General features: G+C 42.2%; 1 protein-coding gene across 1 annotated transcript; it reads right to left on the bottom strand.

Annotated features, from left to right (window-relative positions):
• Positions 1-45,377: 45,377 nt before the first annotated feature.
• Positions 45,378-110,533, bottom strand: FER1L6 (fer-1 like family member 6). Its single transcript, XM_032181162.1, is given in 41 exon segments — positions 45,378-45,867; positions 49,830-49,930; positions 51,082-51,245; positions 51,589-51,830; positions 53,555-53,653; positions 55,654-55,742; positions 56,311-56,453; positions 59,247-59,407; positions 60,399-60,569; positions 62,408-62,535; positions 63,968-64,093; positions 65,252-65,383; positions 66,759-66,874; positions 68,695-68,734; positions 68,880-69,002; positions 70,513-70,697; positions 70,917-71,100; positions 72,263-72,424; positions 72,939-73,049; positions 77,048-77,197; positions 77,666-77,800; positions 79,193-79,317; positions 79,826-80,012; positions 81,364-81,516; positions 82,620-82,736; positions 84,023-84,113; positions 84,790-84,890; positions 85,469-85,589; positions 89,071-89,251; positions 91,026-91,134; positions 94,233-94,582; positions 95,685-95,877; positions 97,465-97,651; positions 98,599-98,755; positions 99,882-99,960; positions 103,497-103,559; positions 104,228-104,359; positions 104,455-104,509; positions 105,226-105,352; positions 109,101-109,243; positions 110,475-110,533. Coding segments are annotated over 41 exon segments (5,673 nt in total). The 3' UTR covers positions 45,378-45,686.
• Between the last annotated feature and the right edge of the window lie 33,646 nt (positions 110,534-144,179).

Here is a 144,179-nt window from a genome sequence, read left to right as displayed (position 1 = left end):
AGGCAGCATGCTGCTGTAAATCATGTCAGTTTACTTCTTCTTTCCTTCTCCAACAGAGAATCGAGCATTTCAGAACAGAGACTTGCCCTACATGTTATTTTATGTGAATTGAAAGCTTGTTCTCCCCCCCCTTTTTTTTTTCTAATCAATAAACAAATTTGGTTGCTTGCAACTTTGGCCTTCAGTTGTCACTCAAATTGGGATGATTCCTCAAAGACTGCAAATTCAACACTTTGCCTTCCAATCCTTTTGTGGCTTTCAGCCTAACTCATTTAATCTATCATCAGATGATATAGACGGTCCTTTTCTGCCTCTACCTCTTTCCCACTTCAAATTTTGAGTCCTTTTCCCCTAGAATTATCTTGAAATCCAACTTCAAAGTGTCCAGGTGCTGCCAGAGTTATCAGGGCAGCGAATAAACACTGAGTGAGGTGTTCTCCAAAAGGACTGATGGGTTAAATATACTCACCTGCAATACACCAATATGTGGGATAGTGTATGCAGGTCAGGTCACCCAGTCTCCAAAAGGATACAGTACAACTTGAAACAGAACTGAGAAAGGCAACAAGCATGATTTCACAGCTCTGGTATGAGGAAAGGCTTTAATAGGGACCTCGGTCTGGAATTAAAACAACAGAGAGGGGATGTGACAGAGGTCTGTAAAAACATAGGAGAAGGTGGAAAGGAAAGAGCATTCGTTATTTCTCATAGTATAAGCAATTCATTATTTTTCATTATACATAGGGAGAATCCAGATAATTTAGTAGGTAATGTGTTTAAAACAAAGGAAGGGATATACTGGTCAACAGCAAGTACAACTTCACAGTTGGGCTTCTTAGAGGAGGTCAAATGTTAAAAACAGGCTCTGAAAGGGAACAGATAAATTCAGGTAGTAGTGGGCTATCCGTAGCCATTAATCACTGTTATCTGGATGAAGTTTTTGTCAAAGAGATGATGAAAATACTAATTAAAACAGATTACAATTATTTCAGGGGGTTACTATGGACTGGCCAGTCTGGCTCTGAGGACTGAACACCCATCAGCACCAGGAGATGCTCCTGGAGCACAACTCGCATTTTGTTTCAGCTGAAGGAAGCCCAGGTCCTGTCCAGCAATGCTCTGAGACACAGACTGAAGCACAGAAAGCCAAGAGGATTGAGGGATTTGTTTCTAAAGTGCACTCCTGATCTGAGCTGCAACGCACGTGAAGAGTTCCTTGACTTCAGTGGATTAATTTTCTTTCGAGGGGGAAGGTGGGAGCTAGATTATCCTGTTCTTATTACTATGCAGATGGGATAGAGGCACGAAATCCATTTGGTGATATAAATATAGGAAACGGCCAAAAAATACAGTGACACCATGAAGCATCCGTAGAGGTGAGCTAAAGGTGACCATGTAGGAAATAAGTTTGGGGTGGAAAGTAAGTTTGGCTCTCAAGGGTAGAAAATGGATTTTCTTCTCATGGCTAACACAATGGTTTGAAATTTTGTTGCTGCAGGGACCTGTTTTCACATTATATGCTCTTTCCTCCTGATCAAACAGCAGAAATCCTAAGGGTTGTATATGAGTGTTCACCAGTTCACAGTGACTGAGGATTAGACTCGAGGTCTGCATTTCCTTGCTTTCAAGCAATGCAGCGCATGAAAGCTGCCTTGCTTTGATATACCAGAAAAAGGGAAATAAAACAGAGGAATGTGGAAATTATGAGGTTTGATCCTTTTTGATGCAAAAGTATACCGCTGTTTTCACAACTGTCCTACCCTTCATGTCCTAGGAGCATAAAAAAAAAAAAATGATGATGATGAACTTTTATTTCTCTTCAGCTTCTCTTTTTTTTTTCTGGAAAAGGTAAAGCTCATGGTTTAAGATGCAGAGAATTTGCTGATTCTTATGGTGGTCATCCTGGTTCCCAGGTGGTGTTGTTTAGGGAATTTTATTTCCAGACGATATTTATAATAATTTCATCCTTTCTGTTTTTAGAAGTCTCTCTCTTCCCTTATTGCATGACAAATTGAAAACACATCAGAACAAGCTGTACAGGCTCAAGCAGCAGAAAGCTGAAAGAAAAATATGTTAAAATATTTATTAAAGCCTTAACAGGATTACATCAGTGACTGAATTTTTTGGCATGAGCAAGGATTTTAACTGCAGTTGCTCATTTCCACCTCACCTGGGAATGTTTTGTGGCATCATGCATTTGTACAAAACACGAATTCTCATTGGCATCTTATTGAATTAGCTGTTAATTAACTGATCACTTAACATGGAAATCATATACTAAAAGCATGATAGTATTATTCAGTTGAGTACTACACATAATTTTGTGTTACGCTGATGATTTTCCTAGAGAAATATTAGGACACAGGTACAATGTACGAGCAACATATTAGAAAGCAACAACAACAAAGCAATCAGAATTATAACTTAAGAAGCTACTTTGGAGTAATAGAAAGGTAAAGAAAAGCAAAGGAAAAACAGACCACAAGGCAGACCTGTTAGACTCATAGCTGCTTCTCAGCAGGCAATCAGTCGGCACTGGGTTTATGTGGGAAGGGTTTGGTAGCAGGGAGCTCAAGGGGTGGCTCGAGCAGAGCCCAGCAGCTGCCCCATGTCAGATCAGAGCCAGCTCCAGCTGCTCCAAAAGGGACCTGCTGCTGGCCAAAGTGTTTTTAGTTTGCTTTTAGTTTCTCACTGTTCTAGTCCACTAGTGATAGGCAATAAATTATATTAATCTCCCTATGATGAGTCTGTTTTGCCTATGATGATAATAGTTGAGCGATATCTCTGCCCTTATCTCAACAAGTGAGCCTGTTTTTTTCCTTTCCAGCATACTTTCTTCACTCCCCTATCCCCTCTTTTTTTGAGAAAGGGGAGAACAGAGCAGTTGTGGTGGTGTTTAGCCACCCAGCAGGGTAAAACCACCACACAGTCAAAAAAGAAAATGTGAGATTGTTTATGAGATACAGTATTCAGGAAAAAAATAAAATAAATAAAATCTCTGTTCCAAAACCAGATTTCAGTCTTATGTCAAAACTAGCCACAAATCTTATTGTGGTATGCAAGGAAGGAAAGCATCAGCATTAATTTCACTGGGGTAGAGATGTTCAGATCCACGGGTCATTCCAAGTTCATGTTAACCTCTAGAAGTCAGCAATGTCAGAATTTTACAGCTCTTTACCAGAGGGAGACTGATACCAAGCTCAGCACACATCCTGACTGAATTCTGTAATAACTCCTTCAAAGCATCACGTATGTTTTGAGGTTCTTATGAACTTGTTTTTACAAGCCCCTACCAGGGAAAAAACTATTATCATTGCCATTTTGCAGGGGGGTGTCTGTGACATAGGCAGATGAAGGACTTAACCACACAAGTGGCTACTGTTTTAGCAGAGCCATGCTCCTTTTTCATACTTGGCACCTGTAGTAAACACGATGCAGTTTTTCCTTTGATCCTGAGATGCTTCACTGGAATAAGTATCGTGCAAAGTTACATTATTACACATAAAGAAACAAAGACAAAATAGTTCAGCAAATAATGCTATTTTTTTCCCGTTAAATTCAGAATTGCCTTAGCCAAAACAACTGGAAAGTATCTGAAGGGGGAACTGTTACTTCCAGTGCACTGAGTTACTGGTGGCTGAGGACCACTCCCAGTATGACAGGCCAGGGGTGACAGCTCAGCCTTACAAGAGTTTCTCTGCAAACTGAATTGGTCCTGGGGGCCTTCTAGACATCAGTGAGAGTTACATGCCTCAGACCCTTGAAAATAGGGGTCCTGACTTTTTCCAGCAGTGAGAGTTAAATAAAAAAAAAAGTACATCTAATTGAATTCTGCCTTTTCTCTGTCTTTTCTTCCATTTGCCTTACACGTATTGTCATGCCTTGTTGGGTTGTGAACCAGAGTTCATGTGATGCACAGGGCAAAACTGAATATAAAAGAATCCTTCGCTGCTTTCTGTAAGTTCATTTATGCATTATTTTCAAAAGTTAAGGGAGGGATTCATCTAGCTTCAGTCTCCATAACTTCAGTTGCTTCTCTAAGGCAATCATATAGCTCCTTCTATGCCCAAAGGAGAGAGAAAGGAGATCCAGAGGCTGAGACTTGTCATACCAAGCCTTCTGTCTGAGCCACGTAGAGTGACTTCACCTTTGAAGAGGTGGATGGATGGATCTCAGCTGCCCCTTCTGGCCTCTGTTCTGCCCCTCAGCTGCTCATCCATCCTCCCTTCTCATCATGCAATCACGCCCTGAAGTTCAAATGAGAAAAATGGTTATGAAAAGCAGGAAATATTTCAAAGGCTCATTGAATGTTTGATGGAACTGCTTTGTCTCAACAGTCTATTCAAAGTGGGTTGTTTTCTGAGTCACGATGTCTGCTGAGACATATCAAGAACTTCAAACTATTAATTTCTAAAGAATCAACCAAGTTGATAACTGAAGCCTTTACAAGACAGACAGCTAAAAGAAAATAGTAAGAGGAGCAGTACATCCTCAGATGGCAGATGTGTTTGAAAGAAAGATGTGAATGGCTTTTATTTTAAGACTAGTCAGAAATTTCAGTCACTTGATTTCATGTCAGATCAGTGAAATCTCTCTGGCTTTGACAATATTGCTTTTTTTTTTTTTTTTTTTTTTTTTTTTTTTCAATTGTGTGAGTACGTGATGCCCTACAAATACGCAAAGCTCATCCATATAGGAGGAAGCAGGAGGAAGATCCTGTCTTTCTACCATTTTGACTTCATGTAAAAGAAAAGGCCCTTTTCCAGCCTATTGGCATGCTGTTGTAATTCATTGTCTGCATAAATACAGCCTCTGCTGGATGTTCAGTGTTTCTAAGAAAGAACCAAGGAAAATCATTTTTACCAAGGTCAAAGGATTCTGAAATGTTATCTAGCATCCATTCCCATGGTTACTGAAAAAGTGTTTCAGCTTGCTAGGCAGATTGTAAAGCCTTATTAGCTGAGCAGCTCAAGCAAAGGGGTTTGAAGATCCATAGTAAAATTACATGAGAAGGAATTACATTTTTAATGCAAAAAAAGTGACTGTAAAAACCAGCAAAAATTATAAAAAACACCAATCTTCAAAATCTGGACTGAGTGCAATGTAAAAACTTGCTAAGTGTCAGAGATCAATAAAACCTTCCTCTCCCGCCCTGCACCTCTGATCTGAAGCACAGACATATTTTTGGGTTCTCATAAAATTTTTTATGAATCTGATTCTGAAATGTAGTTTCTAGAAACACTCCAGGGACTGACTTTGGAGGTTCCTGGGACAGTTTAGTCTCTCTCAGCAAAGATTCCTGCACACCTTAATGCCTACAAGTCTCTCACTCTTACTAGCACAGGACAGCTTGAAACTCAGCATGCCTACAAGAGGACATTAATTTTCATAAGTTACTCCTGAACTGAACCCAATAAATTGTGTTTGAATGAAGTGGTAACATCACTAAAACCACCACTCCATATGCCATTTCATAGCAGTTATAAAACACGGAGCTAAAGTTTACAGATCTGATAATTTAGGACTTGTTAGACTTTCACATTTCTTGGGAAATGCAAATCATCACTTCCCAGTATGATAAAATTCAAATTCTTGCCCTTTTTAGGTTGTGTGCTATTAAACTTTTCATTTTCTGGCAGTCTACCATTGGTTGTTAACAAGATTTAGGCAATATGGTTAAAATGCAGGAATAAGGTAACCTAATATTAACTTATTTTAATTCACCCACTATCTGTTTTCAATCATTTTTATCTATAACAAATGGTGTCTAGAAGCCCAAAGCAATGTTCTCACCCTGTTGTGCTGAGTCCTGAACAGATATTTAGCAAATCTCTGCAGAAACTTAAGACCTAACAAAAAAAACAGATAAAAGGAATATTGTTGCCCCATTTACAGATGCACAATGAATGTATCGTAGTAGATTGTTAAAGATATTGGAGTTATCTTTACATGACTGCAAGTGGTTGTGTTAACAAGTACTTTAGACCATAGTGATACTCACCCAGAACCTCCTTGCAATGAGGTCTAACTAATCCCACCTGGTTTAAGGTAACACCAGGAGAAGAGTGCGAGGTGCTGGTTGTTGGGCTGGCCACAACTGCAAAACAGCAATATCCATATCACTCACAGAATATGTTCCCAAAGGAATCTCCAGCTCTACCCAGAAAGCCTGTAGGCAGAGTACCTACTCCAGTGCTTTAACTTCAGAAAGGGTTGTTTTTTTTTCCTTCAGCTCATTCTACAAAGAGGTTGAAGACAATGAAGTCAAAGGAGGAGTGTATCTACTGCACTGCAGAATAGTCCATTTAGTTTCTGTTCTTATTTGGAAAGAAGTCTGAAAAAAAAAAAAAAAAAAAAAAAAGACTATTTATTTCTAACTCATCTTCTGCTGGCTATTTTCACATACTTCTACTATCTGACTTGGATGCTCTTATTTGACACAGTCAGAGCTCATAGCTCCTAGTCCTTGCAGAAAAACTGAAAAATAAATGGACTCAAAAAGCAAACAGAAGGCAAATTAAAAGTTTTTTATTATTATTTTTAGATAGATAGATTGATCAATTGATCAATCAATTGATCTAGTAGCTTTAAAGACGCTGAAATTGAAAAATCACTGATTTTTGTTTTTTGAACTTCTAGGTTTAGCAGTTCAGAAAGATGCTTCAGAAGAGTTAATATGGAAACAGTTCAGCTGGCAACCCTTCACCCAGAGACTGGCATATCTTGTACTTATCAATTCCAAGAAAATTTCATTCCATGGAGAATTCCTCATACTGCCTAGAAAATCGCAGAACTGCAGAGCACAGCTGCACAGCTCTAATGGTAAGGCCTGATCCTGTCCATGCAGGATTGGTTTCATGCTTTCATTTCCAGTCTTCTGGCAGCTCTGGGGTGTTCCTGCAGGCAGCCCCAAGGATAGGACTGAGTTATCAGTGCTGTGATGCACTGCGCAGTCCTATCTGTGATCTTGTGTTCTGCTGCATCCTGCTGGAGGAGGACGCGTAAACGGGAAGATGACAGCAAGGCATCAGGGCCTGGGAAGACACTTGTGCTACTTTTGTAATCAGCTTCTGGCAAAGGAAAAGCTTTGTCTCGGTTTACAGCCTGGCTTCTTTCCACAGTGAAACCGAACCCCCTCCAAAGCAAAGACACAAGCTGTTTATGCAAAGGCCGTATGGGATATTTTTGTGTAAAGGGTAACGTCTTAATGAAGCAAGGCAGGAGCACTGGCAATAACAGTTTGTTTCCACATGCAAAGCCCTACACGGGTGGAGGTAGCAAGGAAGTGACTTGCTCCCAACATTGGCACAACACACGCTCACAGCAGGGCAAAAGTTTCTAGGATTGCTCTCCTTTGGCAGCTTGGAGAAATACAGGCAATGGAGTCATGAGGTCCAGGGGACCATAGAGTCATGGAATGGTTTGGGTTGGATGGGGACTCTAAGGATCATCTAGCCCCAACCCTCCTGCCACGTGCAGGGACACTTTCCGATAGATCAGGTTACTCAAGGCCCCATCCAATAGGACTTTGGACCAGATGGAAACTCATAAATTTGCCCCCCTGCCAGACACATACAATGCAGAGGAAAAGGCCTCAGCACCAAATGCTATGATGTACCAAATTGCTTGCTAGCACAGACATTGCCAACATGGGCTGCAATGACTGCAAAGGCCTTTATTTTTAAAACAACATCAAATTCCAACTCTAGAAAAGACAGAATGACCATAGTGATGATGTGTAACCTGATAGTATCTTTTTTTTTTTTTCTTATCTGTAAACCCAAAATAGTAACACCGAGCCTAACTTCAGATCATGTGAGGATAAGTGAGTTTCTAAGGCTTGCCTCTCAGCAAAGATATGGCTTCGAGCTGTGGTCTTTGAGGATGCTACTCTTATCCTCATCACTGGATCTTATTCCAGTTACTGCTTTATCTGATCTCTTTCCACTGTAGTAGTTCTAGGGTTTAGATATAAAAGAAATGAAAAAACATTTCAGGTTGAGGAGTGAAGTCAGCTTAATGTTGCCAAGCATTCCATAACCAGGGAAGTGATAAAAATCCCCAAGACGATAAAATAAGCAACAAAAGCCAGTGGAATTATTTTCATTTGCCATCTGTTTTTTGTAATTTAATAGCATAAATATTAAAGCCAGCAAAGCTGGTGGTTAAAGGCTGTTAAATAATTTGTTGTGACATTCTGAGTGGTGGAAGCTTAGACTTTCACCTTGGGGTACTTGGACTAAGACTAACAGAGTGTTTTTGAGTAAAACAAGGCTTCCAGAAGTGCATCTGGTTATGTTAAGATTTCAAGAGAGACAGAAGAGTCTCAGCTCCACACTAAGTGTTAGAATAGAAACACTTTGGAGAAAAAAATTGAGATGCCTTCATTGCCAAATATGACCTACCTCAGGGGCTTTCAAAAATACATTATAAAGCCATGAGAGCTGGCGGCTACATGAATTTTAAATGACTGCTAGTCACTTCTAGGTTGCTTGTGACTTGCTAAGCGGATGTCTGCGTCTCTAGTTTTATTCAAGCTCTTCAGTTTTGCTCCTTAACTTTTCACACGTGTGCTCTCGCTAACTGGGAGTGCTCAACCCAGAGACAGACCTCTGAGACAGCACGCTTGGAGCAACACCACGAACTCAACCCTCAGTACTCTCTAGTTCTGTTTACAAACATTGTTTATATCTTTTCCCTCCTTTAATGCAAAAACTTCTATCCTCAACGTGTGGTGTGGATAAAAGTGGGGTGTGGATAAAAGAAGTTTAGGTTGGATATTAGGAAAAACTTCTTTACTGAAAGAGTTGTTAGGCATTGGAATAGGCTGCCTGGGGAAATGATTGAGTCACCATCCCTAGAGGCCTTTAAAAGATGTTTAGATGTAGAACTTAGTGATATGGTTTAGTGGAGGACTTGCTAGTGTTAGGTCAGAGGTTGGTCTAGGTGATCTTGGAGGTTTCTTCCAACCCAGATGATTCTGTGATTCTGTGAAGAGGTGATTAAAATAGGCCTTGGGAACAAAAATTACTGCTATATCCTAACAGACATTAGTGTTCTGTACTAACAGATCAGTGTAGCTGTATATTTTTTGATTTACCAACTTCACTGTTTAATCCAGCTGGCTGAACTTGGCTTTGTGAACAGGACACCTCGAGCTACTGCATGGTTGGCTCTCCCCTAGCACTTGAGAGTGGAGAATGAGATGTATCTACACACTTTTCCCCTCCAGACTGGCATGACTGCAGTGTTCAGTCTTGGCCATGGACCGATATGCTGTGTGACAGACAGGTTCCATGCAAAGAGACTGAAAAGACGGCAGTGTGCATCTAATGCATTGTAAATACTGTCAGTGGTGCAGAGTGCAATCAGGTCCGTGTGAGGAACTCACTTCAGCCAGTACTGAAACCACATTTAGTTGTTACCTTGGTATTTAGTGGCCTGGCTTGGACCACACACACATTACAAAGTGCAGTGTGTCACGTGGCTGCTGCTGCTGATTGATCTTTGGTTTACCAATCCCACAGACTCTCTCCCTAACCACCTTCTGCTGATCTATGGCATGGAGGAACAGGCTGAAGGCATGTTCTCATTGGGAAATAAATTCTCTTGTTATTCAAGTAGATTTTCAATCAGTCTTCCACATCTTGCAAGGTCAGGAATGGCATGTTTTTTTAAATATGCATATTTGTCTCTGGCCAAGCCACCCCTTAGGGCTCCACGTAGTAGTGCAATCAATCAAAACCCATGCTAGAAGCAGAATTTTAAATGGGTCTTTTATGTAAAGTTGCATAATTAATAACAGGTTTGCAATGCTGAGGGGGGGGGGGAAGGAAAAATGAATGTAAGCCTGTTTAGAAATCTATCTTCATTACAGACTGCCACATTTTCTGAATGTGGAGTAAATCATTCCCGTCCATAGATACAGAAAAAAATGACCTTATGATCAAATGGCTGTTGCAGAAAAAGGCTGGAGTTGTCAGAAGCACCTTCAGCTCCAACAATAACCAAACAGCTGAGACATAACAAGGCACCTCTGTTCAGCTGAGCTCTGTTCACTATCTGCCTGAGTCAGTACAGTAAGAGGCAATGCCCCAGAGAGGTGGTAGGAGGTCAAAATTCAGTGAAAAGCTGTACAGACCAACTTTAATCATGAGATGTAACAGCTTAAGTCACATAACCTTCCAACAGGGAAGAGCTAATAGCTTGCCCATAGTCGGTTATTAATAGCCAAGTATTATGCATGGTTGTTAAAATCGTTTAACTTTGTGTGCCCACAGAGCATCCTCACATCTCAGTCTCTCTTGGTAGTCAGTGAAGACAGGGGCTTGTAGGGAGTGATTTATCCTGCCTATTTTAAACACCATTGTAAAATGATTTTCCAATGCCACAAAATTTCTCCCTAACCACCTTCTGCTGATCTATAGCATGGAAGAACAGGCTGAAGGCATATTCTCACTGGGAAATGAATTCTCATTTTGTCATCATATGACACAAAAGTCAGGCATATTAAACCTGCCCAGTCCTTTCTGCTGACTCCAAGGGGTCAGTGCTCTAGATGAGCAGTTCAAGTGAAGACATGGATAATGCAGGTGCCTCTATTTACTCAGATGAATTCTGGCCAGGCTACCTTGTTAAAGCTCCTTAACTCCATAAATACCTGAATCCTCAGTTGCTTTGGAGTATCTGCTTCATTTCAGATCAACTCATTTGCAAAACAAAACAAACAAACAAAACAAAACAAAAAAGGGTATTTTTCCAAGACCTGTGCACAGACTGGAGAGCTGAATGCAGATACACACTATAACTCACACACACTCCAAATGCTAGAGTTAAAACCTATAAAACTATTCACACAAATTCATGCTGATTTTCAGCAGTACTCTTTATACTCTTTATTAGGTTGAAAGGTACCTAGAGGATAGAAGTCATTTAGTAGTAATCATGCTCTGAAACAGAATTCAATTACTCAAGGACTTTATGAGCTTTCCTTTAAGCTGGATTCTTCTTCCAGATTATGCACTTTACTTTTATTTTCAGAAATTCACAAACACTGCACGCACAAAACATGTTCTACTTAGCCCTGATTCAACTGCACAGCCAATGCACACATGCAGGACATGTTTTTTGTGCTCCTGATGCCTGATCTTGCAACCACTGAATGTGAATAAAAGGAGCTATTACCTCCGGGGGTTCAAGATCACATTCAAAGGTGTTTAAGAATGTGGGTTGTGTCATTTCTGATTTTCCCCCTGTCACTGTCACCTTGCAGAATATGGCTACACCATTTTTTCCCATACTAGGAGCTTAAATGAATCAGTCAAGTCTCACCTTATGGTCGATATGTCCTTAGGGTCTGTCCCCTTGCACATTGCTGACCCCAAGGTGTTTGATATCACCCACCACAAAACATGATCAATATTGAGCTGCGCCACCCTTCCAGCTCCTGAATTAACAACTACTCCCTAATTCAGCCCAAGACTGTCATCTTCCCTTCAGTTTGTATTTGAAACTCCAGAGCTTTCTGAAGCATGAAAGTTACAATGTTAAAAAAAAAAAAAAAAAAAAAAGCTTTTTTCAACAAATAGATCAAATACCATTGTTGCCCTCTCTCTTGCTGCAGCTCATTATGTCCTCTGCTTACTCTAAGAGTTAGAGATGTTTCTATTGTGTTATTTTAAATGGCTGCTCCACATGACCTCACCATTCATTAAAGAAAGTAAAGCAGCAAGCAAACAGACTACAAGTTGGGTTTCAGGTTTTGAAGATACGTCAGGAGAATTCAAGCAGGCGGAAAAAAAACTTTGTAAAAAATCGTTACCTTCCACTTACAATCTCTGTACAGAATAGCTAACCATTTAGAGATGTGCGGAAACTATTATAATCAAATAATTCAGTAGGGAGGATTGCCCCATCCTCATTTTCCTCATTTCAGAAGGGCTCCTGGTGTTGGTAGACTTAAGAAGGTTGCACCTGCCATGGGAGGAAAGGACCTGAGCACCCCACGTCGATGCAGGATGAAGTGCCATGGATCCTGACCAACTAATTGGATGTGTGCCCCTCCTGTCACTGCCACAGGATCTGCCATTTCTCCCCGTGCTGTGTTAGCAGAAAGCATTATATGTCTGGTTGTCCTTGAACTGTCTCCCAACACATTGCACAGCCATCACGTTGCTGCAAGCCAGGAGGTACGTGACCTCTGCACGTCTTGGGGAAACATTTGATACTGCCCGCACACCCTCACTGGCACGGGTAGCGCTGCCGATGCGCAGTCCAAGAGCACTTCCAGCCTTCACAAGGGAGCAGTGCAGTGACGTGGAGTGCCAAGGAGGGGACTGTGCTGCTTTTCAAGCCTTCTGCACCCCACTGGGTTCAGTCTTGAGGGAATTAGCTGGCATGTGGCAGCCTCCAGGGAAGCCCCTGAAGAGGAGCCAGTTCAGTTGCAGAGGCTGGGCAATCCCCCTTGTAGCCCATGGACTTCTCTCAAGCCAAGTAAGACCACGCTGGGCTATGAAAGTCTAAATCAAAGGATTATACAGTAAATGCATGTTTTCTGCTCTGGACTGCCCCAGTTGGAATGGGTCTGATAGAGTCTCTGTGGCTGGGCTTGGCCTGCCATGGGGACAAAGATGCCCAATGCCTTTGTGAAACCAAGACCTCTGTATGCAAATTGATAGCATTATATCTTTTTTTTTTTCAAGATGTAGTAAGTCTTTGTTTTCTAATATGCAAAACGTATGCCACGTCACAAATGATATGATGGGTTAAACAGCCTGTAAGGAAGCTCATTCTCAAGGACTATTTAAGGAATAGCATTTAAATGGCATAAATGCCTTTGAGTAAAGGCCAACAAAAGCTCATGGCTGGAGCCATAAAAGCTGTTATGAGATTAAAAAGCTTTTTATGAGCCCCTGTTCATCTACTACCTGATTTTGCTACATTTGCTGGCTTTCTGGACCATGCTTCAGGACACCAGCACTGCCCACCTGCTGTACAAAGGGGACTTGGGGCCTCATTTTACTGTTGCAAATTCTGGGTGGTTTGGTGCCGAAACTGCTGGTGCCATGGAGTGGCTGTGGGCCTAACCCAGCATTCAAACGCTGCAGAACCAGTCCTTGAGGATGTCAGTGTTGGATTATGACAGCAAGTACCACTACCAATTAATTTCCTATCTGTAGGCATATATATTCCTTTTAATGGCTTGCAGGGCTTCTGTATCTAAAATATGGAATTGTGCTGGACAGGTTTTATAATAAGGGATTCTTTATTTCCCAATTAATGCCTGCTTAAAAGACTATTCATATGGTGGGAGACATTTTGCTTTTAACAGGGACTGAGCAGTAATGAGGGACTTAAAAAGACTTGAATACTGAGCATTAATTTCTTTCTTCTATTCTTTATTACAGACTATAGGTATGCATGTAATCAGGCATAAGGATAAAGAAACCTCAGAGTTTGGGGGAATGAATGATTAGGGCTTGGTTTGACCTGAACCCACCTGAAAAACTCATTTTCAACATTTATTGCTTGTCTTGGAACACCAAGATTAGACTGTGTGAAGCACTGGGAGAAGGAAATAAACAAAATCACTCCCTGTATGAGTTTACCATCTGGAGATAAGTAAGACAGAGCGCAGGTCACAAGCAGGCACCCTCATGTCTGTGTTCAGAACTGAGATTTTGTTCCTGACCTATCTACATTCAGGTTTTGGTTTGGATTTCAAAAAGGATTTTCTCTCACCCCATTTTGTGGCTTGATTCTGTAAACTGGGTCACAAATGTTCAGCTGTGGAGGATGCATTAGAAAACGTAGAAGTACTACAAAGCCAGGTTTTAAATGCCTCAGAAAAACAAAGGAAGTAGTTTTTCTTGGGAGATATATACACTCGTAACAGGACACTGTACACAATGCGTCCAAAGCTCACGAAGCTCCTTGAGCTGGTTTGAGTGCTGTGTGATGGAGAACATGACACAGGAGATCCACAGCAGAGCATGGTCCTGTGTCCTGGGGCCAGTCCTGGCTGCTTGTTCCCTCAGGCATTGAGAGGAAAACTGTATGCTCACGGAGAGCAATTAGAGGAAAATAAAATGACTAAAAATGTTCTGAGAAGTAAATCAGCTGTTGACATGTGCTAGAAACATTTGTGTGCTTTCATGATTAACATGCAGCACCATGAGACGCTGGGTCACATCTAGTGTCCTGTAAGTGGATGAGTGATAACACTCATGTAACCTTTTCCCAGTGTGTTAGGGAAGCATTGCTAAAGGTATAAATCACTTCAAAAGCTACCAGAATTTGCAAGCTACACACCAAACAGCTGTGCTTTTTCCCCTGTTAAGTTGGGAGCAATTACAAATGCTTTGGATTGTACTTTCCATGATGATCAAATATGAAGATAATATTTAAAATAAGAACAGAGATAAGAAGTGAGGGGGAAAAAAAAATAGCAAGCAGCAAAATACAGTGTGCTCTATAGCCTAGAGACACAAAGGAAGATGAGGACACGTTTCTCCTTTCACTTCCTCATGCCAGTCACTTCCACACAGCCAAGGAACTGGAGGAACACCCCACCAAAAGTCATAAAATAGCACCAAGAGCACAGCATAGGAGGAAACGTAACCCAGAGCAGGGTGGGACCGGAGGGGTGATGGTAGCTGTGGTAGTTCCTGACAGAGCAACTCAGCCAGTTTAAAAATAGAAGTTGTCAGGAAAACAGAAAATCCTGGAGACAAGCAGGTGGCTGCAGCAGATTTTTGTTTGAAATGCTAAGGTGGAGGGGAATTACCATCTCCTTCCAGCCTTTCTGTTTCTCAAGACTCAGAAGAAGCCAGGAAAGCATATAGAAACCTCATCTTCCCACAGAGCATCCCCTTCCATGGGAAACTAGCTGATGTGCAATATGAGCTACTGCCTCTTCTCTGAGTAGTGCATTGATGCTCTCCTTGATCCCACAGTTCAAGAGGTTACTTAGAGGACAGATACATATATAAATACCATATGCTGTCTATGTCAAAGCAAACCTTTTCTCTTTAGTTTCTCCAGAGTTATGAAATACTCCACCTGCATCCCTAGTATTGCTTGCAGCCAGATGCCCCTGGCAGGGAAGAAAGGGATATATTCCTAAAGTAACCGGGTTATGTCGGAGATGGGAAGAGGCAGAAGCAGACAAACCACAGCCAGAAAGATCAGTCATTCTCAAGAGGTCCTTAGCAAACAGCCTTGATGCACTCTCATTGCTGAGATTTACTGTCAGTGTTACCAAATAAAGCTCAGGGCATTGCAAGAGGAACAAAACATCTTCATTGATTATATGCTACGTGCAAACCAATAAGCAAGTCATCACAGTACATGCTTTTGCAGATAATTAATTTTAAACAAAGTGGGCATAGACTTTTGTGCCAAAAGTACCTCTGCTGTGGTTTGATAGGGAAAGACAGGAAAAGATTTAGCAAAAGGAGGCTGTAGTGCACGTATCTCCACCCCATCTTCTCATCCTAAGCTCCTCTCTCTGACAATGGGAACAAAAAATAAACAATTTAAAATGTGATTTATGTAGTGTATTTTAGATACAGCCCTTAGAGTGAGATATGGACACCCTGATATGCCTCGTTCTCACCACTATTAAGCTCAGCCAGCTGAATGTCTCTGATGTACTCTTTTCTACCTTTGACCACATGAATCCCACCAAAGGAGTCATTCATCCTAAGAGAGCTTGGTCTGTGGAGACTCCTAGTATGCAAAAAAAAAAAAAGAAAAAAAAAAAAAGAAATTGCATTAAAAAGTAATAATAATAATTCCCTAAACCAAAATCAGCATAACATCATCACTACACCAACAAAGTGGCCAATTTACACACAATCCACCCTTTGTCCCTTTACCACATTAAGACAACACATATTTTTCTCAATTATATAGTAAATTCTTCACAACTGTTACATTGTTAAGCAATGTCCAGTCCATGTTTTTTTCCAGTTACTTCTCTCTCTTATCATTTTTATCTCAAATTCCTTGAGCCCCATGTTGGGCACCAGAAGGGACTGTGGTAGTTTTACCCAGCTGGCCAGCTGAGCTCCACCACAATCCCTCTCTCACTTCCGCTCCTCAAAGGAAGAAGGGGAGAAAATAAGAGGGAAAGGGCTCAAGAGGTGAGATAAAGACAGGGAGATTGCTCACCAGTTATTGTCATGGGCAAAATAGAGACAACGTAGGGAGTTTCATATAATTTATTGCCTGTTAGTAACAGACTAGAGCACTGAGAACTAAAAGCAGACTAAAAACACCTAAACTCTGGCCAGCAGTGGGTCCTTTTTGGAGCTGGCTCTGATCGGACAGGGTGCAGCTGCTGGGCTCTGCTCACAGAGGCCACCTCTGCAGCCCCCCACTACCAAACCCTTGCCACATAAACCCAATAAGATGTTCCCATTCATTTCTGTCCATTGAGCTCCTCATGCAGTTTCCGTTGCTGGGAAAATCTAGCATTTTTGACTTTTTATTCCGAACTGGAAAGAAAAATTGTAAATCTGAAATTTTCTGCCAGTACAGGTGTTTTGATTTGTAGCTGTATGTCAACAAATTAGGAGGGAGCATCTGAATTCTGAAAAACAAATATTTTTCAAAGGAATGCTCCTAGTCTGGATATTTTTAGCCAAAACTTAATTAAAATTGTCTATCTCGTTCAGTTCTGACTTTCTTCACTGAACTTACTTGAGGGGATACTGGGTTAAGAAATATTGTTTTGACAGCAACCTGTTCTGTACCATTTGCTAATTTTACCCAAATAGCTCTCCCCCAGATTGCCCATGGGTAGCTGGTATAAACAGTAGCATATACACTGTGACTATCCTTTCAATTTCAAAGCAAGTTCAAGTTTATTTTCTGTTATGATGTCTGTTTGGCAAATGGTTCCTGGTCATAAGCTATGCAGTAAAAGATGGAATTGCCTTCTGTTTTTGTGCAATTAAAAAGTAATTGTAAGTCTTAAAAAGTCATGTTGTAATGCCAGTAATGACCTTATGTGCATATTCAGGTGATGAGTATTTTCCCCGTGTTTCTTCTTATTCTAATTAAGTGTTTTTGTTCTTGTTACTGCCCTTTCTGTGGCAAACGTAAGGAATGCAAGATGCATCTCTGGTGTAAACAAATTTATGTAAATAAGGGATAAAGTTGAAGAGCTTTTCAACAGCTAATAGAAAATATGGAGATGAAGCAGCAAAATGGAGCAGAAAGGGATTTAGTTCTGTGCATACGCTAAGTAATATGAGTGCACATTTCTGTATGCTCGGGAAATGAGAGGAAGGGGATTTTGTATTGTGGGCAATTGAGCATGAACTTCAGTATTTTCTGACTCCTAGCTACCATGAGCTGAGTGCTGCTTGGGGCTCTGAGTGAGCCAGCCCCATGGGGACGGTACAACCATCACCTCGCTTCACCTCTGTCCTGGCCTTCTAATGTTTCCTGAGTGAGCAACAGCTGCATGTCAGAGCAAACTCTGCCCATGCCAAGGCTCGACTGGCATCCTCTTCCCACAGCACCCTATTGAGGGACCTCACTGACAAAACACCTCCAACCTCTCCTTCTCCTCCCTTCCTTTCTTTCCTAGTCTGCTCTCTGTACCTTCAGTCCTCAGGGGAGAAAGTCGTTATGATGTCCATAAGTGAAATGAATTATAAAACCTTATAGCTCATGTCTTTCAAGTTCCTCAAAACACTTCAAGAATGTTTATAAGTAGGCATCTCATTTATCTGAAGCAGAGGTCTTTGTGGAAGAAGGGGAAAATAAGGACTGTAGGGCAGTATCTGTTCCAGGCTTTCGACACCTAGAAGTTTACATTTAGCCTTAACTGGTTGCATGTTCCTCCTCTGTAGCCAGAGAAAGCAATTCTTATCAAAGACTGGGATAGGAATCATTTCAGCCAAATTCACACATTTCCATTTGAACTAATAACCCTGTGTTTCTATTGAGTCAGCAGAGAGATGTAGGACACAATTCATCATGGCTACTGTAGGATGTGATAAACTGCACCTACTCTTCTCCTGAGATCGTAAAGATAATTTAGTGACAACTGGCTTGGCAATTGATGTCTATATTTTAGAAGCTGATGTTCATTGAGTTGAATTTCATCCATTGTGATGAATGTCACTGTTCCCTGAGATTGGTTTTGGTATACCACCGAGTCTGCTTGCTGCCCTGTGATGTACATCATGTTCTGACTTAGCTCCAAGGTACAAATGAGACTGTCTGATATTGCTTGGTCTTGGGTGTAACTTATAGTTCTTATCTCATGTGTTCAGCTAACTTCGTAACTAAAAAGTTCCACAAAGATGTTGACTACACAGTCCATTTGTCAGCCAGAACTTGTGTAAGAGGATGAGAAAGCAAGATGAAAGGACCATTTTTGTGGTCCTGACATCCTTCACCTTTATTGTATTAGAACCTATTAGCCTTGGCTAAGAAGGAAAAATAATAGGAAAAATGAACAACTGGACAATAAATTGCCTTGTAGACTGCTGTGACTACTGAAAGCCACATCTTCCCACCCACCACATTATGGTGTGCATCTCTGAAGAGACACAGGCTTTTCCAAACTTGGGCCATCACCAATCTCAAATAAGAAATGTCCTGTTCTGCACTGATACAGACTATGACATTTATTCAGTGTTACCTGCATCACCAGAACCTGCCTTCAGTCCTGCTGCCTGTTTTGGAAAATGGCATTTGTAGGAATAGCACTGTGCAGAGCCAAGTTCTCTCATAGTATGACCTTGATGTATTCTTTCTCTATGTATTTTATATTTTAGTGTGATAAAATTGAGTACTTTTTGCTTATTATATTTTTCAGCAAATAAGACCCAAGCTATGTCTCCTGAGTAAGCAGTGCAGAAAGTGGCTTGTGACTCCATGAGACACCTCATTTCAGCAGAGCCAGCTGTCTTGGGCTAGGATGAATTACAGCGATTCCATCCTTGTCCATGCTGACACTGGGATACACATCTTCTTATGGCAGTTAACCTCAAATCCCATTTGAGCCCTTCCTGATAGCCCTAGTGCCACTGAAAACGTCATTTAGTCCTGCCTCAAAGGGCCATTTTGATTTAACTAGAGGGAACAGGGAGATAAAATATTATGATTTCTTCCTGATTAAAGGGGGAAAAAAAGACCCCTCAGACATAATTTTTAATGGAGTGGGTATTTAATGGAGAACGAGTATTATTGAAGAAAATATCCATTTGTCTGAATTAATTATTGAGATAAAAAGACCTTATATAATCAGCCAGGAAAGATGAAATCATATCAAAGGGCAAATACTGTATTCAGAAACCAAGACATTAAATTGTGTACAAGCCATGACAGAAAGACACAGGGCAGACAGCTTTTTGATCATTGTTTCAGTTTTCATCTACATCTTTCAAATTATAAGGACTCAATTTCTTCTGGGTTGTCTTTACATAAATGTCAGCTTTAAAGGCCAGCACAGCAAAACTAAAGCAGCAAACTGAAATGTAAAGTAGGAATATATTTGCTGTTTACAGCATTCTTACGACTGTCATATAATTCTTTTTAAAATCATTGCCTTTTGTCTATCATTTAGGAAGTATTCTTTCCTTACTGGCTTCTCCTTATGGAAAAGTAGGTGAGTTATTGGCTCCAATGAGATCTGTGGGGGTTTACCAGTGATTTCATTAGATTTTCATCCTTTGGTGCCTTTTACACAAGGGCAATATATGTTTCTTATATTTTTTCAATAAGCCAAAATCCAAAACCTCTTCAATCTGTGACAAGACACTCACTGGATTTGATTAACTTGGATGAGGCCTTAGTCTTTTGGTCTTGCAGTGGGAAAACAGTACGGAAAGCTACTGTGCTGCTTCTCCAAAGTTAGAAAACTGCCTCAGGGCTGTTCTCCATCATGTGGCTGTTTCCTGCCGTGAATCTCATACAACACTACAGCCAGGCCTCTAACACGGTATCACTTTAGAGGGTCTCAAAGATCCCTGTGCTTCCTGCTAGCAAAAGAAACATCCCACATTTCAAACATATCGCCCTCTTCTACAACATGAGCACACTACAGGGATCAGAACAAATGTGGTTGTTTTATTGTCTACAAAATGAGAAAAACATCCACTGAAGAGTATCCAATACAGAACCAATTCATGTAGGCTTAGAGCAGAGCTCAAGAGGTTGTGTGCTCCATCCCCTCTCCTCTTGTGCAGGGCAGAATCAGCTCTACCTGAGCCATGATGGGCATGAAATCATATCCATTTCCAAGGGACTTTTTATATGAGCATATTTTCTTGTTATTCAATCTCTTATTCTTCTCTTAAGTTAAGCTGATTGAATTCATATTTGAACATATTTGAACTTAAAAACCCTATTTTCTGGACAAACCCTATTTCCTCACAAAAGTGAAAGTAAGAAGCCCTGAAAAAAATCTTAAGTTTTCTGTGCCACCGAGTCTGAAAGTCCTTGTTGAAATCTTTCTGTCAAGTGTCGCAGTGGACTGACATATCCCAACAAGTCACGTAGACCTTGTTTAGTAGGAGTAGCTCAAAACTGACACACTACTAGCTCTCTCATCTCACAGAGCTCATTAACTGACATAGCTGTCTTAGTACTGAATCATGCTCGCTCTACCTACAGGCATGAACAGAACAAGAAATTTCAGATTTCAAACTATACTTGTCCAAATGTCATCTAGCTTGTTGATTTAATTGATTCCTTTGTTATCCAGAAGAAGAGAACTTCTCTAGATCTTGACTGCTGACCACAACTGGAAGGAAAGATGGGCCACGTTGTGTCTGGAAGCAGCTAAAATATCTGTATTGGCTATTTTCAGAAACAGGTTCCTGAAAAGATGGACTTAGAGTCTCTCCAATCCCACTGAGAAGTCCTTGTGGAGACATGTCATCTTCAGTAGTAGCTGGATTGTGCCTCATTTCCCCACAGAATTCTGATGGAGGATTCAAACTGTAATGTAAAATATACTTAGGTATAGTCCTCCAGTGCACTAAACAATTTACTAGTGTAATTTTTGAGGGGAAGTTGTGTTTTCCTCAAGCAGTGTTTGACAGTGCCTTTGAAATATTCTTTGAACTGCATTAGATATGAGGCATTAAGCCATATCTGCTTCCAAAACACCTAGAAACAGCCAGTGCTGAGAGCAAAAGAAAGACAAGACAAGATTTCTTTATGATGCTTGTTTACTTACATATGTGACTTCTTCATTCAGGTCTGTTATCATTCAAAAATTGAGAATATTAAAAAAGACAGGGCTGGTCTGTGCTAGTACACCCAGTCGCTGTGCCTCCGTGGAGAGGGGAGAGCACTGAAACAAAGCAGTGTGTGGGAGCATGTTGGTTGATTCAATGTTGGAGCAAGAGCCTGCAGAGATAGAAGAATCTCCATTCTTGGAGATTTCCAAAATTCAGCTGCACAGTGCCTTGAGCCTCCCAATCTAATTCTGAAGCTAATCATTCTCTGAGTAGGAGACTGGCCTGAATGATCTCCAGAGGTCCCTTCCAACCTAAAAGTAGCCAGAGCAGAAGACTAGGTGAAGCTGCTGAGATTTTGGAGATTCCAGGAAGAACAGAAGAAACCTACTTGGTGGTCTGAGAAGAAACAGAGAGAAGAAAGGAAAAACCAAAACCAAAACCAAACAACCACCACCAACAACAAAACAACCCTACAGCTACAAACCTACAGTCTTCTTGCAAACTATTTAATTGCTATGGTATCTAAGTCCATAATACTAACCGAAAAAAAAATCAGTCATCTTTTCTTCTCATATGTTGTCCTACTACTATGATAGAGAAAAAGGTTTTGTTTTGTTTTGTTTTGTTTTGTTTTCATTTTACAGCTTCCTTTTCTTCTCCTGATTTTTGTCCCAACATTGTACATTAGATGTTTTAATTGAACTTCATACATTAATTAAGTACTTCAAGCTAATAAAAAAGATAAAAAGATTTTAAAGTGAAGTGAAAGGTTTGCTGGTGACAAGTCCCCAGGGAAACACAAGTGGTGTCAGGCTTGTCAGACTGCGACCCCCCAATGTGCCAGAAGCATTTGCAAGTCAGTGAGGAAGATTTATACTGGGGACTCTCTTCTTTTCTTGTACTGATGTGAACGTAACTCAATGTGAATCATGATGTGCTTGATAGCCTATGATTTAGAGGAAGCGTGCATTGGGCACTGGGCTTGTTACAACGAGGCACTGCAATCAGGGACGAAAACCAGGTATGAGCAGTTGCTGGTATTCAGCAAGGTGCTGCTGAGAGAGAAATCATCTTTATATGCTCAGAATTGGAATCTAAGTAAGGCCTGAAAAAGTTCTGTGCTGGGATGATTTGGGAAGGTCGCAGAGATTTTGTGGCTTTCCTTGACATGTGTCAGTGCTGTTGAAACTATTTTCTCAGGCTGCCTCCGCAACTTTGCAGGACATTCACAAAGGCTGAAGTCACGTGTGAGAAAATGATGGTGTCTGAGAGACCCTTGGCTACTGTTTCTTTGCATACAATCTCTGTTTCATACATAAAAACAGGGAAGTCCTTTACATCTATTAATATTTCCCATGCAGTGTTCCCTGAGCACATGAGACAACTCCAACAGAGGGATCTGATCCTTCTCCAGCAGTGAACACCAAATAGCAGCTCTAGTCCTTGTGCTAATTGCCAAGGGTTTGCAACACTGATTAGTGAAGCCAACAGCCCACTCTGAGCGAAGTGATGGTCTCTTCACCCTAGGAATGAGCCTTCAAAGTCAGGTGCAGTTGCAGTCAGGTGATGCTGCATCATTAGCTATGTAACGACCTGTGATTGATTAGTGAAGGAGAGCAACTTCCAAGGCTGGCAGGCTGCTCCCTTTCCTGGACACCACGTTTTCATGCTGTTCTGAATGAAGGACCTGGAAAAAGCCACAGTTGCATCTCCTTACCTCACCTTTTGGAGTAAGTGCGCAAGTGCAAACCTACCCAGCCTTCAGGACCATCTGGCTTGTCTGGTTATTAAAATTGTTCTCAACACTGAAGCTATAGTAATTACATTCAAGTCCACACTGCAATTTTGAGCCATCCTCCGACTGATATAATGCCCTAAATCCAATTAATTATCATTCCTCTCCTAGAGACAGCATTAGCCTATTCTTGGCCAGTTTGACAAAAGCAGCTTAAAGAGATTGACACCACCACAGTCCCTGGCAGACAGACCCAGAGGCAATGGTCTTGGAAGCTGATTTATGGCAGCTAATGATAGCTGAGGTCTGGTACCCAGTACCTGAAATACAAATGTATGGAGATGCACTTCTCTGCTGTCTAAAGAAAATTTCATGGAAATGCTGTAACATAGCCGACAGTCCTTCAGTCTTTAGATCCCAAATTTTACATCTGTGATGCATTGTCTCTTGTTAGTTGCAGTAACACATCTTTTATTTTGCCTTACCTCACACATATTTGCTTACAATGTTCCAGAAACAGCAATCAGGGGCTGACTGAATTTCCATCAATTTCTATTGTCATGGGGAGGGCTAGAAAAAGAGTGAGACAACATAATACATTGCCTGCTCATTTAAACATAATGGAGTCTGCATATGCAAAATGGCATTTTAAAGCTGCACTCAAGCCTACAGAAGCAGCTTATTCTTATGAGCCAAATGAGAGATTGCTTTATAATTGAGAAGTTGAGCAAAAGCAAAAACTCAGATTTGACGTCTGGCTGCAGAAAGGAAAGAAACAGGATTTATACCTCAGCTTTCCCCAGCTGAAGTGGTGCCATAGCAGGATTATTGCTCCATTTAGTGAGTAATGGGACACCAGAGAAGACAACGAGAAATGACAGTCCAGAATGAAGCATTAATTCCAGGAAAGAATAAGGTGCCTTTAACTTGTCTTCTCCTCCCTGTCCCATGCCCTGCAGTGGGTTAAGGGACTGCACCACTCTAATTTACCACTGTGGCATTTCTGTAATATGATTCATGCATCGCACTAAGAATTGGGGTGTTGAGCTCAGGACTAGGGATTTGGTGATGGGGTAGGCATCTTGATGCATGGTGCTGGGATGCTGCATGCTGCTTGTCCTCTTCATGGACCTCACTCACTCATCTTCAAGACACTTCTATGCTGGGTCACTTTGAAGATCTGCTTGATGCAATATCCCATGGTTTCCTTAAAAATCCTGTTTCTAATCATTTGCTATGCAGCTATATCCTTTTAATATCCACTTTAAATTTCCTTCTAGAATACATTCTATCCATTTTACATGCAGAAAGTTCCTGTCTTCCAGCTAGCAGAAAACAGCTCCTGTTGCACATTTCCTCTCTTCTAGCCCCTGGAATGTTTTGTGCTGCATTGACACAAACAAAGAAACTGCAGTACTCTGTAGAAAACATGGCAAAGGACTAATCTTATTAAACAAAAGAATACATTAAAATGAAAGTTCAAAAAGCTTCATTACGTCAAGGTACAACCCCACAGTGGAATACCAGTATGGTTCTCCTGTCTCTATAGCTGATTTACCTTGGATTGTTGTATTACAAAAATAAAAATAACTGAGTGGAATTTTAAATGTATTCAGCAATCTTCTATCCAGCAATTTTTGAGCTAGAACTGCTCTTAACTAAGTCCTTCATTTCTTCTCATTCGCTGCTCTTTGGATAGCTGAATCACCGCCTTTCATTGCACCAGAAGAGGGATCATAAAATAGTGGATAGGAATAATCAGTCTGCTGCCTATTCTGTGGCAGCTAATCCTCTATTGACAGAAGTGGGAGGCTGAGTTTGCTTCGGGAACTTTGGGGCATACTGTTACATGGGACATTTTGTGTCTTATCTACAATCTTATTTACTTGATTATTGCAGTCTGATCTGAGGTCAGTATACGACACAGAATTTAGATGACATGCAGATAAGTCACACGTCTGCCCTTCACTTAGTTTTTGAAGTGTTCATGTCTCTGAATCCTTGCAGGAGCTTTTCTCTTGCCACCTCTTCTGCTTGGATTCAGCATGTAGTAGTCCCTAAGTCTACTCTGGGTATAATGTAGTGTTGTGTTCAGCTCTGGGGCCACCAGCACAAGGACATTCACCTGTTGGAGCTGGTCCAGAGGAGAGCCATGAAGATGATCAGATGGCTGGACCCCACTTTGAAGACAGGCTGAGGGAGTTGGGGTTGTTCAGCCTGGAGAAGAGAAGGCTCTGGGGAGACCTTACAGAGGCCTTCCAGTACCTAAAAGGTCCTACAGAAAAGCTCTCTGTCAGCGTGTGTAGCAATAGGACAAGGAATAAAGGCTTTAAAGCAAAAAAAAAAAAAAAAAAAAAAAAGGTAGATTTTGATTAGATATAAGAAAAAAAGTACTGAGTATTAGGGTGGTGGGGCACTGGCACAGGCTGCCCAGAGAAGCTGTGGGTGCCCCATCCCTGGAGGTGTTCAAGGCCAGGCTGGATGGGGCTTTGGGCAACCTGGACTTGTGGGAGGTGTCCCTGCCCATGGCAGGGGGTTGGAACTGGGTGGACTTTAAGGTTCCTTCCAACCCAAACCTTTTTATATATTATTCTATATAATGGTGTAGTGGAGTTAAAATATTTAGAAGTGCCCTGATTCTATGTGTTATGCACATCTGTTTTATGCTTTTATACTCCCAAGCACCTTTCAGTGGACAGGTTTTAAAAAGAGCTTTATAAATCCACTGAGATTAATGACAGGGAATGTTTTCTTTGACCATTTACTTCTTTCTCCAAGGCTGGCTGCAGAATATGCCTCAGAAACATAGAAAACAGAAGTGGCTGGATCTGCCTGACTCCCCCACCCTTACCAAAACAGTACAGCTTGGCTGATCACACCAGGCTAATTACTAAGGTGACTTTTGTTATTAGTCTGCAAAATCCTTGATGTTTCCCTGCTGCTGTGTTCAGTATGGATGAGGTCTTGGCTGGAGCACTTGAGTCTGTTCAGAGGCAGTAAATGAGAAGCATGAAAAAGGTCTTCAAATAAGTGGCAGGTTCTTGTGAGAGAGAAGGGAATAGTCCTCATTTCCATACCATGATGAACAAGATAAGAAGCAGTCAAGGAAATTTTGAAGAAGGTACAAACTGAAGAGCTGGAAAGACTTTGAACAGTTAAACACATGAGGAATGACCCACCTGCCTGCTCTGAAGGCAAGAGCCCTTCCATCCCTTAAAAGCATGGCTCCTCTCACTTGTAATTTTGCTCAGCTGTAACTGTTTGAGCTGAAATTTCCCAGCCTGGAGAATCTCCCTGGACCTGAGGTACAGCAAAACTTCCAGCCCAAACAGTGACGAAGTTTAATTCTCTACCACTTCTCTTTGCTCCATTGCTGACTTGGACTGGAAGGATTGAGTTTGGGAAAACTTTGCTGCTCTTGATCCTCTGACCCAAACTGCAGAAGCTACTTAAATTAAAAACAAAAACAAATAATAATAATAATAATAATAAAAAAAAAAAAAAAAAAAAAAAAAAAACAGCTCTGTACAAACCCAGTGGAGACAGTTGCATTTTGTGTGTGTCAAACTCTGCATTCAGGGAATGGACCTTAGTCCCTAATGGCTCTTGAAAAAAAAAAAAAAAAAGTGATGATTGATCAACCACTGAAAATGTTCCTTTTTTTGCTACTGTTTGGCGGATGTGAAAGTCTCACAAGATGCTACTAAGGGTTTGCATGCGGCTCACCATCACCACCACCCTCCACCCCTTCCCCCAAATAAGCGAAAAAGTGATGAAAGTGTTATTCCCTCTCCAAGAACTGGTATGGTATCTATCTCAGCCCCTTATCTCTGCTAACTTTAAAAACTCTCCTTGAATTTGGAGACCAAGATGAAGCACAAGCCTTTGGCAGTGTCACTAGATCAGCTGTTTCTGTTGCCATAGTGCAATACAAAGCTCCTGCACCTCCTTCTGTACCTTGATGATACTACCAGGGCATAGGGCCATTCGGACACTATTAGGATTTCTGAACAGGATCTGCTCCCTGCTGCTGTTCCTGGGACCAGCATCCAGTTTCTGGGCTGGTTTCATGATGAAATGGGCTTCATTTCAGTCAGAAACCTATTTGCAGCACAATTTAATTCCTCAGCTAGTTAGCTTTAATAATAGTAATTAGCAGATTGGAAGAGCATACTTGATTTCTGAAGTCTCTGCTGTGATTTTCCTGCTGATTACTTGAAGAACAGCAATGCCCTGAACTCCAGGCAGGAGTTTTGGGGTAGCAATGATGTCATCATTTGAAGAACAATGAACAGATATCTTACATTTAACAAAAAAATATTGATGAATAGATGTTGTGATGATAGAAAGCAGTATTTTCACTTGGTCAGTTGTGGAGGTGAGCTAATTCCCTCTTTCTTCATGGTTATCTCAGACAACATCACGCCTCTGCTGCTGGAGAGGCACTTCTGTTGGCACCAGGGGAAGCCACCTCACGAACCACCTCTGAAGCTCTGCAGGAGGCCTGCCAACACTTCAGTCTCCAAGCTCATGCTGGGTGACAGGTCCCAGCAGTGCTGCCTATGCACATCACTAATTCGCTTTGTTGCTGTTGAAGAGGCTTCTCAGCTTCCCTGAGGTTTTAACAGTAGGGATGGCAATGGGACAGGTTTATTTAAACCAAGCCAAGGGGCAGGTTGCTGTACCTCAAGTAGGGGAAATGATTGCAGAAGAGAAAGGCAGAATAAAAGAACCCAACCTCAGACCCTACGTGCTCAGAAATGTTCCTCCCTGGTGGTTTCTCCAGCGCCTTGGCCAGCCTTGTTCCCACGTCTCCCAAGGCAGCTGGGCCTAAACTCTTTTTTTATCAGGATGGACCTTCTTTCCCAGCTGTATTTGAATTCCACTTGCTGGTCCTTCCCTGTGAATAAGAAGGGAACTTCAGTGACTCAGACTGTTATTATACAGGGCCATCTGCTCTAACATCTTCCACTGTGTGTCTTTTGGAGGTAGGCTTGGAAGTAAAATATACAAATCTAACAGGAGCTCCCTGGTCCTCCCATGTTTTGTCTGGGCCAAAAAATTCCTTCAGCTTTACTAAATCACGCCTAGTAAGGTTCATTTATTGCACATAGGCTGCATTACCCACAGTCCTACAAGCTTTATCCCTCCGCAGAGACAAAGAGCTACATGACTAACGCAGAAGATGGAGCTGTCCACGCTGTGCACTCCCACACCTGCCCACACTCGTCTCACAGGGGGCTTGCTGGTGGGTTATTTATTGTCCAGTGGGGAAGCAGCCGAATGGGTTTTCACTGCTTTGGTCACTACCTGGGAACAGAACTTTTTCCTTGATGTAAATACTAATGAATGACTTTATTGTTGCACTTTCTGAGTGCTTCAAACTTTTTAAAGTTTCTTTACCTCCCTGATGCGCCAACAGATTTTACAGGATGGCAACAGAAGTACTCAGCACAAGGGTTAGGAAGGCCAACAGCATCCTGAGCTCTGCTGGAAGAAGCTTTGCCAGATGTTGGAGGGAGCTGGTCCTTCCCCTCTGCTGTCAGCCCCACCTGAGTGCTATATCCAGTGCCAGGTCCCAGTGCAAGAAAGATATGGGCAGACTGGAGTGAGTCCAGCAAAGGGCCACAAAGACAATTATGGGACTGGAGCAACTCTCTGGAGCTGGGAGGGTTCAGCCTGGAGAAGACAAGGTCTGAGGGGATCTTATCCAAGTGTATAAACACCTGGTGGGGAGGGAATAATTAAATGGAGCCAGGCTGTTCTCAATTGGCACTCAGTAACAGGAAAAGAGGCAAAGGGCACAATTCAAAATACAGGAACAGTTTCTTCATTTTATAAGATTTCTCATTTTATAAGACCTTTTGCCATTGCAAAAGGGAACATCTGCATTATTTTGTCTTAATAGAGCACGTCAGTCAGGTCTCCTGCACTAATTACCTGACATCTGTGTGAAGGGGGGTGCCGTGGGAGTTTGGAAAAGCCCATGGGGGTCAAGGCCAAAGAACAACCCTCAGATAGTGCTGTGGATCCAGCCATGCTGAGCATCTGTTCAGGAGAGGAACATACTGAAAACACTGTATTTTTTTTCCACAATACAAAAGAAATCTTTACATTTTTCAGAAATACTGTATTTTTTTGGAGAGATTCGCAGCTGCAGTGCTTTGGCTGTGAAGATTTTTTATTTAAAAGTGCTCATTTGCAGACACATCAGGGGGAAGTACAAGGAAATTTTAGCTCTAATTATATATTTTGAAAATAGCAAAGTGATTCCCAAGACCAGCACAATATAGTGGGCTGCTTCAGACCTCCTATTGCTTCACTGGGCTTTGAGTAGACCAGACGCCTTATTATTGCTGCTGATGGATCAGATGTGGGGTTTCTGAGCTGGGAAAGACTATGGGGCTTGGTGGCCCTGCAGAAATCTCTGACACAAATGAGGGAGGAAAATCAAGCTGCATCACTTTGCAGGGTGATCAGTGCAGGGAAAAAGAGCTTGAGGGGTCCTGAGGATGATATTCAGAGCATATCAAGAGCATTTAAGCAGCAGGGTAGTGTCAAAGCCACAGAACTCACTTGTCTTTAATGGGGACAACCCAGTACATGCCCATTTTCAGGCACACCACCCAGGGATGGCCAGACACACACTGACTTTTGGTTGATTGCCACATTTGCACTAAAAATAAGGATGCTCAGTCTGCAGCCCCACTGCTCTGCACTGCCACGTCCCAGCCCCTGCAAAAAGGAGAGGGCTGGCTTTTACACAGCCCCTGCTCCTCTCCTTACTGAGTGAGGTCTGGCAGCTCCTCTGTAGCAGGGACCTGAGAAACAAACTTGCAGCTTGGAAGGGTCAGAAGAGTTATCAGAAAACCTTCAGAAAAAAAAAAAAAAAAATCAGCTTTTACAAACCATTTAAAAGTGCGTCAGATTTCGCAACTCATTTTCCTTCTGACAGCCCGTTTGCTGAGCTTCCACCTCCAGCACATTTCCCTGGAACAGATAAAAATGGATGCAAATCAAACCAAAGGATCAGGGCTGCTAAAGACGGTAAATTTGTTTATGCAGGTTGCGATTTACTCTTTCTCAAGAGGCAACCTTCTGCCAGCCAGCGACAGAAGGGACTGGATACCCCCTACCACAGCTACTACAGCTCTCTCAGAGCTGCCTTTGTGCTCGGCTACGAGTCCTATCTGAGTGCCCAATTTCACAGCACTCAGCCTCTCCTCAGGATGCTGCAAGGCTACACAAATGTTTTTCTGTAAGAAAGAGGCTGTGAAGAGGAAGTTAAACCCTATTTAGCAGCATGGTTCTGGAAAGGAAAGGAAAGGAAAGGAAAGGAAAGGAAAGGAAAGGAAAGGAAAGGAAAGGAAAGGAAAGGAAAGGAAAGGAAAGGAAAGGAAAGGAAAGGAAAGGAAAGGAAAGGAAAGGAAAGGAAAGGAAAGGAAAGGAAAGGAAAGGAAAGGAAAGGAAAGGAAAGGAAAGGAAAGGAAAGGAAAGGAAAGGAAAGGAAAGATAAACATTTGTGGGCTATCAGAGGATTTGTCCTTGCTGGTCTTTAGGAGACAAGCTTGCTCTGGATGGGACTCAGCACACCTTCACTGCCCCGAGGGGTCAGATGTGTCTGTCTGTGCCTCCCCTCTCCTCCTGCTGTCAGGAGTGGGGCTCAGTGTCTCTCACACCTCCCCTTAGTCCTCTTTGCCATCTCAGGCTCCTTTAAATACTGTAAAAGTAGATTTATCTCAAGCTTACTTTCATTAGAAACCTAGATGGGAGGCAGCATGCCCCCGAATGAGCCCATTGCCATGCAAGCAGTCAGGAGAGGCCTTCACTGATGGGAGGCAGCACGCCGTGATGGCAGTCTGCAAGAGTTCAGATTAATTCTCCCAGAAAGCTTCCAACCTGTCTGTGTTTAATAGAGAAGGCAGCAGCAGAGATGCCATATTGAATGAAGACCTGTTCTAAAGCCTGATTTCCACCCCGTCTAACACTGATTACTGCGAGTATGCAGAATAAATGGGGAAGCTGAGAGGAGAGGTGAAGAGAGCAGCTTCTGAGCCGTTGGAAAGCTCAGGTGGAGGTTTCAGATGCTGAACTCTGCTCACACCAGTGTCCATGAGGCTCCCTGACAGCCACCATTCAATTTTATTTTGTACTCTATAAGAAAAGAAAGTGTCAGCATTAGCATAAGGGCGAGCTACAGCCCTTCAGCTGTGCTAGGGGTGGCTGAGTGTCCTCCAGGCTTCCCGAGTCTCCCTCAACTAGTAAATGCTTTATTTCCCCCCCACCCCCCCACCCCCCCCACCCCCGTGGGCTCTAAGAGTAAGTTGCACTGACTTTTCCCAGCTTTTTCTTGTTCTCAGTGCAACTTGCTGCTGAACTGCAGTCGTGGTTGTCTTCGTGTAAGTGCTCACAAAACACAGGACATCGAACTCCTTCTGCATGCAGCCTTTCCTCCTGTGCTCAGGAGCAACCCAGCAGTTAGAGAACATTCATCCTTGGAAAACCTCTGTCCCACCATTAATTTTTTTCCTTTTCCTGAAAAATTAGTTAGAGCATGGGAAATAAACTTCATGAAGTTATTGCATACCAAAGTACAGTGGCTCTGTAGTACTGCTTTTATGGCATATCATTTCCCTTCTCCCTGATAAACTCTCCGTGTCCCCCTTTTTCTACGCTATATTGCCTTCTCTCTCCTCAGGAGATAACCTCTGCACCTTTCTCTCCATCCTATTAACATCTTTCCACTTGATAGGTACCAGCCTCCCTTCATTCAGAGATGGTCTGATGCACAGACATCAAACCGGCAGCTTTTCTCTCCCGTTATCTGCCTTTGAAGATTCCTGCTTCTATCGCAGAGCTGAAGAAGCTCTATGTCCATAAACTTGCTTCATTCCACCTTTTTGTGATGACTGTCCTAAGAAAAAAAGAAGATGCCTTTACTTATATACCTTGTCTTGAATTAGTAATTTTAATAGTATTTATTTTTGAAAGAAATGTTTGCATAGGCATTTTAGGATGCCGGAACGACTGAGCTCACTGCAGCAGTTTGTCTACAGCGTATGGAGTGATGCATTTGCATTACCAACACCCTCATTAGGCTGGGTGGATTTAGAGGCCCCTGCAGCCTGGTAAGTACGCTGGCATAACAGCTCTGATTCTAAAGGACTTACCCAAAAAATATAACTGCAGATAACTACGAATTACTTGTTTTACAAACAGGAAATGAAGAAAAAGGAACAGATGGTAATAGTATGGGTAGATGAGTCAAACTTTGCTATTTAATGAAGCAGTCTCTTCGTGTTTTCCCCTTTGGGTCATGGCAAGCCATATATAAACTTTCAGAGTGGTGATGAGATAAGAGACTTCTGGCATTGCTGCTCCATTGCAGTCAACAACAGGAGGTGAAAGCAGAGCATACATTATGGTTAAAATTCATCGTTCCCATAAAAATATAATGAAAAAAGGTAAATGTGTTGGAAAGCATCAAATGGTGTGCTAGAATCTTCACCACATTATTCATTTGGTCGTATTTTCCATTATTGCTCTTTTTCATACTGAAATGTTACTCATTCTTTGGCCATTGCTGAGATACGATTTAATTAGAACTTCCATGGGCTCCTTTCAAGCTTTTGCAATAAAAAGATTGAAATCAGCAAAGTAGGAAGCCGGGAGATCTCCCTATCAGCCCAGCCTTACTCCGCTGAACACTCCAATTGTTAACCCACCACTGTCTCATAACCATGAGGGGTTGATGGCTGGGTTTGGTTAAACAACTTTTTTCTGGGTCCCTGCTGCAAAGCAATCTGAATGCAGGAAACCCCTTTATTTTATTTTATTATTTTATTTTATTTTCCACTGTTGAGTTGTTCTTTGCTAGGAGGGGCCAATTCTGCATCCAATGATCCTGGGTGAGGGGAATCAGTCTCTGGGGCTGCAGTCTAGCAGTTCAGAGTCGAGAGAGGCTAATATTTTTGGAAAGTGTTGTGTTTTTTTATTTTATTTTATTTTATTTTATTTTATTTTATTTTATCTTATTTATTTTTTTCCCAGCCCTCATCTTGAGCCCTAAGTAACAAAATTGAAACCCTGGAGCTCCTAGCAGCTTTCTTATAATGGAACATTCGATCACAGTGGCTCCTTTTCACAGTGTGTTAAGCGTCCTTCAACACACACAACTATCAGAAGCCCATATTTTTCTACGAGAGGCAACAGGGGGATTTTTCCAAAGCCTCCAGCAGCAAAGTTACTTACTCTCAACCTGCAGTTTGAAGTCAATCAATCTCAGGCCTGGCACACAGGAGAAACAAACCTCCCAGCGCATTGAGTGAGAGCAGAATTGCTTCCCCATGTAGTGCTCTGCTACACCAGGGGCTGAGCACGGGCAGAGGGTTTGCATTTCCAATTAATATTTAAGCTGTGCCAGGGATGACGACCACGCAAACTGGATCACCTGATCGGTAATTAGTGCAGCGTGGATGCTCTGGCATACCAATGCTTCAAGAGCTCTGCTCCGATGGCAGGTCTCACTGGGAGAGCACTGCAAGGTGTGAGCAGGATGTGTGCTGGCTGCTGGCAGCCCAGCAGGTGCCCAGCAGCTATGCACAGGGTACTGGGACAAGCTCAGTATGCCTTCATCCAGAAGGTATGGGTGGGGCAGCAAGGAAAACCACCCCGCGAGGGCTCCTAAGACCCTGCAATGAAAGGCGTGTTGGTGGAGTAAGAAAGAGATCACAGGCGTGCATACTGATAAGTCAAGAGCCTGGTTAAGGCTCCAAGTTAATGTAATTATGAGCAATGCAATCAAAGAGCTCTCATGTATAAAGCACTCACAGACTGCCCCAGGTTAAAATAGCATTTTTAACTGACAAATTTGCCTCGCCTCCTCAAAAGCGCTGACAAAACGATACTGCCTGTTTTTATGATTTATTTAACTCAGCTCCAAGGGAAACGTGGCTTCCCTTGGATTTGACTCAACCATCACCTGTGAGAAACTTGTACAAAAGAGCTGCAAACAGTGCTGAAATGTCATTGCACCCACAGAGCTCAGATGAGACCAGAGCGCATGGGGGTGGGCTTGTGCTGTCAAATGCTGATGTTGATCAGTGCTGAGGGGTCTCAGCAGCATTGGGTCCCATCCTCCACCACACATCCCACAGGGCACCTCGGTCCAGCTGCTACATCCACCCCTGTCTTGCCCAGGCCACTCTGAAGCCCAGAGGCAGCAGGATCCTGCTGCAAGCTCCTGCTGTGGGTTGGGATGTGCAGGAACTGGATTCACATCCTGGTTCCCATCTGTGCTTCCAAACCGTCTCATAAAAAGCACTGTTATGTAGCTCGTTGTCATTTATTTCCGAGCAGGCTGCACGTTTCCCAGTCCCAATGACTGCAAAGATGTGATCCACCTGCTTTTATTCTCTAATTTATAGCCAATAATTGAGCCAAAGCCAGTAATACAGGCTCAATAAGGTGTGCTGCTGGCTCTTTACACCACACAAAGCAATGATGAGCCAAGTTACACCAGGTGTGCTTCTGCTTTTTGTTGCTGGTGTTCGATGAGCTTGCTGCATCGGTATTTAAAATGAAGTAACATGCAAGGCTGCTCTCTTCCAAAGGGGAGGAAATTCTCTGTCTATTTTTGCAGCATAGGGAAAGGGTTGCACAGGGGAAAGGAGACGGGGTTTTTAATAGATCGCTTGGCAGCAGTGAATGTTTAATTTTAGCAGCGAGTGGAAGCTGATTTAGAAACCTTGTTGTCTGGTGGCAAGGGACTCACAGGAAGCCCTTGTGCCATCTCAGAGGGGAGGGCAGAGAGCAGGGAGTGACCCAAAAGCAATCAGTGGGTGAGATTCATATTGCACGATCCATTCATCCTTCAGCTTTGCTGTTAGGGGTCAATTCACAAAACCAGAAATAATCATCCTGGCTTGTTAAATACTAAGGCTTTTCCAAGACCAGACTCAATCAGCACACCAGTATTTCTCTACCCACATATTGGTCCCCCAGTATGAACAGGAATAAATTCAGAATCAAAACTCTCTCTCTGCGCAAAGCTGCTGCAATGCAAGAGAGGGCAGCATCAGGGCTTTTTGTGCAGCAAGATCACTTTCCTGCACTGAATAAATTAGCATAGTTGAATGCTAACCAAGTGAAACAACCTTTTCTATTCTCCATAACCCAAAAAAAGGTTTTGTCCCTGGCAGAAGCGATTGAGTGTCTGGGGTCTGGCATATGCCCAGAAGTCCCAGCAAATTCAGTCTGCACCCAGTGATTAGAGGTGCAGGTGGTTTATAAGTGCCACCCACCCCTTTGGCTCAATAGAAAGAGACCCTTGGATAACCAAACACTTGCTGGGAAATTATTTGCCTTGTGTGGTAAAATTTCAGCCCCCAAATCAGAGGTAATTCTGGGGAAAGTGATGTACTTGGAAATAAAGAAGTTTTGGGATATGCCTGAGGACCTGGGCTCTGCAGTCACTGGAAATTTAGGGGCTGCAATGGGATTTGGACCAAAAACAGAGTTATTCCCAAACTTCATAGGACATATCCCTTTTTAGTTATCTGCACAATCTTTGTTCTTACAAATCCCAAGGGCCATGATCAAAACCTGTGGAGTAGGGTTTCAGTCTTTCCACCTTTTCTCTCTCCATCGCAGACATTGCAGAAATGAAAATACAGTGCTGACAAAGCATCCCACTTTTCAGGGTGGAAACTTTACAGGCATGTCCAAAGCTCAAGCAAGAGGAGGGACAAACAAATTCCTATATCTTGAGTTGGCCTCACCCTGCAAAGGTCGCTCCAGGTGGGCAGTGAGCACCACCTGTGAGAGGTGCTGCAGCTCTGCTCCACAGCTCCACAACAACCTCCGAGGCTCCAAAACAGCCTCCGAGGCTGCTGTGGCACAGATCTTGTGCAGGAGCTGTGTGTATCTGGCTGCAGTGAGGGGGTCAGCTCTGGGGAGCCATCAGATAAAGATCAGATAACCTGATGGAGAGCCATCAGGTGCTGCTCTCCTGGGGGGACCTATGGACACACCACGAGCCAGGAGCATAGTGATGGTGTCAACAAGTTTCAAGATTTTGAAAAAGTGTTTTGGGAGGTTTTTATTGCAATGGCTAATTAAAAGTTTATCATGTGCACCAAACACAGCCAGCATTTCTTTGTTGTACAGTAATATTGACAGGCAAATGCTTTGTCAGTGTATTAGAGCTGCGTGCTTGCTTCTGGAGTACATTAACTATTGCTTATCTGTCAGGAAAAAGAAACATCACTAACAAATAGGTAAACAGCCAAACAAAATCCCTGTCTCTCACAATGTGCCAACAGTCTTTAGAGTTCCACTTACATCTGGCACTTCAGCTGAAATCTGAAATTACTTTTTCCTGAAATCTGGCACGTAAGTGCAGAGCTGCAGCACCTTCAACCAGCGTGCTGTGGGCACAGCAAACATCCCTGGGCTTCCTTAGGACAGAGAGCACATCTGTCCCCTATCCAGCAGGGAACAGCAGCTGGAACTGCTGCTGTGTGGGTGCTTTGGCCAGGGAGGAAGGTTGGAGAGGCAGGGCCTCCCGTGGAGGCAGCTGGACCAGCCAAAGACATTTCAGCTGTGGGTAGTGAAAGTGGGTGAAGAAATCCTGCCTGTGATACCCAACAGGGGTGAGTGCCCAGGTTCAGGGAGCGAGGGCACACAGAGAGCCTGCAGGATGAGGACTTAATGCAAATGGAAGCAAGTGGTGAGGCCGTGCCTCAAGTGCTGTGATCAGCTCTGGGCCCCTCAGTGCCAGAAGGACATCGAGGCCCTGGAGTGTGCCCAGAGCAGGGCTACGAGGCTGGGGAAGGGCCTGGGGCACAAGTCCTGTGAGGAGCGGCTGAGGGAGCTGGGGGTGGTTGGTGTGGGGAAGAGGAGGCTCAGGGGAGGCCTCATTGCTCTCTGCAACTGCCTGAAAGGAAGGGGTGGGGAGCTGGGGGTCGGCCTCTGCTCACAGGTAACCAGTGATAGGACCAGAGGGAATGGCCTCAAGTTGCCCCAGGGGAGGTTCAGGGTAGAAATGAGGAGACATTTCTGCTCAGCAAGAGCAGTCAGGCACTGGGACGGGTTGCCCAGGGAGGTGATGGAGTCCCTGTCCCTGGGGTGTTCAAGGAGAGGTTGGACGTGGTGCTTGGGGACATGGTTTAGTGGTGACATTGGTGGTAGGGGGTGGTTGGACCAGGTGATCTTGGAGGGCTTTTCCAACCTTAATGATTCTGTGACTCTAAATGGCAAAGAACTGGGGCAAAAAGGAAAGCACTGGTGAAGGTGGCAGCAGTTTAACAGTTCTGTTCAACCATCCCACACAGTAATGTGGATATCTGAAGTGTTCTTGGTCTTTATTCTTAATATTTTCTTTATTGCAGTGGCTCCCAATGCCCAGTGACTCTCAGTTTTGCCTATACATGGATGTGAAATTTTTGTACGTGCCTTTCTCAAAAGCCTTTTGGGGAAGGTGTCCTAACACTGCGGATAGCCCTGCAAACCTGCCATGCTTGCAGTGCCCAGTAGTCAAGAGAAAATGCAGGCTGGGGGCAAACATGGAAACAGGTGGTAGCAGCATTATCCTGCACCAACAGGCCAAGCACAGCCCTGTCAAGGAGCTGCAATATGGAAAAGGTCTGTGCTGCGGTGAGCAGGTGACTCCAAAGGAGCAGGTGCTGGAATTAGCTGGTTAATTGGCTGTCAGGGCCGTCACAGAGAGCTCAGCCAGGGCTAGCTGAACAGCGGGAGGAAGGGGAATAGCCTGAGACCTTTCCACGTTGCTCTTAATGAAGGTGGCCGCTGTTGCAGCTGCAGAGTCTCAGGGCCACAGCAGAGAGGCACGCGGGAAGCACATGCACAGTCCCACTAATTACTGTAGCTCCGACAGGCCTCCATACCTGCTTGCCCAAGTCCTTGAAAAAGACACAGCCTGGAAGACTATTATAGACCGTGTTTTCTCCAGCAGAAAGATGTGAAAAGTTGCTGTTTGCTTGCTTTTGAGGTGGGTACTTAATTATAAAGTGGGAGGGAGAGGTGGTTGTCGTACACCAAATGTCTGGGAGTCTGGAACCAGATCTTGGGTTGAGCTTTTCCCCAGTCAAAAATAACTGATAGAAAATGTATAAATTTGTCTGGAAGGAGACAGCACCCCGCTCTTTGGAGCTGAAGGCAAAATAGGCTGCTCAGCCAAAGTCATAAATATCCCTTTTGGAGCTCGGAGCTAGCACACGGCACAATGAGCAGCTTCTCCTGCCAATTGAGAGTTGCTTCTGTGACTAACGTGTGGATGAAACAATTTTTTATGCCATCTCATCAAGGGATTTGTTTCTTCCAAATGTAAAAGTCGTTTTAATGTAGTCATTACTCACTACAGAGACTAATGTGCCTGGTGCGGTGCACTGGTGGAAACACTCAGAGTATTCTGCAGAATGCAGAGCAGGACAAACCCTCTGCAAGCTCCCTCTGATCCCATTGGCTTCATGACCCCAGATGTACCACCCTTCCAACAGCCTCTCGCTGGCACTCCACAGAAACAGCAGCAACTGCAATATGGCAAAGATATCTCTGGGCTTTATGGAAAAAATTGTGGCTACAAACCATGGGATTGAGATTGGATTTAAAATATTCCTTGCAGGAGGGATCCAGCTGTCTCTTATCTATAGGGAAGGAAGAGTGGTGATAGTTAGACATTAAAGGCCTGTAGGGTACCTTTTGGTGTGGAATGAGATTTGAAGGTCTGGGTAACATTGTCCCATTTTCCATATGTCCTTAACATCCTGGGAGGTGGCGACCATCTTTAGTGAAAGATGAGTGGAAGTGGAAGATGTTTTGAACATGCTGCAAGGTGCCAGGGCTGGCCTGAGCCAATGTAATACAGGGAGTGTAAAATGGTGTGAGACCTCCAGGGAGCTGGTGTAATACTAGGGCAATACCCACGTGTTGAGCCTGCAGATAAACTGGCCTCTGGAGCTACGGCCACATGAGCACCAAGCATAGTGCCTTTAAACCTCTTCTGAGTAGGAAAGAAATTCCCTTACCAGAGACAATTCTTTCCAATTTGTTCAGAATGTCAGCTTTCAGGGCAGTTCAGGCAAGAAAAAATAAATCCAAAAAGTAAAGAAAAAACACCTGCCCCCAAATTCAGGAGGTCTTGAGTTCTCAGGCTATTTCATGTTGGACTTAAAAACCGTGAAACATCAGCCCTGCCAAGAGGAACGAGAGCTTTTGAATTTGTCTCAGAAGAATGACAACTGTGGGATAAAGATGTATACGGTCTGTTTGGGAGCTTAGTTTTTACCCTCTGCATTACTTTGTAGGATAAATTGTTCTGCCAAACCACGAATTCAATATTCATTACATTAATGAAGCCTAGCTATGAATGGCCACTCTCAGAATGGTAATCCTACCAAAGTTAATCAAGTAAGCTATTCATATTTTTGCCAGTTGCACTGTGATCTGGTTTTTCTAAAATGATTGCAAGAAGAAAATAAAAAGACCAGGCTTTCAGAAAAGACTCTGCCTTACAGACTGAAATATGTAGGAAAATTGGAGGAGGCATTTTCAGAAGTTCTCTTTTTACCTTTCTCATAATTTCATCGATAGTTAGGTGTCTCTAACATGGGGATTTTGCAGATTTAATCAGTTCTTGATGCTTTTCATGGCTGGCATAAAAACCTGACTCTGCCCTCTCAAAAGGCAGAGAGGGAGGCAGGAACTGGTGGCAGATCCATTTGTGCTGCTTTTATGCACAGAGAATTCAAACTCCAGTGACTGGCCTGAGACATGGCTATATCATGTCCTGCCGAACTGTCTGCTTTGCCACATTTCTGGCATTTTGGAGGTGCTACTCTCAGCCACGGCTGTGCAACCACAGCTGCTGAGAGGTGCACTGGAGAGAGCTGTGGTTCGACACGAGCAACTGCAGCACCAGCAGCAAATTAGATGCTAGGTGCTAATAGGATGGGGCAGCCAGCAAACGCATGCATTTCTGTAGCTGCAGATACTCTTTTGAGATGCCTGGTGTTGGTGTGGGGGAAGAGATGAGCACACACCTTGCTCAGGACCTGGAGATGCCTGTCCAGCAGCTGGGTTGTCAGAAGAGTCCCCCCACACTCCATTTATTTGGGAACGGAGGTAGATGGGCTGCCCTATTCACAAACAGAAGCAAATCAGCCCTTGGCCAAGGTCACACAGAGATGGTACAGGGACATACGTGCTGCCAAGGGGCCAGCAGGACAAAGAAAGGAAAAAAGATCTCCAGAGCACTTGAGAGAGCGCTAAGCTGCAGGGGTGAGTTTAGCCCGTGTGGACAACACGTGTCCCAGCCTGCACATCCTTGCTAGCTGCTTTTCTTTGCTCTTACAGTTAAAAATCAGGCAAGATTGTGGCACGCCATGCAGTACTGCTGGTAACTCCATGCTTTTAGTGGCCAAGCTCAAAACTTCCGCTTCTTATGTGCTTCAGGCGCTTGCTTACCTGTAGCATCACCATGCCACCGTCTGTTCCCAAACTGAGGCAACAGGAGTGACAGAGGTGTAAAGGAATTAATATTTCCCTTGAGGCCTCACAGTTCAGCAGGCAGTTGAGGTTTCTTCTTCAGTATTGCTCCCTCTTATGCGAGGCCCTGATGGCAAAGATCTGATAGCGATTTTCTATCACTTTCCTCCTGCTCTGCTAAAGTGAGTGGTTCCACGTCTCTGCTCTGCGATGGCAGCAATGCGTCTTCCTTCTGCCTCAGGTAATAATGATGTTTCATAAAGATTTCATTTTAGTGTATGCCTGTGATGAATACACCTCAAGCTGAGCTGCTTTTTTACTTATTTTTTTTTTTCCCCCACAGAGAACCATTCATCTTTTAGTGCTTTGCATTATATCCTGATTAGGTTCCGCTTTGTTTTTCCCTCTTAAAATTAGACTTTCTATTTCCTTTCCTTGGATGCTTCCAGCTGTATTGCCAGCACAAATGATCCATCCAGAGGTCTGTCTTCCCCTCTTGTTCTGTTTCTGTCGCTGTGCTGTTGGACACCCGATGGTACCGTTTATAAACCTGTACGGTTTCTTTTGATGTAAAGATTTGATTGCTTTTAGACTGGAGCCTAGAGCCAAAAGACTTGAACCAGTAGCCAGCTTGCTCCCCAAATACTTAATCGTGGGACTCTGCTCCTACTCTGCTTCTCAAATGCCAGCAGGAAGTGAGCTTGTGTCTAAAAATCAGACTCAAGTACCTGAAATTGGGCACTCAAAAATGATTACACCCAAACTCGAACCTGTCTTCAGCAGTACAGGCACAGCTCTCTCCATCTTTCAGGTTTGCCTGCCAGAAAGGCAACATCTGCTCCTACCTGAGAAAATGTCTGGAGGCAAAAAGCAGGGTTTATTGCTGCAAGCCAGATGTCTCCAAGCAAGATGTGCATGTTTAGACCATCAGCATGAGGCTATTATTTCCAAATAATTTTAGGATTCAATCTAGGAGCACGATCTTGTATTTGCCAACGGTAGCACTCAGCTATTTAATGAGCTATTTCTGGTCAGAAACCAGTTGATAAAGCTCCAAGCTGTACCAGTTGGCCTCAAAATTAAGCCAGCATAACTGCACACCAGTGTTGAAGTAACTGCTTGGGACAAGGATCTCTTCTTTCCAGGAGGATAGGAGCCCTTGACAATAACAGCATCCTCGGTACAAACCTCACTGCCTGTTAACCACAAAGCCATGTCACCATAAAGTCATTTAAGATGCAAAACTGCTAACATCTGGCTTCTGTATGAGCAGTCTAGCGTTGAGCACTGCTGGATTTTGTTTCTTTAATACTTACTGACAGCCCTGCTTCTGCAGCTTCTTCGCAGCCATCTGGAAGATCATGAAAAGGTAGTTGATTTTGCTTTGTCCCCTGGGACAGCATTTTCTGGCTCAGCCTACATGCGTTGAGTGTAATGATAGGCCTGAGCAGTTTAAGAGTTGTGGAGGAGTCAGCTTGCTTGCATTTTGGGTGAGTGATGCTGCTTTTAGCCCAGACTGCAGGGCACTGCAGGGGTAGGGGGATGTTAATGTTCAGCAGTACAAGGGGTCAGGAATGGCCACGCTGCAGGGAGAGGAAGACCCAAGGGGCAGAAGGGGTGAAGCAGCTGGCTTTTAGGCACGGGATGTGAGGGAAGAGGGGCAGAGGGTACGTGCACAGTCACTGCTCGTCCAGAATCACACCAGGACTTGGAGGGAGATGCCTGACGAACCTGATCTCCTTCTATGACAGAGTGACGCGCTGGGTGGATGAGGGAAAGGCTGTGGATGTGGTCTACCTTGACTTCAGCAAGGCTTTTGACACCGTCTCCCACAGCATTCTCCTCAAGAAACTGGCTGCTCTTGGCTTGGACTGGCGCACGCTTCGTTGGGTTAGAAACTGGCTGGATAGCCGGGCCCAAAGAGTCGTGGTGAATGGAGTCAAGTCCAGTTGGAGGCCAGTCACTAGTGGCGTCCCCCAGGGCTCGGTGCTGGGGCCGGTCCTCTTTAATATCTTCATCGATGATCTGGACGAGGGCATCGAGTGCACCCTCAGTAAGTTCGCAGAAGACACCAAGTTAGGTGCGTGTGTCGATCTGCTTGAGGGTAGGAAAGCTCTGCAGGAGGATCTGGATAGGCTGCACCGATGGGCTGAGGTCAACTGCATGAAGTTCAACAAGGCCAAGTGCCGGGTCCTGCACCTGGGGCGCAATAACCCCAAGCAGAGCTACAGGCTGGGAGAGGAATGGTTGGAAAGCTGCCAGGCAGAGAAGGACCTGGGAGTGATGGTGGATAGTCGGCTGAATATGAGCCAGCAGTGTGCTCAGGTGGCCAAGAAGGCCAACGGCATCCTGGCTTGTATCAGGAACAGCGTGACCAGCAGGGCTAGGGAGGTGATCGTCCCCCTGTACTCAGCTCTGGTGAGGCCGCACCTCGAGTACTGTGTTCAGTTTTGGGCCCCTCGCTACAAGAAGGACATCGAGGTGCTTGAGCGGGTGCAGAGAAGGGCGACAAAGCTGGTGAGGGGCCTGGAGAACAAGTCCTACGAGGAGCGGCTGAGGGAGCTGGGCTTGTTCAGCCTGGAGAAGAGGAGGCTCAGGGGCGACCTTATCGCTCTCTATATGTACCTCAAGGGAGGCTGTAGCGAGGTGGGGGTTGGCCTGTTCTCCCACGTGCCTGGTGACAGGACGAGGGGGAATGGGCTTAAGTTGAGCCAGGGGAGTTTTAGGTTAGATGTTAGGAAGAACTTCTTCACTGAAAGGGTTGTGAGGCATTGGAACAGGCTGCCCAGGGAAGTGGTGGAGTCACCATCCCTGGAAGTCTTCAAAAGACGCTTAGATGTAGAGCTTAGGGATATGGTTTAGTGGAGGGCTGTTAGCGTTAGGTTGGAGGTTGGACTCGATGACCTTGAGGTCTCTTCCAACCTAGAAAATTCTGTGATTCTGTCACTTCAGCGATCTTATAACAGCACTGCCAGTGTGCTCGCTGCTGGGGTCCAGAGCTGAGGCTTGGTCCTGGAGCCACGCAGCAGGACCCTCTGCCAAGGACAGGGCATTCCAGCCACAGCCCAGAGCTTTGCCCAGTCCACGGCAGTGAGGGCAAACAAGCAGAGTAAGGAGAGAGGGACCCAGCAGCTGCCATGCAGGATCAGGCCTGCTTTTACACGGGAAAAAGATGAGCAGCACTGCCTGCATGGCTGTCACGATATATTCCGGTTGCTGTGATTCATCTTCCGCATTTTGCATCAAAGTAATTTTATTTGCTCTTATTGGAGCTTTCAAATTGCAATTGCAAAATTCATAGCATGATGAGACGCACTGGGAGAAATAAGATTTCCCTTTCTGATTCGTACACAGTCAAGTGCAAAATAGCACAAAAGGGAAAAACGAGTGGTTTCAGAGGAATGTGCCACATACGCAGGGGAACTGGAGGCTGTACCAGACAAGGGTCCTGTGCGGAGGGATATGAGGTGAAGAGAGACTCAAGGGTGCCCAGCACATCTCACCATCACCATCTTGAATCGTTACGTTTAGCTAGTGCAGCCTCAACTAACTGCATTTTAATTTGTTGGTCACATTAAATACACACCTAAAGCAAAATAGCCCAATGGTAAAACCCATCCAGTGTCCTTACACTGCAATTAGACATGTGTCCTTTCCCACATGTCTAATTGCAGTGTAATTGCTCACCTAAATAATTCAGTTATATTTACTGTATACATAAGCATGAGATTTAGAAGGAACACTGAGGGCCACAATCTGCTGGATGGAGTGGGGTGGGATGCTTTCAGCCTGCACTGAGCCATCTGCCTCTGTCATCACTGGAAAGAGGAAGAGGCACTTTTAGAGCAATTCAATCCATCCAAAATAAGCCACTAAACTGCACTTTGTAAAATATTTTCTCTGTGGAAGTTTCTTAGGCATTTGTTTCTCTGAATAATGCAGTTACCTGTTGTTGGCCAGGGAACACAGAGGCTCTTTGCACAGCCTTAATCCAGCCTCGGTGCAAACAGTGCCACACAAACTTCCCACAGAAGTGGCTTTTGAGAACGATGCTGAACGTCTCATTTTCATTTCTACACCCTCAGTTTGGTAGAATGATCAGCATTTCTGGGATTTCTTTCTCTTCTCTTTTGATGCTTTAAAATTTGCTAACGGTGAAGTCCTTCCAAAGAGCTCACGCTTTGTATGAGTGCAGCATGATGGAAGGCATTTCTCAAAGGCCATCTGTACAAGGTCTGACCATGGATGGGACAGGAGATTTTTGCACCTACTTCAAAATCATATTTGCTTATTTAAGGCCACGCAGACCTCAAGTTTTCAGGCCTTTCCTTGTGCATGACAGGCTGCAGCATTTTCTGTATTTCTAAGTAGGATGAGGATCTTCATAATGACTGTTGTGTAAGGTTTTATCCCTTGTTTTCTTTAATCCCTCACAACATGTTCCACTCTGCACTGTTTGTCTTTTCCATTCCTTGTTCCCTCTGTTCAGGCAGCAGGATCCTCCCTGTTCCCTCTCCTTTACAAGGATCATTTGCTACCACAGTACCTGCAGCTGAGTCTTCATCTTCCTGATCCCTCCCCTCCAGCAACCTCCAGCACTTTCAAACTGCAGCTGAAAAAAGTTCTTTCTGTCTGTGCTTCTACCTCCCCCCGTCACCACCCCTTACCTCACAAGTGTTTACAGAGCACCTACTGGGAGGCGCAGGATGAATTCTGCTTACAGCATCAAACAAGGCAATTGAACTTCTGATTTTTTTAATAAACCTTTTATCTCAAAATAATAATACCATTGTAAAATCATTGAAAACAAATCAAATAATTAATTGCAAAACTATGCAACAGCTGAACTGTACATTTGATTGTGTATAGATTTTGCTCTCAACATTTAATTACTTGTTTATAATAATAAATACTTGATTGGAAAATCACTTTCTGCACAGCATTAAGGAATTTACTTTTACATGCAGTTTTAGGTGTAGAATCAAGCTGTCATTGCCACTAAAGCAACATCAGGATGGTGCTGAGAATACGCAGTAAGGCAGGGTCTGAATGAACAGCCAAAGAAGTAAGACATTAAAATATTCTAAGACAGCTCCTATTTCTCATAGGAATAGTAATGCTTTTTATTTACAACAAATGAGATGTGTTTCAGGTTCATTAATTCTGTGTGCCTGACTTTTATTTTTAACTGAAGTGTTTGTGTATGATTGGTTACAATGAGAGCCATGATCTTATGCTCATCCTACAATTATCTTATTACTGATTGCACCTGGCATTGTGTAGATGAAGAGCACCAAGAAGACAACAAGAATAAGCAGAATTATGCCAATGATGATGTACTTCTTGTAATTTCTCCAGATCAGATGATACAAACACTTGAAAGGATTTACAAACCAGGAGAAGGATGTGTCTGGTCGGCTAAGGAGGAAGAAAGAAGAAAAGAAATAAAAACTTTTGTAAAGGCAGATCCATCTATTTCCAAAGCTACCCCACTGCAAAATATATATTTGAGTCTAAAAATGACCTTTAACTCGTGGGAGCCCACTAAAAGATTTGGAGAGAACTTCTGTGAGTTTTACCTACTCTCGGGTCATCCATCTTGTCTCCAGGCCCTAGCTCCACACACAGCTAAGAATGAAATTCCAGTTCATATTTCATAATTACTCCAATTTAGGGCAAGATGAGGGGTTCAAAAATATAGAAAAGATGGTGAAAAATCCTAAAGAAGAAATGCAAGCATCTTAAATTTGAGTACAAAAGCTTTCTATTCATTGCAAAGAATTTAGCATTGCAAAAGGAGTAATTGAGTCACTACCAAATGTGATTGCTTGGTGATAGTCACTGTGCCATAACAGGCAGTCAGCTCAGGCCCAGCATACAGCCCAAAATGAGATATTGTCAGAAGGGGTTTTAAAACAGGCCTGCTGAAAACTGGAGATGAGAGGAACCTCAAAATCTAGGTAGATTGCCTGGGTACATGAAAGGAAGAAGGGCCACCTTCTGGTGGGGCATATCTGCACTCCACAACCCTGTATTTCTTCCAAATATTGTCCCATGTCATAATCTTTTCCGTAATCAGTTTCTTCACACTGTACAGCAAAGCTGCACATGGAGAGGAAAGCAACATTCCCCTTAGGAAAAATGTTGTGGTAATCTCTCCTCCGGCATTGTGCCTCTGACTTCAACAGCCCTACCTCTGCGATGAGCTGAGCCAACAGCTGTCAGCAGTGTGTGAAGGGATGACCTGCAGAGTGCAGTGATGTCAAGCAACAATATCAGCAAAATTGGGTACAGGCTTTCTTTGTTATCAAATATCACTGTAATTGTGCAGATGGTACAGTGGTAAGGAGAATTAAGACTGAGGGTCACAAAAAGTAATGTTTTACTCCAGCAAGCTGTTTAAGTAATTTAAATGATGTCTTAGTTATCTGGAGAATTCAGTATTCAGCACATGATGGGGAATGCCAATCTGACAGACACGGGAAATCTAAAGGTCAAACGAATATTTTTTTTAATTAAAGACCATATTATAGTAAGGATAGAAATGGCTTGGAAATAAATAAAAGAAAATAAGCCCTCCAGGTTAAAAGGAATTGTAAAAAAGTGGATGTGATAAAGAGCAAAGCTGACTGAATCACAGACTTGAGTAACAAAAACATCATTCCATGTGTTCCACCTAAAGGGCTTTTCATAACTTTAAGGACAGGGGGGAAAAAAAGCCAGACTCCGGCTCATTTAATTTGTTTTCTGTGCAATATAGGCAACAGAATTCAGTACCAGCTATAACAGTGTATTTGTTACAACAGAGAGCATCTACCAGAAAAGCATCCTGTCTTGACTGGCTGAGATGAAGAGATGGATAACCTCACGGTGGCTTTACCAGTATGAAATTACACTCACTGCTAACAACCATGCACCTTATTTCTCATTTGTTTTAGTCCTCAGACATTTAATCTTTGTCAACCTTTTCTTTGGTACATTAAAGAGTGCCATTTCCTAGTAGCTCCTGGAATATAATTTAGTTTTTCAAAATATTTTGTTTTGCATGATTCAGTTTTAAAATGAACAATCTGGAAATGTATTGTCAACAAATGTGCAAACCTAGAGTACTGGCACAGAGATATAGAGACTCTCTTCTTCCTCAAGAGAGCTTATTTGAAGTGCAGAAACAGTTGTCTGCCATCTCTCAATTGATTTTGACTGTTGTGTATGTGTGAACCACTTAGTCCATACTACACATGGTGGCACTGAGTTGGTAAACTTTAATGCCAGCTTTATGGAACCGAGGCATACAATGTCTTCAGCTATTATTTTATTTTCTTTCCAGTATTTGGTCTTGATGTACTTACTATCTGCATGCTGATAGCACCTTTTTAACCTTAGGATTTGTTCTGCCTAACATTCAAAGTCAGGTGTCCAGTCTGGTGCAGTCAGCGTGGAGAGGAAGGACCTTGCAGAAGACCTCTCTCCCCAGTTTCCTGATGGTCACTGCTCCCATCCTAAGATATGTGCTGAGTAAATAGGATGACTCCTCCATCTGTATGTGGGTAACTACAACAGGAGCCCAAATTACTTGCTTCTGAGATGGATAATGTCAGGTAGGACTAGTCCCACCCTGAATTTAATTGAAGCTTACATCCCAATTAAGCACAGATCTGGGTCAAGCCATGTGTTTCCTGTGTACTTCAACATAAAAATCTGGATGTGAAGCCCCCCTGGTTATTCAGCATAAGATCTGAAGACCCTGGTTTTGCTGCATCTGGGTTGAAACACCTCCAGGCTGGTTGTGCACCAGTGAAGGGGCCACCAGGCTAGTGACCACATTCTGGCACCACAGCACATTACCCACAAAAATGTCCTTGAGGTGAAAATTCAAGGTGCCCTGGAGCCCCAGGCTGCCTGGCTGCGTGGGCTGGGCTTGATGACTTGAGCTTGAAAATGAGCGTGGCTTTGTGCATCCTTTTGACATCCTTGGGGCAAGTAATCGTTCTGTTATTACACCCTATGATCCCTCTTAAAACTGCCTAGGTTGGTTGCTTCTCACACGTACATGTATTTCAGATCTGTCTCAGTCATCCCTCCTATGTAATAAAAATGCTGCAGTTCCCATTACTGGGCATTTTTTAGACATCTGTCACGTATAGTTCATCCTGCCCTTGGGTAAAGAAAGATGTTCAATGATACAATTGATTAAAGTTTTTCTAAGGCTAATTCTCAATAAGTCTCTGTTAACTCTAATTTTCAGACAAAATTCATATCCTTTATATGGCTATTGGCAATTCTACCTTCATGCTGTTTTCTCTTCTTTCATATTTATTCTGCAACATTTGTTTGTATATGAAACAAATGAAGAATAAACAATGTGCAATGATTACCTTTAGGATTTGCGATTTATTTTTAGAAGCTTTGGTAGCAGGAAATATAATACCAATTTCTTTTTTTTTTTTTTTTTTTTCAGTCTAACTCCTTACTTTAGTAGAACAAATTACTTGAACCAAAATAGATTAGAAGTACATTTTTTTCTGAATGCAAAAGTCTCAATTGATAATATATTTTTTTAATGTGGTAAATACTGAAAGATAAAATGCTCCTTTTAGATCGTCTGCCTTTGTTAAACCACTTAAAATGTCCTATTTAAAGGGCATTATGATGAAAAACAAGCATCTTCATTCTTTGATCATGAAATACAAAGAAATTAGAGACATATGTTAAAGTCATATGGTTCCTGTATGGCATGATTTTCATGTTTTATGTGCCTTTATCCGCATGTGATTAATTTATCCAAGAAGAACCAGATGCATGCAGAGGTCAGCTTTTCAGTGATAAGTAGCAATTAAAATACCTCCAAATTTCTGTGGATAATCCTTATTTCCTATAACTAAGACTCTGCCTCCTAACGGTCAGATTAATAACAACCCAATTAAAAAAAATAAAAGACACAAACATGGCATACAATAATTTTAAAGCACTTAAATGTTAATGGCTTACGTATATCCTCCTAATATAGTAAATATAATCTCTCTGATATTTACTTGTGGCCAAAATAAAGTGTCAGGTATGTGCATAAATCACGGTGGTTAAAGAGGTTATCATGGACCAGGTCAGCTATGGAATGAGTCTGTGTGTGAAACCTTACTGAGGACAAATGGGCAGCAAAGTGCTTTGTTTTGCCTTCCACTGGAAGATGTTTCAGCTCACCTGCAAGGTGCTGCCAGCTGAGTGCCATCAACCAGCTCTGTCACAAGGAGGCCTGGCATTGCCAAAATGGCCAAACAGCTCGCTCAAGCTTATAGCAGGAATGAGAAGAGCAAGGAGAGCTCTTCCCTGACTGCTGCTGAACACCCCTGCCCCAGCTTTTTAATGAATATGCTCCTACTCACTTGGGTTTTTCCAAGGGCTCTGGCTCCTTTCGAGCTTTGCCTACTGGATTCTTCTCAGCTTCTTCTGCTGTGACTAAGTGAAATTCAGCTTCCACTTTGCCCTGGATCAGAGAGATCATACGTAAGCATCCATTACTTGGTTATTATAATTAAATCACAGCAGGAATTGGCTTGTGGAGAAATTATGGAACCAGCTGAGGGCAAATGAAATTGATTAGAGAAAATAAGAGAAAGTATTTGCAGTTACAGAAAAAGCACAAAAGAAAACCTAGGCACCAAATCCCTGACTTACACCCAGAGACCAAAAAGAAAGAGAGGTTTTCCTCCAGAAATATATTTTCTGCTTCCTAAATCATAGTGTAATTCATCTGATAAGGCCTTTTGCAATTTTTTTTTTCCTGTTCACTCCAATTATCACGTGTCCCTGCAGAGCTGAATGGCTGAGCTGGGAGATGGGTGCCTGGGCTGGACAAAGTGCAGTCCAGCAACAGGGGGAACTTCAGCCCATCACAAGTGATTGTGCACTGGGTTCATACCTCACAAAAGCAGATGACTAGAAATGAGATCTGTGTGCAGAAAGTGTCATGAAGTCCTAGAGCTCTTTTTTTTTTTTACTAATAATTTTTTGTAATAATTTATTACCAATTATTTACCAATAATTTCCAGAATTCTTCTGTTCTAGTGCTTGTTTCCATTGAAATAAGCCATTAAGATTTTTTTAGTAATCCACAAAACATTATCACCAGTAAAAGATCATGTTTGCTACACCATGCAGAAGAAATACATAAGTTGAGTTAACTTGTATCCTTAGTATCAGCCATAACTTCAGCTACAGAAGTTAGAGCTTCCTAAATATGAGTTAAATCTATTCCCCTTGCACTCATGGAAGCACTTGATTTTCCATTCTGCCCATCCAGTGTAATGGAAGATGAGCAGTAGAAGAAAGAAAAGAAAAAATACAAAGTTGTAGTGATTTAATCCAGCATGCAGCTAAGTCCCACACAGCCCTTTGCTCACGGCCTGCCTCTGGGGGTGGGGCAGAGAACTGGAAAAAAAGGTAAAACTGTCTGTCTGGGATTATCTGAATGAAATTTATGGGAGTACCACTGAAGCACATGCAGAAGTCATGTGGATTGCCAGTGGTGGCCCATCTTCAGGTAACATATTCAAAATTAGCATTTGTCTCTGTCAGGATCATAGCAGAGCGTATTAGCCCCTGCAAAAATCTGTTCATCTCTAGTAAGCCGCCTACCGTGAGCTCCCCAGCCTTGATGAAAGGCCACCAGCCTCTGACACGCTTCTGCTGAAATATGGAGATCTTGTTTTCTTCACTCATCGCCACAGCCATGCCTAGGTCACAGCTCTTGGCTGTCTTTGCTGCTCGATGGAAGCCGTTCAGGTTCAGTTCGAGAGTGCCTGGAGAGAGAAGTGATGTGACAGCACTCAGAGACCAGAAAGACACAAAGGCATTCAAACAGCAGTTTCTAGGTAAGACACATGGAGCAATGCAGCATTTTGGCCCAAGCTTCATAGCTAAGCATCTTTCTGTACCCTCAGCAATTCATTTATATTGCCTTGGCATTGCTGCATTCAAGTCCTTAATTATTCACTCTGCAAGAAATGGATAAGGTGGCAATCTGGTGCCTCAGAGAAAGACATGAAAGACTATGGTCTCAGGCTCTTCCATGTACACCCCTTGATAAAATACAGGTATAGAGAGACCTCACATGAAGCTCAGACAGTTTCACTGCATACTTACCCAAGAAATCATCTGAAGAGAGTCTTTCAAAGTCCCACACCTGAAGCACCAGCTCAGCAGGTATTTTGCGCTCTGTCTTTTCCAAGGAAAATATGTTTTCTCTTTTACTAACCACCATTTGTTTCTCTGCTGGGAGGTAGTGGAATGGGAACACAAAGCGCCAGTTGAAGTTGCCCTCTCCTGTCAAGGAGTTGTAATGTACGTCTGTCTCCTGTTTGTCCTCTTCCAGGCCCTTTATCCACCTATGGCAAGCACATAGTGGGACACACTGCCATCACCAGGGCAGTTTGAACTGAAGGTGTTGTCATTCAGTAACGATAAGATAAGCAAACAGAGCATCATTCCTTTAACATTTACTAATCACCCTGTAGTCATGTTGTGCCATGCTAACAGATTCCACATCAATGTCCCAAAACTGGCTTAAGTGGTTAGTCCTAGAGTCTGTAGTGTTTGCAGTTGCAGTCTGTGGGTACAAACATGGCATAAATATGGCTGGAGAAGTCTCCCCAGCTTTTCTTGTCTTTTTCTCTTGGTTTCTGCTATAGTGTGCATATCATCTGAAGTGCAATGCTATGTTACAGTAGGACTATGCTTTCCTAAACAAAATTTTCTCCTCTGAAGAGCTCCACCAAGGTAATGATCCAGCATTATGCATTTTAGTTCTGAAGATCATCTCAGGTTGAGTAAAGGTTACCATTTTTGCATTGCACCCAAAGAGTGGTGTTTTTCCTGCTACCCCATTAATTCAACAAGAAATGGGGAAAAGTAGCAACAATTCCAGTGCAAATCCTGGTGACACATTCAGTGCTGAGTGCACTATCTGAACATAACAAGATATGTGCCTTTGTCATTAAAGCACAGAAACAAACAGATATCCACTCCGGCCTTCCTCTGTCAGGCAGTTCTGGCAGTGATAGCGATGTCCTCACATTATCACACAGCTCAGCACAGAGGCTGGCTCCCTACTTACTTCCTTGGTTTCTAGCTTGTACTGAATCTTATGTTCTCAGAGTTACTCTGCTACTCCTCTGAACACATTAAGTTTGTTGCTAAGGTGCTATGTGTGAACACCAGGGATTTCAGAGTAGCACCTCTCAGGGAACCGCAAGGGAAGGTTTATTCAGCCAGCGTGTGCAATAACTGCTACTGCTCACTGGGGACCATTTGGCTGTGTTGGTGTACAATTATCTAGGCTAATGTCACATTCTCCAAGGGACTGATACCACACAATAGTCAGAACTAACTCAAGTTTCTCTGGTAAAATCAGAGAATCACAGAATGGTTTGGGTTGGAAGGGACCTTAAGGATCATCTAGTTCCACCTCCTCCTTCTCCACTATGGGCAGGGACACCTTCCAACAGACCAGGTTGCTCAAAGCTGCATCCAACCTGGCCTTGAACACTTCCAGGGATGGGGCATCCACATTTTCTCAGGGCAACCTGTTCCAGTGCCTCACCACCCTCATAGTCAAGAATTTCTTCCTTATATCTAATCTAAACCTAAATTAATTTTTCTATATCCTTAGTGCCCTAGATTCTCAGATTTTTCCAGGACTTCATTCACACATGCGTACTCCCACATGAGGTTAGAAAATATTTCCCATTGAAATAGTCTGGCATACGCCAGCTTTTTGTCTATGTTGTGCTCATAATTCCTTTTTCTGTAGTTATTTCATAGCTCTCTACTTCCATGTGAGCCCTTACAGTTCAAATTTTGTGTTTTGTCTCTGTTTGCTGAATTGTGAGTTTGGTTCTCTTCTTATGCCATCTCTGCCTCAGCCATTTTTTAGTTACTTGATTTTAAGTGAGAAAAATGGTGAAGCAGTATTCAATACACATGACTAACTAGGACAGGCATTTACAGTCAAGTACCAAGGTCACAGAAATACCTCCTCAGATATTCCCACAAAATCATTTTTATGACTGAATATAATTTTCCTTTTGAAGACAAGTACTGAAGAACTTACCCTTTGACATAGATATCACTTGATTTTTGCCCTGTAAAGATATTTTCATCTTCTAGAATTACATCCTCTGTATTCCAGATAATTACCCTCAGTTCATAGCTGAAAAAGAAAAGAAACATTTTGTGTAGTTAAGATCATGCTAACAAATGGTCTTTTTTTTAGTAGGTGTGTGTATACTCAGGCTCAGGTCAGACGCTAATGTAAACCTCTTCCAAATCATGCTTTTATAAAGTAAGAAATGTTGTATTTGTGCAAAACTCTTAAAATAGCACCAGCCTCAGGCCCCTTCTGTTTACAAGAGGATGTAGCAATGGAACGGGGATGGTGGTTCCTCTGCGCTCTTGGAGCATGCCGAATGACAGCAGGGTCATGGCCAGCTTCAGAGAGATGGAAAATTCCTTGCTTTTTATGTGCTTGTTCCTTTTCAGTTCACTTCACAAAAATGCTGCAGTGTAACAAGGCGACGTCGATATAAGCAGCATCATCAGAGCAGCCTCCAAAACTGAAAGAAAGCAGCTTGCTAATAAAAATCAGAGCTCCCTGGGAGGCGCTTTTCTGAAGAAATGCCTAAAACCATTTTCTTTGGTGCAATCCAATGGTTTAAAAGGAAAAAAAAAAAACTGTTTAGAGATATTTTCATTGAAGCAAGTACAATCACCATCTTCAGAAACAACAATAAAGAGAAATAAATCTTTTCCATCCTTTCCACTATCTATATACAAATATTTACTAGAAGTTTGAACTGAAATACAGATATTGTAGGTGACATAAATACTTGGTATTAAAAAAATTGAGTCATTGTATTAACTGCAAAAATTTTTTAAAAGTATATTTGGGAAATCCAACAAATGATTTTTCTATCATGACATGCTGTCTTGGAAATAATATCAATCTCGGGTGTGAAATCCTTTGACCCTGAAGTTACCAGGTACCCTAGGTCATGGAGCTCTTCAGGACATGTGGACCCTGAAAACCACACCTCTGCACTAGACAAAGAAATTTTCCTCTACAAATCTCCATCAAACCCTGGTTCACTCAAAGATCACCAAAAATAAAAGTTTTCACAACGCGCTTGTGGTTTTATGGAGCCTGGAGTCTCTTTTGCTGCATTAAATAGGCGTTTCCAGGCAAAATGTTTGACTCCATTTGTATGTTGACTTTCTTTCTCATAATTAATGATTTGTAAATATTTTTCCCTGGTTTTGTAGACTACAAAATGGCATCTACATTTTGCTTTTGTGTATATTATTAGTTTTAAATATTTTTGCTGGGGAAATACTTGTCATTAAGGAAAATTACAGAAATTCATGGTCTGAGAAAAGTATTAGTTACATGGACTCTTGTTTTTGTCAAATCTTGGCTTTTATAAAAAGAAGTGAAAATAAACAAGTCTGCATTACATCGCTCCTTGTTCAAACGTAAATAAAGCAGGAATGGTATCTAATGCTGCTTCAGATGTAAAATTCCAAAGAAGGGTCTTGCTAAAATATTGGAATAAAGCTGATTAAGGATGACCTGAGAACTCTGTTTGTCTCGTTTGACTTTTTTATTAACAAACATTACATAAACTTGAATAGCTATGTCTAGCATTGCATAGAAAGCAGAAGGATCCATCTGAAATTTGAGAGACTGCTATTCCAAACATATCTCTTTGTGCTGCTACTTCATGTGTTTCTGATCTTGTCTTTGAGCCAAGTATGGGAAATCCATAGGTACACCATTGCATCCGATTAAAGATCTCACCCAGTGATTAAGCGCATTATGTAGCTGAAGAAGGGTTTGAAAACAGAATTATTTCTTTCAGCTCAACAAATGGATGATAATATCAGAACTGTTATGGGACTCTTACATCTAGCCAACTGCAATCTCTTTCTGAAAAAGCAGTATCTTTCTAGAAGACGTGGAAGCTCTTGATGCAAAAATCACTAACGGTTCTTGTACTTTTTTTAATGAAAGAAACTAGATGCTTTGCTTTGACTTAGATTTATGTGTATCAGAAAAACAGAAGTTTGCTATGTTACTTGTTTTAATAGTTCTTTCCAGACTCAGTCTGGAAGATTTACACCACTGTACTGGGAGGAAGCACACAGTATTATTACCCTTTGGGTTTTCTTGGTGAAATGTCCACCGGGGGTCCTGGTAGAGGCATATCTTTAGGAAATATGTCAACCCACATCTGTACACGACCCTTGAAAAAAAGAAATAAACATCACTGTAACCCTAATTTAGACTTAAAAAGGTTTTAAATGTAGTTCTGTCTTCCAAAAACACAGCTTCCCCTCTGAGCACCAAGCAGTTCATTAGTCTGTAACAAATGAATCTATAAGCAAACTACACAATATATTTTTTTCTTACATATATTCTATCAATCTCTCAGTAGTTTGGTGAAGTTGGAATTGAGCTCAAACACTGGAAACTTCCAAGTGAAAATCCATATAAAAATAGTACATGATGAAAACTGAAAAGAGCCAAAGTCCACATGCAAATAAGGTTTGTTTTAGCTTAATAAATGAGAGCATTTAATAGAATGAAAATATGCACTTATAGCTTATAGTGGCTACTGTGTGTTTAGGTAACTCACTGTATACACACGTGTGACAATTTGCAGGTTGATACTGTACAAAGTCTTGTGTATGGTACACCACCTGGGCACTGTCTCTGTAAGTTTGCAGATACAATTAGAAAGCACTGCAACTGGAGGAAAGGAAAACTTCTCTTGGGTCTACCATCACTACACCATCACTGAGCTGCCTTACCTGTTCCATGCCTGGCTTATCCTTGTGGTAGAGAGGCCGAGTCTCAATGTGCTCTGGGACCAGCTTGAATCCAACCCCAGGGATTTCTTCCCAAGCACGTAAAACCTTTAAGGAGAGATGTTCGTATGACTCAACTGGCTCCTCTATAGGAAAGAGTAAAACAAAAGAACAAACAGAGCAAAATTAGAATGCTAACCCCCTTGGTAACATGCTCCATAAAATATATAAGATGGTCATTAAAAACCTGCTTGAGTTAAAAGGAATGATTTTATGTACCCCAGCTAAGAAGAGAAGGGTCTTAAAGTGCGTTGCAAATAAGGGTACCCACAGGGATAAATAGAAAAGTAGAACTCACACAGCAGTTCATCTATATTTACAGTGAATCATTTTATTATTAGAGTAGCTGTTTCTAACAGGAAGATGGAAGCAATGTGCGAACTACGCTTGTTACAGAAAATTGCAAATGTAAGGTTTTTGTGGCCAATGAAACACAAGGAGACAAGATTTTGATGGTGCTAACAGCAAATAGGCACTAGAAATTACATCTACAGCCTTGTTTTGCCTTGTGATGGCAACAGCAAAAATTGCCCTGGAGAAGAAAATCACACCTCAGGGGAAGAACAGTAATGTGAGGGCTGAAGTCTATGGGCAAGAACATGTCTTCTGAGCAGCCCAGTTTGCCAATAGAGGAAAAAGTAAGGGAGACCCTGGAGGAGGGAGGAATATTTTAAGGAAGGAACAGTGCTAATAGTGCAGGTGATGTGGATACTGAAAAGCAGAGGAAGCCTTTTGAGCACTTGAGTTTCTCTTTCTTCCCTTTTTGTGTCAGTTCACACAAAAGGAACACAGAGATTTGAAGAGGGTTATCTCCTAGATTAGGAGAGAAGTATCCAAGTGAAAAGAAAGGTAAAACTTTTTTTGTCAGCAGTTATAACTTTTCCTAGAGTGCTGCTATCTCAGAGTTGCTGGTAAATTATAAAAGGTTTCATTTGGGTTTAATCAGTAGGTGTTGAACACTTCTTAATGGCACAGATAGGAAGGAAGAATGACGCTGTGGTCCCGAGTCCTGGCTCTCTTTTGTGTGCTGCCATGTTTTTAAGATGCAATACATTTCATCTAATTTTATCCAGCTAAAGGCAAGGTTTTTAGTCTGACCTACTCAGTCAAGTAGCCTCAATGGTAAGCAGGACAGATTGTCCCTTGATAACCCATCCCCTCTGTCTCAGGCACCTTTCTAAAGACAAGTTGCACACCTTCTGAAGATGCCTGTTTGTTCCTACTGGCTGCAAATAGTCTTACAGTACCTTGGAGTAGATATATAACTTCTATACTCTTGGAGCAAAGTTAAACTATTCTTTCCCTTGTTATTTAAAGCTGTATGTATGGCCTTCAAGTACAAGTTTCACCACCTGTAAAGTAGAAATATTACTGTTGCCCATTTTCAGTACTCCTCTAGAACTCAAATCTGTGGCCTTTGTTAGTTTTACAGACTCAAACGATGAACAGCACAGGAACTCACCAGGAAATAAGGACCAGATTGCCTTGTCAGAACAGCAGTCTGGAAAAGGAGCATGCAAAAGACTGCATGCTGTAAACTTTTTCTACAACGTGCCAAAAAAAGTTGTGTGAGTAAGCTTTTCAGGAGATGGACTTTGCCATCTGGTTCTGTATTTCCTTCCTTTTAGTTTTCATCATCTTGTCTGACATTGGTTGTCTGAAGCTCATTTTACTGGACCAGAATTTTGATCTACATCTGTCAGCCACATTTGCTTGTGTGCTGGTGAAGAAAACAAGCAGCAACACTGAAAACATAAATCTCTCTCAGGCCAACAAGCCAAAATGGATCAATTCTTCTCCCTCCAACAATGCTATCTCAGTAGCCTTCCAGTGGAGGGGAGACCTATATTTTGTAACTGCCAAAGGGAATTTGCTCAAAGATGAACGTTCTGAAATACAAAGAGGTGGATAGAGGTTTCCCTACTCCACAGTGTCCATTGTCTCCAAAACCAACTCCTTTTATTCCTCCTTGTCTCCATCCTCACTTCTCTCTTCCTTACTCAAATGGTAGTAGTGAATCACTGATAGCTCTGTCCCACTCCCCCACTCCACCCTTATACGATATGGACACAACTTCCTGGTAGTTTTGCCCTCTTTTAATTTGGGACCCCTGAAAACAAGTTCTGTCCTGCCCTCTGGATTCATGAACTTCCCAGATACCTGGATTTACACAGCATTGTGTTAGTGCTTCAGAAGAGCAGTCAAAGTAGTAATAATCAAGAGGTGGCGAGAAAAAAAACAATGGAGAGGAGGAAAGCCAAGCAGGTCAGGTAGGACTGGCAGGTAAGTGGCCTGGAACCTAACTGGGATTGAACAAGGACTTGCCTGACCTTGAATAACTCACTTCACATATGTACATATGTACTTCTTTTTCGTTTTCTCCCTGCTTGGTTCTGTGTACACTATGTGTCTTCCTTTAGGTGGGGAATACATTTTTTTAAGACTGATGGTTATTCTGACTTTCTCATGTCTTGGTTTGCTGTGTGGACGGGCCTCAGATCATGCACGCTGCTCTAATTTCAGATGAAACTAAGCCAGAAGACATGTTCAAAAAGCATCACCTGCACTCTAACTGCTCCTGCGCACCCCATCCTTGGAATAAGGAAGGGGCTAGCCCGAAGTACACCTTAACACCTACCATGGGGATGTTAGGTTCTCATCAACGGCTGTTTTGCCCTACAGATTCTCTCCAATTAAGATACAGTACTAGGTAATAGAGACACAGCCCTCATCACCACAGTTACATGAATATTTCATAGCAGAGACAGGTTCCATAATCTGATCCTAGAGAACACTGCACAACAGGACCCCAGCTGCAGGTGGGGCAGCCTCTTGGTATTGCTATAACACAGTCAAAGAATGATGAACTGCTGCATTACCATTCTCATCTTCAGTGAAGACCGTCTGTCCCTTAAAGACTTTTGTTCCTACTTGTATCTCCCCTGGCCGCATGAAGGGCCCATTTATCCTGTAGTCCTTACACAGCTTAGTGAGGATCTCACTTGGCTTCATTGCATCTCGCCATGCGTTGTACCCTTCTCTGCAAGGAGGGAAGAGAGTGGAGAGAAATGGATGAAGTTTTCCTCCAGCAAAGTGTGCTGTCAAACAGGATTTCCCACACAGAGATTCACTTCATGGCCAGTGGCCACAGTGTCTGCTAAGCCCAATTGTTCCTTTGAACTTTCCAGCACTGAGGAGACACCTCCTCTCAGGTGCTCAGACCCTGGGGCCAATCACTCTTTTCTCTTAAAACACAAGAGAAGCTGATGCAGCCTAACCCACAGCTTAGATAAAGTGGCCCAGGCATCGACATACTTCCCAAGAGGAGAAGGACCACAGCTCATTCCCTGTTCTAACTTAAGGATTCAAGTCTACACATTCTGCCTCCAGAAGGATGTTTAAGGAAGAAGTACTCTGCTGCTCCCACATGCAGAGGAGAAGCTGAGATTGTCCAGGACCTGGAACAAGGGCATAAAGAAATACTTCATACTGGAGCTGGTGAGGGAAGAGTCTTGGGTCTTGGTCCACGCTACTGGATCACTTTTTTACTTTATCCATCCTTTGTTTGTAGATAAAATATCAAAACAATTGTAGGACAAGAATCCCAAATCCTCACCTCCCAGGAAAATTCTCCACCCCAGGGCAAAGAGTTATTTTTGTTTGGCTTTCTCCATACTTTCTCCAGTTCAATAATGGGGAGCAGGGCTAAGCCCTATTGTAAGTGGCCTAACAGACCATTTTCCATTTGCCCTTTATGTCTGTCCAAAGACAGTTTATCAAGCAGATATGCTATACATATAAGCTGTTTACTATTTAGAACAATTGGTGAACAAACAATGTTGTTAATTTTAAAATATCCACTTCCTATTTGGCAGCTACCCAAAGCTACTGCTAAGCTCTATGGTAAATTTAATTAAAATACCTCCTGTGACTTCTGTGCTGGCTTAATATTTGGCCACATCTGGAATTTCTCCTTCAAAACCTTCATTCACAGTGTGCTGCTCTCTGTGGCTGTCTGAAGAGGTACTTACATTTCGTATTGACTTTGTAACCCACAGGTAGCTCGATGCCTGCTGTAGAAACGGTTTTCCAAATCAATTTTAGTTTCCCCGATCAGATCATCGGTTCCCACGAAGTCATGGTCATAGATCAGGACCGTGAGCAAGGAATCCTTGGGAAATGTAGCCTGGATTTCAAATGACCTACAGCAAAAATTGGGAAGTATGTGCAGTCAAATCAGTTTTGAAGCCTAAAAGATTAAGTTAATGAATACCATGCAGACAATGTGTGGAACTTTTTTTGCTTGTGTTTTTTATTTAAATAAAATGAACATATTAGAAGCACATCGTGCAAAAATAATTTCTTCCTCCTGCTTCTGTATCACCTCCCCTACAGTTCTAAAGCTATTCCAACCTATAGCAGACAAAGCAATGGGAAGGAGTGGATCAGCTGCAATGATTTATCCTGAACCCAACAGAGGTGAACATATGGAAATTATGAAGCTAAGGAAACTGTATGTATGAGAGTTTTTGTGCACTTTTCAGAACCTCCAAAACAGACTTTTCTGTTTTCTTCTAAAGGCTCCAGATTAAATATTGAATATAGGAATTTGGAGGCACCCAGTAAAATCATCAGGTAAAAGCTTTAAAAAATGTTAAAAAAAAAAAAAAAAAAAAAAAAAAAAAAAAAAAAAACACCACACACACACACAGAGTAGAACTACTTTTTCACTCGGTACATATTTTCAGGGATAAAAATCATTGTCATGAGATGTTTAGGGAAGCTGAAAATCTGAGAGTGACCTTAAAAGAGCTTTGATAAATTGATGAAAGAGAGAACATCCTCATCAGCACATAACTGGCTCCAGATTTTTCCAAAGCACAGGCAAAACTGATCTTCATCTTCTGAAGGATGAGTTTTGTCCTTCTTCTCAAAATGGCCAAAGTCTAATTTTGTAGCAAGAGCAAAGCAGGTTTCAGACAAGAGAGCAATTTGGGAAAGCTGGGACTGCTGTGGTGTTGGTGGTACTGTGCTGACCAGGGCTGCAAGGATGGGGAAAGGTGGTTGCCATGACTGATGCTAAACTGGAAAAGAGTTGCTGGGTCAGTCACCCCACTGTTGCCATTGGCAGCAACTGCAAGGACTATCCAAATGAACAGCCAGTTCCTACCTTATCTAAATCAAATATAGTACCAATTTCCCATTCTATCTGTATGCATCTGTAATCTTCAGGGTTTATCACAATGATAGCTCAGTTGCAACCTCTACTAAAGAGCTTCAATCACACTGAGATGGTGTGCTATGGAGGGACCACTCTACTCTTGTCTTTTCTCCCCACACTGTTTTAAGTCTCTGCTGTTGCAGACAGGATTCTTGCCTAACGGGTTTTCAGTCCAATATAGTATACTTTCTCTGTCTTTCTGTTCTGCTAGATCTACTCCATCCCAATTCAAAACACTTTCATATGTCTTAAAACAGAGGAAAATACTGTAAGAAAATCATAGTTATTAGAATTAACAACATTAAACAAGTTTAACACCTTAATAACACAAATGTGATGTTTTCTGAGAGCTTGCATCTGTCTCCCACATTCAAAAGACTGGGGGGGGCATTAAATTTTTTTTGGCTTAATCCTATAACCATGAGATTTATTTGGCATTCTGTTCAACCTGAAATGGAAACAGATTTTGAAATAACACTTTACTGTGCTAATGTTTATTTCACTTTAAACTTGACAGTTGTACTAATTTGCACAGACAAGATCATTTATTGCTTCATTTCCTCTCATGCATCATTCCATAAAGCCTCTCACAGATTGCATTTCAGGATGTGTTTTGACTGGTATGAAAATTAAATAATTTGTAGTCATACAGGGTGATAACAATTTTTAACATTTTAATCAACAGAATCATACAACATCCGGGCAGGCAGACATCAGCCTGTATAACAAACACTTTGCAATAGTAACAGCAAAAGTGGTGGCAAGGGACAAAGCAGGAAAAAAAAACAACACTGAAAACAAAAAGAAGACATTACTGACCTTCCAAATACTGGGTTTAGCTGCTTGGGGATGTAGTTTTCCCTGTCTTTAATTTCTGTGTTGCCCAGTCTCAGTACAATGTAGGGATCTGACTTGCCATCTGGATCAGCTGGGCTGAGGTTAAATGCCTGTTAGGAAGAAAGATTTCTGTGTCCTCAGGAAGCCTGCTTAAATGTAGTATGGTCACAGCACAGGTCTGTGGGTTCCCTGCCTGGTCCTGGGTGTTCTGGAAGTGAGGGGCTTTGTTTGCCTTAAGTAATACAAAATGTGACATTTGGCTTCACAGGCTGTTGGGAAAAGACTGTCTGGAGGAGAGAAGGATTTCCAAAGGTGAAGCAGATGGAAGCACCATCCCACCACTGCTAAGATGGGAAAAGAGATAAGCAGAAGAGTGATAAACATCACGGAATCATACTGGTTTGGGTTGGAAGGGACCTTAAAGATCACCCAGTTCCAACCCTCATGCCATGGGCAGGGACGCCTCCCACCAGACCAAGCTGCCCAAAGCCCCATCTCACCCGGCCTTAAATACCTCCAGGGATGGGGCACCCACAGCTTCTCTGGGCAACATGTGCTAATGCCTCACCACCCTCAAAGTCAAGAATTTCTTCCTTATATCTAATCTAAATCTACCGTATTTTAGCTTAAAGCCATTACCCCTTGCCCTGTCACTTCACTCCATGACAAAGAGTCCCTCCCCAGCTTTCCTGTTGGCCCTTTTAAGTAATGGAAGGCTGCCATAAGGTTTCTCCAGATCCTTCTCTTCTCCAGGCTGAACAACCTCAACGCTCTCAGCCTGTTCAATGCAGAGGAAGAAGCTATCTGCACTAGTACATGCTGGATTCAGGAAACGTTTCCATAAAAAAAAGTGGACCAGGTCCTTGGACAACGCAAACCAGATCCTCAGATTACATTTAGAAGAAATGGAAGCTTTTATAGTCAGGAAATAAAGTAACCTCCTCCTACTCTTGTCTTCAGTTTTGTTTGTCATTATCTCTTTGTATGACATTCTTTCCTTCTTAGATCTCCTGCAACTCTGAAATACCTGCTTCACGTATCTCTTTCACTTCTCACATTGCATTCCCTCATTATCTTGTCCTCTGTATTTCTATCTCTTTTTCAACCCCATTCCTTATCCACAACATCTACGGCTTTGATCACATCCAATTCACAGCCCTCACAAAATATTCTCCCAGTTCTCCCTCAGTGTGAAGTCTGTGTTGGTGTGTAATTTTGAAAGAACTCTACTGATTAAAACTTACTGCATTTACATATGACTGGAAGAGGTTGTCTGTGGTGTATTAGTTATATTTCTAGCCCCTTCCGTCCTAAGAAGTAAAGCGATTATCCTGTCTTGTGGCTTATCATGAGGAATGTGTAATGTTTTCTATTCAGAGCACACTTTTCTACAACATGAAATGCTAACCGAAATACAAAAAAAAAAATTTACTATGTGGATGAGGATTTCCAGAAGCTTCGCTGAAAAGATACTGGAAGTAAACCAAGTTGAAAAGCAGTGTCTCACTTATTTCAAGGTTAAAAAGTCAGCTTTCTACTTACTGCCACAATATAAACCCTGATGAGGACATTGACGGAGTGGTTCGGTGGTATCCCTTGCAGGATGCGGGGCTGCCCTCCATCCAGCAAGCCGCCACCCTCAGGACATGGGTATATGCAGAAGGACCCCTGGTAAAATACTGTCTTTTATTTCCCTCAAAAATAGATCAAGTACAGTATAGAAACAAACCTCTGAATGCAAGCAAAACATCACTCATACAGCCTGCACTGCAGCACATACATATATACAACACATTTTGTGGTACCACTCAAAGGAAACACAGGAGTCAGCATGTTAAACATCACCTGTTAAAACGGTTTTGGTCTGTAACATGGTACCATAGAACCACAGAATCACAGAACCTTCTAGGTTGGAAAGACCTTGAAGATCATCACGTCCAACCATCAACCTGACCTACTGAGTCCCATGAGTAGGCCATGTCCCTTAGTGCCACATCCACGTGTCTCTTAAATACCTCCAGGGACAGCATCTAGATGGTTGCAAGAAATATTCACATGCTGTTGGCTATCCATTTTATTATTTAAAGACAAAGACTTGCAGGTACTCTAATTCTAGTTTTATTGGTATTAATATTCTAAAAACAGTATTTTGCTCTTAACTACATATTTGTAAAATGATAATTTCAGGGAGCTAGTTTCACAGCAGTGTGGCTGGAACCCATCTTGCTGTATGTTTTTGAAGCCACTGCACTACTCATATAAACCAATATTGATTCATGCTGCTGAGTAGCTCATGCTGCCTGAAAGCAATCGGCAAGTCATTTGAACAGAAATTTGCATTGCAAACTAACAGAAGTATCAATGAGTTTAATCAGTTTTTCTGAAGTACAAAGTGCTTGAAATCCTACTAATATTATTCAGGCTTTGAACTTCATTTTCAGATTGCCTAACGGTACATTTTTTTCCAAAAGGAAAGGCCTCCAGTTAAACTACTCAGAATTACATATAAGTTGGTGTAACTGATAGTGTAGCAATAGAAGTTGCATTAGTGGAATCTGACCAACATAATATAGCTCTTATTCCCCTTCTGTGATTTAATTTTTTTTTTTTGAAATTCCTTGTTTCAAATCAACAGTGAACAGCTGGTGCTGGATGCTGCTTTCATCTATTGGGTAAGGGGAAAAGAAAAATATGACTGGATCCGATAAGAGATAATTCTATTTACAACAAACTGTTAGTGTCTTTTTCTTTCATCTTTAGTATACCTGAAATATGCATGAAAAGTGGGTAATAATTTAGAGACTGTATGTTAATATTAGAGCTCACCTTAAATTTTCCTATTATTCTGTCTTCAGAGTCACCATGAACTTCGTCATTAGATTTTCCTCTTAAGAGATGGAAAGTTTTCACCCAGTCCTCAAAGTTATTAAATTCACTCTCCAAGTCTCCTTCATAAATCTTTGAAAATAGGAGAATGCTTATTTTTTTGTAGTGCAGTGAATATATTTATAGCAACTTTTTTATTACAGGATGACTTGAAATCCACTGACTCAAAATACAGATTTTAATAAAACTAAGGTTTTGCAAAACTCCTTGAGGGGGAAAAAAGTTAATTCCCAACTCAAAACAGGAACAGCTTTGTTCTTAACAAAAGTCCTTCCCAAGGACTGGAACAGTTCGTTAATGCAATGGGTAAAAGAGGCTCTTGAAGATCCAGAATGAACATTTATAAGCACTAGTGTGGGAGAAAAACTGTGGATGTGCTGTTCTTTACAACTGCTTCCTCTCTGCAACATGCCTTTGATGTATTGATGCATTTTAACAGCTATGTTAATGTATCAAAGCATGACAGCAAAGCAGACAACAGTGAACTGCTTTGGGGACAGAGCTTTAGGATAGGTAAAAAGACCAAAGCATTTTTAAAAGGACATTTTTTCCCCATGAACTCTTCACCTGTAATTTATGAAGTGCTATTCAGCGTGAAAGAAAAGGGTCTAGTTTAATGCCATCTCTTAAAAATTGGAAATAGCAGTTTCAAATTCCCCTTTATCCAGCTACAACCTTATCCAAATAGTCCTAATCTTTTCACACTTCCTCATCTCTCCTGTCTTTTTGGCATGACCCATTATGTTTTCTCTGAATTCCTTCTATCCTTAGCCAGCCAAATCTAACACAAGCTGAATATTACCTCCCTAGCTGGTAGGATGCACTGACAATTACAGTAATATTTTCCATGCTCTTTTTGAACTAATTTTTAATAGGATTTAACATTACCAATATGATATTAATCCCCCGCCCCCCCCCCCCCCCCCCCCCCCCCGCCCCTTATCATTCACTTTTTTGTGCTGGTATCATTTCACAAAAGATATTCTTAAGCCAAACTATTAAAAGAATTAACTGAATTGGCTAGTTAAAGTGTCCTCATGTTGTAGAGATACATTTGATTAACTAAACTCCAACAAAATAAAACCAGTAAAACAGAGAAGAGAGGGAAAGAAAGGAGTTTGATATTCACAATGAATTACTTCAGGGTAGCAATTCAATGACGCACAGGTGAGCACCAAAACTGAATTTTCACTTAAGGCTCTCTATGTGCATTTATATTGGTATCTGAAGGTCTAAGGGCAAGTGGGCCACATCCATCCTACAAGACCCTGGGTGTTCTCTGGGCCCTCCATGCTTATGTTCAGAATCACTATTATTGTGTGTGTGATATCAATTTCAAAGTGTTTAAAATAAATAGAAGGAGGGTATTGCTAAACTCAGCCCCTGAGGTTAAGCTTTGAGTAGACTGAACAACTGAATTACCTCTTGGACTTAACTTCTTTCTTACCTGCAGTGTTGCTAGGTTTGGAGTCGTTTCTTGCAGTTTCCTTTTAAATGTCTTATCCTTCCTTTTGTCTGGCTCCTCTTCTATGATCAATGCAATGTGGCCAGAAGTCTGCTTATCTGCAGAGATTTCACAACATCATGTAGGTTTTTGGTCAGCAATGCATATCAAATGTTTCAGATAAGGATGCAAAATACGTTGTAAAGATTACCACTTGCTCTTTCTCCATTCATGCTTCTGCTACCAAGCATAGGGTCCCCTCTTTTCCCACCATTCCTCCCAGACAGTGAGGTGGCATTTCATCCTGTCAGTGTCTGATAGTCTTCATGACGATCTTGGTGGACCAGGTGTGATGGCATCCTCTATCACTCTTTCCCTGCTTGTCACCTCCCCAAATGTCCTTTTGCTTTCTCTCTCACTCCTCCCAGATGTGAACCAACAGGTCTTAACACCTTTCACGTAACATTTAAAACTGAAGTTGCTATTTAGGCTGACTGGTACTTCAGATAACAAGTGATCCAAGCCTTTCTCTGCTTAAAGGCATCACAAAATAGCATATCTCACCTTGGGAAGGCCCAGAAGTATGAAAAATGGCAGAAGGCATCTGCCCAACATTGAGCTGGACTCCAAATAACAAGAGGGAATATCTGAACAAAGAGAGGATGAGCCCTCAAATCTGGCACTGATATAGTTCAGTTCTTGGGCTGAAGTCTGGATTTTGAGTTCACTTTACTTTCAGTTTTGGAGTCATTCATATGTGCCTGATACCACTGCTACTCAATAGTGAGAACTGCATATATATGTACATATTATTTGAGTGCTTTCCTATATGTATAATGCTTTTCATCATAGGTTAAAATTTGTAACAAGAACTATCAAAAGAGAATCTATATGGTCTTGAGCCATCAGTCAAAAAACAATATGCCACACAACTGCCTGGACAGCAGATAGATGCACGTCAACATATCAAGTAAAAATCTAATTGTAAGTGAACATCACATCTTTGTGGAATGTTTTCTATCCAAATATTTCTTCCATCTGGAAAAGTGAATTCCACTTCGAAACTGATCTCTGCCTCATCTCTCAGCTGCACTGATGATCACTGAAACACTGTCAGCTGCTATTTCAAGAATGATAGCATCTGACATTTAGGCCATGTCATCAATCTTGAGCAATCTGGATTGCTGTAAAAAAAATACCCTCTTAAAAACAGAAATCACTTCAATCACTGGTGAATTGCAGTCAGGCCTGGCATGGCAAGATGGTGTAGTTTAATTTTGAATAACAGCTCTGTGCAAACAGTGAGCATTTGTTTTCTTTGTCAGTCTGCTCAAGCAGCCACATTTGTCAAAAATAATTTCTAGAGCTGTTTGACTAAGGGGGAACTTATTAAGCCGTGGACTGTTTTCTTTGTGCTGTATATATATATATAAATATAAATATATATATATATATATATAAATACACACTGCCTGCTTATGGCTAGTTCTTTTAGGATTTTTTTTTTTAGAAAATATTTTCCCCTTGAACCTAATCAAGGACCAAAGCTTAACAGCTATGTAAGAAACACAGGATTATGGACTCTTCCAGCAGAATCTGTTCCTATGTCATTGATCCTGAACTGGGTTCAAAATTGAGAGAAGCTCCTTCTTCTGAACCTGTTACAAATGTAACATGAGATGAGGATAATCTTTACTTTCTATCATTATTATTTTGACATTAAAAATCCTTGTGCATGAGACTGGAATGACAAAAAAAAATCACACTAACCCAAAAGTGCCTGTGAAATTTTAACCTACCCAACATCTGAACAGCTGTAGAGGTAAGAACTCCCTGTGCCAGCAGAATTATGTTCAGATATTAATGTTTAAAAGTAAAATAGTAGAGAAGAAAAGTATTAGTAACACAAAATAATAAAAAATGCAAATAATTTACTTACGGTCTTCAGTTTTTCCATCACTGGGAAAAATATCTTTCACCTTTAAAAAAAAAAAGGGGGGGGGGAATAATTGACAAACTCTTCAGTATGGTATGAATGTAATACCAAAAAATAATCATTCAGAAGTACATACAGCTTTACAACATTTCTTATTAATGTGAGTTTGGGGCTACTGGGTGACTTACTTTTTGCATTTTGAGCACAGAAGCATAATATTTTGACCACCAGTCAATAACATTCTCAGCTGATTCATCTGCAATCGTTCTTTTTCTCCTCTTTGTTGACCGTTGGACGGATTTTTTCCTATCCTACCAAAGCATGAAGAAAACACTTTTGAGCTCTAGCACTGATTCAAATTAATCACCTTACTCATGACATCAAGCATGACCAGATGTATATGGACAAAATCTCAACCTCCAAAAGATAAATAAATTGCAAGACAAATTACTGTCTCTGTCTTTTATTCCAAGACACTTCATCAACCATGAAGCAACCACGAAGCAATAGGTAAAACATTATTACCTATTTCTTTGTGTAGATTTAAGGGATATAAGCATCCAGGTACAAATGGATTTCTCCCATTCAAGTTCATACGTATTTTTTTAGAACTCCCGTTATTATTTATTGCCTTTTGGAAGAAGGAAGAGTTGCTGCAATTCAGCAGTTTTCTTCATTAAACAAACAAGCAAAAGAAAACAAAAACATAAACTAAAATCTGAACCCAAAAATGACCTGCTCATGCAGCAAATGTAGCTTTATTCTTGTTTAAGAAGACTAGGCCCTTGTTAAATAGTATGTTTCATCCTACACCCTCACACTGTTTGGCTGGGGAGACAGGAACACAGACAGAAATAGGGAGTGGGGATGATAATTAATATGAAACACACAGTTAAATTACAAGGTTCTCTCTAGGAATCTTTTCTTACTATCCTTTGCAGTCATATATTTAAATTGTTCCATAACCAATCAAAGATCCAAATGGGTGTGTACATCTAGGCGTAAGACATCCCTGCATTTTCCTTGACCCCCCAAGTAAGAAGGATGCTGGAATCATCTAACTGTTGAAACATCAAGGGTTAAAGAAACCTGCTTTATGCGACTGCAGAAAGAACTTCTGAAATGAATTTCAGTGCTGTGTCCTTCTTTATGTTTACTGTTGTTAATAAAACAGTGATCATGATGGCAGAAACCACAGAGAAAGGAAGAATGTGTGCACCCAAAAAAAAATAATGTGCATATTCTAGAGTATGTACTGTACAGTAAGTGCCATGCTGACCAGTTTTGCCTTGTTTTGTGCTTTTCTGTCTCTTTATACTCACACATAGACACCAGTTTAATACTTCAACTGTAAGATATTTTGAAAACAGACTTTTTGCTCAATGTTTATAGAGCATCTAACACAATGTGACTTTCATCCATGCCTAAATGCCACGAACTTTGAAACAGTCATACATAGTAATTATTTTGTAATTAAGTAGATCATTCAAAGCCAAGAGGAGCAAAAATTCTACTACATCAGTAGTGCTTGTCCATGGGATGAACATCAAGCACAGAAGGAAAAAAACAGCAGTGTCTATTAATGGAATTAATGACATTATGTGGGGTCAAAGCAGTATTGCTAACAAGCCCTCTAAAGGGCCAGTGAGGGTGTGGGTATTACCACCAGTACCCAGAACCTTCAGTAAGCTGTTATCTGGAAAATAGCCCTCTTACTGCTACAACATCTAACATGCAAATAAGAGATTACCATTTATAAGGAAGGGCTACAGTCTACAAGACTGCAACAGACAGTTAGCTGGCAGTTTCAGCTATGCCCACCTTCTGTTTTCCATCTTTCACTGGTTCAGAGGTGGAGTGCTCTGGTTCAGCAGCAGGAAGTGTTGTGGGAACTGGTTCTGGCTCTATCACGGTACATCTACCCTGCTCCACCTCAGCGTAGATGTGATCAGCTAAAATAGGTTCTTCCTGGGATAAGTCTGCAGGCTGGGATGGCTCAGGCGAAGCTGAAATTAAAACTTTGCAACTTAGGTAGATTTTACCAGAAATGCTGTCATCCATCACATTTGGTGACAATCATATCACTAAGGGTTTGACCCTATGCTCAACACTATAAAACAGATCTTCTAATCATGTACCTAGTGTGAAGCCTCTGAGCAGTTGCTTCACTGTTTTCACAAAACAGTGCTTTATCTTTCTATTTGGGGTCAGGATTCCCCAATTACCTTTCTCTGATTCTACAATGTCTACTCTTCTTGGTGTAGCTTGAGGACCCAGCTGTTCCTTACATAGGAATTGCTTAAGGCAATTGATGGTGTGTGTTCCAACAAGAGTGCTCCTCCCAAATGCTCTCCAGTCAACTACACAGATGCTTAGTGGTGGATGCAGGAGTTCATTTTCAGGCAGTTCCTAGTGCAGGAGGACAGACAGCAGCATGAGAATTGCTAGAGAATTTAGATCACATTTTGAATTTTTGTCATGCACAGCAATGAGACCGATAACTTTCCCTCCCTTCCCCTCCCCGGCTATTTACAGACTCAAATGCAAAATGAATACACAGGCAACGCAGTTCTGGCCACAAGTTTCCAAAAAGTCTGGAAAAAGCCTTTTCTTTAAGAATACAGAATGGACCATAGGGACAGTGTAGCTGAGTTCAGTCCCACGCTGACATAGGCAAGCCCATCTTATTAGGGCAAACTGGGAGAATCAGGAACATTCAGAGGGAATGAACACAGTGCTGGAGGCTGTGAGCATTAGTGCCACCACTGCTTTACCCAAGGCTATTAATCCTACCTGCCTCAGTTTGTCCAACCATGGGACATGAATACTGGGTGGTTTCATGTTTATAGAATGAGTTTAAAGAGTAAAACTTCCCTTTGGACATGTAGCATACAACGGAACTTTAAAATGCTCTAGTTATTGTGATTCAGTATCCAGGTTAAGGTTTCGATATTCTTTTGACTTAAAAATGAAATTTCACCTCTGTTAATGTTGCCAAGTAGAGCAAATCAGATGGATTCTTTTTTTCTGATGTTGGCCTTTGTCCAGTGAAACTAATAGCCCTCATAACCCAGGAAACAGGTAATAATTAAATTACCAGTCCATAACAGCAAGGGTTACAATGTGAAAAGGTCCAGACCTCATGAGCCAGAAATGATCGATCTTCTTAATAGCCCAGTAACACTCTAGGGGAAATTCAGAGAATTGAAAGAAAATAAAGGAAACCGAACCTTACCTTACAAAATGAGACATGAGGAAAAAAAATAATCTAAAAACAGCCCTGTTATTTGGCAACCAGTTCCAGCCTATTGGTAAAAACCTGGTTGCAACATATTTCTTTGCCTACTTGGGACATGGCATGAGGAACGTCACCTTCTTTTATCATACATCTGTAACAGAAGTCTTTTAAAACATCTTCAGACCATTAGCTTTTCAAATAAGAATTGATGTCCCATAGTATTTACTCAAGACACAGGAGAAATTTTTTGACAGGAAGAAGGAAATTAGTAATTAACACCTTGCCTAGCCTAAACAGAGAATGGGTAGGCAAGAAGTAGCATACTGTACACACCACTTCAAACCAATCTGCAAGGACGTTGAAATTGGGATTTTTCTTGTAGCTCTGGATGACAGAGGATTTCACTCCTTTCCCTGCACATTCAATGAAAACTTGGGGGCGATCTACAGAAAGAAGCTGGACTTTCTTCAGCTCTCGAACACCCCAGAACAGGACCTGTGGTGGGCAGAGAAACATCAGTTGCACAAAGTGGGCAGAGAAAGTGCAGCCGTTTGCAAGCAGACAGGAGACATTGGTTGGCTGAAATTTGGGACCCTCCAAAAAAACATCTGGGAGACAGACAATGCTGAACATCGCCTCCAGTGAGGTCAGCTACAAGGGGAAGGTATCCATCTCCTGCAGCCATCTCCCTGGGCTGCACTGAGAACACATGAGCGGAGGCAGGTCCCTCAACCTCACTCTGCCATGGGGGCAGGCCCTTCCCTGAAGGCCAGGACTGACACGTAGCCTCTGCTGGTCTCAGGTGGAAGCACTGCCTCACTTGCCCAACCTTAGAGAATCACTTTGATCTGAGCTTATCACATATATTTTAGGATCCAAATGTTATATTTACATGATTCCTATGGATTAGAATTTTAAGATTATCATCACACATAATTAAAACTTTATAGTCCAGTAACAGAATAAAATAAGCAGAGATTTGGAAATGGAAATACTCTAGGTAGCTCACCTCCACTCTATACTTGCTTAAAACAGGTCGTATGTTGGCTGGGACTGGGTAAATCTGGGAAACATCTGGTGGATCCACTGGGGGAAGTCTGTCTGGATCAGAATCAGGAATCTGAAAAATTTAACAGTCAAGGGTCAGGACAGTTTTTGGAAGAATAAAAACTGTATCAGAAGTATCTGTGAATGGTGTATTGAACATCAATTTAATGCAGTTTTGCAAGACACATTATGGAGCAGACAGGTGTAATGTGACTTGGACCGTGGTCTGTCCTGCTGTGATGCTAATACACTTGGCAGGAAGTGTGTGTTTTTGTGTTCAATAGATTGGGGTTATGTACCTTACTGAAAAAATAGTCCCTGTTGCCCCAGCAGGACATAGTCTGCCCTACAGACATGCACGTATTGAAGCATGGTAATTTAATTTACAAAGAACAGAAAGCATGGTAATTCTATTTAATAAAAATCCTGAACAAAACGGCTTGGAAGACTTTCACAAACAAATTCTAGATCTGATTCTAGTTAAATAAGGCTGGTGAACAGATAGTACACATGAGTTAAATAGTACATTTGCCAGCCAGACATGCCAGAGCTCTTCAGTTGCATTATATTTGGGAATAGCAGTCCTGCACCACTGGATGCTGTCAGCAGTTGAGAACTTGTGAATCACATCTCCAGCATCAGGGATGTATCTTCTCTGTCCAGCTACTAAAATCTTGCTTCAGGCTGCACTTATGCTCTTCATGTGTGACTGCATATAAGCCTGCCCCATATTCAGGAGCTTACTCAGGTGTATACAAGCTCCTCGTGCAGGTGGGTGGGAGCAGAACATGCTCCACCACAGCTCTGAGGTTTCACCATCTCACTGCTCTTTGCCTCTTGCCATGCTCCAGGCTCTGCTGCAGTTTGGTTCACCTTCTGTTGGAGAGCTCCCTGCTTTCATTTCCCAGTCCCTTCCTAATTCTCTTCAGTACATTTATGACCTTCTCATCCCATGCAGGGCAGATCTGATGCCTGACCTGATTTAATGCATTTCTATATACAGCAGTTAAAGTCAGGGCCTGATGACCATTCCTACCAGAAGCTCAGGCCGTGCTAGCAGACAGCAATAGGAAGGTTGGCTTCAGCCTGCAGGCAGAGCTCTCCTTAGCTTTCTCACAAAAGAGAGCACCTAAAGTGCACTGCACATACGGTTCTGGGAAAAGGAAACACACCTTCTGGAAAGCTTCATCGCTCCTGAGCTAACTTGTCACTGCTGAAAGGTGAAGCATTGAGAGACAGCTCTCAATGGACCTGTAAACTTGAACTCTTCCACTTCTCTTAACTAGGCCATCTGCCTTTACAGCTGTGTACTGTTGTGTGGGAGTTTCATTAGCATTAGGGAGAAGGGATTTGTTCTGAGGATTTTGTAGGTGAATGAGGAGATGGGTGGAAAACGTGTCTTCTAGCATAGCACCTGCAGCATATGCTAGTAATAACATAATTAACAGCAATAAATCACAGGAACATGTTTATGGCCCCTTATCAGTAAGAATCTGAAACAATTCTGTGAATAGACTTCGTGGAACTTAAGGCCAGAAATTCAGGTCTAGTTTTGTTGTTCCCCAATGTATCTGGTTTCTATCAGCCACCTCTGTGATGCTGTTTAAAAAGCCAAACAGAAACACATAACTTTGTGAACGATACCAGCCTGTCTAAAAATCCAGCTGTTTGGATTTAATTATACACATTCACATTTTCTCCCTCTGTATTAATTGACATTAAACACTCCAAAAATGTACACCATAATAGATTAACTAGTATGAAAGAACTTTAACTAGTAATGAGCGAGAGGCACAGATCATCTGAACCAGATCACATACAAGATATCACATCCCCACGTATAATTTGACTCTCATGGTACCCAATGTTATTGTGCTATCTGACTTGGGGACTGATGACAGATGACCAACCAAAGTATGTTTATCTGCATGCTACAGTGACTTTTGAAAATAATTTCTAAACTGCTCCACTAGCTATGAGAAAAACTTTACTTTCCAAAGACACAATTTAGGAGAGGAAGACTGGAGAGATCTCACATTTGAGGATAAAACTGCCTCATGAAGAGTTTTATTAAACTGATGAAACAGTCCCCTGCACTCAAGGACAGCAAAACCTGAACAGACCATGAAATATGGTGAAGACCAATATCAGATCAAGAGTTCCTGGATCTTCTTTTGTTCTTTCTAGATATTGCAATTAAATGAATCATTCTGCAATATCTTGCAATGTATTGGTTTCCAACATTTAACAACTTCTAACGAAATTGAGTGTTTCTGTATGAAACAGTGAAATTCCACTAATTTCAGTGGAATTAGATTGGTGTAACTCAGCAAGGATTTTGCTTCATGGCCACAGTGAAACTACACAGAACAAACGGTGAAGAATGATCTAATGTTATTATACAGAAGCACAGGAGAATACCGACAAGGTATATTTTCAAAGGGACTTTTCTCTTTTGATTAAAAAAAGAAAAAGAAAGAAAAAAGAAAAAAGAAAAAAGAAAAAAGAAAAAAGAAAAAGGAAAAAAGAAAAAAGAAAAAGGAAAAAAGAAAAAAGAAAAAAGAAAAAAGAAAAAAGAAAAAAGAAAAAAGAAAAAAGAAAAAAGAAAAAAGAAAAAAGAAAAAAGAAAAAAGAAAAAAGAAAAGAAAGCAAATCTTGAGCCCACCTTGAGCAAAATCAGGACTTCTAGTATCTACTAGTCTGTATGACTGTAGTCTAATATTTTTCTAAATTCCAGGATTCTACATTATAAGAATGGGTTAGCCCTCTAGCACTGACCCAGCATATCAGCATTCATTTTGAGAAAGGAGTGCTCAGTTTTCACACACAGCTTCTTCAACTGTACCAAATGGTACCTGCAGATCAGAGTTATTGAGCGCAGTTTGTCACAGGAAGGGTTATAGGCTTAGAAGAAGAGAATGAATTAGTGATTAGAGGTATTCATTTCCACCCTCACAAATTCCCTGTTTTTGGAAGGAAGCACTGGCACAACAGCTCCAGAAGCGCTTTGAAACCCTACAGATGTTTATATGCATTTTTTCCTGAAAACTTCTTTCACGTTCACATTGCTAAGATCTTCCATGTGAGATGCTCTGGAGTGTTGTCACTGTAAAGAATAACATACAGGATGAACAGGAGGACTACAGGGTCTTTACTTACAATTCTTTTCAACTCTCTGGAGAAGTCTTAGGGGTATATTTGGATATAGCCCAATAGTAGTGCTGCTTCCCTAGTCCCATAAGACAGCAAAACAAAATACACTACTCCCTTTGTTCACAAAGATTTCAATAAAAAAGAGGGAAAATTATGGTTAAGGTAGTAGACTCTACCCCTAGGTATCCACCCTAATGAGGTCCCCTATGTGTCCCTGTCCCCAGGCTGTCATATTGCAGGGTCTCATCAAGAACATAATTATTGTATCATGCTTAAAAACCCATTTTATCCTCAGAATATATGTAAAATGTATCACAGAGCTCCACATTTTTACCAATTCTGATTTCAGAACAAATTGTCATAGTTTTTTTTTAGCACAGAGAAGTTTCCTGTAAGTAGTGGCTCTGCAAATACTGCTGAGGCCTGAAAGCTCTACTCATGCATCTGCTGGGCTAGCCCCAGAGGTATGCCAAATTTGCCTTTTGTCTCACAGTGGGAAACCAGTGTAACATTTCTCCTAATATGTTATAGGTATCTAAAAACTGGGTTTTTCTTATCCAGTTATTGTTAGACACAGCTCTCTTCTTCTGAGGGACAGAGAAATATTGAGAGAGTTTTGAAGTTGTTTAAGTCCAAAGAGTAGGTCATTGCAACGGCAATGGTAGTTTCATCACTGTTTCTTAAAACAGAGACGAATTTAGAGCAGGGCAAATGAAGGGCAAATGACACACAGAGGATGTGAGAGGCTGGATGTTGTTTGCACATCGGCAGTGTCTCTTCCCCTGGCAGGATATAGACTAGGAGTGATGCAGACTGCATGGTGACTACAAGGTACAACAGCAGAACGATCCTGCTCCAGTTGCAGTTCACACTAATTCCCATGGTGTAAAGACTAATGGTCCAGAAGGTCTAGTTTACCTCCAAAAGCTCAAATGCAGCAAGAAGATCTCCTCCAGAAAGATTTCCACAATACACTGGGTGGTAAGAGAGTTTAGGTGTTTCATATTTTTGGTCAGCAAGCCTCACCACAGGGGCAGCCACTGTAGACCCAATATATTCTGCTTTACCCTAAATAAAGAAAAACACAAGTGTCAAATGCATTTGAAGCCAAGACAATGCAAAGTCTAGAATATTTGTGGGGGAAAAACAGCAACAACAACAAAATTTCCTGAGGTAAACAGCAAAGAAAAATGCAAAGCCAGAGATAAATCCATGCCTCTACAGACATAGATACAATATTTACAGTTGTGTGCAATGAAGGTGGGGGAGAAGATGCTTCTAATTGCTCTAAGTCAGTCTTTGGGAGTAGTATTCACTTGAGAAAAACAGGGCCACAGTTTTTCAAGGACAAAAGGTGGAGTCTCAGGACTGTTTTCAGACATTAAACTCCAAATCCTTGTAGCACTGAGCTCCATTCATCAAGGTTATCCATGTTGCTCGGCAATTTTCCTTTTGATGCCTACTAAGTGACACAGCTTTGCCTTTAAACTGACAGACAGATGCAACAGCCTTTACTAAGAAGGATTTCAAGTTTACCACTGCATCATCATCATACAGCTCGATGACAATCTCTGGGGGGAACTGTGCGATTTCCTTTCCATCCCCATGAAGCACAATGCCATTGAAGAGCAGCATCTGGTTCCAGGTGGGGGACAACGTCTGAGAAATGATCTAACGAAAGAGAGGAAATGTTTAATAACTTAAAAATTGCTTGATTGGGAGTGCTTCATCAGGAAGTGTGGAGGTGCTGGTGACATCCCAAATGATGTTTTGCTTGTGTCCAATGTTTCAGAACCCTAAGCCCCACTAAGATAGTTGTAGAAGGCTCAAATCCTCTGAAAATCAGTTTTCACGTTACGGGTAAAAGTTCCCCTTTCTCTTTATAGGCTCCATCAATGCCCACAGACAACCATTTGCCTCCAAAAATATCTGAGGGAAATGTGTATTGGGTTTACATGGCAAGGTTTTAGTAGTGGTGGGCTGCAGCAGTGGCCTCTGTCAGCAGCACCCAGCAGCTGCCCCATGTTAGATAAGAGCCAGCTCTGTCTGGCTCCAAAGGGACCTGCTGCTGGCCAGAGCTGAGCCAATAAGCGATGTTTGTCCCTCTGGGAGAGCAGAGTTCAGAAATGGGGAAAAAAAAAAACTGCTGCACAACAGCAGGCGAGAGAGTGAGAAGTGAAAACCATCACTGCAGCCCCCCGTTCCCCTGCTCCACTCAGGGGGAGGAGGTGGAAGAGGGTGGATAGGTGGAAGGTGTTTTAAGTTTTTTTGGATTCTCGCTGTTCTAGTCTGTTAGTAATAGGTAACAAATTTATCCCTGTGCTGAGTCTGTTTCGCCTGTGACGATAATTGTTGAGTGATATCCCTGTCCTTATATCAAGCCTTGAGCCCTTTTCATCATATTTTCACCCCTTTTAGGAGGGGGAGTGAGAGAGCGGTTGTGGTAGAGCTCAGCTGCCTAGCTGGGTAAAACCACCACAGGATTTGGGACCACTTCCTATGGGCACATTTTTGCAGTGTGCAAAGGGGTGCAGAAAGTCTCACATCTCTGTTTTCTGCTTATTTCAACTTTGCCATTCTGAAGTGATCCTTGAGACCTGAATCCCACTGCAAAGAGCTGTGCTGACTCGCATGGCTACAGAAGCCACATAAACGTGGTCTTCAGTCTTTGCTCAGTCACTGCACTCAGCCTATAAGAAAAGAGAACTGCAGGGTTCATCCTCACACCAAGCAATGAAAATGGCCCAAACTGAAAATATATAGAAAAAGAAGTAGAGAAAGGTAATTCACTTGCTGCAAAGACTCAGAAGCCCCAGAGAATCTGATGTCTGAAAGACCTAGAATAAACAAGTACTGCACCTCATGCTGAGTAGTGGGCTACACCAACACTTTTGCTTTGCTTGAAGTGGACTGTCAAGAGTTGCCTTTTAACAGCAGGTGGCCAACTTTTTATGCTAGGCAGCTCCTTACAAAAACAATATTTTTCCTTTTCATGGCTTAATTCACCAAAAAACAACCAACCAAACTGTGTTTCCAGTTACTGCAAGGGATTTTGCAACTTACCTTTGTAGTCTGGCAGTATGATGTGAAAGTAACTTTTGCAAAAGGATCGGAAAGTCCAGTGCTGTCAGCTGCAATGAGCCCCCTTGCCTGATACATGTGGGCTCTCAGCTGGAAGAGGTGCGTGGCTACATCATTGCAAAGAAAACAGTAATGTCAGCCTCACAGAAATGATGCAGCACATAGGCAGGAGGGGAAGATCCACCACCTGCCGTCCAACTGAGATCTGACAAAGGGAACTGTTCCTAGTGCTGTCTCACTACCGAAACACCTGAAACACTCAGAAGTTTGTGTAAGATTTCTGGATTCACTTAAAATCAATGTCTTTACTTCAAGGTTGTTAACTGGGAGTTTTTCTCTCTCCTCATCACAAGGAGACAGACCCATGGCACAGGGAAGAGAAAGTGTAAGAAAATAGGTGCCTCCTGTCCCTGACACCTGCAAAGTGGCAGCAGCAGGACTGAGGACTTGACAACAAAATGAACTTTTTCTATTCAAAATTTGCTGAGTTGTGATTCTCTTATAGCAACTACTTTAAACAGAGTTCTTGCAACCCTCTGAATTAGAGCTTTTGGGGCTAACTGGCTCTTAAAAGCCCTCTTACATTGCTACTATGGAGAAGAAAGAGTGCCTTACTTTTATACCGCAGGCAGGCAGGTGAGGGCACTATGCTGTGCTCTGAGCCGGTGTTGGATGGCACTTCAGTTTCATACCCTACAGGCAAATTCTCCATGATGCTGTGGGCATAGCTGGCAGGTCCAAGCCACAAGTAGACATCCACCTTTGCCTGCACGGTCCAGCCCAATGGGCGCTTGCCTGGTAGCTGAAGAAAAAAAAATCACCCATTACCAACAATCTCTAGAAAGAGGGGTGGCTGGAAGCTGAGTCCTATGAAGGCAGAGAAGACTAAAAAAATAAAGAAGCATTCACTGAATTGATATACTAATATCAATATACCAATATCTCCACAGAGAGTGGCCCTGAGGCCCATTCAGCAAAAGAAACTTGAATTTCTTAGGAGGGAGACAAGTAATTAGTTGAAATTCTGCATAAATGGCATAGTGATTATTATACATGTGTTGTTGCAGACTGGCTGATAGCTGCAAGCATACCAGTGCTAGCTGATATCCTACTTTTTCCAGACTTCAGCCCACTTCACATTTCATGCAGTTTTGCTGGTCTCCACTAGCTAGTCCCATATACTCCTAAAATATTACCTCATCAGGTAGGTCAGAAAGCATATTCCGGTATAAAATGTTACTGGTCTTGACAAACAATACTAATATTTCCTTACTCTCCTCTCCCACTACATCTAGTTCCAGTTAGCTCAGTGTTTAGCAATACCTGTTCATAAAGTAATTCTTGATATTGTAGGGGCTGCAGGATGAATTATGTTTGTTTTGTTGGTTTATGTAGGCAGATAGCACCATGCTTAACAAACACCTATAGCAACTATCAGAAGCTCAGATATTTCTGCCCGCTCTTTAGCTATGCTTTATGGGAGTGCTCCCAACCACTCCAGGTGAAAAACCACTAAAAAGTCATTAAACAGCATTGCTATTGCCTGGTGTGTTCAGACTTTTCTTTTTGGCCATAGTAACAATTCCACTGTGTAATATTCCACTGCTGGTCACTCTGCCTTTGTAGGCATGTAATATTCACAAAGATGTTCCTTCAAGATGAATAACACCATAACAAATTTTTAGATTAATATTACACAAACCTAGGCACATTTTAAATAGCAAACATAATCAGTTGCTATGTTAGCTCTGAATATCTAGGTTCCTTTCCTATCTGAGTTGCATGCATGCTGAGCTCTTACCAGTCTCCTCCCAGTCCAACATGTGCTGCATTCTGACGTCTTTGCCAGCAAAGAGGCTGCACCTCTGCTATCTGTTTAGTTACATAGCTATAGATAAACAATGCTATAATCTTGCTCTAACAAGTAGTAGAGGAATGAATCACTCAGACACCAAAAGCCTGGCAATAATACAGTACTTAAAGAAGGACAAGCATAAATAGGAGAAGTAAGTATTACCAGATGGCATATATAAACATGTACACATTTTTAGTAGATTACAAAGATAAACTTGTAAAATGCAATCCTTGTGTGAAACTTCAATAACAAGGGCTCCTCAGTCATTACCTGTGTTCACAGAATGCCCCAAACTTACTTTCAGGAAATGGGTTTTAATCTTCCCACAGTCCTTGCCTCTCTGCTCTTCCTCTGGGGAGTAGAGTATGTGTTTTGCCGGGACTCTTGCATATGCAACTCTCTTGTTGTTGCTGAGCATCCAGATGAACACATCAGGCACTGTATTCTGCGGCTTTAAACAGCAAGGAATACTGAACTAAAACTGGATTCTTTCTGTGAGCCACCACCATAATTTTTTGTTAAAACACCCCACCAAGAGTTGATTCCCCACCTCTCTTGTGAAGTGGCAGATATATACCCTGAATAAAAGAGGCTGTCATTTCATGCTTTGCAATCCTAACTTCCATTCCCAAGCACAGCCGAAAGTAAAGAGCTTTGTGTGGTGATTAAGGAGTGCCCACTCTGTAGATCATCTCAGGAGAAATTACAACTAAAAATCCAGGTAAGACCACCTCAGGAAGCCACTTACCCACAAACTGTGTAAGCTGAAAGTACCCACCGTGGAAATGTTATCAACTTCACCTTTACAAGAAAAACAAAAAGGACCAGGGCCAAACTCAAGCACTGGTATCCCATCATCTATTCTGCTTGTGATGATGCTCCATGGAGCCTTGCCCTGCCTTGAAGGGAAGAGCATTTCCCCAAGCAAAGCCTAAGCGTGGTTCAAAGCAAAGAACAGCTCAGAGACTGTTCTCAGAATGCATTAGGAGCCTAGGATGTACTAGGTTCTGAGAAGGAAGACAATTTGGCTGTAAGATGCAAACCATGCCAGTCTGTGCCACTCACTCCCTGAGCCCGGGAATATCCATAGCCCTGTTTGGTTTGCTAGCACAGACAGCTTGCAGAAAGAACACTTGATTGGATTTTGGCCTGACCAAGTACTGTTGTTCTTCTATTATTCTCAGGCTTAATAGTATGTCTAAACAGTGTCTGCACAGTCAAGTATAATAAAGAGACCCTTGAGCTCAAACTAGTCCAAATCACTATGCCCATACAAGCAGAAATACGAATTCAGATCAGAAAGCAGGCTGTCTCCAAACCACCAGGGCAGGACTTTTTTTTTTAAAAACAACAACCAACACTCTGTACCACATCCTCTCCATACCACTAAGCCCGCTGTTTCCTACCCTAATGTGTTAAAAGCTCCACGAATTGCAAAACAACTGGGGCCAGATATACAAAGGAGAACTCTTGATAACCAAGTCAGAACTTATTAATCACACTGTATTATGAAAAATCAAGTTATGAATTTATCTGAATTTCTGTATGGATTACCTCATCAACCAAGAATCTAATTTTATCTATAAATATCTGAGTCTCACGTATCATTTCATCCAGTGACATCTTTTTCTGCTGCTGAACAATCCCCTTGGCATCATTGGACAATGCTTCCTGCAATCAGGAAAGACAACATGTATTTTGTATGCATTATCAAGCAGTTTGAACTGGACGCAGAAGACAGAAAGAGGGTCTTAGATGCAAGTTAAAAAAAAAAAAAAAAAAGAAAAAAGAAGAAACAGAAATAGATTAACTCTTTGGGGCTGAAAAACAGAATTGTGAATGTACACCACCTTCTCTCTATCTGGATATGTACTGTATGTATATGCGTATGTATACCTAAAAATATAATGCTTTGGTTCTGAAAGAAGGCACCACCTAATTCTGTGCTACAAACTATAAATAAAGCTAATGAACATTTCAATGAGCTGCACCCTTTTTTTTTTATTTTTCCTCACTGGTTCCCATGAGGAGGTGAATAAGGCCTCACTGCCCACTGAGGAGTTAGGTGCTTAAACACAACTGAATCCTACAGTGCATCCTATATACCTGGCTTTTCTCACTGGGAACAGGTCTCCTGTTTACTTTTAAACCCCAGCAATGTAGGATTTCAAAGCTTGTTCTATATACAATAGGAAGAAAAAAAATGTTTTTAAGGAGTGACTCATCTGGCCTATTTTATATATCTAGTTTGCCAAAAGATGGTCATAAACACCTCCTCATAGATACTAGACAGACAATCTTAAAAAAAAAAAAAAAAAAAAAACACACACAAAAAAACACTAACAAAAACAAACAAACAAACAAAAAAAAACAGTGCAAATGATTCTTGTGCTCTGTTCAGCCTAATCCAGATGCTCTCTTATACTAACATCCCTCTAGCACTTGAGGGAACGTAAATGTAAAGGAAACTTTAAAATGCAGAAATCTAGAATAAACACAAACTAGAATACATGAGACCACACTGATTCTGGTGTTTAAGTGTCCAAGAATATCAAGTGCCAGACTCTACTAGTGTTGAAGTTCAGCCCCACCACAGTAATTAAATTGCAATTTCAATTGTATATTATTCTACTGAACAGCAATGTTAATTGGGTATTATTCTACAGTTCTCAGCATCATCACATTTTAGGATGCATGGAAAAGAAAAATCAGTTCATTATTATAATGTATTATTTTTATTTCAAAACAGTATGTTCTGAATGATTTCAAGATATCTTACAACTCTTTATTAAGCACAGCAGGCTTTATCGAAAAAAAAAGTGTTCATGGATATTATATTCATATTAATTATAAAGCATGCCACTGTGGTTGAAATCAAATATAAATTAATATGTATGCAACCCGTGTGTTTTCAGTTAAGATCATTGCATCAATGCTTAAAGAAAAAATACACATACCAGCTCTTGCCTGAACAGCAGAAGTCTTTTTTTGTCCAAAGTAGTGTAGTTCAACCCTTTTGGCTTCTTTTCAGCAACAGTAATGAAGGCCCTAGGACAAAACAATAACTGATTTTTTGAATATGTGTTTGTTTGGTATGGTTTGTTTTTTATGCCAGTTGCTAAAATGCATTGAAATGAAATGCTCCCTGTCTGCTGCAGTACATGAACCAGAAGACAGAGAGGCTGAAATTCTCTGTCTAAAATAAATACTGAGCACCTAGAGGAGTCAAAGAATAGAGTCCAGAATCTCTGCACCACACTTCACAAAAACAGGATTAATAATTTAGGGTTTATATCTATTTTGAGCCAAATCATGTTGTCTGACATGGAGCCCATTGGAGCATTTATCCTAGCACGTGGGATCCTTTGCTTTATGTTAACCTTGCATATTTCTACAGTATGCCTATCTCACACTGTATTAAATCCTATTTATTTCCACATATGTTCTATTCTTAGAGTCCAGAAAGCCAAAGCAATATGGAAATGATTGGCAGCAGTCTCCTGTCAATATTGAACGTTGAAAGTAGCAATAAAATATTTTCTTTGTGTAAACAGAAACTGCAATTTGGGAAGCCCTTTGTTTTTATAGCAAAATAAATATATATATCCCAGTAAGTTTACTGTACTTTTTATTATTATTTTTATCACCAGTTTCCTTGTCTAGTCTTGAATTTGTGTCAACATATAAAGTTGATTTTCTGTATTCCTTTAGTAAATGTAGTTACCTGCTCTGATTGATAAAATCACTTAGAGTCGTCCTCATTTTCTCCTCAGATTCAATTTCTGAAACCTTGATCAAATCCTTTACTTGCTCTAATGATTCCTCCTAAGAAAAACACATGAAAAAGCTATTATGCAGAGAAGGGTGCTCTGTCACACTGCCAATGCTGTAATGCCATTATTCACCACATGACTAGCAAGAATGAGGCAGGTGGGTTTGCAACGTGACAAAACAGGACCTTTGATGTACCACTAATCTTGATGTGCACAGAGAGAAGGCTCCAGCAGCATGATTTGTTTTGACCTTTCCGCAGTCTCTCCAACATGTTTATTCTGCTTGGAGCTGCTTTGTTTTCTCACTTTGGTGAAGACCAGTCAGCAGGAAACATTCTCCACTAGCTGAAAGGAAAAGCTATATAATTTAACTTGGTTCTTTGTGCGGCCTGCTGCTCACATTTAGCAAGCTGCTGGAGTTAACTTCTCAAACCTCAGCAGGCAAAGAAGGCGTAGCCCAACACCTACAGTCACCATTGGGAAGTGGAGTCTGTTCTCACGAGCTAAGATAAAGGGCTAAATGGCAAGAAATAGAGCTGGGGAGACTGTGGGGGCCTGTTCCAGGGAACCTTACCTTTCCCTGCCACGATCTGCAGAATGCCAGACCCTGGGAGCATGGTTGCCACTTACCAGGTGGTCTGCCATTTTCTCAAGAGTGTTGGAGGAGTACAAGCGAAAGGTCTGGTTGCCCCAGTAGCTCTTGACACAGATGCAGGGCTTCCTCTCATCGTACGGCAGGTACTGATAGTTCCTAGGAAAACAGCGTGCACAGCAGATCATAAAAGTAAGAAAGGAATTCAGGGGAGGCAATAGGAAGAAAAGCTGTTTGGTGCTCTCTCATAGCATAAAAACCGAAGACACCACAGGATGTGTTCATATGTGCTATCCAGTAAATACATGGTAAGAAAAAACAGAAGCATCACTTACAAGATCACATGCTTTCTATGAGAACCATGAAAATAAAAGTCTTGAAGTCAGTGGATCTAATTCCAATGTTTTTCAGGGTAGGAGAAAAGCCACGCAAAGAGGCATGCAGAGAAGCTCTGAAATACTCTGTTAATGATGGTAAGCAATAGGAGTGCAACATATAGCAGAAAACTGAGCAAAGATTAAAATCTGATCATGTCTTTAAGAGCAATGGCTCTGTGCACTGCGTGGCAGGACAAGTTTGGCAGAGTCTCACTGCCACTTTCATTTCATGGGACACTTTTTTCAAAAACAATGGCTGGTGGAGATTGACATGTCTTGGTAGAAGCTGATTTGCAGGACCTTGCTTAGTAAAAGTGACACCTAACTCATAACAACTCTGCAATAAAATGCATCTGCTCAGCTCTCAGGGCCAAGTTGTCATATTGACTTTTTTTGCAGAGCTACTTTCTTCTGGTGTTTACTTAAAAGAGGGTCTTGTACTGAAAAAATGAGCAAGACACCAGCACAACCAGAGGCTCTGCAAACTTTAATGCACACTTGGCACAGAGCCTGGTGTTTTCATTAGAGTTGTGGCAGCCACGACATCAAAAGCATGTACCTGATGAGCACCTGATGTCCTCCCTTTATATAACACTACAATGCTATGATACACCACATTTAGCCATACTGGATTTAACAGTAGAAACTGCATCATTTTAGCTAACAACAGCAGGACAGTGGAGGGCTTTTTAATGGAAACAAAGCTCTATAAACTGCTTTACATTCTTCTGGGAATGGCTCCAACTGAATGCCACGAATTCATGCTCTGCAGCTGAGCAGAGGCTGTACCAAAGAACTCTTTTCTGGTGTGTACTCATCTTGTGACTGTTCAGTATTTCTCCACTGAAACTGATTCTCTAGATAATAAAGAATAAAAGTCCTGGAGCCTCCTACTCTTCACAGTATCCCACAACTGGAAGGAAAAATCGTTGCATTTTCCATTTCCTCTCCTCTGGGAGAGGCTGTGGTACTTCAGCTCTGGTGCCTGAAACACCTCCTGCCCTCCTTCTGCACTGACCTTGGGGTCTGTAGGGCTGGTTCTCACTCCTCACTCTACCAGCTGCTGTTGTGCAGCAGTTTTCTTCCATTTTTTAAATCTGCTCTCACAGAGGTGCAAACAGCATCACTCACTGGCTCAGCTCTGGCCAGCAGCAGGTCCCTTTTGGAGCAGCTGAAGCTGGCTCTGATCTGACATGGGGCAGCTGCTGGACCATGCTCACAGAGGCCACCCCTGCAGCCCCCCCACTACCAAGTCCTCACCACAAAAACCCAGAACACCCAAATAGTTTTTTAGAAAAGTTTTACTGTTCAAAAATAGATGAAAATCATCTCTACAAGTACATTTGACTGTCCTATGGAATATCATAAGACAAGCAGAATTTCCAATATACTTGCCCCACCATAACCTACAGCAAGTTAAGCATTACACATCAAATTTGGTGAGCAGCAGAGCTACACAGGTCTTGGACAGTCAAACATGTGGTGCTTTCATAAGAGGGAGGAACAATCTCTCAACTATCTCTCAATGCCAGAACTTCTTGACCTGAAATTCACAGAGCACATTAGTTCTTTCATGGGATTTACTAAGAAAATTATATGGCCATGAAATAACTCAAATGGAAGACTGAGCTCTGAAGTTTATTACTCCTTCTATGAGAATTTGCGGGAACCACTTTTTCCATTTTAGCTTATGCATGCCATATATTTTGATATAAATGTGGAAAATTCCTGGCAATTTCATGGTCCCTACATGAGAGGTCTCATTGCTCTGCCTGCTTTTTTAATTAGCCAGTGGTTTAATCTCCAAAATGGACTCATTATTTTTTGCTGCTGTTCGTTTATGATTCAAAAACACAGAGTTTATTTAAAATATTGGTATCACATTACGTACTGATTAATACTGAAAATAACCAGCAGTGATACTGATAAGATTCCAATATGAGGTGACAGCCCTAAAGTCACTATTTGGTATCTGTGGCTGGCCAAACTGTTTTAGATAGCACAGATGGGAAAAAAAAAAAAATGCAGCATGTTACATAAATTTGAGGAACAAGGACATGTAATGAGAGCAAACTTGGCTAATATTGGAGAGAGTCAAGAAGCAAGTAGTATATTTGAAGAATGATTCATTCTTTTACAACAGTTCTTTAAATCTGAATTTTTGTTAAGGGAAAAACTAAAAATCTCAAAGTCTCTCATGAAGGATAATAACCCAGCATGTACCCAAATATGCAATCCTGGTAATGAGGAGAGGCAACTATCTTTCTGATAAAGATTGTTTTTCCTCTTTTATTTATTTATTAGCTATAGAAAAAAAAGTAATCTGCTATGGTATTTTCATTTTTGTTTTGTTCCACTGCCTCTTATTTAATCTGGCTGAATCACCAATTACAGGGAAGGATGAAAGTACTTCTTAACTTTAGGGAGGCCCAGAAACCAAACAGATCCAGGTTCCAATTTCCCACCTGGCCCTTATATCTGTAAACTGCTTGGCAGTGCCTGGCCTTCTACAGAAAGAGATACCATCTAGTCTTGGCAGTTGGCTATACTAGGGATTGTTCTACCTAACAAAGCAACAAAGAAAATATTTATTTTCTTTGAAAATATTTATATTGGTATCTTTGAAATTAATTAAAGCTTTACACTTTGTTTATAAGCAAGGCCATTTAGAAGTCTTCTGCATGTATTCATTCTTTGCCCCATCCTTTATTTTAAGAGGACTATTTCCTCTTACTTTTGTTACTACTTGCTTTTTAAGTCTACATCTATAATTATTAGCTCTGGAAAGTGTTCAGGGAAATTGTCTCTTGCCTTGACCAGATGTCAATATTTTGATGTGTTACTCTGCTTCTGGAGCTGATCACTGGATGGATGCTACTTGTGATCAGGGTATAGGTCCCTCAGCCAGGGACAGCACTGAAGGAGTTGTACTCTTTCTTACAGCTTTCCAAATGTTAATTAGCATAACGCAGCCCTTTTAAAAACATCAGAACAAGAAGTTCAATGAAGCCAATGAAGCCAAAATCAGCAGGCAGTGAAAATCAGCAGGCAGTGAAAAATGGCATGTAGCCCATCCACTTCAGTGGAGCCTGGAAAATTTACTGTTGTGAAAGACGTGATAGAAGATGCACAACATCCTCTTTTGAAAGCCTTAAATCCACACAATTGGTTTAATGCTGCCAGGGTTAATTAATGAGTCCCACAGGATTATAAAACAGTAACCAGAGTTGCGCATGATAAGGCTTTAAAACATAGATCCTCACCTGTTCCCACCTGTGATAAGTGGCTTCTCAGGGTGCGTGGTGGATATCAAGGGTACTCCAAGGTCAAGAGAAATTTCATCCTCCCTCTCATGTAGCAGACTTTCTTCCACTTCTCCACCACGTGCCTTCTTTTTCCCTCCAGCTCCCACTGACACTCCATCAGTAACTCTACCAAAGTTACCTAGAGACACAGGATTACAAGTGAAGAGATGGCTACCTTGGAGGTGGCAAATTGGAATGGAGGTTTAAAAAGAGGAAGAATATTCATAGTAAAAAAATCTTTGTCCCCCCATGTTCATTAGTTGTTCTGCATATAAAGGTCCTAATAATTTAAATCTATTACAATGTCTTTTCAGACTCCAGGACAGGGCTTTCTTGCCAGCCCTTCCCAATAGGTACCTAGGGTATCACAGAGTGGTGTGATTTTCTGTTTGCTGGCCCCTAGGAAAACAAAAGGAACTTCTGCTTTTGATAAAGAAATTCAGAAGCAAAACCAATACTGTTGTTGATATTTCTACACCCAGGAGTCTCTATGTGTGTTTGATTTAAATAGCAACTCTATGTCTTCTTTACAACATGTGGATGATCATCACAAAGTCTGATCTCAGAAGTGCTAAAGCTCATTTTCAGCCAAGGAAATTTTGCAAAGTAGGGTTGCAGAGGGACCTTCAGCAATAACAATAATTTGAGGCCCCAACTTCATGCCTGAATCCACACAACTCTGCTAACAATACAGCTGTCTTCTCTGATATGATTTTGCCTTAAAGGGCAGTTATCAGCACTGGGGAAAAGGTGCATCCATCAGAGTGGTAATTACAGGTTTTATAAGAGACAGGCAGAAAACATTCACTGCGGGAAAGGGGTGTGCTGAGTCACCCCATACAACATCACATTCTGGATTTTAGGTTCTGCTCATCATGTAAATAATGGATATTTACCAAATTTGGATCTGAATTTCAACTGCACAGATAACTGACAGATGTTCAGGTCCAGAGTTCAGAGTCGGACTCTTCTTTAGTATTACTGCCAACAAGACTCAGTATCATTTCTTACCCAACTATGTACATAGTTTCTTGTTATTCCTAGCTCTGCTTCCTGAGAAGTTTCAGCATGAATCAATATCACTCATTGGTTTCTCTATTTGTCAGAGTAACTCTCCCTGCACACATACCCTTACAATTGAGTGTACCAACTTATGTAAGCACGAAGATGGCAAGTGTCAGGGTGTTACTCTGCCTTGGGACTCTAACACAGAGATAAGCATACCCCTGCAAGGGAAATAAGACCATTTCTGGCTCCTCTCTCAGGGGAAATTTCTTCTGGTTTGAAAATATCCAGTCAACATTCATGAAAATTTCTTATTTTTTTCTTTAGTTTGCTCCTGGGGACAACTCAGCTCCAACATGAGGATGCTGCTCATGCAGTTTTGCCCTGCTTTACCCAGAAAGAGAACAGGACTTATTGGGAGGATTCCACAGGGTGAGCTGGTGCATTCATTTTGAGGCTTGGCTATACAATAACCCCTGTGCCACACTCACAAACCCACATGTAGGTCAGCGGGGTTGGCCAAGAGGGTCCACACAGATCCTCCCTGCAAAGAGGCTCCATCACAGCCAGGGACAAGTTGCAATGAGTGCTGCAGAATGAGCACCATGCTGAGATAAACTTTTTCAGTTGGATCTCCCAGGAGATTTGGAGGCTAAACACTGGGTGAGTCGCTGTGTATTGAGTGAGAGGATTTGTATTAATACAGAGCACCTGGGAGTAGAGACAGCTAAGTGACTAGAATAAACATGATGCTACCCAGGGAAATGATGATCAGAGTTTAATACAAACCTGTAATCCCTGCTCCGAAGGTGATGCCTGAACCCTGAGACAGAGCTGTCAATAGCACATAGTGTCCACTTGCAGTCAAGACCTCCACTCTGCTTTGGAGAAGAGCTTAATATACTTACCAACAGAAACCTCAAAGGTTATTGGCTTGTCCCCAACCTTCCTATCAATCATTGTGGCTTCAAAAAACGTCCCAAAGAGGAGGAAATCCTCAATTTTCTCTTCATAGATCTATTGGAAAAGAAGGAGGCAGAAAAAAAAGCATGGCATTTATTTTATCTTCTACTCTTTTTTATAGCACGGAGCCTTTACAAGTCTCTAGCAGCTGTGTTACTGTGTATATCTATCAGTCTGAAGTGCTCAGTGAGACAATATGTAGGGAGAAGTAATAACACTCTAACAATCTTCTCTGATTGGAAAAAGGAAAAGGGAAAGGGAAAAAGGGAAAAAGGGAAAGAATCTGTATGACTTTGGTCTTATCAATAGTGTCCAGCTATATCAGATGGTCACATAGAAGTCATTACCTCTCACTTCATATTCCTCCTCACCAGTAGTCCCTATTAAATGGTTTCAGTATATCCACCTATTCCTATACCATCATTCAACCTACGGCAGTTCAAGGGCTTGACATGTCACCATCCTGAGATAAGTTATTTTGCAGTAAGTGTAGCAGTACTCATTTGCATTGTGATAGTAAATGCTACCTTGCTAATGCACCCAGGCAGAGGAGTGCTCATCCAGGTCTACTTCTCCAGGGATGACTTTTACCTACTGCCCTTGTGTTTGTACTGCCAAGACATTGGCCTTGTAAGTAAGACTCAAAGATCTCTGGCATCCACATTTTATTAAATGCCAGCCCTGTGCAAAAGCCTAGTGAAACCAAGCAGCCATTGATTTATTTTTATTCTTCTGTGCTTTAAACCACAGGCACAAAGGTGGGCTCTCCGTGTGTGGGGAGTAGTCCTCTGCTGTTTACCTTCCCTGGCATCACAGCACAGAGACTGGTAACCCTGTTTGCAGCTTTTCACAGAATGTGGAAGCACCGGAACCAGAGTCTCAACACAGAAGCACACCCTGCAAAGGGTAATGACCTTTTGTGGAGTTTTGAGACTCAGTTTGGCTCTTTATAAACCTATTGGAGACACATCCAAGGGAAGCTAGCTGAGACCTCCAGTGCTCTCAGGTTATTAACAAAACAAGCTATTAGTCCCAAGACAAGACTAAGCTCAAGCAAGCTGAATTTTTTCCTTTGAGTTCTCCTCAAACTCACATCCTGACTGCCACAATCTACCTGATGCAAATACTACTGATTTCACAGCATGAACACCCATCTCCTGAAGCCCATTAGACAAGATCAGAAGTAGTGTCTTTTGCAACAGTGAGGCAATGAATAAAACATCAGCTGTACATGAATATTTGTTTCCCTGCCTTTTTCAAAGCAGAAACTGCCTTTGACATAGCCCATGACCTCTTCATTTTGAATAAAAAAACAAAGCCCTTTGCTATACACAGCAAAGGAGCATAGGTCTTCAGCGAAAGGATTAGCAGCATCTCAAATCAAAGTTAACACCACAAGCAGACTGCAGCTCCAGAGTAGCGTTGGCTTCTCTGCATCTTGATTATTTTCAGCATGAACCCAGAGCGTGGTGTGCCTAGTAAAGCTGAGGCTCAGAGCTTACGACCAACACATCCACCACCCATTATAAAGAAAGCAAATTACAAATGTTTAATATCTTTTCGCTGTTGGACTTGGTCAATAAAGTTGCGCTTTGGGGCCAGGTAATTTGCCTCTGTTGTCTCAGAGGCACTATGTGACATTTTTTGCCTTATTTGTAATGGCTCCCGTTCCTGCTTTTCTTTTCAGAGAGTCGTAATACAATTACTGTGTCTACTGTAGTGTGAAATATTGCTGAACGTCAAAAACAAAAGAATACCAAGCAGCATTGCATTATGTTGTTGCCTTTTACTCATTCTGTATTTGAAACTGAGGCAAAGTTATCAGAAATAAATCCTTATTACTATTATTAATATTTATTGGTGTTTCAGCAGGGTTTGTTTCCCTACCTGGAGTATTTAGCTAGTACCTAAAACCATATTGTCTGAAGCCCTCATAAAAATAGATCTCTTCTATATAAAGGAAAATCTATATGAAAATAAATTTCTTTTCATGTCACGTCTATTACAATCTTCAGAGAAGACCTGAGGGAAGAAGGCAATTTGCAGCTATATAAGTATATAAAGCAAGACCAGGGCACAGGCTTGCACACTGGCGTACAATTACCCATACCATTTCTCTGCTAACACACTCCTTGACCTGTTCCAGCTAGCACTCATGCAGGCAATGATGAGGCAGAGTCTAAGAACAAGCACTTGGCAAGGCTAGACCTCAAGACCAGAGAACCATTTCTCATGTTTTATTTACTTGTAGAGATGGAGTCAAAAGACCAGGAATCAGATCTACCAAAGGACACAATTACCTTAGGCACTAAGGTGAGACTCCCATTACAAAAGCCAAAATGTGGCATGCTGTACTGAAGGGGGAAGAAAACTGGTTAAAAATATTTTTTCTTCCCAATTATTGGGTAAAAAATAGAGCTTTTGTATGTACCCATGTGCTGTTGCTCCCAGACTGTGATGTGATGGAGCAAGGAATCAGAGAGTGGTTCAGCATCTGAGCCCATGTCTTGCCACATCTACACAACCTTCTCAAAGCACCATAGCACAGATCCTCCAAGGTTGCAAATCCGTACAGCAGGTGAAGGCAGTAAATTTACATGGGTTAACTTCAGCTGAGGCTAAGCCAATCTAAAGCTGCACTGACAATGCAGGGCTAAAGGAAGAAAGTTAGATGCAGCCATCTAGGCTGCACTTGAATCTCTCTGCACTTGCAGAAATTTTACATCATTGTTTCCCTACTGACTTCAATTGACAACTACCAATTTTCTCAAATGAGTGCAGGAAATCAGACTTATTGCAATCTATTCCCTTGGCTCTCTACCATTTAGCAGGTATTACATCCTGTAAGGTTCTAGTAGAAACACATGGATGCAGCTAGCGCAGAAAGGGCAATAGGGCAGAAGAATTAAGTTTTATGGAAACCAAGTCCTAAGCGATACTTCCTGTCAGTTACAGATACATATTAATGCTTTATTTTATATTAATGCTTTTTAATGCTAATATTAATGTGTTGCATTATTATGGGAAGATACCAAGACTATGGAAGCAAGTCATAAAAGCAGTATGCATGATCCGAAACCAAATACACAAGTCAGAGCCATCCTCAGAGGTACAGGGACACATGTTAATCAATCTCTTAATATTATACTGACCTCTGAAGGCACATCAAATGGCTCGACTTCCACTTCAGTTGAGTTTGTCTTATCTGAAGGAGAAGCTGACTTTCCATCCTCTCCTGCTTTGTCAGTTTTGTCTTTTCCTTTGGATGCTTTGGAGTCTTTATCTTTAGATGGCAATTTGATATCCTTGATAGTCCTAGAAAACTTTGACTCACGGGCTCCTCCTGAGAGTATCTCCACAGCAATCTCTATGAAGAGACGTCCCCTGAAGGAAGCCCCTTCTCCAAAACCTTCATTAAGCTCCTGGTGGTCATCCATGAGGCTGTTATTCCTGGCTGAGCCATAGAGATTGATCCAGGCAGGCCCAAAGGTAGGCAAGAACCCTGGAGATAAAGCACATTTTATGGCATTTCCAGTTGGCATTAGTGCGCTCTCCCGACAGTCTGCTCAAAGAAAGCTTGCCTCTTGTGCACCAAAAGCCAAACCTGGACCCATTTCTATACCGGTGGTGACCAATTCACTGTTTTTCAGGGTAATTCTTAGGCACCAAGGAGCCTCTGTCAATACCCAGCCAGGGACTCTGCCAACCTGAAGCTCTTTCTCAGAAGCTGTTCATACTACATGTGCTGGGTGCATGGAACCTGTTGCACCTCTTGGAGAAAAAAAAAAAAAAAAAAGATCTTGCTACCACAGACTGAAGACTGGGGCACAGTGGGAAAGGCTTTCTTACCTTGTCAAGACAGTTCACAGTCCCATGCCACTACCCACCTTATATGATTTATCTTTTTTTTGTTGTTGTTTAATGCCTCAGCTAGAGATTTAAATTGCCAAGTTTAAGGAGGTACCATGGCTTTGCTGAGCTGTAATAGCTGACCGTATTCCACACTAGGATAATACAGCATAAATAAGGCTATAGGTGTATGCTCAAACATCAGTGAAATGACTCCAGGTAGTGAACTTCGCATACATGAGGGCTTACGCTTTATTCTGTGCTGCCTCCTTGAGCTCTGATGTCACCCAGTTGAGCTCTAACAAAACACTTTGCTCTTCCTGGATAGATCAGAAACATAAGCCCGCTATGGCTGTAATTTGCACTTTGTGCTTTCATTGGCAGACAAACTAGCACAAACTACAAACTTATATCAGTCATTCCTAATGAGCTAGAGCAAGTTATTGCCACAGTCACAGAGAAGGTACCAAATTATGTAGCAGCCCTGTAACAAGAAAAGCAGTGGCACACCACCATACACAAAGCACAAGGAGAATAACTGAATAACTTCAGATTAAGCAAGAGTAATTAAGCAATAGCTCTCAGAACCACCCCCTAAAAAAAAAAAAAAAAAAAAAAAAAAAAAAAAAAAAAAAAAAAAAAAGGATTTACTTGAGCTCTGGGAATCCCTGAAATGGGCTTAGTCAATGCCCAGGTCTCAAACAAGTAGATTTTACTGTAGGGACATGTTTTGGAACAGGCATTGTTCCATTTACCTTTGTCACCATCTTGTTCATTTGATATTTTCTTCAAATCAATGAAGTGGGTGGCTAAGGCCACGTCATTCATGCTGCCTTCATCCCAGACCTGGATTTTGACTCTTCGGCAGAGTGGAGGGAACATTTCCTTGAAGATAATCTGTTCGTGCCATACAGGATCTGCACAGTTCTTTTGCACTGTTGTCCGACCCTGAAATGAAAGTCCAGGATATTTAACCCTAGAGGGATCAGACTCTGGAGAACAGCAGTGAGTATAGCAAAAATTGCACTCAGTAACATCTTTCCAGTCAATTTTTAAGCACAAATATCCTATCTTGAAAGTACATCTGTTTCTCTGTTAGATTGTTTATTTTCCCCTCTGTATCTAATAAAAGACCACATTATGGCTTAAGAATTCTCACCTGCATATAGCGGAGCTCGGAATAAAATATAATTCTTCAGGGCCCTTATGCACAAAACATGTCTAGGAAGCCAGACTTTGGTGTTTCTGCTACAAACTGCACATCTTTAAATGGCTTTTGAAATACCTTGGTAGTAGTAATGCAGTGCAATTTGTCTCGTAAGATGAAATTCATTATAGCTGCCAGGCTGTAGGTACCAATGGAATTACCTTAATCGAGGCAATTTATCTAGTATAAAATATGATTACTGTGGCTCGTGTTCTGGGCACACGCCTGTGTGCTAGGGAGGTAGGCTGGAGCTCCTCCTAGCCTGGCGGAGAGGGCAGGACCATAAAACAATCAGTGCAGCCGCGGGCCGTCTGCTTTCACATTTGGTGAAGCGAAATGAGTAAAAAAACCTGCCAACAATATCTCTAAACCCATATTTTACATGCCAGTCTGCAAACTCACATCAGTCACCCATTCTTGTGTCTTCTTCATATCTCTATTAAGCCTGAAGAAGCTGCACACATTTAACGAATCATTTTAACCCATACTAGTTTCAGATGTAACACTTTGCAATTTGGGTTCACAATAAATGATGAAATCAGCACCACAGGCATCGTTCTCATGCCCAAAACATCTGTAAAAGATGAACTAGAGTTCACCCCAGGGCTTCCATGCACACAGAAAGCATTGCTGGTTTAAAACCTTTTCTAGTTAGTTTCTTTCCTTGTTAAGTCAATAATGAAGACAAGCTCCCTGACAAGGTGCTTCATGGACTTAACAGAGGAACCAAATCCCTGGGCTCTGGTCCTCTTCCACCATCAAGTCAAAAGGCAGCTCTCTGTAGCACCATGTTAAATTTTGCAGGAGCTGCAGGAGTAATGAATCCAGGCATCGCTGAGAGTCTACTTGAATGCTTCTTCTCTTGCTACCCCCAGAAAACCTGCAAGGTTTTCTGCTGAATTACAGCAGAATAGTTCCCTAGTGAATACACATCCCTAAAATCCAGATTGAACCTATTTTAGTGATTTCAGTCCTGTTTTATTCACTTTAATGAGACCAGAATATAGGACTGATGTAATACTACACTGGGTGATTCACTGTCTTGTAACTGGACGTTTTAGTAACTTCTGCAGAATTCACTTTCCCATCCTGCTGCCTGACTCCAACCTATAGCTGTGAGGCTGATACCAGTTCTTCCACTGGCATTAAGTATTTCCTTCACTTTGTTCCTGCATAATTTAAGAACTGAAAATTTTCCTTCTGATGAAAGAAATGTGTCTTCCCTGTTTTACATAACAATAAGTTATGTAAAACATCATCTCTATTGCCTGCCTATAACATAGCTAGCAGGAAAGGCCTACATTTGTGATCAAGAGGATCCCAATTACCATTTGACCTGCAAACATGACCACCACATAGGGATCCACAAGGTCCTTACTGTCGCCTATGAATGCTTTGGTGACATTGGCCATGATGCTAGAGTTCATCTTCGGAAGCCCTTCTGCTTTGTAAATTCGCACATAAAATCTGGCCCATGGTCTTTCAGATGGAAATCCTTTGGGGATCAAGAGGTTCCTGAAATTAGAAAGAAGCAAAATCCTTAAAACAGAAAGCTCAGACAACGAAGTGATGTTTTTCTCCAAAATCATCACCTCAAGTTACCTTGTGTTCTGAGGGGATATGAATTTGTTTCTGCTTCTAAACTAAAATGTTTTCTGGTTACCATGAGAAAGTGGTACCACATTATTCAGGAGCCATGTCTATGTGATAGACAACTAACTACGAAAGCACAGAAAACGCAGTTTGGAGGTGACCTCTGGATGTCATCTGGCCCAACCCCCTGCTCAAAGCAGGTTCAGTCCAGCTCTGCCCTCTTCATTTGACAGTTGAAGACACCAGTAAGATGCTCCTTAACCTGTTTTTCTTAAGGCTCAAATAACCAACCCACTCCCCCTCTTGTAGTCCATGGGTTCCATCCCCCTGTCATCTTGGTGGCCCTCCTTGGACTTGGCTCTGTACGGTAGTACTGACCAGAAACATTGCTCTTGTAAAATGTGAAGTATGCTGGCAGCTCATTGAATTTCTGTATTTTACATGGAGAATGCACTTGAGTTTACCTAAGGATATAGAAAATATTTATGTGCACACATCTGATGGATGAGAAAGAATAGCATCTCCTCATGCTTTTTCTTCTTACCTCACTGCTTCTCAGAAATATTTCAGCTGGTTTCAGATCAATGAACCTTCTGTCATGGATAATCTGGCACTTAGCCACAGGGCATGGTCAACTCTATCAGCTACAGGGAAGTGACCCTAACCTGCCTTTCAATTTAGATGAGAGGATTATAAAAAAACTCTCTTTGAGCACATCAGAACAGCCAGGTATATGGCGACTTCTGCTATTAACCCTGTGTTAGCAAGGCCAGGACTGAAAATAGAGCAGAGGACTTTTGAGGTAGTTAGTAAAGAAGAATGCAGTAAAAAAAACAAACAAACAAACAAACAAAAATCTATAGCAATACTTTTCAATCTGCTCCTCAGTATCAGCTGTTTTCTGTGTGGCTTGTATCGTGTCGCCTTTGCCAGTCACACTGATGTCACACTTCAGGTATCCCTTGGCTCCCGTCCTAATGTCAGCAGGGTCTGTGAGAAGCGCCCACTTGTCACAAAAATGATGACCTGTAAAATGGACAAACTTAAACACACAGCTAGAGGTGGGTGCAAAACATGCAAATGTTCATGTGAATTCACCCACAACAGCCCTTGCTGCAGCCCTGCTTGATCAACCCTCCTCATGCAAGGTCCTAAAACTTTACATTAAGTTGTTGACCATCATGTTGGGTCAAAAAAAAAGAGTGTGAGAGAGAGAAAAGAGTGTGCTAGGATGCTCTGGGATCCCAGGGCTATGATCAATCCACAGACACAGCTATCCCATAAAGCTATGAGTAAGAAATACAGGGTAAAATTCAGACAGTAAGGCAGTCTGACTAGTGACATAGACTGCTCACTTCAGCCAGGCTATTTTTCTTCATTCATTAACTCAGGAGCCCTGAAGTGAGGGTGGCCTGAATGATTCTGCTCTTTTGTCTTTAGATGCCATAGCTGGGTGACATCTATAGCAAGTGGCCTAAATACAGCCACTCCTAGAGACAAGATCTGATTCTTGAGTAACTGTGGAGGAAAGGAAAATACGCATTCTGTGGATGGTTGTAAAAACAGACCAAAAAAAATAAAAAAATAAAAAAATAAAAAAGGAAAAAAGGATAAATAATTTTCTCTTAGCTTCAAATTTCAGAAAGCACTAGAAATCTCTGAAGATGGAAAGTCAGGTGGAGCCATGGCCATCTTTTCATCACTTCCTTCTCTCCCCTTCCTGCTCAGACTCTGTTCTCACCTTCAGCTCTCCTCACAATTTCTTCTATGCTCCCTTCTCTCTCCCTACCTCCACCCATTCTACCCCAACACATGTGGTGGACCTTCAGCTGCTCTGCAACAAGCCATTGGATTCAGGTTTTGTAAGCATTCAGCTGCCCACTCTGACTGAAAAGAAAAGCTGGCTCTGATAAGTGCATCCACCAATGAGCAGATTGTTAAGATATTTTCAAGGTTGAACTTTTTTTCCTGAAGCTTCAGCTGGTTCACTGGTACCCAAATAGGAAAACGAGTTTTCCAAAAAAGAAAAAAAAGGGGCTAAATTTATCCCTTGGCATATAACTCAAACACCTAGGTGAAAAAGCAATGCACCTCCCTCTTCCCTCTTCTTACCTTATTTAACATACAAAAAGACAGAAAATGTACCACTTACCTGGCTGACTATACACTGTCCCAAGATCTACTTTAAAGGAGCCTATCAGCACACTCCCAATCAGTTTATGGTGCATAACCTGTTAGAAAAAAAAGAGAGATTAAAGAATGTCATTATCTCTCTTCTCAGCATAAGAAAGAGCAATCCAAAGATCACATTTGGTTCAGAGGTAATAAGCGGTGAGGTTCAGCACCACCTGAAGATGCTGCACATAGCTGCAGACACAGTCAGAGAGCATTTGAAATCTCTTCTCCCCCTGTGCCTTGTGCCAATTTAGAAACCAATGCAGTCACATCCAGGTGGAATCACCGAGGTTCATCCCAGCTCCCAGGATTAAATAGGTCGGGAATCAGATGGATGCATCTTCACAGCAGATGCATTTATATTACTTATCCTGTCAGTTTAAAATAAATCATAATAAATATAAACACATGGGGCACAGCTGGTTCCGCATTAGGCTGCAGAAATTGTATCACTTTCTGTGAAAGAGTTGAATTGCCGCATGAACTGAGTACACCCACAGGAGAAAGAATTAAAGTCTTTCTTTGCAACATTTCAATGTGAACAAAACCAAGAGACTCAATTCTGCTTCACCCCCCCCAATATTAATGAAGTCGGAGAAGTGATATAGATGTAAATGAGATGGCAGGCAGGCCCCAGTGAGTCTGTCTCCTTATCCTTCCTGCCAAGTAATGAACTTAATTTAATTCAATTTAATTCAAATTTAATTAATAATATTCCTTTGTCAGATGATTTCTGAATCTATGTGCTTGTGTGTCTGGTTTTCAAATATGTGTCTGTGCTCTGTCTTTTAGACAAGGCAGATGCTAGCAACATATTCCGAAGGAAGATTGGCTCTGGAACTGCATTTGTGAAACAATATGACTCTCACCTTGACTCTGAACAGTTTAAGAGGTTGAATGAAACCCATTCCTTGCTTGGGGAAACATTTCTGAAGGCAGCCTGATTTATCTGGGAAACCTTGGCCGAACTGCAAAGAGAAACTAAACCCCTGGGTCCACAGAAGCTAAATCTAAAGGCTGGGGCTAAATATCCACACATCTGAGAGCATTTTAGGGACATAGAAGACTTTTTAGGGATGTAGAAGACTTCATACCCTGGCTTTGGACCCGTAAATCCTTGACAGAGAGAGATACAGGTCTTTTGAAATTTTTCATTTGATATTTCATGTGACTTCATTTTGTGGATTATTCTCCACTGTGCCTCTATGATTTAGGGATCGTACTCACTTGTCCTTGGTAAAAACTCACTTCAAACATGGAAGGTGTTGAAGTAGAGTGGACAAATAAGCGCTTTTAATTCAACCCTGTGTTTAAAGTTTAAAAATTAAGGAACCTTTGTGTGGGAGCCAGTGCACTGGCGCTGCTTTCTCTCAGTCCCTGCTGACACCAGGTCCCATGATAGCACTGGAGCCTTACTCTCATGAAGCTGGACTAGGGCACGCGTATGGGAAGAAGCCATGAAAGCTGAAGGGTTTCAAAATTACACTTTTGTAGGAACTACATGAAAACAGGAGCTTGTCCAAATTGACTGTTTCCATCACAGGATGGGTGGAAGGGGGAAGTTGGCTGTAGGCTTTCTGTGGCCAAAAAAAAAAAAAAAAAAAGTGCTTTTATGATGCAGAAATGAGGACACGAGGTAAATTCATATGATCTTGTCTCAATGCTCTTTTATTTTCTCTCCAGGGCATGACAAGATGTTCCGACAGGGTTGGATGTGTAACCCTCAGTACTCTATGCTTTAGGAGATTGCTGTGTGAACTGTGATGTCCTTGGGTAAACGCCTCCTATTCCTACTGAAACAACGAGGATGTCCACTCCTTGTAGTGCACGTGGCACTTTTAACTGCTGAGGAAATACCTCACTGCTTCTATTAAGTGCTCTGCATCTTTCCTGGTACTTTTTCAAGCATATTTTTTCTAATGCAGCAAATAAGGTGATCATGAAGTTTCTAGTGAATGCCTCCGTCTTCTCTAAGAGGGAGTATTGTACCTAATCTACGTTGTACCTCATAAAGGGTTTGTGGCTTCCCAAACTTGATTGACTCTATAGATGACTGAATGTTTTTCTTTGGATTTTCTGAGTGTGAACAAGAATGAACAGCGTTCACATAGGAAGCATTTCACTACTGAAGATATAGGCTTAGCATGGAAGGGGCATCTAAGTTTTACTATGGCATTACTACAAGGTTGCTGGAATGCACTGGGAGATATTAATTACGAAAAATATCTATTCCTTAGCAGGTGCTAAGAAACAGCTAATCTCATTTTTTCCTCAAGTGTAGAGTTTTAATGTAGCTAGAATAACTGCTGAACTGATGAGCAATAGCACTAATCTTTTTTGATTTCCTTGAGCTTCCAGATGCAGATGAGTTCATTTTCACAGATTAAACGAATTCAGTGCATGAATGATTGCTAATAATGGAGGCTGCCAATCTTTGCTTTTCCTCAGGTGGGTTTCACGCTAAGCAAGTGCTGTGAAGTTTTCTGTGCCCCAGGGTTTCCTCCTCTCCCAAAATGTGTTTCCTCTCTTACTTATTTCTATTCCTCTGATACACTGCCTTCTCCAAAACTGTATTGCAAGGTAGTGATTTTCTGTTTCCAGTAGCATACATGAGCATTGCACTAGGTTAGTATTTCCTTTTAAAATGTCATTTTTATCTAAAAGGCATTCTTTAATTTCTTGGTCTTGCACCTTCAGCAGGTGTAAATCAAAATGTTCTTAGAGGCTGATGAAACTATGCAGATTGATACCAGTAAATGCTGACACATTCTCCCACACACCCCAACACCCTCAGAAAGCTGGCAATGTCCCCTCCTCCATGAGATATATGAAAGCATTATCTAAAGAATGATAGATCCAAAAGACTGGTCATACCTTGGAGAAAAATAAGCATACATCCCCAAGCAGCAATAGTTCAAAAAGTTGACCTGTCAGTACTATCCTGATACTAACCATGTTGTATGGGGGCCATACATTGTGATGTTAAGTCATAACAGTGAGACAGTTTCTATTCCCATGCAGAAAATGAGCCAGTGTCAGCCTGTAGTAAACTCTGTGCTCATGGATACATGAAGGTCAGGTGTGCAGATACCCTGCATAGCTGTAAGTTTCATGTATTTGAGCTGTGGACAGCCCAAGAGCTGCTGCTGAAGATAAGGTACCTGAATATTTTAGTTAGAAACAGCTATAGCTGAGGAACTGAGATAAGCCAGAAGTTTCAACTTAGTCACTTGATACAAGGTGAAGCTTAAAAAAATAAAAAGACAAAGACAATGCTGACAGCTGTTAACTAAGGTGAAGTTTCTCCTTCTACCTCACAGACTGACAAGACAGCAACACGTGTCCCTGAAAATGCACACCTAATCTTCCCTTACATCTAGCCTTACATTCCTTCAAATCACTGCAAACTGCCTTTCTTCCTTTTCCTCTCCCTCTCCTTCCTCCTTCCTACTCTTCATGCTGGCTTCATAGCACTCTTGGTACCTAAAATTATTTCTCCTTTTAATTGCACTAACAAGAAACATTTAGAGCCAAAATGACATAAAAAAACAATGACATTTACTTACTGTACTGGGCTTTCTTAGGTACTTACAGAGATGTTGATTATTTTGTCGAACAGAAACACCTGTGGTCCAACGAAATCAAACACAAAGTACTGTGGGGAAAAAAAAAAGGACAGCAGATCAGAATCATCCTTGTGCTGGTAGCAGCACTGTCAGCAATGTGTCCTGGTGGGACACTGAGGGTGTGGGGAGGTGGTGGTGGGCACAGCAAAGCCCTTCTGCTCCCTGGATCATAACTTCTGTAGATCAGACCCATTTGCTACTGTTGGCCCTCGCTCCTTGCATGGCTGCATAGAACTGCCCGTGGCACTCACTCTGCATCAGAGGTTATTGTCAGAAGGGACAAGAGGAATGAGGAAACCCAAAGCAGTTTTTGTTGTGGGAGTTGTTTTCATGTGATTTGTTACCAGCTGGGAAAAACACATTTCCCAGCTGGAAGGGTTAAAGCAGGGAAATGGTAGGCAATGGAGATTGGTGGTAGTTTCGACAAAGCTCCCAGATGGATCATTTGGAAAAATGATGAGGCAGCAGTAGTGGGGTGAGGCAGGATGTGATGGGAGGACCAGGGTGGACAGACCTTGAGAAGAGAAAGGGCAGAGAGATAAACTCAAGAGAGCTTGAAACTCAGACAGCTCCTGGACAGACATCCCTGCTCAGACAGGCAGATGCTACCAACTTTGTACATTCCTGTTCAAGCTACCAAACCAGTGGACACCCAGAGACACTGAAGAAAGTGCCTTCCCCAGGAGAAAGCACCGACCTCATTGTAGAAGGGGGCATTTGTGCCTTCCTTCACTGTTGTTTGCTTCTTTTCATCACCAATCTCGATGATCACCACCGGGTCGATGTTCTCACCCACCAGCTGCCTGGCCTCAATGATGGTGATGGCAATCTGTGGGGTGCAAGGACACCATGTACTCTCCCAGGCTCACATCCAGCCCAGCCCAGGATTTCACAGGCACATAAGGGCTGTCACCCCCTGCTCACCTGGTAGTTCTGGGATTTCATCTCGTCTTCATGAATTCTGGGCACCAGCTTTGCCCTGTGTCAATCACAAAATAGTTCATTAGGCATCCCTAGGAGCTTAGAGCACACTCAAGGACAGTTACTCAGCTTTGTAACAGGCAATTTGGTAAGCGCCACAGTTTGTACCTGAGCAATTCCACCTCCCATGCAGAACGGTGCCCAGTTAGTCTTTTACCTTTTCCTATTGCTTCTCATGAAACATGAAGAGGTTCACATGGTAGAATTCAGTGTAATCATTCCTTGGCTACTATAGAATTTCATACCTGGATATGTATGGCCTGTCTCTGTCTGTTATGTGTCTGCTAATAGGGAAATGCTTTGCATCCGCACAACACAGAGCAGCTACCTGCCATGCATTGGAATGATTTCACCCATTGATCCTGTCAACCCTGAGTCCGTTCCTCCCCCATATGAAAAACTACTACACAAACGCTTGGTTATAGATGCTGCTGTCCCTTTCGGCTCATTTTCATTAGCAGCAGAGTTCAGACCCTCTCGGCATCAATTTCAATCTCTCCCTACACTGGATAGCACCTGGTGACAATCTGTCTTGAGCTGATCATATTTTGCCGAGAAGTACATCCCACTCTGTCATGTGGAAGGACTGAAGGGATCACTGCTGTCACCAAATGGATTTTCTGTCAGCAGGTGTACTGCTGTATGGCAATGCCATTCCCGAGCAGGATGGAAAAGTATTCTGGGGGATGTTAGATAAGATATGCCAAGGACAACCTTTTCCTCTTTGGGCTTAAGGATGCAAAAACACTGGACAATGCATTGCTGTTCATCAGGTCTTCCTCTTCCTCTTCTTGTCTTCCAAGAGTATCATGGTAAAGAATCTCACTTCCATCATGAACACCTGGTGAGCAAAACACAACAATCTTTATGCCTCTGATATTTGCGAGCAAAAGATGACTTGGAGCAGTTAGCAGCAATGAATTCATCAGCATGAGCTGAATATTTTGTTTATTTGGGTATCACAATTAGAGATCAAAATTAGGACTTGTATGGACCAGCACAGATGAGCAGCTGCTCTCCTTCTGTGCAAAACCATATACTGCATGTAAATGCCCCTCTCTTCACCCCATGTTCGTTCGCAACAGGCACATATGCACCAGTGGCATCTGATTGCCTCATCTTTCATCTGCTAGAAAGATGGCAGGACAGATTGTTAGTTTTTTGCATGTATTTTCAGCAGTGAGCCTGCCATTCCTGTTTTGTTATAATAGTGTGGCACCCTCCAGTTCCTTCCAAGTGACTGAAGTGGAGCCTAAATTTGAAATAATTTCTCACTTTTCCCCATTGCAGGGATGATGAACTGGAGATCAAGAACAGAAAAAAAAAGAGTTGAAGAACACAATTCATGGGATCTCTTGTAGACAGCTATGCTCAGATGAGACAAATTGCTTCCAGCAGTGCCTATTTTAGTTCCTCACCAAAGAGAGTCTAAGCCAGTAGCTCAGAGGTACACATCTACGTTCGGACAGAGAAGCCCTTCCTTCTCTGCTTTGTCCTCCTAGTCCAAAGAAAGCCCTGCCAGCATCTCTGCCCCTTGTTGAGTACATTTATGTTCAATGCCTGCCTTGGGAAGGGACTTGTGTGGTTGGGGTGAAAGTTTAGAAATTGGTTGCCTGTAATTAATTCTGATACATACATCTAGGCACAAAATGTTCATTGACTCTGGACTTGAGCTATTTCTGGTCTAGAAGCAGCCAAGCGGCACCCATAAAAGTATAGATGAGGTGCTCAGCAATACCCAGTGGCTTACATGACTTTATGGAGACAGCTCTACATCAAATGAAAGGAAATACGTTCAAATGCAATTTCTCCAAGTGCTCTATGGCACTGTGTTCCAACTAGAAAACTGGACAAAGGGTTTTAATAGTGCTTTCCTGACTCTTTGCAATGGTATGGTTCCTTGAGGAGTACTTAGAAACTGCTGATGGTAGCAAAGGACCATCCAGTAAATCTTACTTGGATTTCTAATTTTAGTACTCATCAGGTTTGAATGCAGATTTGGCAGCTGACTTCCACAAGCCCCTCCTCCAAGCAAGCCACCAGCCAGGTAAAGACAGATGGGACTTTTGCTATTGCTGCAAAGCAGCCAGGCATGAGCCAGCTCCAGCCTGGGTGCCCTACTGCCCTGTTAAGGCAGCTTCCATAACTCTTAATGAAGGTTCCTCCACTATAAATCTTGTATAACATACATGCTCTCTGTCTGCCCCTTTGGTTCTCACCTGATGTCCCCAGAACACAGGGAGGGGGAATTGTCTCTGTGTAGACACAGCTTGATTTGCATCCCTTGAGGGAAAGGCGTCTGTTAAGTTTTGCACCTGTATCACTAAGCTCCCATGACAACCCCCATATCCTATTTACTCTAGAGCATGTTGTTTGATTATGGGCTTGTAGTACTCTGTACTGTTTGCTGTGTAAGCTAAAACAGATAAAACTTCCCTCTCCTCAACTTGGAACAGCCATGTGCCAGTGTGACGTCCTGCCTGGACCACCCTTTACAAGGTTTTTACATGTTGTTTCTGTTATGATGTAAACTCTTCGCAATGCTTCCTTTGTTTTACGGATCCATTCTCCTGACATTTTAATATCTGAATCAATATCCTTTTTTTACTCGATAACCATGTGTATGCTGCACATAACCGATCAGCAGGAGTTATTCCCTAATGTGGATCCATCAAATGGTTCAAAGACGGACCACGCTCCCTCACCGCACACTTCCTTGATAAGTCTCCTAAACCCAAATCCCCAGTCAACTGAGAGAGAGTAGGTAATTTCTGTATCTTTACAAGTTCAGACCCCTCAGCAAGAAGGCACTGATGAAATGTGTGAAGATCACAGAATCACAGAATATCTGAGTTGGAAGGGACCCACAAGAATCATTGAGTCCAACTCCTGGGTCCCCAAAGGATGACCCAATAAATAGATAGATAGAAAGATAGATAGAAAGATAGATAGATAGATAGATAGATAGATAGATAGATAGATAGATAGATAAAGCAGACCCTGTGTCTGAGAGCATTGTCAAACACTTCTTGAACTCCAGCAGGCTCGGTGCTGTGACCACTGCCCTGGGGAGCCTGTCCCAGTGCCCGACGACCTCTGGGTGCAGAACCTTTCCCTAACCCCCAGCCTGACCCTCCCCTGTCCCAGCTCCATGCCGTTCCCGTGGGTCCTGTCGCTGTCCCCAGAGAGCAGAGCTCAGTGCCTGCCCCTCCGCTCCCCTCGTGAGGGAGCTGCAGGCTGCCATGAGGCCTCCCCTCAGCCTGCTCTGCTCCGGGCTGAGCAAACCAAGGGACGTCAGCTGCTCCTTTTAAGTCTTTCCCTCTAGGCCTTTCACCATCCTTGTATCCCCACTTTGGACTTTGTCTAACAGCTTTATGACTTTCTTATACTGTGGTGCCCAGAACTGCACACAGTACTTGAGGTGAGGCTGCACAGTGCAGAGCAGCATAAGATGCACCGTGGACCCCAATGCATGCAAAGACTCAAAGACAGTATTTGAAAACTCAGTTACAGAGAACTGAATGCTTACATGGGAAACAGAAGCAAATTATAGCATGGTATTTCTTGCAGAGCATGATATATTTATAAAGCATAAATAAAGATAAATAAGATAAATAAACTCTAACATAACTGTAATTACTACGAAGCTCAATAGTGTTTGGTTTTCTCTTTCTCTAAAAGCCAAGATCCCTTGCTGTAAGGACCAGAGGAAAATCTTTTTGTTTAAAGTAGTGACCTTTAGCTAAATAGTGTTTGTGACACAAAATAAGTATTCCTGTTTCTACCCAACAGTGAGTCAAGATACACATGGCTGCTTTATTGCAGCACTGTAATTCACGGGCTGCACTAAACCCTTAGGAGTCCATGTTTTAAAGATCCAATTAAATTTCAAGCATGAGACTGAAAAAAAGCACAAAAAAGCAAACAATTTGTTGTGGCTGAAATACGAGTTTTGGTGAAGGTGAATGGGAGGTCTGTGGGAATAGGAGGAAAATGGCAGTGGTAGGCCGTGCTAGAAAATGTCTCCTTAGCTTGAGAACCAACAGCATGTTAGGGGGTAAGAAATAAAAGACTCTGCGTGTCTTACAGATGTACCTACATCTGTTAAAAATTTAAAAAAAAAAACACTCTGCTATACATTTAAGAGGAGAACTGCTACTAGATAAAGCTCCCAGCTTTCTTTTGCCAGTCTATCCAGCCATCATAGGCTACTCAGGTTATGTTCTGCAGTTTCTAGAACAAGCAGATCCGGAAGAATTACACAATAATATATCTACCTCTAGAGAATAAAAATAAAAATATTAATAATAAAAAGACCAACCATGCCATCTGTCTACGGAAAGAATCAGGCTAACATTTTTGTTTACTCTATCAGATACAGCAGTCTGAACTTGCAGGATCTGAAGGTGGATTTAACAAAACACATAGTATAAAAAGAATAATCTCACTGTTTACTTAAGAGTTATAAAGAGTTTCCTGCCCATTTTATCAATATTAAGACACAATTCAAATGAGTTCACATGAAATTAGGTATAGTATAATCCCCAACTTGCTCTCGTCAGTTGCAGTATTGATTTATGGGGCCTTACCTAGTGCGTCTTTGTTTGCAATAGTCAACCCTTTCTCGCCTTTTTTCTTCTTCTTCAGCTTCATGCCAGCAAACAGCCCCTTTCTGAAAAATTAAGGAAAAGCAATCATTGTAATAGCTTCCAGCCCTTCTCTGTGCTGGACTCTGATTTAAGGACCTGTTGAGAGAGAGATCTGATTTCCATGTGAGATCATTATATTATGATTTCCCTTCTATTGAAATAAAACAAGGGAATGCTCTGGATTATTGCTTCATCTAATTGTGTTTATTTTTTAAATTTGGCAGTGTACAGACAAACACGCCGAGAGAAGAGACAGAGATTATTTTCAAACCAAGGCAGCACAAAGAGGCAAAAAAGGAAGTTCAAGTTTCCAGTTCTACTGACTTCTCCACACATAATTCTTATGCCTGTGATGAGACCAGAGATAAAAACTACTTACAGATTATAGGTTCCAGGTCAAAAGCAGTTTCCCAGTGAATTAAGATAAACATAAAAGCATTTGTTTAAACTTTATTGGTGAAGATGTGCACTGTGCTGGTGGCACATTCATCCCAACAGCTTTTGCCATTTATTTATTTAATTCTCACTCCCTTCCAGCAGCAAAGCCACAAGCAGAGCTGGACAAGAGTTTCTCCTCAAGCTGTGTTACAGGGATGGTTCAGAACAGCATCAAGCCCAGCTACCACTGCATGTGGCTTTTCTGCCTCCACTCCTTCCTATTCTGAACTAGGGAATTAATCTGGTTTAAAACTAAGCCTGCTAGAGCTCAGTAGGGTTTTAGGCAGATCATTTCTCAGATCATGCCTGGTTAAAGTCACTCTACGGCCCCAGTAAGGCTTTCATATTTCTCGCATTCATTCTGTTTTAGCCACAGTCCCTTGCCAGGAGCCTACCATTGTCATTCATTAGTGGCAGGTGTTCACAGGGTGAGGTCCTGCATGGCCCTGGGCTGGCTGCCATCACATATAAAACATGACAAGACACTCATCAGGGACCTACACAGTCCTGCCTCCTGAGAAACCAATGGCAAAACTCCCTGCAGCAGCTGGCAGTTCAATGCTGAGCTAAGCTAAAGCATCTCTCCCAGAGACAGCACAGAGCCAGACCGGCTATTCAGAGCTCTGTTTTGCCTTTTCCAATTTTACTCTCCCACTGGTCCTTCAGCTCTTTTGTGAGTAGAGAGAAAGAGCAGTCATGTTTTGTAGAGCTGGTTTTACAGAGGGGGGCAAAAGGAAACATCTCTGTAAGTCATACAGTATTTTGCCTTCAACGGTCTTATTTTTCCTTCCATAGCCCAGTCCAAAGAAGGCAAAAGAAGGGCCATGAGTCCCTCCTCCTTGGCTCCAGCATCATCCCACCAAACCCTTTCTTTACCCTCTGATGAGGCCCAGCAGCAGCGGTCCTGGAACAGGACATCGATGCTGTTCTGACATTTCACAAGAGCAGAACAAAGTATGAGTATAAGACTAATAAAATTATCAGTCTTCAGTTAGACATGACCTGCTGCTCCAAATTCTGCTCCTCTGTGTCCCAGAACCAAGGCAGGAGTTGATGTCCTGCAAGGAAAAGCCATGGGGGGGGAAGATGTGACTTCTCCCCGCTGTCCCTGAGGAGGGCTCAGCATAGCATCTCTTCTCAGCAACATGAAAGGAAAATACCATTTTTGCATTAAAGCTGCGCCCAGACTTCCCCTTTCAACTCAAGATTTTGAACAGGGGTTGGGAAGCAGCTGCTGTCCTGCAATTGCATCCCTGAGATATTAAAGTGAGGAAATTTAGCACAGCTGTACTTTGGGAAAGGACTGGCTGGTTTTTGTTTATCTTCATAGTTTTCTTATCTCTTCTTCCTTTAACAAAGTGTGTTTTTAAGCTGCATGATTCATCATTTGAGAGGAGACTGGGGAGTGGAAATCGAATCACTGAGCACTGGAGTGTGTAGTTTAATTTTTCCAGGTTTCTGAAGGATTGAAACAGCGGTTAATAATGATCCTTAAAGTCTGCATGTGTCATCTCTTGCTGCCAAACTAGGCTTGGCAAAACAATTACAATACCATAGGAGACATACACAGAAGTTTCTCCTTAATGATAAACTGGGCAGTACTTGGAACAGGGGTGGGCATTAATGACCTCTTGGTCTTGAATGCCTGAACTAAGACCAAAAATAAAATAAAATAAAATAAAATAAAATAAAATAAAATAAAATAAAATAAAATAAAATAAAATAAAATAAAATAAAATAAAATAAAATAAAATAAAATAAAATAAAATAAAATAAATAAAAAAATAAAAAAAAATTGAGAGAACAGTAGTAGAGAAACTACTTTGGAAATTATTTTCATTAGATAAAACATCATGGACTTATTTTGAATTAACCAGATCACCCTGACCTACACTCAGAAATCCAAAGTCATTGCAAATGATGCATTTTGCTTTACTTCATGGTGAAAAATTCACGTTGTTGCAGACATTGCTTGATTGTTGTCAGCATAGTTCAGATTTCACATTCTGTATGCACTGCAGTGAAATAAATGGTTGTTTGCAGGCAATTTGGTCCTCTTCAATTTGAAATGTCACAAAAACTTATATCAGCATAGCTGAAACATTTCATTTTGAAATGTTGAAATTACATACTTTTATATTTTGAAAATAGACTTCTTTAGAACTTATTTTTGAAGCTGAGACATTCACTGAAACCCACACAAATTTGTGAGCAGTGGTGGATTTCAACCCACCTAGAACTTCCCTTGTATTAGGGTACTGCTCTCTGTCATTTTCCCAATTGTTGGTAGCATTAATTCAAGAGGAGATCTCTGTGGGCAGGATTTCATACTACGGTTTTTCCAAGGAAACAAATGTACCTCACATTTCAGAGAGGGAAACAATCTGTAGTGCTTGCGACTGTTGTGCTAGTAACTCCAATGACAAAAAATACAGGTGGGAAAAGCGAAAACAAAACATTTAGGATAATGGCAATTTTTTTTCAGGATTTCCATTGGCCACAAGCATGCAGTGGTAAATAGTCAGCACGTTTTTCCGTCTTGTCATCAGAGAAGTTGTTCACCTGAATTGGTGTAGCAATAAAAATAAGTTTTCTGGCAAAGTGCACAGTCCAGCCAGCCAATCAAGCATGCGTCCATTGAGCAAACCTGATAGCAATCAATGCTCAAACACCTGAAATCACCTGCAAAGTCAAGGTGCATTTACTTGTGAAGGAAAAGTTGCTGCAAAACAGAAAGGGAAGCTGATATTTCTAATTCATATTCAAAGCAAGCACGCTAAGCTTACTGGCCAGGCCCAAGAGGAACATCAGCAATTCTGAGCACAATCACAGAAAACTCACAAGTTCCATCTCCCAAATAGTGCCAAAACCCGCTCAGTATTGGTGGAATACATTTAGAAAGGTTTTGTTTGTTTGTTTTTTAAATGACCCAAGCAAACCAGGAGTTAGAGGGCAACTGCAGGCAATGTCCATTAATAAAGCCCAATGTGCAAACTGGGACATCTTCTATGGTTTTTATTTTTATGTAACACCAAGACAGATTAAAGACAGTATGATTATGGAATCATAGAATCATTTAGGTTGGAAAAGACCTTCAAGATCATCAAATCCAACTGCTAGCCTCACCTACTGAGTCCCACTGCTACACCACGTCCCTTAGTCTCAGAGAGCAACAGAAAGAGCCAAGCTTGAGATAGCTCCACAGCAAGATTTGCCTTTGAAGCAAACCAGATTTCAGTCCCAGCCTGGCCCCACCTTGTCCAAAAGCAACTGGGGCCATGCAGAGAAACATCCTTCAAAAATATCTGAGAGGCAGCCAGCACAAGGCATTTGCAGGGCTCAGCTATGGGGAAGGAGGAGAGCACAGGGATATTTCCCAAGACGGCAGGGTAGCACTCATTACACATGGCATTTGCCAGAGAATCCCATCTGTAAAGGTCTAAGCTGAATAAATGAAACTTTCAACAAATTGAAGGTATCAATCCCTCACAATAAAGAGGCTCCATCACTTTAATATGCAAATTGTTCATCATCCAGTGATAGTGTACAAGCTCCAAAGCTTGTGCACATGGGTTGCATCCATGCTGTTTAACGAAATCATTTAGGCTCCTTAAACATATGATGATTTGCTCTTTCAGAAAGAAAAAATAAAGTAAACTCTCCTCAAATTTCCACAAAAAGTAATGCTGTTTAACTCAACTTCAAGCCATAAATCTAATCTGCTGCTGAAAACTGGAAAATTACTCCTTCTCCTGTCCCCAAGATTGTGGAAACGTCCACAGGAAAATATTGCCAAGAAGGGAAAGTTCCAGGCTTCCATGCAGTTTCACCATTATGTTGCCAGGTGTGTTGAACAGGTATGGCACTGCAAGAATCTGGCAGATCCAGAGGTATTTGGAATGCAGACTGAGGTGCAGAAAAAGTCTTTCATCTGTCCTTGACCTGTGGTGAGGCTGGTGATAGTATTCATGAACATCAGTGGAGATTCAGTCCCCAAATACCACATGACAGATGGTTGGACCAGATGATCTTCGAGGTCATTCCCAACCTTAATGATTCTGTGATGATTCACTAAGACAGACGAGGATTTTGTGCCTTCCTGGAGCCAACAAGCTCATTTAAGAGACACTGAAACAAATTCACATCCAAAGAGGAGGTAGAGAAAAAAGCCCCTACAGACTATGGATGTGCTTACCTTAGAGGTCTCCCATTGCAATTGCTTTGATTAGAAAGAATTAGCAATCACCCACCTCAGTTTATCATGACCATTACTTATCACAAACAGGACCAAATCTCTCAGCTCTGTCTGCATGAGAATTGTAAAAAATCTGGAGTAAGGACAACCTTTTTTCTTCTGTATGTGTACAATGACGATGTGAGTCCTAGTTTGACTGCGATCCATCGAGGTTCCCCAGAAGTAAGTAGTGGATAAGAGCGGGATACCAACCACCCAGAAACATTTGGTTATACTTGGACTGTGTTGGAATTGCCTCAGAAATCTATAAGCACAAGGCTTCAAGCACAAGGCTTCATTTCCCATTATCAGTGCCACAGGTCTCTGAATTCATTATCATCCTTCCTGAAAAAGACTTACTAACTCTACTCTCCTCTCATCAAGATTTATCCCAGCTTCCAGATTTCCAGCTTGTCAATTTTCCAAAAGAGCCTTTGATGCCCTTTCTTTTTCATTTAAGCTGTCCTGTCATCACAGAGGCTTCATGATGACATCTTGCACTGCATAATGTTCTCTCAGATATCCAATAATTGCAATTTGCAGGCTAATTTAAGGGCAAGCTGACAAGAAAGCACTTCAGACCTGTCAGCATGAGAGTACAAGTGACCTTACTATGCACTGAATCTCCTTGGAGTTTTTCAACATTAAGTTTAAACTTAGTTTCTTCTCAGTCAAAAGACTTCCAGAAGTCCATGCTCTTAGAGAGTTAACATCTGGGGAGAATACCTTCTTTCTGCACGAATGGTCACACATCATGCATGCATTCAATCTTCACTTCAGGACATGGGCAACAGACTTTGTCCCCAGCAGCAGCAGAGGCACTCATCTCACCCAAATCTGGTGTTGGCCTCCGACATCCTAGGTGCTTTTACCATCAGCAGAAACAAACGGGCACTTCTAGGGTGCAGGTTACCTAACTCACTCTAGACACTTGCTATAGGATTGAAGAAATCACTTGTTCCCTCCATTACTTACAGCCAGGAGAACAACCAGCCTGAGCTGTCTAAATGCAATGGTGCATAGCTTGAGGAGGAACCTTCTGCCCCTTCCCAAAGGCCTCCCTCTCTGTTTAGCTTTCTATCTGCTGTCCAGGCAAAACCCAGTCCTGGACTTAAACTGCATCAGACAGAGATGCTTGTCAAGACCAATATACACAGCCATGAGCCTTGGGATGGCTTTCTGTCATGCTGACATGTGAACTGTGCTCTTGGTGGGCACAGAGGAACAGAACCAGGGAGGTGGAAATGGAGGATCCTTGGAGACACAGAGGGCAGGCACAGAAACAAACCCAGTTTTACCTGTTACATCCCCAGAGACCATCCAGAAGTCCCCACAGGGACAGGGTGAATGAGCTGCCAGCACACTTCTGGCAGCAGAAAATCCTGAGTGGGGCAGCTGCCTTGCTTCCTCCCCAGAGCCCCTTCCTCCCTGGAAGCAGCAGCCTCAGCACATTTTTATGGCATCATCAAAATTATTTAGTTCAGAAATGATCAAAGGTTCTTGCAGCTCAGATCTGAGCCAGCTCCAGTGCCTAAGGACTGCAGAGCTGAGTAACTGCCTGGACTGGGAAAGTGTTAGAAACTGAAGAAAGGGGAAAAAAACACCTTTAGCCTTCTCACATATGAATATAAAGCTTCTTAGGCAGGTCTGCATCTTTGCATTTTGTTATTTGCATGTTGCATATTGTTAGGAAGTTTCCTTTTTTATTTCCTTTTTTTTTTTCTTTTTTTTTTTTTTTTTTCCTGCAGGTCCTTAAAATTCTGTCTCTTTCAACAAAACTTAGTTTTCCAAAGAATTTTGCAGTAGATCAAACAGTATTGCATTAGGGGAATATTCATCTCCACACAAGTAGTTTCTGTTTTCCTCAAATAATTGTCTGGGTCATATATTTTCATTTCCCTTTATAAATGCCAAAATATATGAAAGACTCTCGGCCCATTTTACCACTTCCACAATATGTACTAGTCAAGGAAATTGATAGGAAAAGTAAATTATCTCATCATTTAAACCATTCATTTCAAAGAATAAAACATAATTACAACACAAAGATGGGGCTTCAGAATAAGAATGCTAATCAATCTAAAACTATAATGCAAGCATAATTGGTTAAATCAACAACGACTTTTATTAAGCTAGTATCTAATTTCTGATAATAAATGAAGTTTCTGGGAAGAAATTAATCGCACTGCATTTAATTGTCACACAGGAATGAATAAAATAACGTTTATATACTCGGTCAAACAGAAAGAAACACCTTAATGAACACTTAATGGTGTATTCATTTCATGCCTTCTTTTCTCAGGATTACAGAGAAGTTAAATTAAATGAACAAACAGAAAAGATCTTCTCTTATCTCTTTTGCCAGTGCAGGATTGCTTCATACAACATATTGTCAGATACTTTATCCTGATTCAGTAATGAGACTCCCTTTATCCCAAAATCCATTATTTCTGCTGTTGTTCTTTCACAGCCCAGTGCCCTAGCTGTCTTAACTTGTTTCCATTCTTCCTGATTTCCCACTTGACAGGTCCAAGGATTTGCAAATGAAAAACTTCAGCTTCACGAAGGTGGATACACAGTCCTGCATGGCCAGCTGCTATTTAAGAATCAGCCGTGGCACTCATCAGTTCTGAAACTTTTGGTTCACATCAATGTGACACTATGGCATTATATGTCTTGTCTGAACTAATAATATATCATTAGCAGTTCAGAAACAAGAAAAAGCAATGCGACAATAGCATGGTCTGTGTTATTTATACACTAACTCTTAATAGGCTCTACAGTAGCCATTACAACTCAGGAAGGAAAATCTGCTGTCTTTATTTGTCGTTTATATTCTGCTGCTTTATATGTCCATAAATCCATATAAAACTTTGGTTTAGTGCACTGCAGCAGTCAAAAAGTGAAATTGGTCATTAGGAACTGTAGGAAATTAGATAAAAAATATGATAAAACAACATATACCACTAAATGATTGTATTTTGGCTACTGCTTGCAGCTCCAAATGTCTCCTCTCAAAAGGGATACAAAACTCAGCAGTGGGCAGAAAACATTGCTAAGTGTGATCAGAGGGTGGCAATGGCTCCTGGAAGAGTCTGTTCAGCTGAGAAAAGAGATGATAGCCTGTGTTTTTAAGGTAGTACACCAGGGTAAAAAATAATCCCATGTGGCACTGAACACAGAACAGGCAGTCGACTTCACAGAGGTGGTCCTGGAGTCTCTGGAAGCAGCATCAGGCAGAAAAGCCAACACCATGCTGGGTGTCATCAGGACAGGCATTAGGAACAAGCCGTCAGGTGTCATTTTGCCTCTAAAGCACTGGTGAACCCACACGGAATCATAAAGACCAGACGTCACGCTGGATTTGAATCATGAATAGGTTCATTACAGCACTTCTGTCAAAATGATCAAAGCGCGCCGAACGAGCTTTTGCCAGAATTATGCCTAATCGGGCAGAAAGTCTGATAGTGAGAAACTAATCCATTCGTGGAGCACATTGGAACAGCAACGTGAGTTTATCCCCAATTAGTGCTGCCTCCTGTGACTACCGTGCTCTTGATCAGGTACGTGGATCTGCTGTACTAACTGCGGCTGAAGGGGTGTTTCAAAGAGAGCTGTGAAATAGGGAATGACATGGAGGAAATGAGCAGAGGAGTTTCTCAGCCCTCAAACCACTCAATCAGGTGACAAGTTTGAAAACAAATGATCAAAAGTGTTACTCAATAAGACACGTAAATTATACAACCCGTTGCAAGGAATGCTGTTGAGAACAAAGAATTCAAGAGGTTTCACACACATTTATGGAGTTTGCTGGTGGGGGGTCAGATGCCCTTCCAGCTCAAACTGCACGAACTGCTGAGGGCACGTCACTGGCTCATACCTGTTTCCCAGACTCATTTCCCAAATATCCACCCTCGACCCCTCTTGGGAGACAGAAACTGGAGCAAAGACTTACAGTCTGATCCAGTTGCTCCCACTTTCTTGGTGCTTTAATGAAAAAGTATTTACCTAGATGCTGTTATACGCAGAATGACTGAAAGATGTTCCAGCAGGGGAAATACCAGGTATATTTAAGCACACTCTGGACTTCAAACTTTTGAACTGTGAACACAATGTCACCACAATTTAAACCCCAGAGCTCTGAGGAGGCTTCAGAGATGGCAGCACCACAGCACAGGCCTCCTGCAAATGCCGACCATTTACCAGGCACACCAAGCCCTTGTTCTTCCCAACCCTTCCCCTTCTGCAGGAGAGCAATGACTTGCTGCTGACACGTTGATCATTCCTGTACACGGTGAGTCACAACGGCAATGAAACCACATCTTGAGCGTATGTAAATTAAGAGTCATATTCTGTAGCTGTTCTTATGTCAATGCACAAAAGCTGGCTAACAGACCTACTAAACGCAGTCATACACCCACAAAATAAAGAATGCAGGTAATACACCCAGGGGGGTTATTTCTCTCATTCCTGCACCACTTCGAGTCCGTTCCCCTCTCACAGGGAGCTTGAACCATCACCATCCAGGCTAAGAAAATCCTACCTTGACTTCATGCAGGTAGGAGTGCCTGCAGAAAGCACAAGGCAGCACGGAAGAGATAAACAGAAGCAGTAATAATAACTCCTGCCATGAGCAAGTAAACATACAGTAGAGGATTTGTGTATTTTCCTCCAGGAAGAAGTCTTCAAACATGACCAGCTGAATTTAAATCAACCCCTGGAAGAGTTCCCCGAGGGCATCAGCCATACCTGTGGGCCTGAGGTGCCACTGCCGAGGGCTCCATCCTGCTGCTTTCCTTCTAGTCGCTGCCTTTTACATTGCGAGCGGGCTCTCCAGGCTCGTATTTCCATATGCAGGTAGGAGGTAGCAAACCTGGTGCCTGGTTAGTCCACTTGGTAAACACTGAACCGGAACAAAGGCTTCTCCCTGTGCCAACATTAACTCCTCTTGCTCTGGGGAGGTCTGCAGGAGCCACGCGCTGCCCTCCTCCAGCAGCCCCGAGCTAGAAGGACACCGAGATCTTCACACCACCAAGACTTCTTGGAGGGGGTTGGCTTCCAGAGCGAGCAACCCTTCTCTAGGACATTTCACCTATTTTAAGTATTTGTGTATTTGTGCTCAGTTATTGTTAAGTTGGAATTTTGTTTCATTTTCTGCACTTTCTTTCTATTTCCACCCATAGGTTGCCTGACTCTTCTCTCTACTGCAGCCCAGGGCTCCGGGTTGTGTCTCCCCCTTCTCCTCCCATCGTCCCAGTTAATACCGCATGCCATTTTTAGCCACTAAGCTTGCAAATTATTCACAACTCGTGCCTCCTGTCTTGTATGTACAGCTACTTCTTGACATTTCCTCTTGGACATACTCCAGTTCTCGCTGAGGGCAGGTTACAGATGCACAGGACCTCTTTTGTTCTGCACCTCCCGTAAGACCTTTTTTGCACTGTTCTTAACCTTTCCTGATGCAAATAAGAGGGAGCTGGCCCACAGAGGTGAAGGACTACAGGCATGAGGCTGAAATTCTCTCCAAGGACACCTTTGGAATCATGTATTTGAATTTTGGGGCAAATCTGTTCTTCCCAAGATAAATACTTAGTTTTCCTGCTATGATGAAGTACCCGTAGCATGTCAAGCATCAGCAGTTTTATGGGAGTGAGAAGGGCAGCAGAGAAATGACAGAGCTTTATGCAGTTTAACTCAAGTGATCGGCCAGATTCAGATTTCTGAATTCTTTTGTTTCCCTTGGATGACTTCTGGGAGATGGCTGCCCCTGCAGGCCTGTTGTTTGCTCTGTTTGGGGCTTCAATGGGGCACAAGGTTGCAGCCAGGAGGCTGCCCTGCTCTACAGTGCCCCAGTCACTCTCATTTGACTTGAGCAGATGGGCAAAGCTCTGCTAGGAGGAGAAATACTAATTAAATCAGATATCTCATACAATCCTCTACCTCTAAAAAGCACACACAAAATCCCTTTTTCTTCAGTGGAGCAGAAAATGATTTTTTTTTGTTCTTCCTTCTGAAGTTTGAATTTAGCTTAAAGTTCCCATTCTGTTTTTTTTTGTTTGTTTGTTTGTTTGTTTTTTATCAGGGTATTTTTCATCTGTACATTTTCTCACTCTTTCTCATATTCTTTCTGTTTATACCACAAACAAGCAACCATCAAGAATAAGCATGATAACAAAAATCACCAGCAGCATGTCTTAAGTTTGGGCGATGATGTGTCTATGCCCCGGGTGGCCACAGTGGCTTTAGCTGTCCCTAATTCTAAGCCTAAACAGACTTAATAACTTCATCAGAAAATAAATAAATAAATAAATAAATAAATAAATAAATAAAGAGCCATCATCTGCACTAAGGAAGAGTACAACAATGTTTGGTAGTTTCTCTAGTCCAGACAGACTTTTAATTGCATGGCTTCCAACTGCATTTCCTGAAGGCTGAATTTAGAAATGATCCATTACCAGTAGGATGGTTTCACTAACTTACCCATTTTTATTTTTTATTTTTTATTTTTTATTTTTTTGAGTTGGAAGGAACCTTAAAGATCATCTACTTCCTACCCCATGCTCTGGGCAGGGTCACCTTCCACTAGACCAGGTTGCCCAGAGCCCCATCCAAGGCTGTGAGGGTGTTATCTTCTGTTCTCCCTGCCAGAGAGGACCACATCACTATGCTTCCAGCTGCAACTCCTGCTCATGTTTCCCAAATTTTACACTTCCAGAGCTACAAGTAGGGCCGAAGCAGACTCCATACATGCACATGTGTTGAAATCAACCTACATTTGCAGAGCACCTAGTGCAACTGGGAGTCCTACCCTGGGAACTATCCTTTTCTTTTATTATTGATGATAAAAAGAGTGATAGCTGCTATCCAGAAGGTAAATGCTGAATTATTTAAATCACTCTACGTGATGTTTCCTTCCTGCATGACCATTGTACTGATAATTCCTCTCCCCTCACCATTTGCCTTTCTTCCAACTTAGTAGGGTCCTAGCCCCTACCTGCCATCCTATCAAGAGCAGTGAAAAATGTCACCAGAATAAATCTAGCTATTGCTGTGTCACAGAGTAAATGTTCCCTGAGGAGCACTGTGTCCCGTGAAGGGACATCCTTCAGATAGCCAAATCTGGAGTTTTCTTCAGCAGAGGTTGGCATCGTCACACTGGAATTGGTACCAAATGAAGGGGCCTGGTTCTCGCCCTGGTGTTAGCACAGGGAAATGGTAGCAAACAGCCCCAAAGGCACCCTGCCTTCACCGAAACACCCCTACCACAAAACCCTGATCTGTTCCGTGTCAATATTGCCACCACAGCAAGCTGTAGAAAATGCTGGGTTTTTATTATTACTATTTTCTGAATCTGAGGCTGAACAGAAAACTCGCTTTTACTTACAAAGGAGGCGTTTCTCTGAGCTGCCTGAAAAATCAGCGTGGGGGCTGTGCCCAGCACCAAGCCACAGGACATTTAGGAGTGTAAATGAACAGAAAGCTTACATAAGGGCAGGTTTTTAGTAGTCAATACGTGTATGGTTTTTAAAGCATCTCAGCCTCTTTTCTCATAAACAAGCAGTACAGTCCTGGGCTAAGCCAGGCCTCCAGTGGAAGGGAAGGGCTAAGAAGAAAGTCAAGGTGTGCAGTCTATTTCCAGCCTCACTCCTGCTACATCCATTAATTTATGCAGCTTTGGGTGGTCCATTCAGCTAATGGATGTAAAAAATTTACCTGTCCCATGGGAAGAGCATCAAGAGGCTTTCATGTTGCTTGAGAAGTGATCTGAACCACAGGGTTTATAGCAAGGGTTGGTGCACCCAAAGAAAGACCCCACTGAACAAAGTGCTGGAGGCACTTGGCCATAAATATGGTTTGGTTTGGGTTGCTCTAATGGGTACAGAATGTTGCTCTCAATTGCCTTTGAAACTCTGAGGGACTCGGTGCCTTTTGCTCTGTGGGACCTGGACTGAGCCAAGCAGTCCCAAACTGGGCACATAGCTGCCAGATGCAAGGAGCTAAGAACAGGATTTGACTCCTATTGTGGCATATCAACCTGAACCATAAATCATCTGCTTCTGGGGAGTCCTCTAAGTGCTGGAACAACATTATTTGAGAGAAAGTGATACTTCATCAGAAAAAAAAACAAACAAACAAACCAAAAAAAAAAAAAACCAAAAAAAAAAAACTTAAATAGGCCATCTCCTCAGCAGGTATTAACCAGGCGTGTTATCTCAGTGACTGGGTGGCCACACTGCAGATTACTGAGATTACTGCAATTTTTGATGGAGGAATCCGTGTGCTGAAATCTAGGCAGAAGCATCTAGCTTATGGTCCAGCTGAAAGTAAGTAAAGAGGTTTGATGGAGCCTGACATAAAAAGCATAACTTCACTTTTATAAGTGATGCTGCAGAGCTGATCACTGGCCAAGAGAAGCACAGACATGGAAGCATCTATTTGGGACCAGAGCAGGAGCTTTGGGGCAGCTTTGGTGTTGCAGTGCAGGTGGCCAGGGTTGGAAAGCCAGAGCCTGCTGACCCCTGCAAGTCCTGGCTGGTGCAGGGCAATGTTGTTGGGTTACCCTCAGTGAGTGCATTTCTTACTGAATATTGAACTGAAGGAAGCTTTGATGTAAAGGAAAAGATTTCAGGTTTGAAGAATAAAACAAAAGCCTTGTGAGCAGGTAAGCAGCTGCTGGCATGTGATTCTATGTCCCTGCAACCCTTTTTCCCCTCCCACCTACCTGTTTGTACAAAAGCTGCTCCTACATTGTGGTCTAACTGCCCAACTCAGACCCCTGCTAATGCTTTTCGTTCCACTTTTGTCATGCCATAAAAATCTCCTGTATTTATAAAAGTAAGGAAGCATCGGTGACAGGTTTGGGACTGCTCTGCAAAAGAAACTCCTTCAGCTGGCAAAGCGCAGAGCAGTTTTATGCCAGGTCAGCCTGGAGGGGTCTATAATCAGCCTGTAATTAGTGCTGGTACCTCACTTAGCACCCTGTGGATGTAAAACCAAGCCTGGGTCTCAGTCCTGGGCAGGAACTGATCGGGCCTTTGCTCACACGAGGCTAGGCAATACAAGCATCCCTTATCAAGCTGTTTCTCACAGACAGTGCTGGGTCTTGGCATTCAAGCTTGTGTTCTGCAGCTCAGCTGCACATCCTACTTCTCCCCTAGGGACTTGTTATTTTACAGTACTCCAAATGTATTTAATCTTCAACTTTCCAAAGACTGCTGGCAAGATTTGTCAGCAAATTACTGTGGAGCTAGCAGGGAAAAGGAATAATAAGTCCGAGAGGACTTAGTGCACAGTAAGATGTCAGCTTTGGGCATGGCTGTCGAGTCAGCCCCATGGTAGAAATCACCTCTTGACAAGGTGAGGACTAAGCCACGGCTATTTAACTCCTCTCCCTCCCTTCCCCACACACATGTTCTCAGTTGTTGAAGGCTGCCTGGGAGATGGATACAAAACATCCTTAGGGCTGGCCTGTTTTGTACCAAATGCTGTCAGTCCCAAAGGTAGAGCCATGAGCTCTGCCCCTTCTGCTCAGCACAGGGCCCTGCATCCAGCTGTTGGGACTCGTTGCCCAAAACTGCAACCCACAAACTGCTAGCTGGTTCATTCCTCTCCAGTGATGTTGCAAAATACCCTGGGAATGCCAGTTAAGCAATGACACTTGCAAAAATGCTTCTGTTTCATCAGCACTTTGTTAGCACTGGAACACAGCCTTTGGCTGTTCAGCAGAGAAGACTTAATCCCAAACAAATCCTTTCTGGCACAGGGACAAAACCAGAATGTTTGCTGCGGGAAGTGCTCAGCATCTGAACTCACTACATACATGAAGAGATTCTGTACCAAGTAGGCATGAAGTTTAAGCACCATTCAGGAGGCTGGGAAGGCTGGTTTCAAACAAAAACATGTCTGAGCACAAAGCAGCTCAGAAGTCAGCCTGTCTGGCAGACACTTTTTTTTGGTGTTAGGTTGGGTTTTTGTTCTTGTTTCCATTTTTTCTCAGCTGCAGAGAAGTTGTAGTTCACCTTACCAAGTCCACAAGTATAAAGATCCAACATCAAAAGACTTGCTGGGCACACAGAAGGACCCTGTGCTGGGCACACAGAAGGAGGATGAGAGATGCAGGTTGCCCTCCCAGAGTTTTACCAAAAGCACCTGCCAGTTCTGGAGCAAATAATTCTGTAATTGCAGCTGCACACGTATGAGATCATAATTTTTGCACTGCCAATATGCCCACAACACTCCCTGATTTCCTATGCCCCTGCAATCCTACATCACCGACATCAAATCTCTCCTTTATAAATCTATTTTTCCATCATAAACCCATTCTTATGGTGCCTACTTCAGCCCTAGTCTGAATAATAGCAAAACAGATGAAAAGCTGCTCCTAGATAAGAGGCTAGTGGCAGGTGTTTCTGACATTTCTTGAAGTGGGACAAATATCCCACTTCTCCTAAAGCACTAAGAATTCATTTATTTCTGGTTCAGTGGGGCTGTGAAATGCTAGAGCTTAACAGTTATGCCAGAATAACCTCTTGTTTTGCACTGCTTTAATCTTTACTATGATTTTAGGGAGTTATCTTCCTAATAGACTTATATCTTTTGAAAGTCAGAGAGCAGCTGCTGCCTTCAGCCATGCTACAGATACCAAGTTTAAACTGAGCATTTTATGAAACGGCTGGTACAGTATTTCTGTCCAGGTTCAGACAACAATCATCATAGGGTGATTTGAGTTACATTCTGGATAGCTTGTACCACGACAGACTGAAAAAAATCCTTACTTGTCTAGTCCTGAATTAATTAAGGGAGAGAGAAAACTAACATCACTTTGAGCAGTTATTTGTAGAGCTTTGCCAAACCCAAATCCATGGGAAATTCCAAAAGAGACATGGGACAGCTGCCACCCAGCCCCAGGTAGCCTTCTGGACGTGCTGACCAGGGGGATAGCAATGGTCAGCCACAAGTCTGTGTCCTTCATGCTGATGCTCTCAAACCCCTTTAATCCAGAAAGTCAGTCTCCATTTGTATTGGAGCAATTCAGTTTCCATTTGCTGCCAGAAAATCCAAGCTTATAAACAGAAAGTGTTCAGGAAGAAACTGGACTTTCAAAAAAAAAAAAAAATACCCTTTCATCCAAAGCCAACTGTATCTTGCAGATAAGAGGACCTGAAGGTTTCCCAGACAAATATCTCCTCTCTTCACTTTTACCATAGCCAACAACATAACATCATTCATCAATATTGCTCTTTTATTTCACTGGAGTTGAAGGGAAGCTGTTCAAAGAAAGGCTGTACAAAATCTCTAGAGGACTAGTGCCTCAAATAAACACCTTCATATCTCCATATTTGCTTCCCATCAACATCCCTGAAAGCACTATGCCTTCTCAAGGTGCAACTCAAAGGAGCTTGCTGCTCGGGGATATGAGTCACTCCTTCGCCAAGGAGCACTTTTGGTTCCTGGGGTATTTCTCTAGCTGTTTGGAAGCAGCCAAACTCCAGCAGTTGCCTCTAGTATTGGTAGTATCTGAGGTGGAAATGGCTGGTCACAAATAGCTGCCCATGTAGTCCGGCAAAGTGCCTGTCTTAAAAAGATTTGGAATGAAGCCCTTTGCAAAGAATCGGGTCTGCAGCCCCTGTGCTTCAGATTTTACTCAAAGGCCTTGCTGAAGTCTAGGTAGACTACGTCAACAGCCTTTCCCTCATCCACCAGGTGGGTCACCCGGTCATAGAAGGAGGTGAGGATGGTCAGGCAGGACTTGCCTTTCATGAACCCATGGTTGTGTTTGGAACACAAGTCTTATGAGGAGAGACTGAGGGAGCTGGGGTTGTTTAGTCTGGGGAAGAGGAGGCTCAGGGGAAACCTCATTGCTCTCTGCAACTGCCTGAAAGGAAGCTGTGGGGAGCTGGGGGTCGGCCTCTGCTCACAGTGATAGGACCAGAGGGAATGGCCTCGAGTTGTGCCAGGAGAGGTTCAGGCTGGAAATGAGGAGACATTTCTGCTCAGCAAGAGCAGTCAGGCACTGGGACGGGTTGCCCAGGGAGGTGGTGGAGTCCCTGTCCCTGGGGGTGTTCAGGGAAAGGTTGGACGTGGTGCCTGGGGACATGGTTTAGTGGTGACATTGATGGTAGGGGATGGTTTGAGCAGATGATCCTGGAGGTCTTTTCCAATCTTAATAATTCTATGATTTTCGTCACAATCAGTTCATTGTAGCAAGTCTCTTTTTTATCTCCTCGAATTCTGTTCCACCAACAAATCCCCAGTCTGAATGAACGTCAGCTGGAGCAGCATGAGATGCAGAGAGACAACACAGCCATTTGATCTTGGTGGTGAAACCATCCTCCAACATCTCTGTCCTCGAGGAAGCCATAGTGCACAGCAGAATTTTTGACCCCTTTGTTTTCATTAGGGATACACCAAGGCCTCATAGTTTTTCATATTTATAGTCCATTGCAAAAGCTGTGCCTTTTTCCACTCACTTGTATGAGGGCAGAGTTTCTGATGGTGCTGGCTAAAATTAGAAAGCCATCATTTTCATGCTAGCCAAAGCCTTGAGCTACAGCTTGGAAAAAATACAGTCCATGAGGACAGAGATCAGACACAACTGAGTTGCTTTGTATGAGAACAGACCATTAACTGCAGGAAACACCGAGTAATTTCACTTAACATAAATGTCTGTCATTGCAGGCTAAATTCAATCAAATTACCTCCTATTTTCTAAGAGTGTGCAAGCCCGGAGTTACAGCCGATCAGGCAGAGCGTGTGCATCAGCCTCAGGCTGTAAGTACAGATTGGATAAAAGAATAGCTTATATTTTCAGGCTTTTTGCATGGCTCCAGCCTGCACAGCCAGAAACACCAAATGTTAAAGGTACCCATTGTAACTGGGTATCATATGTTTCAGAAATTCTAGCAAAATGCCCAGAAATACCACCTCATCTTCTCTGAAAGCAGCAAGAGTCAAGACCTTAGAAGAAAACTACACCTGGCTTGTTTATGTTGACTTTTGCAAAGGTGCAGCTTAGAAAACAAAACAAAAAAAAAAAAAATCAAGCAAACAAACAAATATCCAATTCACCCCAGGAAACAAGACTTCCAGGTAACTTTCATATGAAAATAAGTTAGGAAATATGGATTACTACTGAGAAAGACATCAGGCCAGATGTTCAGCTGGTGTCAACGAGCACAGCCCCTCTGACAGCCTGCCCACTTACACTGGGTAGATGCAGCTCAGCCACCTGGCCAGCAATTTCATCACAAAGCAGGGATGACAAAGTCATAAAGACTCCATAAATTCACAGTATGGGGTTTATCTGAGTGTGATCTGTTGCCATGTGTCTAGACACCAATGACAGATTCATCTCACCTGATTTCTACAGGTTGGCTGCTACATCCCAGCGAGTCAACCCAGAAGAAGTCACCCCAATCAGCATCAAGCAGATGTCAGAATTGTTTCCAAATGGATCAGGCACCAGAAGAGTCCGTTTCTCTTCATCAACTGGAAAGGGAGTCTAGACACTTGAGACATCTACATTTGTCCCTATGAATACCACCCCTGTGTGGCAAGCACAGCCTAAGTAATAGAGTATAATGGCAACAACAAAATACATCAAATTGTGTCGGAGACAGAGGACAAATCTCCCCACCCAGCGTGAGAGTATCCACCACCCTGCCCTGACAGAGTGACATTACAAAGCCTGCCTGTGCCACTTTGGTCCTCAAATGCCACCTGGTGGCCCTTCTTCGAAATCCTGACGGGTCATTATGGGCAGCCTTGGAGGGTAAAAAGGGTTGTGTTGTGACCTGTAAATAGGAAAGTTTTTGCAGGAATGGAGATGTCTACAATCTATTGAACATATTAATTTGATGGGCTTTTAATAGAGTTTCAGGCATGAGTACACATCCACAGAAATAGCACAAAATAGAACAGAAAGGAACAACAGGAAAAACTGCATGAGAACAGATTCAGCAAAATTTCCTTTACATGTGCACAGCATGAGTGCATTGCTAGGGGACCCTCCCCTCCCTTTGCCTCAGCAGCAGTGCAGATGATGATCCATAGCTCAGAGGGATGACAAGTCCCTGGGTGCTTACAGAAAAGCCCAACCTGGTGGGTGTCAGCATAGTCAGATGCTTCTTGCAGCCATGCAGAACTTGCCAAGGGAGGTGCAGCTTCTTCCTTGCTGTGTTTGGTGTGGTTTCTCTGAAAAAAACTCCCCGTGCCTGCCTCGATACAAAACTGCCCTCTTAATTTTATTTCCACAATGCAGCTGCATGCCAGCAGCCTCGCAGCATTCTGACTATGGGGTGGCAAAGAGATACACCCAACTGGGGATGGCTGTGCTTTGTTTTCCATTATAAAGGGATTTGGAGTCTTCTTTATAATACTTGTTCAATTAAAAAAAAAAAAAAAATCAGTCATTTACACCATCATAGGTAGCTGAAGTTGTTTTTTTTTTATTCTTACTGAATCACATTCTGCTGTCTAGTGTGCTGGTGCAAACCCTGGAACAATTATTTACTTTTCTAGAGTGATACCAGTCCTGTGTCTGCAATATCACTACGTAGAAAGCCAGCTATTATCCACTTTACCTACTTCCCACAGAAACTGGTTTCACTTCAGCAGTTACAATAGCAGTGCATAAGAAAACAAGACCATGAGCAGAGTAAAATACCAGATACTTCAGCATCCAGAAAGTAAACATCTCTTGATGTCAGACAGAGCAATCTAAGCACGGTGCCCCACTGTCTTGCAGCAAGCAAGAAATTGGTATTGATATTTTTGGATTGGATTCACGTCACTGTGCAATTTCACATTTTCCTGTGAACAATTCAAATGTCCAAGTGCATTAGCACTGCTTGTTTACAATGCTTTTCACTGTTGCGACCGTGGTCTCTTTAAAAATAAAAAAAAAGAATAGCTACAACACTGAAATTATATACTGTATCCATGAAAAGAAAAAGTAAAAAAAAAAAAAAAAAAAAAAAAGTTAATAAACTGTTTAGAGTCAAATATTAAATCCCTGAACCTGGGAACTCTGGTGCAGAGCCTAATCCAATACCCCAAGCAATTGAAAAGACTTTGTTCTCTGCAGGATCAGACCTACAGAGCAGTAAATGACTCAGGCTCCAGGACCATGTAACTCTCTCAGCAGAAAATATGAAATAAAATAAAATAAAATAAAATAAAATAAAATAAAATAAAATAAAATAAAATAAAATAAAATAAAATAAAATAAAATAAAATAAAATAAAATAAAATAAAATAAAATAAAATAAAATAATAAATATATATATTAAAAAAAAAACTGTTTCAACAGAAGGAATAGGAAAGTCGATATAAATGTTATTTGAGCTGTTTTGGTAATTTTTTGGGACTGCTTCAAAGAAGGGAGCAAAATAGGGAAATAAACCATACTTTTCACACACAAAATCTTGTACAGTTATCCTAAAGTTTAGGGCAGGCACAAATTAGATTTTGTCACTAGGGTAAATTTATTTAATCTTTAACTTTCATTTGCTATTTATATAATTTAATTTATGGTGAGTTCTCAAGCAAATCATCTGAGCGCATTGGCCAAGCTTTGATCTTAGTTGCACATCTCTGAACCCCTAGTGACTCTACAAAATCCATGAAAAAGTTCTGGGTTTGGTCTGCTACAGCCAGGGCAGAATTTGATTGCTAGCAACATATTCAGAAACACTGCAAAAGAAGGTAGAAACAAGAAAACACTTCATAAACAGGACATCCTATGTAAATCAGCTAATTGTGAACAGAAATACAGAAACATGCAAATAAACTTGGATATATGCACACTTACACACTCATAGGCACAGACACCCAGACATTTCTCTCTTTTCTTTCAGCAAAAAGCCAGTATCCTGTGCTTACAATAAACAAGCACTTCACAATTTAGGGCAAATCCTCAGCTCATAAATTTGATTAATTTCAGGAAACCAAGACTATTTCCAGCAGCTGACCTAAGCACGAAAAGATTAAAGTGTCAAATTTTGCCCTTATTCAATAGGATATATTATCTTATTGAAGATTTTTGAAGATAACCTGTTGAATTTTTGCCTTTATTCAATAGAAATATAATTATCCTATTACATAAGTCCCAAACCAGAGCAGTCTAAGTGATTCCTGTTCCCTAACTGGCACTGCTGGGCTGCTGCACACCACCTGTGAGCCCAAAGATATCACAGTCCTAAAAAAAACAGTGGACAGGAAACAAAACTAAACTAAACAATAATTTTAAAAAAGAAAGGCACAATAAAATATGCTTGCCAGAGACATTCATCTCTTCCCATTTGCAGTTCAGCAGAACTAATGCTCTTTCTTTAAAGACTTTTAAAGGATAAACCTGTACCAATACAAAACTTGCTGACATAAATAAAACCCTCACACAAGCAGCTGAATGTTAAAACTCTGAGTCTTTAATTATTTCTAAACATCATTCTTTTTCTTCCTGTAGGATGTCTTGCATTTTCACTGTCAAAAATAATGGAAAAAGTAGGAGAGACATTACCTTCCCTTTTTTTCCTCCATCTCTTATGCTTTAGTGTCAAGCTGGCCTTCAGCAACTCATCCAGCACCTGCAAGACATACCTCTTCTCTTCCGTTGGCTGCCATAGGGATTCTGCCTGTGTTTATGATTAACTCACCAAGATATCCACCACACCAGGGTGAGGCTGTTTAAACACTTAATTGTATTCATGACTCTTTTCTTATTCTAGATAAGGTTTCCAAAAGCACTGGAGTATGCAGTGTAGTTAACTGTTTAGTGAAGCCTCTCAAAACTCAGGGATTTTGGCTCACTGAGCTTCTTTACAGGGATGTTTTTTTTCCTTCTCCTGCTGTGAGTGGGTTCTCCTTGCCACCATGGTCAGGCAGGACCAGCACGTGGCCCAGACTGCATTTTGGCTCATAAAACAGCTCCAGAAACACAACAGCCTGATGTTTTGAGGTGCTACTATGCCAAAATGGGGGATAAATTTCCATTTGCAGGGTTTCATTCAGGTCAGGTAGCTGCTGCACTGATACAATTCCTGCTCCTCATCCACAATCACAGACCCTCACCAGGCTCACCAACCCAGATCACTCTCCCCAGGGTACAAAGATCCCAACAAAATCAATGGAAGTTTAGCCAAGATGTTAGAGTTCAGGAGGTCAGTCCTTCAAGGGTTCAGAGATACTGCCTCCTGTATGTCCTGGATATAAGAAAAACAAATTTCATGACGAGGACAGTCAAACGTTAGCACAATCTGCTCAACGAGGTTGCACAGTCTCTGTTCCTGCAGGTTTTCAAAATCTGGTTGGACAAAGTCCCAAGAAACCTGGTCTGAGTTCATGGCTGACCCTGCTCTGAGCAGGAGGTTGGGCTACAGACCACCTGAGGTCCCTCCCAACCTCAGTTCTCCTGTGATCCTATTTATGATCCTATATTCTGATACTGGTAATGGTGTAGGCAGGTGTATCAGGATTTGTAGCGTGGGTTGGGGATGAAATCTGCTCCCTGTAGCGACACTGATGTTATTGTGTCCACACAAGTCATACATTCTCTCTGAACTACAACTTAACTCATCTGCAGTATGGGAATAGTTCCTTGTTTCCCTAGGGCATTTGCAAGGATAATATAAAACTTTCAGATGATTCATACAGCAAATGATGCTCTGTCACGCAATGATGCTCTATCACAGCAAATACAGCATTTCCATTAGTCCCTGGAGCAATACAGATGCAAACTTTGGGGACAAAGCATAGCCATATTTCTAGTAATAACTTGGTCAACCTAATGAGGCCAACTGAACACGCTGACCAAATGCAGAGGGTGGTAACTAGCTGATCCTTTTCTCTTTCACATCAGACATGCATACATGCTTCATTGTGCTGCAAAGTTCTGCAAAAGTAAACCTATTTCATGTATTAAAAATGCCATTTATACAAGAGTATAAACAGAGACAAGACAATTAGCACAAAAAGAAGAGACTTGGCTCACTGTGCAGTACTTTGCCTATGCAGTCATTTTGCTACTCAGTTTGGTAGCTTTGCAACACATGTTCAAGTGCTGCCGAAGAGTCATGTTGAGGAGCAAATGGGAAAGAAAAGAAAAGCCTGATCTCCTGGTGAGAAGAGCGTCTTACATCATGAAGGTTAATTTGGATCTTTTCAAACAGAAACTGCTCTCCAGCTTGGCTAAAAACAGGTTGTGTCAGAAGGACACAATGAAGAGCATCAACATTTGTTAGAATGTTTTATTATTGTGTTTTAGGTTGCATGACTGTTTTAGCACTTGGCCACTTGTATATTCTAAGGAAAACACAAAGGGACACGTTCATGCCATCTAGTCTAGACATTTTTCACTGGTGGGGTTTCACAGTGCAATCTGAGCCAATTTAACAGCTCACTGCAGCTGAAAAAGGACAGAGGCATCGGTGCCTTTACTAATCCCCTCTTCTGCTCCAAGCCGTGTCTCTCCTGCTTACGCTATGCCAACTACAGCAACACTGCTCTGAGCCACTTTAACTCTCTAAGCCACCAGAAACTAATGGACAATTTGGAACTGGTTTGTAGGATGAATGAGGGAGTCTGGAGGCAGGAGGAAAGGAGGGAGAGTCATCACACAGTGGGGAGCAAGAGGAAAGATGGAACCATCAGGTTGGCTTGGATGCTTGTGAAAAACCTGCCTTAACTATTTGTTTTAGCTCTAATCATGAAGGTACCAGGTTTTCCATTTCTTCCTTCCATCACCCAAAGACAGTTTTATCATGATAAAGTAGCTGAGAAAGGGCTCTAGGTATGTGTAGGTGGGTGCTCAATAGGACAGCAACTGGAGACAGGAGAGGACCCTGTTTCATAAATAAGGGTGCAAAGGAAGCAATTCAACTGCCTCAACAGGGGCAATGAATGCCATCTGTGGTACTTCAGGACATCATGAGTGATCTCCCTCCACTGCTCCAGAAATGTGTGCCTGCCCCATGGATCCTGTGCTGGATCCCTGTGGGTGGCTGAGATCCCTGGCATCTCTAATGGCACTGGGTACCAGTGGATATGCAGCCCCATCTTGCACATCATGCAGCAGATTAGGGGAACTGGGAGTGACCCACTAGTTTTCAGTAGGCAGTGCTTCAGGGCAGAGTTCTGAAAATTGATTCCAATAAAACAGAGGACAAAAAGTCCATCTTGTGGAAAGTCATTCCAAGCTGTTCCGGATGAAGTTCAGTCAGTCCAGCTCCCACATTCAAGGGAGTTTGCTTCTCACAGCCCTGAGCTCTCTCACTCTGCTTTTTATCTGGAGCTCAGTTAGCTCAGTGGGTATTATAACCACCACAGATCATTACTTTGCAGAGCTGATGCAGTTTCTTTCACATTTAGGACACTGATCCATCTTCAGGAGGGAGAATCATCTCACGTGGTGCCTGCCATCCAGCAGGGTCCAGCTGCCCTCAGTTCACCACACCAGGGCACTTCCTAATGTACCATGCCAAAGGAGGCCAGCAGAGCTGTGCTTCACTGCTCTTCGTGGACAAGGAAGGGGCTTTATGAGATTAAGTGACATTAAGTTCACCTTAGGTGGTTTTATTTCTTTAATTCCCTGGAAGAGGCCAGTCTCCAGCACTGTGGGAGGCCACTGAAGGCATTACTGCACAGAGTGGCCCAGGGGAGCTAATCTGAATTAAATTTTAAAGCAGGCAAATTCAGCCACATTAATCTCTGATGCATGCTCAGACTTTCTGTGACAGCACTTTGATTTAGTTTGCTTAAGTTCAGAAGTGAAAAAAAATGAAAATGCAATGAGGGACATTGCAGTGCCCTGGAGGAGGTTGGTCAGGAGCTCAATGAGGCCTGGCTGATCCACCTGAAAGCCCCATGGGCACGGGAGGCTGCACCATGCTAATGGTGGGCTGAAAAGGGGTGGCTGCAGCGTGCAGATGTCAGGCTCTCTGACAGCACCTTAGGGTAATATCCACAGAAATGGCAAGATATTTTTATACGTAAATCATTGAATCACAGAATCATTAAGGTTGGAAAAGACCTCCAAGATCATCTGGTCCAACCATCCCCTGCCACCAATGTCACCACTAAACCATGTCCCCAACACTTCCCACGTCTAACACTTTCCCTGAACACCCGCAGGGACGGGGACTCCACCACCTCCCTGGGCAACCCGTCCCAGTGCCTGACTGCTTTTTCTGAGCAGAAATGTCTCCTCATTTCCAACCTGAACCTCCCCTGGCACAACTTGAGGCCATTCCCTCTGGTCCTATCACCGGTTACCCGTGAGCAGAGGCCGACCCCCAGCTCCCCACCCCTTCCTTTCAGGCAGTTGCAGAGAGCAATGAGGCCTCCCCTGAGCCTCCTCTTCCCCAGACCAACCACCCCCAGCTCCCTCAGCCGCTCCTCACAGGACTTGTGACCCAGGCCCTTCCCCAGCTTTGTAGCCTTTCTCTGGACATGCTCCAGGGCCTCGATGTCCTTCTGGTACTGAGGGGCCCAAAGCTGAGCACAGCACTTGAGGGGCGGCCTCATCAGAACTGATTAGGCTTTGCAAAGTGATAATCATAGAATCATAGAATCATAGAATATCCTGAGTTGGAAGGGACCCTTAAGGATCATCAAGTCCAACTCTTGACACCGCACAGGTCTACTCAAAAGTTCAGACCATGTGCCTAAGTGCACAGTCCAATCTCTTCTTAAATTCAGACAGGCTCGGTGCAGTGACCACTTCCCTGGGGAGCCTGTTCCAGTGTGCAACCACCCTCTCTGTGAAGAACCCCCTCCTGACGTCAAGCCTAAATTTCCCCTGCCTCAGCTTAACCCCGTTCCCGCGGGTCCTGTCACTGGTGTTAATGGAGAAAAGGTCTCCTGCCTCTCGACACCCCCTTACGAGGAAGCTGTAGACTGTGATGAGGTCTCCCCTCAGCCTCCTCTTCTCCAGGCTGAACAGGCCCAGTGACCTCAGCCGTTCCTCGTACATCTTCCCCTCAAGGCCTTTCACCATCTTCGTAGCCCTCCTCTGGACACTTTCCAACAGTTTCATGTCCTTTTTATACTGTGGTGCCCAGAACTGCACACAGTACTCGAGGTGAGGCCGCACCAGCGCAGAGTAGAGCAGGACAATCACCTCCCTTGACCTATTGGGAATCAGCAGTGGGATTTGGTATTAACAGATATTAATAAACCAAAACGACATTAATAAGCTCTCCAAACATGGAAAACAGGATTGTGTTTCTATAGTGGAGGAAAAAAGGAAAAAGCAGCTCTGTGTGGGGCAACCCATCCCCAGTGATACAAGGCAGATCTGGGAGAACTCCTGGCTGAGGGTTACATGAGCCGAGCACTTTCCTGGTTCCTGGGCAGGTGGCTTCTCGAAATAACCGTGACTCACCAGTGTTTACCCACTAATATTTTCTCAGCCCCTGACTGCAAGGTGATTAGAGAGTATAGATGAGAGTAGCCAAAAGGTGTGGCTAGATTTCATTACATTGTTATCACAATTAGTTTGAACAGTGTCATCATGCTTGCAAGGGCCTAGGAAAAGCACGCTGGTGGGCAGAAATGAGAAAACAGTGAGGGACCCCCACAGGCAGACACAAAGCTGGCAAAGGTTTTCATACAGTCCAGAACGGAAGGGGAAAGAATGACAAAAGGAGTGGCTTATAGTGAAAATCCACTCAGGGATTTTATCATGAGGGCAATTTATTTATGCTGTGGTCACACCTACTAGTCTCTTTTGTGGACCAAGCATCCACCATTTGTGTGTTTTGTGACAAGAAGTAATATGCCCCTCTACAGACCTGTTTTTAATATTCTGTGCAGTTTAATATTCTGTACAGTCCTCCCAGAAGAAGGCGGTAGAAAATGGCAGGGTACGTAGGAGGGTGACTGAGGTGACCAAGGACATGGAACAGTTTCCAGACAAGCAATGGCTACAAAAATTAGGACACTGATGCTTGGCAAAGACAAGTGGGTGAGACTCATTAAAAGCTTGTAAATCTTTAGTGGGATGGCAAAGATGAAGAGGAAACACCTGTTCACTGTTTCTCTCTGCAGAAGCATTTTGCATAAGATGCATAACTACAGTGTTAAACAGATGAACTGGTTCAGCTGTTGCTGCTTAGCAAAGGATCGCATACTGTTGATATACCAGAACAAATTCAAGCTAAAACTACTCCAATTCAGAGCACAGAGGATGAGATTCTTAAATGCAGTAGGTTTTTAAAGCAAAGCTCTTTAGATTTACGATTAACAGATTATTATCTTTGGCTTCTCCAGCAGTTCACACTTCTTGGAGAAAGTCGCTGGGTTTTCGTGCATAAATTCAAGCCTGAAAATGGGGTTATTGATGCAAAATGATTGGAATAGATTTTGTGTACAGCTACTGTAAAAACATTTTCCATGCACTGAGATGGAAGAAGAGTTCTTATGTAAATTAACTTCAACCTGCCAGAAAAGTTTGATGGCCCTTTTCTCTCTGCTTTCTGAACTGGAATCCCCTGAGGCACACAGATAGGACCTTACATTGCCTAATTAAAGCTGGTGTGGGGTCTGGAGCACACCAGAGAGGCTATGGCCTCTGTCTCTGCCCCACCACAGTCAGTGCCACCCTGTCCAGGAAACGTCTGGACCAGAAGTCAGTCAGGCATGAGGTCTCCTGGAGGTCCCAGCCTTCCAGAGAAAGCTACCTGGAAGGAAGAAAAGCAGAGATAGCAGCAACTATGGCAAAAGACAGCAGGCGGAGGAGTGCAAGAACCCCAGGAGTTGTTTTTTTTCTTGGTCTATAGAGCTGAATTAGAAGGGAAGAGAAAGAAAACCAAAGAACTACACCCCAGCACCTCTAGCAACTACAGCTCCCCATTGCCACCTGCTCCACAGCTTGCCTAAACCTGGTGTAACAAACCAAATATTTTTTGTTTTGATACTGCTCTTCAGCGAAATTTGGCAGCCTGGAGTCCCTGCTTCAGAAAATGCAGTGAACATGAACACTCCAGGTTTTATAGACCTCTACCATGTCCTCCCTTATCTCTTTCTTGTCTTCAGAAAGTGACAAAGCTCTGTTTATCATAGCTATTTCCCACCCTTCAGGTCATCAGTCACCCTCTCTGAACTCTTCTTGCTTCACTATTGGCTTCTGAGAGGGGAAGGTTTTTGTGCTTCCAGCAGCAAACCAGCAGAGGCTTTGAAAGTAAAGTTTTTTAAACGTATGATTATCAGATTATTATCTTTGGATTCTCCAGCAGTTCAGACTTCTCAGAGAAGTTTTCCAGTAGCAAAAGGGCTTTAGGAGAGGGACCCCCTTTCATTAGCACCAGCACTGCCTTACCACAAAGGAAGATGTCTCCTACGTTTCCTATGTTTCTTACATTGGTACAACACCTTCTCCTTGTCAGAAACATCTGTAGCACACAGTGGGACCATGTGCACTCAGCACCTTGCAGACCTGGGAGCTGAGCACCCTTGTGGGTGCTATGCAGTCATGGTGCTGCTCAGGGCACATTTCTGACTTCCTGACACGACTGCCTTCAATGCTCTGGCTTGTTTTTGTTTTTGTTTTTTTTTTTTTTTCCCACTCACTTGCTGTGCTTAAGCACCAAGAAACAAACCAGATGAAGATCTGTTACCTCTTTAGGCCATACCCTAACTCCCACAGCACTGGCATTTTCTCTCACCCAGACCCACCCATTACGTGACTGCTTTTACAACAGGAACATTAGTAATTCTGCTGAAAGTACACACGGTATTAGCCTCCAGAATGTCGTTTTTGCAGAAACAAAGGTTCTCTTTCACTTCCCTTCACTTATCTCACCAGCTTACCACCATCTTAAAACAATCCATTTCCCCACTTACCCACAAACCTAACAAAAAAGTGCAAAACGAAGACAGCCACGTGCCACCCAATGCTCACATACGAGGAGGAACTTGAGCTTGCAGTGAAAATTCCTGTCTTTGGCTGTTTTCTCTCCTCTTTCTACTGAGAGGACAGTTGCTTTGTAACTCAAATAAGTTGCTAGGTCACGATCCACCCAGTGTGTCTAACAGATCCACCCAGTGTGGCGGACTGATCATCTCCCCCAACTCCAGATGGCTTCAGACTAAATATCCACATGTGAATTAGTCACCTGGAGCTTCTTCGTCAACAGGAGATAACAAAGGATTTTACGAGTTTGGCTTGACACCCTTCTAGAGAACAGATGCAGGGGTAGATGCCTACCAGAGGAACACCCTGAGCTCTCCAGGCAGGTTTGGGTGGAACATTTGTGGCCATGGCCCACAAGAGAGAGGGGAATGATAGACTCAATGGTATTTCCTGGTCTTGTGATCCCATATTACATTTACTGGTGTAAGAACTGTATCTAATAGCTAACACCATGAGGGGGTAGCTCCTGTTCACATAATTCCATCAAGCTTCCTGGTCACATTTGATTGCCAAGCTTAAAACAGACCACAGTAGCCTGGCTAAAAATGCAGTCTCCTCATACCATGTTATCTGGTACTACCCAAGAGCTCTGCAATGTTTGATTTTACTACCAGGTGAGCGGGACATCATGTGAGTATGCACCAGACCGATCGCCACGCAATGTGATCACCTTATCTGCCTGTAAAGCTGCAACCATAGCCTTCACCTACTTCTACTGAACAAAATCAAATGTAGCTTACAAAAGCTTTTATCCGGACCCCACTGCCACTACTGAGTACTTCAATGTTTTGAAATTATACAATGAGATGTCCCTGCTTCACATGCATCCCTTTCTCACAGTACAAAGAGACTGGATTTTACGCAGCCAGATTCCTCCTGTTTGAATCAAATAAATTTCTTCTTCTCATTTGCATCCTTATAGCTTCCCCTGCAGCTCAGCCATAGATGTTTTGTTTTCTTTCTGTGATAAAATTCTGTATAACCATTCAAACTCTCATGTCTACACAACTACAGCTAAAAGCATGACGAAGTCAGTTTGCTTTCTTCCTTGGTTGTGTTGTATTAGGAAAAGGGAAAGAAAATTTTTAGCAACTGCAGTACTTGGAATCCCATATAGATATGCTCTGTCGGTTTATTTAATCTACAACAAGTTTATTTATTAAAATTGAACCTGAAATCCTGTGGGTGACATTTTTATGTTCATATGTCAGCAGCCACCTATTTTGCCTTTTTTTTTTTTTTTTTTATAAAAAAAACTTCAACAGAAACATTTATACAGAATTTTCTCAGCAGTGCCCATAATACAATCCCATCTCTAGGCAAGCTTCCAAGGCTCAGCTGCCTGGTCATATGAATGAGGGAGTACTTTGTGCTTTCAAACCTCAAACAGCATTACCCGCAGTAATTTTTCTCATTCTCCTTTCCAAAATTCATCTTATTGCCCTCCTCTGATGCTCCTGGACACACTTTTCCAGAAATAAGTTACTTGGAAGTTAACATTGCATATAGAATTATTTTTCTACCTTCTCATCTTTTGCCCAACCAAGTGGTTATTACATCTGTAACAAGACATGCTTCTTCATGTGTTCAGCCCCTATCCCACAGTATGGGCTTGATAGAGGAAAGACAGTTACACCTTTAAATGCTTCTGATTTTGGTGTGAGTCAGGCCGAGGCCCCAGTAATACATAATGATTTTCCTTCTTTCTCCTGAGTTCTGCATCTAACAGATTAATTCCTTCCACAAGCACCTGTGAAACAACCACTTCTTAAGTTGGATTGCCATTAATTCTGATTCTCCCAGCCTCATCTTTGTTTCTGTGTAGTTGCAGAGAGTGTTTAGCATCAAAGCCTTGCACAGCCTCCCCATTGCTGTTCCAGTCTCAGCTTCATTAGCATTTCTCTCAGTATTTTATCAATTTAAGGACAGATGCCCACAAATTTCCATAACAGACAAGGGACTTCTATGCACATCCACTGCTAATGGATTTGAAATTACTCAGTGTGTTTTATCTGCAGGGCTTCTCCTTCATAATACCTGTGGGATAATTTGCAAAGCGGTTTTTGTATCATCTCCTTATTTAATTTTCTTCCTTGATGTCTCCAACCAGAATGAGACCAGAATGGTGATGTCTTCATACAGCTTTCCTTCAAAGCTGCATGCAGCTTGTAAGCAAGGGGCTGCAGGAGTAATAGGTAGCAATCTCTCTTCTTGCTGCCCTAGTATCACTACAGACCAGCTCCAGAAACCAAAATACAGCGATGGCCAGATCCAGATGGTCTGTCTTCAGCTTCAAACATAGGTATTGCATTCCCTAAAATGCCTAGTCCCCTAAACACTGTAATTCAGAGCCTGTAAAATAATTCCCTGTGGAGGTAATAAAGCCTTGACTGGTCCCACTTCCTTGCCCCTCATTTGACTTTCTTGTGAGGCAAAGGCACCCCATGAGCACCTCTCTGCTCCATGAGATACTCTCTGGCATGCTTTGGCTGAAGAGAAACCGATCTACTTGTGGAATAAAAGCACCTACAGGCTGAGAAATCAGGAAATAACCACAGGGGTTTATCTGCACTCTACCTCTGGGTGGTTTGCTGTTTTTAATGTTCCCACATATTGTCCAAATCATTCCTAAGAGATCAGTTTGATTCAGGCATAGTATGGAAAAGGGGAAGGAGATATAATGCGAGCTCCCACCTTTATTCTGCAGGTTTTTTCCCTTGCAATGCCTATTTTTCAGTTCCTGACTTCCTTTTGATTGGCAGCCCACTGAGATCACTATATGGTGGAGATTTAACAGCAAGTGTCAAATGTCAGGCTGGGTACAAACCTAAAATCAAACTATGAGACAGAGCTTCTGCCAAGCAGGCTGGTGTGTCAACACCCCTGTTCATCGTGTCTTCAGACCAGCTTAAGTCAACAACAAACACGCAGCTAAATTTGAGGAAGTCTCTCATTATTTCAGTGCCAAAGCCATGAGAATGTTCCTCGTGCCTCTGGCAAAGGTTTATTTGCACAGTCATGGTTTCAGGTGCAGCTGCAGAGCACACAAGGCCAGGGCTGTGGTTCCTCTGGCTCTCTGAGTTCGTTTCCCCTATCAGGGTAGGGAGGAGATGGCAGAGCTGGTGCACGCACCTGGCTGGGTCATCTCTGTGGGTGCCATCAGCCTTGTGCCCTGGTGTGTACCTCCTGGCACCGTGTCTGCACGTCACACCTTTCCCTGGTCACTCCAGGCTCTTCCTAAGAAAGGTGATGGTGCTGTTGCCCAAACACAAACCTTATAGATTTCCCTGAATAGCCTGATCAACTGCTGGGTGCTTGTGAGCAACTGTTTTAGCAAAAATGCTTGCTATTTAAGGAGCACACACAAAATGTGGGTCCCACAACTTCAGTACTCATTCAGCCCTGTGCAGAGGAGAGAGCTCCTGTCCCAAAAAGCTTAAAAACCTAAGCAAATTTAAGGTACATTTCAGTAAGCGGTCTATACGGGGCAGCCCATAAGAGCATACTGAATCATGAAACAGAACAATATGAAGCAGAAACACCAGAACCACCAGTATGTCCCCACACCTGGTCACAGCTAAAGCCCTCAGAGATGCCAACAAGGGGACAGTCAGCCTGGGCTGTGCTCCGTGGACCACAGGTGTGTGGGACAGAGTGCCCTCTGCTTTGCCCTAAACCAAACCAAAGTACCCTAAACCAAAGGAGTACCAAACCCAAAGGAGTCTGACCCCAATACTCTCACCCTAAATAGACAGAACTGTAAAAAAATCAGAGTCCCTGGGTCCCTGGGCTTGGGTCTGTGGCTGTGACCTGACACAGGTCCCTGCACTCTCTGCAGCAGCATCTTGTCCCCACTGAAAAATGCAGTAACCATGCATGTAACCATGTACGGCAGGGGGAAAGGAGGTGATTCTTTTTTATATAAAAGCCATTTCTATGCTTCTTTTATAATACTCTTCTAGATGTCAAAGCCAGTAGCCTCCTAAGCACTGCCTGGATTATCAGAGAGATGGGGAGATGTAGCTGCTGCCACAAAGCACCCATCATCTAGGAAAGGAGACAGCACGGGAGAGAGGAAGCATTTCAAGCCTCCTGTGATTTGACTCATTGTTTATTCGGAGGGTTTGATTTGTAAATGGGAGGAAATTCACTTCCATTAACTTGTCATTCCACACCAAACACAAGTTGCGTGAATTATAGCCCTTACTAACCAAGAAGGCTCACAAAAATCCTTGCTGCTCTGTGTCGGTTGCTCTGCACAAAATACAGTTAGCAATAATATTTGCTCTTCTGAACTACCAGGAGCCAAAGAGGAGATGTCAAGTTACTGAATGCACCAGCACTGACACAGACACAACCCAATTCCTCGGGGCAGCAACACGGGGGAGTGGGGCACAGGGGCCAGATGTTTTTTCCCCTTACCTGGAAGCACATTTGTTGGCCTGCAGAGGAATAGCTTCCTATCAAGCAGCAAAAATCCACCGTGTTAGAGACTTGGAAGCCAGATAAAATAGGCACCTAGGAATATAGACATGGAAGAGAAGAGAGAGACAGAAGTTTTGTGTCAGTTATAGATTTAAATTCACATTTATCTTATTTTTTAAGACATTTAGATTGGTTTTGTGACAGGTATTGTGTAGGCTGTTAGCCACAGTTTGAGGTTGTTTTTATTTTTCAGTTTGAACTTAGATACCAGTTTAAAAGAAAAAAAAAAAAGATACTAACATAACGTTGAGGCATGCTAAAACTTAATGAATGCAAGACTGAAGCCAAAGCAGCTCTGCAATAATCATTGAAATTGGAAATGCAGCTGCAAGTCACCTGTGATATAACTTACATTACCTCAGCATTTGAGCGCATAGAGCCTTCACTTTTTCCAAAATCTCAGTCCAATACAGACCTGGATTGTTCTGAGACAGGGTTTCATATCCAGGAGTAGCTTATCAGACATCCTGTACCCAGGAGCTGGGATGATCTAAGAACCTTGCAGCTGCCCCCCCAAGCCTGCATCTTCCCTTTTCAGTACAGATCCTTCTAAAATATTTAGCTAATTCTTCCTGAAAAAAAGAGTGGATTTAGAAACAGTCGCATTTACACCCAATTTTTCTCTCGCTTGGGAATGGGAGAAAAATGACTTCAGATAGAATAGAAATTCAGGATCTATGCAATTTCTCTCTCAAAACAGCCACTTAGAGGAAATTGTGTGTGCAAAAATGAGCAACCGCACGTAGGAACCACAGACTTGCAGACCTCAGTACTGGTAGCAGCCTCTGCAAGAAAGTCTGCAGGGAAAACACTAGACTGCCTTTTACCTCCTCTGCCTTCTTCACAGCTAGCGTGTTTGATGAAAGATTTAACAAAGCTCATTTAGCTGTCGTTATGTTTCCACACAAACACGGCATAGAATGTGAGGGAAGGAAGCTTGCTGCTTCTTTGCATGGATAACAAAAATCCTTTGTCGTTTAATTGCTTTCTTTCCAAGTAGAGGAAAGGGGGATTTAATAGCAGAGAGCAGCTGGGCTGGGCTCAACCCCTGATCTCAGCAGCAGGGCCCCACCACAGCCACCCAAACCTCAGCTGCAGCATCAGAACCGTGCCCAGAGCTCCAACCCCGTGCTGCAAGCAGCATGCTGTCCTGAACTGTGACGTCAGGAGCCAAAGGTCTGCATACCAGAAGCTGGATAAAGCCAGTTAAGAATCTGAAATGAAATTAATTTCCAAAAAAAAACCCTAGGTATTTCTCTTAAAGTACCTGTACAGAAATTGAAGCCGTGATAAAGTCTTGACACTCAATATCTGCTAAGGTGTTTCTACAAAATGTGGGAAATGCCAGGTCACACAACTTCCCAAACCAATTTGCCTGCAAGAAAGATCCAACTATCTTTATTTTTCTTCTGATGGCAATTCCCAGGATGCCAGAGCATTCCCCTTGAACTTCATTCCCTCTGGAGCTGGTCCTTGAAGACATCTTACCTAACACTGAGAGTGTTCTTGAACACTCTTATCTAACCTGTGTTAGTTTAATTTATCCCCAGGGTGTTTTGGTGAAGCAAAACCCATAGCTTGGGAAACCTTGAACCACTGCCTGCCCAGAGTGCCTGCAGTCTCTCTGCCTCCAAAACCAGAAAAGCCAACAGCCATCTCCTCATCAGAGCAGAGGAGCACTGTTACCTGCTGCCCCGGGTTTTTAAAAACTCCACTGGATTTATGACATGGAGATAAATTCAGCCCTGAATTTTGCAAGCAGTTGCCTGAATAAATCATGTCTGCCAAGTCCCTGTAAATTCAGGTTAGTGCTGCTGAAGCTGCCCTTTGTATTTATGCATCTCTCTCACCGCACTGCAATGACTGCAGCACCAAGTTTTAACAACAATTCCGTTGTTTTACCGTGGTTCAAGTACACAGCAGGGGTAAAATCCTCATTTTTGCTAGCAGTGGG

The sequence above is a fragment of the Aythya fuligula genome, chromosome 2, assembly GCF_009819795.1.
Source record: "Aythya fuligula isolate bAytFul2 chromosome 2, bAytFul2.pri, whole genome shotgun sequence".
Classification (NCBI taxonomy): Eukaryota; Metazoa; Chordata; class Aves; order Anseriformes; family Anatidae; genus Aythya; species Aythya fuligula.
Note: the sequence above shows the minus strand (reverse complement) of the source record. Positions and strands in the feature narration are given on the sequence as shown.